General features: G+C 47.5%; 5 protein-coding genes across 13 annotated transcripts; 3 read left to right on the top strand and 2 right to left on the bottom strand.

Moving 5' to 3' along the window:
- Positions 1 to 469: 469 nt before the first annotated feature.
- On the bottom strand, positions 470 to 9,081 carry SAMD15 (sterile alpha motif domain containing 15). Of its 3 annotated transcripts, none has more exons than XM_054025315.1 (3): positions 8,887 to 9,081; positions 8,298 to 8,396; positions 470 to 1,758 (listed from the first exon to the last, which is right to left on the bottom strand). In XM_054025315.1, exons 1-3 carry the CDS (start codon positions 9,079 to 9,081, stop codon positions 1,558 to 1,560), a joined length of 495 nt encoding a protein of 164 aa, XP_053881290.1. In that variant the 3' UTR covers positions 470 to 1,557. The 3 variants fall into 3 exon arrangements, with proteins under 3 accessions (XP_053881290.1, XP_053881291.1, XP_053881289.1); XM_054025316.1 differs by lacking the exon at positions 470 to 1,758 and adding an exon at positions 6,647 to 8,141; XM_054025314.1 differs by lacking the exon at positions 470 to 1,758 and adding an exon at positions 6,647 to 7,906.
- Positions 9,082 to 9,429: 348 nt separating this feature from the next.
- On the top strand, positions 9,430 to 30,915 carry TMED8 (transmembrane p24 trafficking protein family member 8). Of its 2 annotated transcripts, XM_054025312.1 has the most exons (7): positions 9,489 to 9,572; positions 13,249 to 13,327; positions 14,486 to 14,534; positions 15,696 to 15,825; positions 20,138 to 20,279; positions 22,433 to 22,732; positions 23,673 to 30,915. In XM_054025312.1, the coding sequence occupies exons 2-7, from the start codon at positions 13,252 to 13,254 to the stop codon at positions 23,888 to 23,890; spliced, it is 915 nt and encodes a 304-aa protein (XP_053881287.1). In that variant the 5' UTR covers positions 9,489 to 9,572; positions 13,249 to 13,251; the 3' UTR covers positions 23,891 to 30,915. The 2 variants fall into 2 exon arrangements, with proteins under 2 accessions (XP_053881286.1, XP_053881287.1); XM_054025311.1 differs by lacking the exon at positions 14,486 to 14,534 and having other exon boundaries at positions 9,430 to 9,572.
- A 3,355-nt stretch (positions 30,916 to 34,270) lies between these two features.
- LOC128835716 (uncharacterized) lies at positions 34,271 to 48,461 on the top strand. The gene is made up of 13 exons (XM_054025305.1): positions 34,271 to 34,476; positions 36,106 to 36,282; positions 37,672 to 37,777; positions 39,873 to 39,995; positions 40,549 to 40,780; positions 42,129 to 42,152; positions 43,090 to 43,212; positions 44,323 to 44,510; positions 45,499 to 45,698; positions 46,117 to 46,208; positions 46,628 to 46,682; positions 47,228 to 47,325; positions 47,507 to 48,461. The coding sequence occupies exons 1-13, from the start codon at positions 34,280 to 34,282 to the stop codon at positions 47,761 to 47,763; spliced, it is 1,872 nt and encodes a 623-aa protein (XP_053881280.1). The 5' UTR covers positions 34,271 to 34,279; the 3' UTR covers positions 47,764 to 48,461.
- Positions 48,462 to 49,023: 562 nt separating this feature from the next.
- On the bottom strand, positions 49,024 to 64,671 carry GSTZ1 (glutathione S-transferase zeta 1). Its single transcript, XM_054026381.1, has 9 exons — positions 63,924 to 64,671; positions 58,772 to 58,823; positions 57,689 to 57,756; positions 56,495 to 56,575; positions 55,821 to 55,946; positions 55,175 to 55,253; positions 54,175 to 54,227; positions 51,449 to 51,498; positions 49,024 to 49,473 (listed from the first exon to the last, which is right to left on the bottom strand). Exons 1-9 carry the CDS (start codon positions 63,942 to 63,944, stop codon positions 49,347 to 49,349), a joined length of 657 nt encoding a protein of 218 aa, XP_053882356.1. The 5' UTR covers positions 63,945 to 64,671; the 3' UTR covers positions 49,024 to 49,346.
- A 3,797-nt stretch (positions 64,672 to 68,468) lies between these two features.
- POMT2 (protein O-mannosyltransferase 2) lies at positions 68,469 to 114,661 on the top strand. Of its 6 annotated transcripts, none has more exons than XM_054026529.1 (22): positions 68,469 to 68,894; positions 71,654 to 71,738; positions 72,584 to 72,688; positions 73,387 to 73,495; positions 74,402 to 74,510; positions 80,329 to 80,488; positions 83,675 to 83,781; positions 85,917 to 85,999; positions 87,884 to 87,946; positions 88,417 to 88,526; positions 90,725 to 90,791; positions 91,612 to 91,684; positions 94,044 to 94,122; positions 94,916 to 95,067; positions 98,629 to 98,720; positions 100,038 to 100,114; positions 103,404 to 103,475; positions 103,758 to 103,817; positions 104,023 to 104,128; positions 107,011 to 107,151; positions 108,445 to 108,556; positions 109,128 to 114,661. In XM_054026529.1, the coding sequence occupies exons 1-22, from the start codon at positions 68,548 to 68,550 to the stop codon at positions 109,231 to 109,233; spliced, it is 2,415 nt and encodes an 804-aa protein (XP_053882504.1). In that variant the 5' UTR covers positions 68,469 to 68,547; the 3' UTR covers positions 109,234 to 114,661. The 6 variants fall into 6 exon arrangements, with proteins under 6 accessions (XP_053882504.1, XP_053882503.1, XP_053882502.1 ...); XM_054026528.1 differs by having other exon boundaries at positions 71,654 to 71,756; positions 91,615 to 91,684; XM_054026527.1 differs by having other exon boundaries at positions 71,654 to 71,756.
- The last annotated feature ends 7,255 nt before the right edge of the window (positions 114,662 to 121,916 follow it).

Genomic DNA, 121,916 nt, shown 5'->3' with positions numbered 1-121,916 from the left:
CTTCTCCTCACCTCCCTTGCTGGCTTATGATGAAAATGGCTCAGTAGGCTGTGACCCTTGCCTCTAGAGAGAGAAGGGCTACGGGGGGAGGGGGTCACAGTGAGCCTCTGAGGCTAGCGAAATCCGCCAGAAAGCGTGGGACCCACTGAGACAAGGACAGAGCTTTGTCACACCATCTGCAGTCTTGCCTATCTTGTGGCCACATATAGGTCTTGGTAACACCTTCACAGAACATGAGTTGGCTACTGCTAAAATCTTTGGGGTCTCCCACTTTTACATGTGGTAGCTCTGAGTCCTCTCTCTGGAAAGGGTCACTGTTCAACAAAGTATTGGAGTCAGTGGGCCAACAAGCCTGGCTGTTACTGAACAGTCCTGGAACCTAACAGTGATGACTGTCTGTCCCAGAGCGAGATGAGGAAAAAGTGGGAATTTGCGCTGCTTGCTCTTTAAATGTTTACAGTAACATTAATCAGTGCATGCTTTTGTTTGTTTTGGTTTTCTATTAAACCTGCTTGCCTGGGAAGTTAGCACTCTGCCAGATAACTGCTTTATTTCAATCCAAGCTCACTTATTAAAATGGCATTTTGTCCTAAGACCTCAATTCAGAGTGTTGGGCACATTCACTTTCTGTAGCATTTTTGACAGGTAAGCAGGAGAGCAGCCTTACAGTGGCTGCAGTCCCACCACATTGGGTTTTGAACTAATAAGATCTCACACACTAAAGAGGATTGTACCTGTTCGCTATTTGGACTGGGGATCAAGGAAATCCCTGCTGCTGCTGCTGCAGAAAATGGTAGTGATGATTCAGTAGGAAGCATTTTTTCCTTTCAGTCAGGATTGAACCACCACTTAATCATAGTGCCAGGAGATGCCTTGCTGCTGAAAGTGTTGATGAGACCTGAAAGTGTAGGATGAGATGTAAAACCAAAATCCTAACCATGTAAAAGATTGGATGATACTTCTCTCCATGAGGAAAGGGATTCCCGCATTATATAGTTTGTAGAGCATCTTGAGATCCTTTACAACACAAGGCACTATATCATAAGGAAATTATTATATACATCACTTAACTCTTTAAACTTATTTCTGTGTGTGGGAGCAGTGAATGAGGTCAGCTGGATCTGTAATGGCAAAGACTAGAGTTTGGGGAAAAGCCGTATAATCTATCACCTGAGCTTGAGGAAAGCGGGTTTCAGTGAAAGGTGATTAAGATTTATCTATGGTCTAGGTGATAACATGTGAAGTAGCAGCAGTTGATAGGTATTTAGACATGACTGAGCCTCACAGAGCTCCTGCAATGGGGAAAAAGGGAACCTTTAGGATAATGTAACTGAACTAATGAGTTCAGCACCTGGCAATATCCCAGAGGGGCTTCTTTAGGAGTAGAAGTTTAAATGGCAAGCGTGTTCAAGGGAGGGACTGTGCATGGCTGAGCATATTGTCAGCACTAAACAAATCACAGTATCGATGTGCCTTTCTTTAATCTGGAGAGGATGGAATTGTAGCTTCTTGAACAAAGAAGGTGAGGGTGTCTGCTTTCACAGCAGTCTGGGCTTTTTACAAAGGTGGAATTGTAGCATATGGCTCTAATCCTGCTTCTTGGACAAACTGAGAGAAGGTGAGGGCATCAGCTTTTGCACCAGTTGGGGCTTTGTGTTCTAGAAACAAGCCCAGGTTGTCCCTGTAAGGGAGGGCAATGCTTCTGCTCCAGAGAGGCTCCTCAATCCCCAGCAGCTCTCGCACATGCCATGAAATCTCCTGAAATGCAAGAGGAAACATAAGGGAGCCTATTCTTAGTGTGGTGGCTACACTGATAGAGCTCTGTAGTGTAGAGCTGCACAGAAAAGAACTTCTGCCGTTTCTCGTTTCAGAATGTTTTCCTTTCCATAATGTAGGAGCTGGAGAGTGATCTGGCAAGATGAGTCCAATGTGCAGTTATGGTTAGAAAAGAGATTATGTAAAAACAGCACATTCTGATTACTCCAGGGATTTACTGTGTGTTAGAGTCAGAGCTGCTGCCTTTTTTGCCACAAACAGATTTTTTTTTTTTTTTTTTTACTACTATTAGCGCTTGCAGAGCAAACACAGCTATGGGTGAGTGAGCGGGATTCTTTCTTCTCTGCCTACTACAGCATCATCAACACTGTCTGCTAAATTGTGTCTGCAGAAATTTTATTACTGATGAGAATACAAGAGGCAGAAAGGCCCAGATGGATCAGCAGTGGCACTGCTCACTAGAAAAATTATCTGACTTGTAACCTGAGCTAGCTGGATCTGGAACCATCAGTGGGAGGAGCCTGACTATAATTTTTAATATAGTCACTTTTCAGAATATAAATCTTGTCTTTTAAAACCTTGATCAATTCACCTTTCATGTTTCTAATGAGTTTTACTATTTGCTAAACCACATCCCATCGTGCAGTTTCAAGTGGGAGGCTGTTAGGGTCTTCTACCTGGTACTCTGGGTACCTTTGATATGATTTAAAATAACAATACAACTAGAACAAAACCAGCAGCAACCTGGAGAAACTCCAGCAAACCCCCAGCCCTAATGCAATCCCTTCAACAGGACTTCACCACTAACATTCCACTTCTTGTAAACTGTAAAAGGCTTGAACAGTAAGGTTCTACAGTTCAACTGGTGCTCTCATAATCACTTCTAGCAAGTAGCCGGGTTTTGGTTACATACAGGCTTGCTGTGGTGTCTGAGTGTCATATACACAGGATTATAGCCTCACTGCAGCATCAATCAGAAACTGGGTTAGGTTCAGAGAGGAGACTCAGTGAAAAACCTACGTGGGTCAGATTCTGCTCTTGGCTATACCAGCATCGCTCCTTTGTACTCAGTGGCGTGATTTTCAATTTGTAACAGTATAGCTAAGAGCTGAATCTGTGTGTCTTCAGTAATAACAAAGGAAAGCAGGAAGATAATGGCCAAGGGTGGGGTTCTCAAAAACGCCTGCATTCCACTCTCTATCTGTGGGACACAGGTTCCTAACTCACGTAGGTGCTTTTAAAAATATTACCCCAAGTTCATTTTGCTCTAATAAATTTGTTAGTCTCTAAGGTGCCACAAGTACTCCTGTTCTTTTTGTAGAACTAAAGGGTTAGAACTGTTCAGCCAGTCAAGAGTTAAGATTGGCCCAAATGCTTGGTGCTTTATAGCCTAAAGAACACAATGTTCAAATTCCTTCCATGGTGCATAAAGATTTTATCTCTTGTTGCTTGTGAGCTGCAAACTGTTTGAATTTCCAGCTCATGCCCTGTGATGGAGGCAACCGTGGATAATGAAGATATGAAACAAAATTGTTATGGCTCTGCAAAAGCAGCCTATGGCCCATTTGAAGTTCATGAGGATGCAGCTAGTCCGCTTTTTATGTGACAAAGAAGGCAATGTACACATGCAGTCAAAGAATAAGAATCATGCCTAATGGATTTAAAGTCCTTTTCAAACAATCCCCACAGCCTCCCTATGAGATTGGGAAAGGATTTTACCCATTTTATGGGTGGGTAACTGATGTAAAGAGAGGTTGTTGCCCAAATTTTCAAACTCGGGTGTTTAAAGTTAGGCATCTAAATCAGTTACATGATTTTCAGAGGTGCTGAATGATTTAAACAGCTGCAGCACACAATGCGCATATATGGAACCCAGGTCACTTATGTGCCTAACAATATGGAATTAAATGTCTATGTTTAAATACCCACTTTTGAAAAATCTGGGTTAAGAAACTTGTTCAAGGTTACACAGAGTCAGTGGCAGAGCCAGAACTCACAAGATCCAGGCTCGCTGTCCTTTTTTCTATTCACTTGATTATATAAAAAGCTCAGTTAAGACCCCTGAAAAGGAAGACAGCTAGGGGCTCAGCTTTATGTAAGTAATGGGAATGGGGTGATTTAGCAATCAAGTTGCAAACCCCGAGAAGATAATAAGGTGGCAAATGACAGTCAGCATGGAATTGTCAAGAACAAATCATGTCAAACCAACCTAATAGCCTTCTTTGACAGTTCACAACCCTTGTGAATAGGGGGAAGTGGTAGATGTGGTATATCTTGACTTAAGTAAGGGTTTTGATAGTGTCTCACATGACCTTCTCATAAACAAACTAGGGAAATACAACCTAGATGGAGATTGTCATAACTATAAAGGGAAGGGTAACAGCTGTCCTGTGTACAGTACTATAAAATCCCTCCTGGCCAGAGACTCCAAAATCCTTTTCCCTGTAAAGGGTTAAGAAGCTCAGGTAACCTGGCTGGCATCTGACCTAAAGGACCAATAAGGGGACAAGATACTTTCAAATCTTGGGGGCGGGAGGCTTTTGTTTGTGTTCTTTGTTTGGGAGTGTGTTCGTTCTCGGGACTGAGAGGGACCAGACATCAATCCAGGTTCTCCACATCTTTCTAAACAAGTCTCTCCTATTTCAAACTTGTAAGTAAATAGCCAGGCAAGGCGTGTTAGTTTTCCTTTGTTTTCTCAACTTGTAAATGTACCTTTTACTAGAGTGTTTATCTTTGTTTGCTGTACTTTGAACCTAAGACTAGAGGGGAGTCCTCTGAGCTCTTTAAGTTTGATTACCCTGTAAGGTTAATTTCCATACTAATTTTACAGAGATGATTTTTACCTTTTTCTTTAATTAAAAGCCTTCTTTTTAAGAACCTGATTGATTTTTCCTTGTTTTAAGATCCAAGGGGTTTGGATCTTGATTCACCAGGAGTTGGTGGGAGGAAGGAGGGGGGATGGTTAATTTCTCCCTGTTGTAGATCCCAGGGGGGTTGGAACTGTATTCACCAGGAGTTGGTGAGAGGAAGGAGGGGGAATGGTTAATTTCTCCTTGTTTTAAAATCCAAGGGGTTTGGATCTGTATTCACCAGGGAATTGGTGAAGGCTTTTCAAGGCTTCCCAGGGAGGGAAAAATTGAAATGGTGGCAGCAGAACCAGAGCTAAGCTGGTAGTTAAGCTTAGAAGTTTTCATGCAGGCCCCTACATTTGTACCCTAAAGTTCAAAGTGGGGATCCAGCCTTGACAGAGATGCAATAAGGTGGGTGCATAACTGGTTGGAAAACCCTTCCCAGAGAGTAATCAGTGGCTCATAGTCAAGCTAGAGGGGCATATAAAGTGGGGTCCTGCAAGGATCAGTTCTGGGTCCAGTTCTATTCAATATCTTCATCAATGATTTAGATAATAGCATAGAGGGTACACTTATATAGTTTGCGGATGATACCAAGCTGGGAGGGATTGCAAGTACTTTAGGGGATAGGATTACAATTCAAAATGACCTGGACAAACTGGAGAAATGGTCTGAAATAAATAGGATTAAATTCAATAAGGACAAATGCAAAGTACTTCACTTAGGAAGGAACAATCAGTTGCACACGTACAAAATCGGAAATGAGTGCCTAGGAAGGAGTACTGCAGAAAGGGATCTGGGGGTCCTAGTGGATCACAAGCTAAATATGAATCAACATTGTAACACTGTTGCAAAAAAAGCAAACATCATTCTGGGCTGTATTAGCAGGAGTGTTATAAGAAAGCCACAAGAAGTAATTCTTCTGCTCTACTCCGCACTGATTAGGCCTCAACTGGAGTATTGTGTACGGTACTGGGTGCCACATTTCAGGAAAGATGTGGACACACTGAAGAAAGTCCAGAGAAGAGCAACAAAAATGATTAAAGATCTAGAAAACATGACCTATGAGGGACCTATTGGCTGTGTTTAGTCTGGAGAAGAGAAGACTTAGAAGGGTATGATAACAGTTCTCAAATACATAAAAGGTTGTTACAAGGAGGAGGGAGACAAATTAATCTCCTTAACCTCTGAGGCTAGGACAAGAAGCAGTGGGCTTAAATTGCAGCAAGGGGGGTTTAGGTTGGACATTAGGAAAAACTTCCTACTGTCAGGGTAGTTAAGTACTGAAATAAACTGTCCAGGGAGATTGTGGAATCTCCATCATTGGGGATTTTTAAAAGCAGGTTAGAGAAACACCTGTAGGGATGGTCTAGATAATACTTAGTCCTGCCATGAGTGCAGGGGACTGGACTAGATGACCACTTGAGGTCCCTTCCAGTCCTATGATTCTATGTGTGTCTTAAAAAAACTTATTTTGTTAAAGGCTCTGCTGGTTTAGGTAATGTATTTTGGTTGGGCATACAGAAAACATAGTCACATTCAATTATAGCTAATGTTTTACCAGGTTAACTTTTTACTGCATTTCTCCTGCTGGAGCACTTGAATGTTATTATTTAAGTCAATACTAGTTTCTCAGCCATGGACTGAAAGTGAGGAAAGAAGAGCCTGATGGTTAAAGTACAAGATAGAGACAGGATACCTCAGACTTGCTACATGACTCCGGGCAACTTCTTCCCTCTCTCACAACCCTATTTCAAAGTTGTGAAATGGGGATAGTAGTATCAGAGTTTCTGAGTTAACTGCACATCTGGACCCCTTGTGGCCTCCTCAGAGGCGCTCCGCATAGGTCTTAGGAATCACCTTTCTTGGGGTGAAATCCCATGATTTGCTCCCTCCAGATGGGGGTCTTAGGCTGCAGACTCCTGCAATTCATTATGATCATCTCAGTCGGTCTTACTTCAGTTCAGTTCTGCTCTCTCAGCAGCAATGACAGGGTTATTCAGTGACCAGCCAGCTTTCATAAAACAATGTACCATTTATTCAGAAAAAAAGTGTTTCAGAAAAAGTCAACAACAAGCAGTTTATATGCATGCCTGGCTTAGCAAGTGGTCATCTACCTTCCACTTCCACTCCAGGTCCACAGCAGAACCTGTCACTCTTGGGCACAGTCAACATGCCTGTCAATTCTTGGATAGCATGTGAGTGATCCTCTCTTTAGGCCAGAGTTTATATTTTATACAGTTTCAAGTCCTTTGTTGTTTTAGGCCTTTTGAACCAGGTCAAACCAATCTGTGTTATTGGGGGGAGGAGGGCACAGTGAGGAGACTGTGAAACTTCAAAAGACTTGTTCCGGTATTGGGGAGTAGAATTAATTTCATCCCCTCCCTGGCCAGAGATTTTAGTTCCTGCAGGAAGCATTCCTTGTCTGACCCATTTAGCCAGGAATACAATCACTAGCAAGCCCATGAAGATACATATAACATTAATACAGTAGTGTTTGAATATTCCATGCTTCTGTCAGTTTCTATAGTATTTGTCACAAACAGTATCTCATTAGGGAGGCTGAAAATCTTTAACATCAATTTGCAGTTCTCTGATGCCTTCCATTCAAAGCTCTCAAAGTTCTCTTTTGAGTATTATCAGTACACATTCCTACCGTTGGGCCGTGCCTACGCACTCCATATAAGCTCAGAACCCTCTAGAAAGGCTCTGACCATTTGGGAGCTATATGGACCCTACCTTGAACCATGGAACATTTCATGTGAGGCTGCATAAGGGGAAGCCTCTGTCCATCCACAATGCAGCAAGTAAAAATTCCTTCTGGTCCTTCCTTATTAGCTGATTTTGGGATCCTTTAGATGGGGATTTTTGTACAGTTTTAATTAGTGAAGACTAGTTTGTTGATTTTAAAAAATGGGATTTTGTAGATCATTTCCCCCCCATATACACATCTCTTTATTAAGTGGTAGGACATAAGTGGGCAAAACACTGGAGGTTTGACTGAACACCCAGAAATGCAGGTACAGATCCAAACTTCCTGACCCTGCTTCTCCACTCTTACACCACTTTTACATTAGTGAACTTCCATTGACTTCAGAAGAATTACACCACACAAAACTGGTGCAATGCAGTGAAGAATCACTATGTCTCCAAAGCTGGGTTGTAATTGTCAAACAAACAAGTGTTTGGGCAAGATTTCTGTTGTTTCCTACTTGTGCACATACAGGAAGTACTGCCGCAGCAGGCTTTCTTTCTCCTTTGTGGCCCTTCTGCCTCAGGTCCTAGATGGAAACCAGATGGGCATAAAGGCATGGAAATAATTTTTCTTTTAAAATACAACTTTTCTGAACTTCATAAAAGGTTTGGGGTCAGGGTTCATCTTGAGTTTTACATAAAGCTTCGGGAAGATTCTTACTGCAGCCAAAACAGTGTGCCCAGTCCTTGTGAGAAAAATATTGTTGCATTCTGTGTACCACATCCATCCAAACATCAGGTCTTGGGCAGATTCTAGTTGTCCTATTGAGCATGAGTATATAGAGCCTCCTATTATCATTAACAGAGCTGGAGCAGTGTTACATCTTGATGCAGGCAGAGAACAAACATGAACACTTGGAGAGGGGATGGGAAATTACACTCCTAATGGAGGAAGGCATCTCTGTGTGTGGCACTCACCTTCATGTGGTCAAAGTCCGTTATGCCCATCTGTGGCAGGTTTGAGCAGTTAACGTGGATGAGTTTGCGGCCAGTGATGCAGTTAGTTGTAAAGCACTCCTGGCAGGAAAATCAGATGGAAACACTAGACAGCAGTGAGCAGTACTGCCAACCCCAAGCATTCAAAAACCAACATTTGTCAGCCTCCCCGCTGCCCAATCACGAGACTGGCGTAAAAGCAATGAGATCTTTAAAAATAATGGCTCCCCCCCCCCTTCTGGGTTCTGAGCCTTTGGGGGACGCTGGCTTTACTCTTCCCAGCTCTTCTCCGTCACCACCAGGGCTGGAAACTTGCCCTGAGTTTCCCAAGAACGCAGAGATCCTGGGTGCTCTTGATACCAGCTTCAGGGGCGCTGCCAGGCCGAGCAAGGGAAGCGGGAATTTCTCTCCAGCGAGGGCCCGCGGTTGCGCAGCCCGGTAGCGCCAAGCGATGGCACCGCGAGTGGGGTTAGTAACAGTCCGAGCTCGCCCCTCTCCGAGCCCCCAGCTGGCCGCGCAGCGCAGCGCCCCGCTAGCTCCCGGCCCCGCCCTCCTTGCCCCTGCCCCTCACCTCGTACTGAGGGAAGCCCAGCTGCCGAACCCACTCAGCCACCTCCAGGGGGCTCCAGGCGAGGCAGGCCGGGCCAGGCTGGGACTCGGATTCTTCGGGCCCCTGCTCGGAGCCGGACTCCGGCTGAGGCCCGGTCTCCGATCCGGTTTCAGGCCCTGGCCCCCCGGACCTCTCCTCCTCCGGGATCTGCTCCATCTTGGGCGGCTACGCCCCGCCATAGAGCCATAGCAACGCGTCGGAACAGTCTCCATGGAGACCTCCACTTCCGGGCGTCTGGCAGCTATTTCCTTCCCCGCCAGGCTGGGCCGCCGTGTTAGTAAAGCGCCGCCGTGCCGAGCAGCCCGCTCCGCCGCTGGGCATGCGCCGTGGAACTGTTCTAGGGAAGGCCCGGGCCGGGGGGCGATAGGCGCGCGACGCCCAGGCGGTCTGCCCTCGGCTCTTTCCGCCCCAGGCTCGGCTCTTTCCGCCGGCGCCGTTTCCGCCTCTGGCCGCTGCTGACAGCTTCGGATCTTCCCGCCGCCTCGGCCCCCCTTGCCGGCCGCCCATGTCGGAGGTGCTGGTGGCTGCCGCCGGCTCCTGCTTCGAGCCCCCCGCGGCTGGGGAGCCGGGAGGCCGCCGCTGCTCCGTGTCCGAGGGGGACGCGCAGGGCCGCCGCTCACCTCCTGTTCCGCCTTCGGAGACTCCAGGTACTGGGGGGCAGCGGGACGCGTCTCCCGCACTTGGACCCCGGGGCGCGGGCTCTCCCCGCTCCGGTCCCTCGGGCCTATTGGCCGCTGCGCTCAGGGGCTGGGGTTGGGGGCTGGAGGAGCTGCTGTGGGGCAGTGCTGCAGGCCGCGGCTGAGGGACAAGCGGAGCTGTGCGTTTGCAGCCTTCGCTGTGAAGCTGGGACTCGTGTGCACGGGGTGTGGCAGCCCAGCCGCGCCTCCCTGCGAGAGCACCGCGGGTTGACGGTGTTCCTTCCCTCCCTCCATCTCCCCTGCTCTCCCCTCTCCCAGGGTGGTATCCGCAGTGCTTGCCAGGCAGCCAAGGAAGTACAGTGCCTATTACACCGCAAGGAGCAGTCATAGGGAAGGTGGGCTGGGAGTGGGAGCTTCCGAAGGGGATTTAGGAGCGATACAGCTAGTAACAAGGTAGTCTGCTTTCACTCTAGTTATGCTATTGCTGCAAAATCGGAGCTTTCTGCAGCTGCTACTTCCAGCTTTCTAGCACCCTGTTTTCAGTACCCATCTTTAGAACCGGGTTGGCTGAGGCCTTGGGAAGAAGTTAACAAAGCTGCTTCTGACCTCTTCCGAGGTCTAGGTATGTCTACACTGCGTAGCCTAGCCTGTGATGGTATAGCTATGTCAGCACAGCCCCCTAGGCTATGTCTACACTACAGATCCTATGCTGACATAGCCCACTAGTATAGACACAGCCCATGGAAGGAGTCTTTCTGTCAGTGTAGGAACACACCTCCCCGAACGATATTGTCTATGTCGACAGAAGCCCTTTTCCATCATTGCTGAAACTACACTGTGGGTTTTTGTTGGGTTCCAAACCCATATGTGTTGGTTTTTTTCCACACCCCTCACTGATGTACCAATCCTGACATAACTGTTAAGCATAGACCATGCCTAACTTGCCTCTTGATTGATACAGTTGTTTATCAGTAGTTTGTTTCCAACAGCCTCTATCCCTCAGGGTACTGGGTTGTTTCTCTGTTCCCTAGTGTACCAACTGCTTTATATTTAGAGAAATGTACTATGGTGTAAGCATTGCCTCATGTAAGGGAGATAATAATAACTTTGATTTGCTTAAGTTCCTAGCACTTTGGTCTCCAGGCACCAGTAAAGACTCCACTGCAATCTTTAGACTAACAAAGCAATACAGCTCATTACAGGGAACCAATTAAGTTTGTTTGTTTGTTTGTTTGCTTTTAAAAAAGCAGCATTGTTTAGTGTAGGGTTAAGACTTGAGATTCCTAGATTCTAATTACATTTTTGCCACTGATTTACTGCGTAACCTGAGCAAGCCAGTTCCCCTCTTTTTGCCTCATTTTTTTCATCTGTAAAATGTGGCTAGTAATACTGACCTTTCCCCCTGGGCTTATGAGATTTATTAAATGTTTGCTTAGCACAGTGGTATCATCTACAATGCACTGTAGACATGCAAAATGTTTAATACCTGATGTGAAATCGAAGGCACCTGCCATTGTGGTACCTAATCAACTATGGAGTTGAGTGTAGTAAGAGCTGCTGACCACATCCCATGTATCACCTCAAGAGGGTAGGATGCTGGGCCTCAGTTTGAAGGGCCTGTGAGTCTAGAATTTATTTCTCCTTTGAAGCACATGCAGAGAATGTCTATGGCATCCTTGAGAGCAAACTTTGGGACGTTTATTTTCTCTCTGACTCTGTCGAGTGGATGGTTTATTACTATGTGTGTGTGAGAGGAACATTCTCTTTCCACTGCCACCTTCCTCTCTGCTGTCTTGGTCTCAACTTCTTTATTTTGTTATATGCAATGGTGTTTTAGCCATGGTGGTCCCAGGATATATGAGAGACAAGATGGGTGAGGTCCTATCTTTTATTGGACTGACTTTTATTGGGGAAAGAGACAAGATTTTGAGCTTACACAGAGTTCTTCTTTAGACCTTCAGAAGAGCTCTGTGTAAGCTCAAAAGCTTGTTTCTTTCAACAAGAGAAGTGGGTCCAATAAAATATATTACCTCACCCACCTTGTCTCGCTTTATTTTGTTATAGGCATTTCTGCATAAGGTGTTTACTACAGTTTCTAAACCCAGTAATATCTGATCTCCCTCTAGTTCTCTGGAACGTCCCTATTGTCCCCAGTCTAGCACTCTCCCTCGTCTACTTCTCCTTTAATGTCCCCTTCTAAAAACTTCTTTATCTCTTTAGTTCATGATTGTGGGAAGCATTTTGTAATCCTGTGTCAGGTCACCAGATGAAACATTTCTCCCCACAGCCAGACTTAGTAACGTGGGGCTTGCCTGATGTAGCTTATCCGTCACTGCCAAATAGTCATATGACATGCAGTCTTGCTGGCTGTTGCTTTTTCAGGCCATATTTTCTCTAGCCCTTGGCAGTAAAATGTTCTCACATTGGTTACCGGGTAGAAGAGACGTTCGAATCATGAGAATGACAGATATAAAAGATCTGCTAGGTTCCCTCTAATCTGTTGCAGGGGGAGAGGCATGAAGTATTGTTTCCAGAGATTGAGATCTAGGCTGTTCATACAGCCTTTGTAGGCAAGGAAGTTCCTTTTAGGTACTCTCCCTTGGAGAATCTTAGGGGGCCAGAATAGGAATGCACGAGCAATAAATTATAAAATCAACCTTGTCTATTGCTCTATTTATAAAGTTTGAGTGAATAGAATTATTTCTCCATTACACAAGTCATGTCACTCCTCAGATTTTTAGAGGCCTATTCAGGTCCCAAATATAATGTACTTTAATGAGTGCATCTTCCAATAAAAGGTTCTTAACATCATGCTCTTTTTTCTAAATGTTCAGAGAACAGATAATTAATATTCATAAGGATGAATAGTTGTTTGGATCCTATACCCAAACAAAACATTATAAGCTTGGGACAGTGGGTTTCAATCCATTTCTTGGTGGAAAAATGCTTTGCTTTAAAAGCAACAAAACAGATACCTCACAACCCTGGTACTAATTGGTCCCCTTGTTTGTTCTTGGCAGAAGAGAGGAATGGGCCTTAGACTAGAATTTGTTCTTGTCTTTAAAAGCAGTCTCTCTAGATCAGATTACAGAACATTGGCGATGGAGAATGCTGCCTGGACTGTTCCTGTTCTGTGGATCAGAGGCCTTTAATGTCTGGGGCTATTAATCTGCTGTCTTTCACTAGCACCAAATTCCCTCTATGAAAAACAAGTAAAAGAGAATTCCTACTGTAATGCGCAACTTTAAAAATCTGTGTAATTGGGAGCCTGTCAGTGCCCAATTAATGATCTTCTATGGGTAATGGAAGCAGACAGCAAGACTGTAGAGCATGCACTGGAATCATGTGGGGACAGAGCTTGCCCTGGTTCTGGAGACTAGGGGGAAACCTGGAGCCTACATCTGAACAGAAATTTGTTTTGATAGTTTCTGACACAGGAATCATAGGGATCAATGTTATCTTTTTCCCAAACACTCCACTGAGGGCCATTGAAAGCATTAAAAACCCTTTCTGTCTGCTGTGGGGGAGGGATAGCATATGGCACAAAAGGTTGCCAGGTCCAGCTTTAGGCTCCAAGGCTGCATGACCTCGGTGACTCTGGATATCTAGAGTTTTGCTTTATTGTCTGCACATTCTCAAGGGTTAAAAGCTGTTTCTCTTCTCTCCATCTTCCACCCATTGCTAGAGAATGAAGATTCAGCCCCAAAACCAGAATCTGCATCCCAGACAGTCGCCTCATCAGTGTCCGAGGCCTCACAGTGCAGGTAGGAAAAGATCTTTGTGTGATGACCCACATTAAATGTTCCTCAACATCAGGGAAATGGAGGATAATCTGTCTCTCCCCCACCTCCTTCTGAATCAGCGGTGTCTGGCAGCTGTTCCTCTCCAGGGCATTGGAGACCTCAACTTTCTGTTTTCAGGTTCTGTACACTGTAGACGATATTGGAAGAGCTATTCCTCTTGACTTGGGGTTATTTTAATGCTTATAAAATAGTAAAATATAACCCATGACTCACCTCAGGTTATTTGGATCACAGAGCTAACTAGCTTCCAACAGGAAATTGTCTGAGCTCTGGCTGAAGGATATTTTTAATAATTAAAAAATTTCTCACTGTATCTAATCCCCAAGGAAGTTGGACCGAAAACCTGCTTTTTTTGCTGCTGCTTTTTCAGTAACTTTTATACTCTGAATATCCGTTGTTTGGTTTATTATTGGAGGATTGCCAGTGGGAATTTGTCTGCATGCATCCTGGCTTTTGTTGTGGTGTTTATTAACATTAGAGTTGCACACATTCAGCTTTTCTCTAAAACTGTTGAAAGCTTTGTCTTAACCTTCTCTTTCCTATCCCCCAAAACCATTCTCCCTTCTCCCCCCCCCAAAACACACACACACACACACACACTTTCAGAAACAGATGAGTTAAATAGGTCAAAATTTGGGTCTCACCAGTTTACTGTCCTCCTTTTAAAAATCCCTCACAAAAAACACAACTTGAGGTAATCCTGGCTTTGATGCTAATGAAATCTGCAGCACAGGAGAGACTGAGATTCCTGCTGCCTTCATAATTACAATTTCATCCAGAGAGACTGTACAACAGCCCAGTTGCTGGCTTTTGCTTCAATCTGATTTTATCATATACTCTAGGTAATCATGGAATTTAATTTTCTTCAAAGAAACTAGTTGGGCATTAAGTAAAATGCCAACCTAAATTTTAAATCCATGTGAATGTTTCCTGATAAATCTGTTTAAGGTCTGAGGGTTTTTTTGAAGGGAAGAGGGTGGTGGGCAATATGAAAGAGGCTTGAAGGGGGAGACGACTTACTCTCTTCTGTTAAATCTGCTTACAAATTTTCTGCAACTCTTTTTCACCCTCTCCACAAAATCCAAAAGATTCAGTGCTGTTTTTTTTTTTTTTTGCCAGCACCTTGGGGGGGACACTGTGACCCTGACCTGTTGGACCCACCTACCAGGTTATGTAGCATGCATGTGTGCTAGAGTGAGATTGAGCCCCAGCTTGGTCTGTGCCACCCACCTATTGATCTGAAAAGAAAACGTAGTGGAAGATATTGGTACATAAATTCAGGTGTTTGATTCAGGCTTCTAAAAGGATGGCTATAAACAGTTAACTGAACTCTGGAATGGGTTACTTAGGAAGGTGGTGGAATCTCCTTCCTTAGAGGTTTTTAAGGTCAGTTTGACAAAGCCCTGGCTGGAATGATATAGTTGGGAATTAGTACTGTTTTGAGCAGGGGGTTGGACTAGATGACCTCCTGAGGTCCCTTCCAACCCTGATATTCTATGATTCTATGAAGTTTTGTAACAAAAACCTATTTAAAAGGTCTCTCTTTTTTTTTTCTTTAACTTTCTTTTGCTCAGCCACCTAGTGGGGTTATCTCTGTATCCTGACAATCAGCTCATTTGAACCACTCTTTTAGTGGAAACTGGTGGTGGGACATGCCCTTTCTACCAGCAAAAATGAGTTTAAGAGAATTTAGTTAGTTTTTGGTTCTTCCTGTTTTAGGGTCTAAGGTCGCATCCTCAAGGGAGTTCAGTTACAGAAACGACAGTCACGTCTGTCTTTTTCCAGCCTCCTCTTTATTTACAGAAACAGTACAGAAAGCATTGGAACTATTCTGTTTTTATTAGACACTTCCAACGTAGCTTGGAACAATCTGTCCCAGCATTACTCCAAGCACCTCGTATTCCTAAAACTGAAAATTTTCTACCATTGGTGACTAGCAGGGAGAGAGTTACTTCTCTCTGAGATGCTACCACTGATCCCTGTCATCAGTGCAATGTTAGCAAAGTAGCCCTTCTATGAAGGAAGTGTGGCTGGGCTCAACTGGAGTGAATTACTGCTACCTAAGGGACTATAAATGGGGAGTGAGCTCAGCAGAGTTGCTCACTCTGGCTTGGATGAGCTAAAGAGGACAGCTGTCTGGGGCTGAGGGTGGAACTTGGTTGAGAGAGAGCTTCTTGCTTTAATGCAGTGAATGCTGGCTCTAGGAAGCCCAGTTCCCTTAGTTTGTTTGCGTTCAAGCCCCTGAGTGGGGTGGATCATCACCTGTCCTTGGCTCACCTGGCTCAGTGTCTCAAGCATCTTGAATTGATATGCCATCTTTCTCCGAGAGGCCGCAGATTGGATCACCTGAGAATGTGCATGCCGCAGAGGATTCTAGAAAAGGTGATGGTACGTCAGAGGACCAGGATGTGGCCGGACAAGGAGAGAAGCTGGCAGACCAGATCCAGCCCCCCAGGGAGGTAGGTGGCTTGCCACTTTTATTTCTGAAAGGCGAGACCGAGGTGCTGCAGTGCTTCTTCCCATCTGCTGCTGAGCCTGCACGTGGGGAACCGGGGCTCTGAGCATTTAGTTATGGCTGTTTCTGTACAATGGGGGAGTTAGGAGTGACAATCTAACCTTTAAAACTCCGAATGTGTTTCTCTCCCCCGATGTATTGGACCAGTCCCTGCTCTCTTTCAGTTTCCACCATTCCTAAGGCTTCAAGACTATTCTCAGGTACTGGCTTTTGTCTAGAGCTTCAGGGAGTTCCTGTTAATTTTAAATAAACTATATACAGTGTAACCCCTTTTGGGGTTTAGAGAGCATGGCCCCTTTAAATCTTTTTCATAGGGGGGAGGGGGAGAGTGAGGAAAAAAGGAGGGAAACTCCAGGGGGTGGCTCTGAAGCTCAGAGGGAGAGAGAGGCAGCAGCCCCCAGGCCCTCACAAAATGAAGCAGCAGAGAACCTGCCTGAAGCCTGGGAAGGACAGGGTGGCCGATCAGGGACACCCCAGGACAGGAGCCAGGAGGAGCACTGTGCCAGGGAGGAATCGCCTGAGAAGGACAGGCAGGAGCTGGACCCAGTATCAGGGATGCCCAGAGCTGCATGGGGCTGTGAGTACTGGGGCTTGTGACTTGTGCATTGGGAACAAGGAGGGAGGTTGCTAGATAGTTAAGTGGGGAGGTGGTCGCTCTGTGTGGCTTTGCAGAGAGTGGCAAAAGAGAGCACCGAAGGGGTTTGTTGGGGGGGAAGTTCACTGAGGCCGAAGACGATCAGAAGCACCCAAGGCTCACCACTGCACTGGAACTTAGCTCAGGACTCCTGAACTCTGTGTGCAGACACATTGCTCGGTGTCTGCCCTTCCAGACTGTGCTACCACTGGGCCTGTGGGGCCTTGGTTTGGATGCAACCCTGTTTTACTGCTCCCCTTATATTTCCCCTTGTTGTTTTTTCTCCTCTCATCCCTCTGTAAATAAATATTTCCCTTTTCTTATATCCATTGTACTTTTCCTGTGGGTGGGTGTTTTCACTCTGGGGGGTTTGGAACAGGTGCCCCTGAGGTGGAAGGGATTTTTCCTGCTGCATTCCTGCGTGCGTTTTCTCCTCTGCAGAGCAGACTCCATCTTGGCCACAAGGGCGCTAAAGTTACACTTGGTGGCCCGTACGGGGACTTTGCAGTGCACACACATACGTTGTGCACCCTGGGCTCTCCTTCACAGAGCAAAGAAACTTTCATCTCAGTTTCTCCCCTCCTGAAATACTGGGGAGGGTAAAGATCCACACCCGTATTTATAACTGCAAAGTGAAGGACATGGTAGCACTATGTACTCACTCCAAGGAAGCAGATCTTGATAAAGTGCCCAAAGAGGTGCAAGTAGAAGGTATCCCCTGGACAATTCTGGGGGCAGAGAAGTCCCCTCCTAGTGTATTCTTGAGCGCAGAAATTGCAAGCTCTGATGGTGGATGAGAAGCAGACAAGAGAAGAATTAATTTTGGCATTGGGAGGGGCTCCAACACCTGCAACACCCAGCCTGGTGGGATGGGCCAAAGAGCTGGGAAACGCTCTCAAAGATGCATTGAAGCCGGCATATGAAAGTGCTCCATACAAGCGGTTACGTTCTTTCTCGGGGGTGCCACTTGTCTAAGAGTGGGAATGCTCTGATGCTGAGAAGCAGAAACGTGTGCTTGAGAGTCTGAGGGGACCTGCCATGCGAATTATCCGAGCCCTGAAAGACTCTCAACCAGCTGCCACAGTGCAAGACTATTTAACCGCTCTTGAGTGTGTCTACAGTGCTACTGATAGCAGTGAAGACCTGTATTATCGTTTCCGCCATACCTATCAGGAGCCCCACGAATGATTGTCGAATTTCATCAGGAGACTAGAGGATTTGCTACAGCAGGTAGTGCGAAAGGAGGGCATCCCCACCAAGCGCATTGATTCTGCTAGGTTAGACCAAATCCTTCGGGGCACCCGACAAGATGAGTTGATGATGTGGCAACTGCAGTTGAGGGAGCGGGCCCAAAACCCACTCCCATTCCACAAGCTCATTCGAGAGATACGTGAAGAGGAAGATAGATTGTTGCAAGTGAACGCAGTGGTGCAGCCGAAAAAGGCAGGGAGTCACACCACCACAGTGCTTGGAGAGATGGAAGAGGCCCCGTCAGTGGCAGCAGCACTGAGAGATTTAACCCGAGAAGTGTCCATGATGAAAGCTCCGGGATGTACTGTGCCATCCTCAGGAGGGGTGATAGCCGGCGAGAAGGGTTCTGTTACAACTGTGGAAGAGATGGTCACTATGCCTTGGACTGCCAAAACAAGACAGATCATGCAAGGGTATTTCAGAGATTGCAGCAAACAGTTAGATAGCTTCAGGGAAACATCAACAGGGCTTGGGGAAGGAGCATCCCAAGACCCTGAAATTCCAAGACTCCCCAGAAAAAGATTTAAAGGGGCCATGCTCTCTAAACCCCAAAAGGGGTTACAACAGTAATTCCTCACTTAACGTTGTCCTGGTTAATGTTGTTTCGTTGTTACGTTACTGACCAATTAGGGAACATGCTTGTTTAAAGTTGCACAATGTTTCCTTATAAGTCGTTTGGCAGCTGTGCCTGCTTTGTCAACTGCTTGATGGCCTCTCTGGAAGAGGAGCCCCTCCTCATGGGGATTAGAACCAGGGGGGTCGGCAGCCCCCCCCCATCAGCTCCCGTAAATTTCCTGTAAGGTATGTGGCTCGGCAGCTGCCCAGCAGCAGTTCAGGTGGCCCTCCCTCCACTGCAGTGCTGCTCCTGACCTGCCCTCTGCCTTGGAGCTGCTCCTGGGAGCTTCCTGCTTGCTGGGGAAGGTGGGGAGAGGGGTGTTTGTCATGATTTCCCTCTGTTCCTGCCCACCCCGCTCGGTACCCCCTCTCCAAAAGTGAAGGAGGGGACAGTCACAGGGCTTGGAGACAGAAGGGTGGGGCAGGGAGCTTGCAGGAAGCTGTTGCTTCATGTCTGAACTGGCTGATCTGCTTAAAAGGGCAATGTACTTGAAGTGGGGTCAGCATACTTAAAGGGTCTCTCTCTCTCTCTCTCACTGATGCACGCACCCCCCAGCACTTTGGAAAGTCAGCACCTGTTCAGCTGTGCATGTGCTGTCAGGAGGAGGGAGCAATGCGCTCCAGCGTAGGTTCATCATCATGTTCAGTTTTTGCAGGGAAGTGTTTGCAGCTACTGCCCTGCATCTATTGTGTTTCCTCCCTCCTGCCTAAGTCCATGCTGCCTTGTAGAGTGTGAGGCTACATTAACAACAGCGTATTAACCCTTGAGGTCTCAGCCAAGTGCTAGTTCTTCATTTAGCAGAAAGGCATTCCCTGGGAAATATTCCACCCTCTTACTCCTTCACCTCAACCAAGCTTTACAATCATTCATTGCAGTGTATAATATTAAGCTGTTTGTTTAAAATTGTTTAAAACTTATACTGTATATGTACATAATGTCTTTTGTCTGGTGAAAAAAAATTCCCTGGAACCTACCCCCCCCCCCCATTCTTATGGGGAAATTGGATTAGCTTAACATTGTTTTGCATAAAGTCACATTTTTCAGGAACATAACTACAACATTAAGTGAGGAGTTACTATAGTAGATTTTTTGGGGGGTGATGGTGGTGAAGAAGCAATGTTATAGTTCTTTTAGGGAACAAACAGCGCCTGGTAATTTCAAATACAGCTTCGGAGAGACGTTGTGTAATAATACTCTTGCACCATAAACTCTGTATCTGCCTATGTGAGGAATGGGTATTGGCAGTACTGTGTTAATCTGGGCAACAGTTTTAACAAGTTCATAGCAGGCATCTGTTTAATTGTGACTGCAGTCTAAGCACTGGGAAAACTGAAGAGGCTGATTCCTATAACTGGAGCAGCTTCAGCACTAGAGAGGGCATCCTTTTACCAAATAGAGCAATGATAGCCCCCAAACTCTGAGGCAGTGCAAATAGCTAGACTTATCTGTCTATGGAGATGATGCTTCCTTGGGAGACCAGAGGACACAAGCACAGTGCAGCATTTGACTCAAGAGTTTCACAGTGTTGGAGGCAGAGAAGACCATGCACAGAAACGGTCCTCTGAGCCAGCCAATTATTTAGTAAATATTTTATACTTGTAGCAGAAACCCAATTTGATGTGAATTGTGATGTGGGAAATTGATGTGAGTTCATGGAAATGGCTCCTTCTTCTCCCTCCATCCCTGACAAACCATTTAAAATCCAACTGGAGGCTCCCAGAGCCACTGAGGAACTTTCTTATGTGCCCTCCACAGGAGGCCGTAGTGCGGATGACTAAGTACCGTGCCCCACAAGGACCAGGGGATATAGTCATGATACAGTCGGAACACACAGGTGCAGTGGATGTCCTCTCTGCAGAGCTGGAGACTGCGGACCTCCTTGGTGAACAGAGAAAAGGTGAGGACTGTGATGGTAGTCGTTCCCTTAGGTAGGAATGATGCCTTGTATACACAGATCTCCTGTGGCAGCAGGATTGGAACTGTTGATGCTCTCCTTCAATAGGGTGGGCAGAGGCAGTCTACTAGACGTTACCAGCTCTGTATCACTGGGAGTGGTCTGGTGGCTAGTGTGATACTCCCAGATTTGCCATTGATTTGCTCTGTGGCCCTGGATAAGTCACTGCTTTAAGTAGCTTTTGGACACGTCACATCACTTAGTATTGTATACCTTTTCCAGTGCTCGGCACTCTAATTGCCATTGAGTCCCTATCCTGCCACGTGGGTCGCATACCCCCTCCTCAACTCCCATCTCTTTAGAGTGTGCACCTGCTGAAACATTTCTAAGGGCTGGTCTTCACCATGGAGAGATCTGAATTAGATGCAGCAGGGATTGATTTAGCGGGTCTAGTGAAGACCCGCTAAATTGAGGGCAGAGCACTCTCTGGTCGACCCCAGTACTCCAGCTCCCTGAAAAGAGTAAGGTACCATCAACGCAGCACAGTGAAGACACCATGGTAAGTCAACCTAAACTATGTCGTAGCATAGTAGCGTAACTTAGGTCTACTTACCCTGGTAGTGAAGACAAGCCCTAAGTAAAGCAGTTTAAAAACAAACTCTCCTCCCCTTATAAATCTTAGCTCACAGACACAGGGGTGAGAAGATTTGTGAGTGGGAAGCGGAGAGCAAGAAACTTAGTGAGGTCCTTTCTCCTGTCAATGCCTGAGTGTTACTCAGTACAGCATTTAATGGGAATCATGTATCTGCAGCTAGAACAGACTGGATCCTGCTGCATGTTGGGGCAGGTGAATTGATGGATGAGCTATCAAAAAGGCCATAGAGAAATCTAGGAACAGACAGAGTGGAGGAGGGCATGTTAGTGCCAGATACTGCATTCGCTCGCGCTCTCTCTTTCTCCCTCCCCCTGCCCACCCCCGAAGACTGACCAGGAGAAAGGGCTACAGACAAAGGACCTGTGAGATTGGTAATAGATCCTAGCTTGGAAGAGAAAAGAGTTTAAAATAAATTGGGCAATGGCTGACTACCCAAGATGTTTGAGGGATACTTGATGTTTGTGGAAACCTTTGAAATAGAAAGGGGACTAGTGATAGGGTCAGGACTGTTGCTGTGATCTCTTCTCTCTGCTGCCCTTTCAGGATTCAAGATGTCTCTTGCCATCATAAGTCCAAGCTAGTATCCACCTGACCTAGCCTCATCTGTTTATCCTCCCTCACTATTCTGCTCTTATTTAATGTGTGCTGTGTTCCATGGTTGGTATTTGGATGCATGTGGAGTTACTCCTTCAGGGTGGTCTACAGAGGTTTGCTTAGAGTTTCCCATCAGTGGTAGCAAGGGTGGAACCTTTAGTTTCAATGAGGTGTCATAGTTTATAACCCTGTTCAGAGCAAGTTTGTACATGGTGGGGAAAATGCTAGTACCTTCTCTACATTGGAACTTCCACTGGTGGAGCTAAATCAGTGGGAAATTCTGAGAGCTTGTAGACAAGCCCCATGGGTCATGGGAGAGGTTATGCCTCTGGGTGTGAAGAATAAGCCATGTGAGCCCCTCCCACTCCTCCATTTTTATGAATTTTGGACTGAATTACGTAGGCTTTGGGTCAGCTGAGAAGGCAGTTTCTGCATGCATGCATGATGCTAGTTGGTTTCTATCTGGTTTCTTAGGCTGTCATCATGCTGTGCTGTCCAGTAACTCTACCTGCCACTGTTGGGTGTCTGTATGGAAGCAGCAGTGTTAAGTCACAGGTGGAGCTGAGGTGCTGGAGTACTGTGCAATGCACTTGATGGGACAGAATTTTTAGTTAGGCCTGTACCTAACTTTGGCAGTCTGACTCTGTACCTTTAGATAACAAGCTAATTCAGAGAATGGCTTTGCAAGCTCTGGAGGGAGGGAAGAAGGTTGGAAGGGAAAACCAAGAGAGTAGTATGTCCAGTTCTGAGGGCAGTGCTAGTGGAAGGCACCTGTCCTTGCCTTGAGAGGAGATGGAAGGTAAAGATTTGAGTTCAAGAGCTGTATCAGGAATAGCAGAACTCTTGTTAGCAGAACTCTCTCTTTGCCTTCTGACCAGTGATGAGTGGCTTGTCTTGTATTTTTCAGCTCAGCCTCCTCCTCTGGCTCCAGCCTCCACTTGGACCACTTGCAAGATAAGGGAATTCAAAGCCAAAATGGGAAAGGAGAAGAATGCTCAGATGGTGGTGAAACGGGGTGAAGTAGTGACAGTCCGGGTGCCAACACACCCAAATGGGAAGCGTGTTTGCTGGGAGTTTGCTACGGATGATTATGACATTGGCTTTGGGGTCTATTTTGACTGGACTCCTGTCACCAGTACTGCCATTACTGTTCAAGTCAGTGAATCAAGTGATGAGGAAGATGAAGAGGAAGAAGATGAGATCGAAGGTCAGTGCAAAACTTTACAAGAGAAATTAATGTTGTGTTCATCACCATGGTACCCAAGTACCTCCAAATCAGGTGCTGTAATTCCTCACCACTTTGGCTAGTCAATCTACATGTTGACTGCAACCCTTTTGGAGTCCCAAGCTAATGATGAGAAGACCCTTCCTAATGGCTGCTCTTCTCCCCCACCTCAGGGGTATGCTCCACCAATAACACACAGCATGTCCTTGCATATTGAACATTGATCACTTGCTCCCACTCTGTTTTCTATCCCTTGATCAGTTTCTAACCTGTAACCGGATCAGAGTACAGTATGAGACTCTGACTTAACTCTTTGCAATCTGTTAGGCTGATGATCAATGCTGATGCAGTTTCTGGGTTGGAGAGTAGTGTGTTTCTCACTGTATCAGTAGCTCTTGCTGATTGCACCCAGAGGGCATGCTACACGTCTTTGGCGTATCTGTAGCCTAGAAGGTGCAGGGAGTCTCAAGACCAATGCAGGTCCCATCTCAGGACCAATAATGACTGAAATTAAGCCCCACTGAGGAATCCTCTTGGAGAAGTAGAAGGGAAGACCGAGAGACCACCAAGACCAGAGGTGAAACTCTCCATTGCATTCCTCCACCCACAATCAATTTCTCTCTGGCATTGGGCCACTTTGAGGAGACCCTGCTTTTTAAAGGTGTCTACTGGGTGAAGAGGACAAGGAGGGAAGTGGTGGGGGGAATTCAAACTATTCCCCAGTGCATCAGTCCCAAAGGGTGCCCCCTCTCAAAGCAGGCGTCCTATGTAGAGAGACTTTGGGTTGTGCATTGGACAGGGTGGGTGTCTCAGCCAGTCTTCATTCGCTATATCTCATGTCCTTGTCATGTAACCATGCCTTACTGATCATTTCCCCTCTGTTGGTTTGTCTGATTCTGCTTGTCTCCTCTCTTCCACTCAGGACTCACCCCCGTTGGAGATGTGGAGAGGGGCTCTAAAAGCTATCTACGAAACCGCTATGGGGAGATCATGCCTGTGTACCGAAGGGACAGTCACCGGGATGTGCAGGCAGGCAGCCATGACTACCCGGGTGAGGGCATCTACCTGCTCAAATTTGACAACTCTTACTCCCTCCTGCGCAACAAGACTCTCTTCTTTCATATCTATTACACCAGCTGAAGGAGTGGAGGGAGCAGAGACAGCAGGCAGGTAACACTGACCAAAGCAGGCTGCCAGCCGGGACTGGCACCCCCTAATTGGCACTGCCCTATGGCCAAGTGAGAGACCTGGCTCTCTGCTCTCCTGTGGATAAGAACAGGTTTTCCCCCATTCCCTCCCAGCTTACTCACAGGAAACGGTAGCTGTGGCTGCTCAGTCGTCCAAAGGCAACTCCTCTCGCTCTAAATTTCAGGAAGCCTGCTCTGTGAAGGCATCAGGCTGGGACTTCTCATTACAGCCAGTAAATTGTCAGAGCGCAGATTCAGGTGGCAGCGTTTTTCTGTTGCACTTGTATAACTGAAGCTGAAATACCCTTTTATTTAAAAATCCTCAAACTCTCCTGCGGTGGTGTAGTTATGTCACAAGTGCCAGACCCAATCGCGTGAAACCTTTATTTTGGAGCCTTGCAGAGATAATCAATAAGATCATCTCCATAGGAAAGGGAAAGCAGGTGTGGCTGGGGAGGTGGATACAGATCATCCTGACAGTGGGGATGTGTGAAACTCCTGTCACCAACAAAAGTTTCTCTTACCTGTGGGGAAAATTGAGCTGCAGCCTCGTGTGTTAATGTAAAACTGTTAACAATCCCAGGTCAACACACTTTGAATCTGAAAAATATGGGATCAGCCTTTCCCTTATGTACCCACCTGGAGTTAGTGAGTCCCTGAAGTCATTGCTAACTCCTAACACATCAGGGAATGCAGCTCCCTGGCCCACCTCAGGGGTTAGCAATGACATTAGTGGTCAGCCTGTGCTCAGCTCTTGGCAGGAATAAGCAAGGATCACAGTTGGGTTTTAAAGGGTATTTATTTGTAACTCTTTAAGATTCGAAATGAGTATTTATTTGATTTTATTCAATAACATTTCCCTTCAATGTAGCTGCTGAATTTGCTCTGTGGTGCGTCTGTTTGGAGTTAGACTGGCTTTGTGCATGATGATTCTGGTGAAGTTCCAGTCTGACACCCTCCAGATATTGCTCTTCTGTGCAGATACAGCCCTCACTGCAGATGGGGTTAGTGTTGTCGTGTATAAAGTCAGTCTTCACCCTCCGAAGAAGCCCAGTAATTCCCTGGTGATTCCATACGCCTTGATTCAGACCCTCCTTTTTATCTGCTCTGCCTACTTAAGCACTCAGGAGCAATGGGTAGGTCAGGGAGGTAAGAGCAGAGGGAGGTGTACAGTTGAGCAGCCCTTGTCAGTCTGCTGCTTCAACAGTAGTGGGTGCGAAGGGCAAGGCAGCCTAGGCTCAGGCACCAACATGTGTTTTTGTTTTTCAGGAGAGGAAGGGGGCAGGGAGCACTACTGCTGTGCTAAAAGAGGAGGGATGAGAAGCAGGGCTGCTCCTCCTTTAGGAAGCACAGAGGCAAGGAGGGAGCAGCTGTAGCTCTTTTTCTCTTCCCAGGAAGGGAGAGGGGAGTGAAGAGCAGAGTGGCCCAGACCTGGAAGAGCTGGAAGGTAAAGTAGCCTCCTAATTCCAGGTAGCATCAGTGGAGGTGCCCTGCAAGGAGGAAGAGAAGCAGGATTTTTTTTTTTTTAAGGGTAGGGCCCTCCCTTCCCTTCTGAGCAGCCTGGGCGGGGGCTCCTCTCTCCCTGACCCCCTAGCAGCCTGGGCAGGGGTGCCTACTTCCTCCCCAAGCCCTCTTTGAAGTGCCAGGTCAGACACCTCCCTCTCAAGTTGCTTCCATCCACAACCTCTCCTCCCCCACCCCCCAACCCCCCGGGCCTGATCAGCTAATGCAAGGAACCCCTCTTTTACTCAGTCTGGCTCTCAACTTCCTAAACAGATGTGGAGCAGAGTCCTGCCCCATCCCTTAAATATTCTGCTTCTGACTGCAAATCTCCATGTCCCCTGTTCTGCCCCCCCTCCCCCCCGGCTGTGCAATGCATCAGTGACTGCTATGTATTTGGCCCTTTGCTACATATTTTGGAGGGTCCTGCATGCATCTGAAAGACTAGAGGAATGAGTGATGCACTGTCTAGGCCATCAGCTGCTGTCTGAAACAGGACTTAGTAAATAAGGAAGACACGTCGTCTGACCTGTATATATACCAGGTATTCTAGAGACTGCTGATGTCATTGATTTTCATTTGGAGAGCTCTACTCAGGGCCAGTGTTCTAGAACTGTCTCCAGGATAAATTGTTCCCCTTTAGCCAATAAGAGACTGTTTCCTTTCTAGGTAATTGGCAGCTGCTCCAAATAGTCCTTAGCTAAGGTGGCTGTACAGTAGATGGGAATCCCAGTGTTCAGTCCTGGCCTTCTGAAATAGAGACAGATCTTTCTTTTGAGGCTCAGTCCACTTCATCAGATTTGCCCCCTTCTTGCCTCCTTGATTAAGGACAAATGGTCCTTGCATATGGTGTGCAGTCCCAAACTGGTATATGTGCCAGTCTTATTACCTCATTGTGTCTATAGCCATGTTTGCTGCTGACTGCAGCAAAAGGGCCTTGACACATCTTCCTTCATTGTTGATATTTCACCAGAGTAGCTTGTATTTCCCATAAACACTACACAGCTGAAAGTGGAGAATATTTAATCTACAATAATTAAAGCTTCACAGCTTCCAGGATAAGTCACACTTTTCTTTGGTCTTTCATTTCCAAGTTATGTGAACATATTGGTGACCTTGTCACCCAGGTACTGAATGAAAATATATGGGTGACTGACTGAGAACCACTTATCTTTGGAATGGTCTGCAGTTGTCACTAATTGTTCTTAATAAAGCCAGTAACTCAGCCTTTAGTCTTGTTAAGATACTTTAATCAAGTCTCTAGCAGAAAGCATATCCAGTTAGCAAGGAAAGGACACTGTATAGCCAGTGGCTTACAGCAGTTATTTCCATTCAGTGTATGGCATCTTAAGCCCCAGTCAGATCAAAGGAATAACCTCCTCTCCCTGTCTCACTCCTCGCTAAGCTACAGCTTCCTTGGTACCTCTGCCCACAATACCTACTAGGCTTGTATCCTGCCCCGGTACCTATAGCTGAAGCAGTGTTGGGGAGACCTCCATTCTGATTGCAGACATGGGGAGCTGTGCCTCCTCAGTCTGAGACGAAAAGTGAATTCTGAAATGGATTCTAGTTTTGCATGGCAGTTAGTAACCTAAAAATATTCACTTTTGAGGAAAGTTCCTAACTTGTTTCCATGGAGTGATGCTTTTGTGTGTTTTCCTCTCCTAGTTTGTGGCTAGAAAAAACTAAATCTCACCAGAGGGAAAAAAAAATTATATTTGGCGAAGTGTTTGTCTTTCCTCCTGTGTGTTTTTGTGACTGAATGTGAAATTAATTACTGTTTTTTTGTATGTTCACCTGTATTATGAATGTTATACACACCTGGGTGAGTTTGCATAGTAGTTTCTATGGCACATTCAGCAAGGGAGAGCATGGAAAAACATAGCTTTTTGTGCAGGTCATACATAAAAAACAACTCTTGTACTTAAATTTACAACAGTGGAGACATAAAATCCCTAGCACAGGGGTCAGCAACCTTTCAGAAGTGATGTACCGAGTTTTCATTTATTCACTCTAATTTAAGGTTTCACGTGCCAGTAATACATATTAATGTTTTTAGAAGGTCTCTTTCTAGAAGTCTATAATATATAACTAAACTATTGTTGTATGTAAAGTAAATAAGGTTTTTAAAATGTTTAAGAAGCTTCATTTAAAATTAAATTTAAAATGCAGAGCTCCCCAGACCGGTGGCCAGGACCCAGGCAGTGTGAGTGCCACTGAAAATCGGCTCGCATGCCGCCTTTGGCACACGTGCCATAGGTTGCCTACCCCTGCCCTAGCAGATTGTAACAATGTCAAAGGAAGTCATAAATTACCCACAACTCCCTCTTCCCTTCTCCATTGCGCAAGAGTATTGAGAGCAGTAGAAATCCAGGTAGTGTGTATTGCATTTAGGTCACAGAATTAAAACTCTTGGGGCCTGTTTAAACTGAAGTCATTGGCAAAATTTCATTGACTTCAATGGCAGCAGGAGTAGGCCCTTGGTTTTCAGACTACTTGGAGGCCTGTGATCTGGACCCTTCTGAAGGGTTATTTGTAGGGTTTTTTGTGCCACTTCTAGGGCAGACACTTTAATATTCGGGGCCTGTTAAATAACTGTGGCATCATGTTACGTCTCTTTTGAAATGTTAGAGCTGGGATGAAAATGCACATTCAGACCTTGAGAGAGAAAATTTAGATGTCTGTTTTTAGCTTTTTATGTGGGAGTTTCTTAGGACTTTGTCTATTCTAGAAATTAGAGAACTTCCTGGCCAAAGCTCTGCCTCCTGTCTCACTGCCTGTGAAGTAAGTGTGTGTGTGTGTGTGTGTGTGTGTGTACGCGCGCCTCCAGTGGGTAAGTGTACAGAAACAGTACGTGTGGCTGGACTTGTGGAGCTGGGTAGGAGATAAGTGGGGGAGCCATGTTACCTGTCCAGTGGCTGTGCCTTGGTGGCTCTGGAGCAGGAAGGAGCTCATTAGATAGCTTTTCAGGGTGGGGTTTTGGGAGGGATCTCTATTCTAGTATGCTTGCATCCCAGTTGGATTTTTTTCTTTTTTCTCCTCTCTCCCCCCCCCCCCCCCCCCAAAGCCATTCCCTAAGGATTTATCACATGGTGCCTTGAAACAAGAGGGAGTGAAACCAGAGCCACAGACTTTATTTACTTTCCTCAGATCCTTAATTGCAAGGGTTTCCTCCCCCTCACTTTTCCATCTACCTTCCAAATAGCACACCTAGAAGTCAGGCTGGTGATCCCTTATAGCCTGTCACAGTTTCAGGGTAACTGCACCTGTATCCACACCCCCCACTGTGCTCCACCCCAGGAGTGCCCAATCAGGTCTCCAGCTGTCACCTGTCTCTGGGCAAGGACTCTTGTCCCACTCCCTTTTCACTGGAGGTTTTAAGGCTACACATGTCCTTGCCTTACACTGTGATATCCCCAGTAAACCAGTCTGCCTAACAGCCAGTGCCTGTGTTGCTTTCTCTCTGTGGGCTATGAACAGTGCATTGCCAGCAGTTATGAGTTACCACACAGCTCTTTCTAAGCAAGCACCTTTTTTAAGCTAAAAGCATTACAGAGCAAACCTATAAAAACAATAAATTCCTATTCACATGCTAAAAGCTTATCAGAGGTTACTCTGATCAGTCCTAGGGGGCCCTAATAGGCCAAAGTCTTTCCAACCTTCCACAAGGATTGGGGCTTCCCTCAGATATAAGGGAAGGATCCTGTTTGCAGGATCAGAAAGGAGGGCTGAGTTGGTTTAAACCCAGCTGTTTTATATCAAAAGTCCTTTCTTTGTCTGTCTCCCAGTTTGAACCAGTAAGTGTGCAAGCCTCCCCAGGGGTGGTATCTCTTTGCAGGTGTTTACAATCTAAGTCAGGGGTTGGCAACCTTTCAGAAGTGCTGTGCCGAGTTTTCATTTATTCACTCTAATTTAAGGTTTCACGTGCCAGTAATACATTTTAATGTTTTTAGAAGGTCTCTTTCTAGAAGTCTATAATATATAACTAAACTATTGTATGTAAAGTAAATAAGGTTTTAAAAATGTTTAAGAAGCTTCATTTAAAATTAAATTGAAATGTAGAGCCCCCTGGACCGGTGGCCAGGACCCAGGCAGTGTGAGTGCCACTGAAAATCAGCTCACGTGCCGCCTTTGGCACGCGTGCCACAGGTTGCCTACCCCTGACCTAAGTAATTTATCTTAATCACCCCCACTGTTTTTGGTTCCTCAAGGAGCTGTGATGACCTCCCACCAGAAGTTTCATATAATCCCTGGCCCACAGTGATATATAAACTTAAAACAATATGGTCCCCAAAGATATTGCATGTGGTTGCAATATCTGTCACTCTGTTCCTGGCAGATTAAAACTGCCTTAACTGAGACCTTCTCACCAAGGAGCTGAGGATTACAACTGAAAGCCTGAGCTCTCTGGCATCACAGGGCCTTTGCCTTCAAAAGGTGTCTTTGCTACTAGTGGGCATGCATACAGGAATACCTCAGTGTTATTTTTTCTTGAGGGAGCTGTAGATGCATGGATGCCAAGGCAGTTATAATGAGGAGGACTTGTGACCATGCTAACCGAACACAAAAATAGCAGATCTTGTGGCCATTCAGCCCTCCCCTAGTGGAGTTTGTGAATCCAGAGTTGGAGTTGATATGTGCTGCTGTGTACTATGGAACTAGATGAAGGATCAAAGCTGCAAAAATCTCTAAATTGTAGATGACTTGTTCTCCTTTCCCATACTTGGTAGAACCATGGGAGCAGTGCATTGTTAGGCATATCCATATTAAGAGGGCATGCAGATCGAATAGGGACAGTCATTGAAATTGTACCATGGTAAATTTAGAATTGGCCTCATTGACAAGAATTTAGCAAGATTCAAAGAGTGATGGGACACTTATGGATAACAAGAATGTCCAGGATTATTGCAATAAATACTACATTTAAAATGAAGTTCTAGAAGAGATCAAACACCACACGCTTCAGGGCTCAAATCAATCTGTTACTATCTGGAGTTGGGAGGAGACTTCCTAAAGGGACAGGCTATCCCCTTGTTTGCCTACTAAGAAGTTTCTTGCACCTTCCTCTGAAGTATCTGGTGTGGGCTGCGGCTGGAGACAGGATACCATGTGAGAAGGTCTGATCCAGTATGACAATTCCATATATTCTGGTCTCCTAATTACCTGTGACTTCTGGAAGTATCAGCTGAAGAAATGTGTACTTCCTCTCCTTTCTGACAGTGTAAGACTCTGTGATTCATATGGAATAAGAATCTGATTTGTGACTGGCTAGAATGGATGATGGGTTCAGTCCTTTGGGCAAAAGTGAGATTCACAAATTGAGATGTTAGATGCCAGCCATCATGCCAGGAGCTAATGAGCCATTGCCAAGTGACCACTTTGAATTTTAGTTACTTTTGAAAACTTTCAGTGGTTGAAGGCAACCTCCAAGAGGCCTCTAAGGTACCCTCATGACAGCAGTCTACAAGATGGAAAGGCCAGTCCCCACCTCATTGCAACATGCCCCTCAGTAGCCTTTCAGTGGGGAATGTCTTGTAGTTGGACACACCTTAAAGGTTTATTTTCTTGATCTGTGGGTTTTTTCATCAGTCCTCATCTGTGTTATGTGAAATGTTTTTTAATGTACTGTAGTTTCAAACTGAGTCAAGTTCTCTGCACCAAACTGCTGCTCTTTGTCCTTCCAAGGGATTGTTTTTAAATATCAAAAGGATACTTTACCAAAATGTGGCACTGAATGTTTTGCTCTATGGCCCAAAGAAAGTCTATATTTCTAGTGTGCTTGCATTTCCTTCTAGAGCTCAGTTAGCGTGTTTATATTCAGTATGGTGTGGCTGTTTTGTGACATGTATTGTTTGAATTCCAAACTATTTAAATAAACTTTTCACTATGCAACCACAACTTCTGTCTTCTGTTAAGGTGAGTGGGTGCTTCAGAGCTAAAACTCGGACTTCAAGCATTCAACAAAAAAATCTGAGCTGAACTTGTTTTTGAATAGCAAAGCAGAGAGGAATATTCATAGTGAACTTTGCAGCAGTGCCAGACTTCAGCAGTTGGCAACTAGGGATGTTCTCCTTACTTGTCTTAGCTGGCATAAGCAGGGCACTTGTATTGGGAAGCTCCCAATGCTTGGAGCTCCTCTGGTTTTGGGCACTGGTCAGATGCTTCTTTAAGAAGTTCATCGTTCTATTTTAAGATGGTGCTGTGAGAGGACTTGTAGTTAGGTGTCTTACCTCTTTTGACAGTGACTTCTTACGACCTGGTGCAAGCAGGATATTCCTCAACTTTGAAAGATATGGGTGAATTAGTTTCTGAACTTTTGTGCTTAAGCTTGGTTGTTCCCCCACCCCTTAATACAATGGAGATTGCAATATAGTTCCCTCTCCAGCATGACTCCATTCCTCTGATCTCCAACAGACTGGTAAGCGGCTTGCCAAAACCATGCAACGTGGAGTCACTCTTGCCTATGTTTGGTCCAGCACAACACTCTGTTCCTTGAGTTGCAAATAAAGCTGGTTTATATGTGATGTTGGGGAATCAAAATATCTACAAAGCCTAATATAGGTGGTGGAGTGAGGCCAGGGGCTACATATTTCATCCAAACTATTTTTGTCCAGATGGTGTCAACACCTTGTTGGGATTTTCTTGCCCTTCAAATGAATGTGATTTTTAGCAGCAGCAGAGCATGCTTGCAGGGCTGGAGTCAGAGGGCAGGAGTACAGAGGCTTTTAAAAATTAATCAACCCCCCTATTCCACAAGTTAGAGCAGGCAGAGCTGCCTCCTTGTGATGGTATCTGTACTGTAACCCTTAGCAGGAGAGGGGAGGGCTAAGGGACAGTTATTCTCCATTTCATCACCTTTAGAATTGTTGGAGGGAGAGAGTGTTTTTTTTCCAATTGAGAGACTAATTAAATTGTCCAGAAGCCATGTTTTCCTTCTCAGCCACTGTGGCTAGGGGGCTGTAAGGAGATGCACTAGGCCAATCTGAAGGCTGTATTTAAATAGCCCCAAGGAGCAGGCTGTTTGTAAAGAACAGCTGCTAGATAAAATAAAAAGCAGAAACACAGCTACACTACCTGTGTGTGACCTTCTGTACCCTTCACCATTTATGCAGCATTGGGTGCTTTTAGGGAGTTCAGAGTGGAGTGACTAGTGCAAATGTTAGGGCTCCTTTCACAATGTCCATGTGGCTCCAGTTTGTATTTTTTCCTTTCTGTTTGCTCTGAGTATTGTGAATGAATGGATGGGCAAAAGCATACAGGGTAGTGGTAAATGTAAAAGATATTTTCACAAAGCACATTCTGAATTTATTCACACTGGAAACCTAATTCTAAGAGTTGTGCTCATCCAGTCATGGAAGAGGGGAAAAAAAGTCATGTGCTCTGGGCCAAACTACCCACTGAATACCCACAGTGACATATCTGCACCCTCATAATTCTGTTCCCGTTCTTGAATAATTTCAAATGGCAGAGGAGGAAAACTGGCTTGTGGACAACTCTAACAGAAATAGGCATGAAACTTACCCCATGAGTTAATTGCTCAGCTGTGTGGCTCTTACACTGACTGTACCATAAACACTTTCCTAACCATAACTCTTGGACACATAGAGGGGGGAGCCAGGAAGGGACATAGCCATTGCAGTGCTGAGCATCACAGCACCAGCTTTTAGAAAACCATAGGAACAATCCTGAGATTCAAAGCCTGAATTAAGCACCAATGCTCCCTATACAATGAATGGGGAGAGATAGGTACCTAAGAATGCAATCCACAAAAGCCAGCATACTAGATGGGAGTCTGCCTAAACTAGCCAATAGGAGATGCCAACCCAACCCATGTGTCCTAAACCTGTTCCCTCTCAGAATTTGGTACTAGCTCTGTTTAGCAGACAACAAATGGAGCTGCCTGGATTCAGACAACTTAAGTGCCTAAGTGTTTCTTATGGGAATGAGTTCAGCAGCTCCCTTGCTCAACACACAACAGCTGGAGGAGGAGATGGGTGCCCTAACCACTGAAGCAGAGTAATTCATCCCCCCCCCCCCCCCCCCGCTGCCTGGAAAGGGATGGGTTTGGAACGCTGGGCTGTGAGGATCCTTCTCTCTTGCATTAGTCTGAATCTGTCTGAACTCAGGCTATTAATTTATTGGCTTCTGCTGATTTTACTGCTAAGGTCCTTGGTTGTTCTGTCTCTCTATCCACCCTGCCCCAAATTGCACGTAAAACTGTGGTCTATGCTTGGAAACCTGCTACCTTTGACTGGGTGTCAGCCATAATTCTCTTCTGGTACCCCTTCAACCCGGTTCACAGACAAAGGGCTCAAGCCCTGCCAAAACTAGATTCTGCTGTGCCCTAAGCCCCGGATCCATGGCACTGATTTCTGCAGTGCTCTGATTACCAAGGGGGACTGGCCAGTCTCTGCTGTAACTGGGGCTGGACTTGCTTGCTGCCACCCACCTCCACCACTGCCATGACCACTTTACATGGGTGTGGGCTAAACTGGGTTTAATAGCTGATGTTCAGCCTAATGACAGGACCAACTGGTGTGCCCCCTTCACAACTGGGGAGTGGTGGAAGCGGTGGTGTGGGTGGGGTTGTCTGGGGAGCTGTGGAGGGGGGTGGATTGAAGTCAGGACCATCTACAAGAATGAATACACGAAAAGAGGGAAAAAACGGGGCCTGGGTGAAGGGGTCTGTTCCCCACCCCCGCCCAGTTATAGGGGTACTCCCAGTTCCTGCCAGCCCCAGGATCGGGGGCCTTTGGGGGTCCCTAGGTGCGGCTGTCCTGTGCCCCTTCCTCTCCGAGCTGAGTATAAAGCCCTAGGCTTCCCTCTACCTGCTCCTCTGGCCATGTTGCTTTCCAGACCCAGCCTCCCGGCCTCAGGCAGCGGGCGGTCTCCGCACCGCCGATGGAGCTGGGCTGCCGGGAGCCTTGGACAGTGGGATGCGCCGGCCGAGACGCCCCGGAGTGTGGCTCCGGCTCCAGGCACCAGCCTCCACTTCTACGTGCTCTGGTCGCTGCAGGAGCCGCCCCGGCAGCTCAGCAGGTGAGCGAGATCCGCGCCGGGAGGGACCCGGGGACGAGCTGAACGGGTCATCATTGTAGGCCCGGCCCCACCGGCTCTCTCGAGTGCCACGTGGGCTTTCCCGGAGGCTCGGCCTGGGCTCCGAGTGCGCTCAGCCCGCACAGCTCAGGGTCCTCAGCTCTGGCAATTCCCCGCTTCGCCTGCGGGCGACGCCACTGCTGGCACCCATCCCGCAGCTGTGCCGCTGCCCCCGAGTCCTGACCTGCGGCCCCGGTGTGTGAACCCCGCTGGACAGACACCCCCTGCCCCGCCAGCCCTTAGGTCACGAGGCTGTGCCAAACAGTGGGGAGTAAAATAAACGCAGCTCCCTAATACCCGGCCTTCCTCTCTGTAGAAGCGGTAGGTGGCTTTTACGCAGGACTTCCTACACTCAAAGTGCTGTGCCGGAATCAGCCCAGGACGGCTGGCTGGCGCTGTAATACCTTGGTGTGTCTGATTAGAGACAGCCTTTGCTGTCCCCCTGGATTGTGGGCCCCTTGCAGGTGACAGGTATGTCAGTGATCTGGTACTGAGTGCCACAGTTTATTTATGTGGCTGCTGTGTCCAGAGGCCCTAGTCAGGATTAGGGACCAACCATGGTCTCTTCTCTAAGGAACTTGTACATATTTAATCAGTTTGAAATGTGTTGCCTTTCAATTTAATTCAATTATGATTATTGTTTATTTGTATTACTGTGGTGCCTAGGAGCCGCAGTGGACCAGGGCACCACTGTGCTAGGTGCTGTACAAACACAGAGCAGTAAGGCTATGTCTACACTACCACTTATGACAGCAAAACTTATGTCGCTCAGGGGTGTGAATATTCCACCCCCCAAGCGACCTACATTACACCAGCATAAGCGCTAGTGTGCACAGTGCTGTGTTGGTGGGAGAGCTTCTCCCACCGCCATAGCTTCTGGCGCTTGCGGGGGTGGAGAGCTCTCTCCTGTCGTCATAGAGCAGATACATGAGAGATCCTACAGCAGTACAGCTACATCGGTACAGCTGTGTTGCTGTAAGGTATCTAATGTAGACATAGCCTTAGACCAGAGGTTCTCAAACTGGGGTGTGTGGAATGTATTCTGGATGGGGGAGAGAAGCCTTAGGAAAAAAAACCCTTTCTGCACACAGTCAGAGCTGGGTAACCAGAGAGCGGTGGCTGTTGGCCGGACGGTGGTATGGTTCCCTTACTTCATACCACTGAGCAACATAAGTTTTGCCAACGTAAATGGTAGTGTAGACATGGCCTAAGACAAGAGACAACAGTTGGATATAGATAAGGGAGTACAAGGACCCAGTGAAACGATACCGATCAGCATGATTGGCAGTGGTCTGTGCACACCAGCTGCCCATCCATTTTCAAATTGATTGAATACCCTTTGTCCTTATATTACGATGAGAAAGGGTAATAGAAGCATCTAATTTGCCCTCTCAAGCCCATTCATTATTTTCTGTAGGTTAATCACATCCCCATTTATTCATCTCCTCCATAAACTAAATAGTCTTAATCCTTTCAGTCTCTCCTCACATGGACGTCTGCCCAGGCCTCTCCTTGTTTTCATTTGGGCTTCCTGTATTTCTGCTACACCGTTTTTTTTGTTGTCTCTTCAAGCAAATCCAGCCGGATGTGTTATCAGATTCAGCTGCCTCTGCCGTTGCCAAAACAACTTGTAATCTTTGGCTTGGGTGACTGGAATCGTTATTCCCAAAACACAAGCATCACTGTGGAGGTGCTGGTGAATCCAGATGTCAAGCCACAAAGGATTGGCAAATTGGGGTCTGATGTGAGGTAAATGTTGGGGCTTGGATAGGCACTAATATGCTGCCAATGGTTTAACAGGGGGCTCCTTGAAAAATGCTCCACATCAAGGGCTGACAGAAGTGACATTTCCTGGGTACGTAACACCGGTCTCTTCCCATCACCTCCCAATTCTGTCAGCCCTTCCACCCCCACTCCTCTGTCAACCCATGCTAACCCATCCCAGCCCTTCCAGGAGGTTCTTGTGATTGTTCCTTACACCGGTGACAGCAGAGAGAGGTGGGCCCCTATGGTCCCTGGCTGAGGGGTACTTTGTCGTGTGGGGAGTGGATCCCTTCTGGTGGGTGCTGGTGGATGGTTGGGGACTAGGTCCCCTTTGTTATTTGAGGTAAATCTGCGCTGATTGCTGGCAGATGTTTCATCTGGTGTGGGGGGGGCAGGTCTTCCTCAGCTAATAAGGGAATAGAGGATGTGGAGGGAGTGGGTCCCTCCTAACTTATATGGGGAGTAGTGGGAATAGGGCTCCAGGTCTCTTTCCTGGGACCAGCTCTTAAAACTCTGGGCTAGGGCTGAGCACTAGCAGGTCGACCCCAGTGGGAAAATGTGCTGCAGCACACTCAGTCAGTGCAGCAGCTGCTTGGTCCCCTCTTCTTCCTTGTGGTGGCCAGCTTTGGGGTGAACGGGTCTGACATGGTGCAGGACCCATGGGGGATACAGGCATGAAGCTCCCCTTACAGCAACTGTTGTAGCAGTGGGGAGTATAGATGTAGCGTGGCAGCTGCCAGCAGAAAGCACCCAGCCAGCTCTGTGCTAGCACAGAAAGCGTTGAACATTTTTGCAGGCAGAGCTGATGCGTAGGCAGAGAGAACCTGACAAGTTTTTATTTTTTGGCCATCTTTCCCCTCTCAAAAATTGTAACCAGTTCTTTTGTCTGCTCTGATCAGTCCCCTATGGCAGATAGGGCCTGATGATTGTGGGTAGGAGAGTGTGGTCATTGTCAAGGAAACGTCCCAAACTGAACATAAAAAGTGTTTGGGCTCTTATGGAAAAGAGCTGTAGAATAGAACTGCATAGTTTTTCTGACCATCCTATAGAACTTAAGTTAGGAACTTAAGATGGGTGGGAGAGAATTTGGAAGGGCACCCCAGCTCACCTTTCCCCCCCTTATTGGCGTGGCAGTCCCTGTCCCCCTCCCAGCAGCTCAGCCCTTCTCCTCCATGTTGTTACTAGGATGAAAAAGAATCCTTGCAGCCAAGGGATCTGGAAGGAACAGAAGGTGGGGGAGAGCTCCCTCCCAGGGCTGAGTGCTTTGTGGCCTGGGGGCACTGAATTCTATGGAACATTAGCACTGGTAAGGGAGCAGGATGTCTCCCCTGGGCAGCGTCCACTGTGAGCTGAGATTCCATGGTCTTTGCACAGGTCCCTTGTGTGGGAAGGTGACTGGAGGGTGGATGTTCTGATGGCTTCATTGAAACAAATGGACTGTGGCAACCCTGTTAAACTTCTCCTGACTGTCAATGGGGAGGTAAGAAAGCAGTTCCTTACATATCCTGTTCTTCCTATTGTGGATGCTGGTTATGGCCTGCAACACCCCCTGCTATTCCAGTGCTTGGTCTCCTCCCACAGATCTGCTAATGCACCTCAGGCCTGACCCAAAGCCCTGCTGTTCCAGGCCTATGTTCTATGCACAGGTCTACCACTGCACCTTTGACTTTTAAATGCCACAGAATACTAATCGGTAACGGATGTTTCAATTCCATTCTGTCCCCAGTTCTTGGTATCCAGGCAATTGGTTGCCCATGTGTTGAAATCACTGGATCAAGTGCCCCTGAGATGGATCCTCTCTTTCTTCCTATTGACCTCCTTTGTAAAGTGCTTGGAGGTCTATGGATGAAAAGCTTTATAAAGCTAGGTATTATTATTGATAAGAGGCTGGAAAGTTCCTGATTGCAGCACTCCTGAATAAGGCTCCAATCCATGGGCTGAGTTCAGACTCCTTGTCTGTCTGTCCATCTGAGCATCTATGTAGCTTTCCACTCTCTTAGTCCTGCAGATTCTGAGGCCTATGGCATTGCTGTCAAGGTTGGGAATGATGACCTAGGGATCTGGCATGTTCATATTTGCAACCTTTCGGAGCCAGCACCTGTATTGGTTCCAGGTCTCACTGCTGGCTGACTCTGAGGATTCCTGCCTTGTTTCACTTCCCTGGGGCTGTTACATTGTTTGTAGCTATCACAGCACTGGGTGCTCTGCTTAATTCCCAGCAATAACTCTGTGACGGTTCCCCCTAGATAATTGCCTAGCCCCATGGGAAAGAAAGAGAAGAAAAGAAGCTCTACGTGAATGAGCATCCACTATAGTAAATACCTCTGGGGTGAGAAACGCCTTCATCACCACCAGTCCAAGTTCCAAAAACTGGCTAACTGCTAGATCTCAAAATGTGATTGTAAATTGGGAATCATTGTTGAGCAGCTGTGTTTCCAACGGGGTCCCACAGGACTCAGTGCTTGGCCCTACACTATTTAACATTGTTATCAACAACCTGGAAGAAAACATAAAATCATCACTGATAGAGTTTGCAGATGACACAGAAACTGGGGGAGTGGTAAATAATGCAGAGGACAGGTCACTCTTTCAAAGCAATTTGGATTACTTGGGAAATTGGGTGCAAGCAAACACTGTGTTTTAATACAGCTAACTGGAAATGTATACATCTAGCAACAAAGAACACAGGCCATACTTACAAGATGGGAGACTCTAGCTTGGGAAGCAGCGACTCTGAAAAAGATTTTGGGGTCATGGTGGATAATCCGCTGAACATGAGCTCCCAGTGTGATGTTGTGTCAAAAGAACCAGTGCAATCCTGGGTTGCATAAATGAGGGAATCTCAGCTAGGAGAAGCAATTATTTTATCTCTGTATTTGGCACTGGTGCAGCCACTGCTGCAATACTGTGTCCAGTTCTGCTGTCCACAGTTCAAGCAGGATGGTGATACATTGGAGAAGGTTCCGCCCCGAGAATGAGTAAAGGAGTAGAAAACGTGCATTATAGTGATAGACTCAAGGACCTCAATCTATTTTGCTTAACAAAGAGAAGGTTAAGGGGGTAACTTGATTACAGGCTAGAAGTATCTATGTGGGGAACAAACATTTAATAATGGGCTTTTCAATCTAGCAGAGAAAGGTATCGTACAATCCAATGGCTGGAAGTTTAACCTAGACAAATTCAGACCAGAAATAAGATGTACATTTTTGACTATCGGGGTAATTAGCCTTTGGAACAATTTACCAAGGGTCATGTTGGGTTCTCCATCACTGGCAATTTTAAAATCAAGATTGAATGTTTTTCTAAAATATCTGCTCTGGGAATTATTTTGGGGAAGTTTTATGGCCTGTGTTATACAGGAGGTCAGACTAGATGATTACAGTGGGCCTTTCTGGCCTAGGAATCTTTAAGAGCTGGACACTGGGGCTCCTGGCCTGCAGTTGATCTCTCTCTTGTAATTTAGCTTTTACTCACTCTGTGAGTGAGGGAGACTAAGACACTGGTGTGTATGAAACATGGGGGCAGGCTGAGAATGTTGTTCTTATGCTGCTCTGTGGTCCCTGTCTGTCCCTTAGCTGCTCAAGGGCATCTACAACAGCACCCCCACTCGTCCGTTTCTGGCACCGGAGCCCACCCAGTCACCAGTCCTTCCAGAAGATCCCATGTCCCCCATCCAGGTCTTGGACGATACCACTGAGGTATGTGCACGTTGGACACCTCAACTGTACTTTCCCACCCTCTCCCTTGCTCGTAGCTACTCGAGGCCAGTGAGCTCTATTTGCAGGTGAAGCCATTGGCACACTCTCCTAGCAGGGCCCTGCTGAACAGGTTAGTGAAGCTAAGGTCTGGTCTGTGCTGGAAAGATCAATTAATTGCAATGTTCCTCACTTGAGTCAAATGCACCTAGTGTCTACAGGTAAATGCTTCAGCTTGTCACTGTGCTGCTCTCCCACCTTCCAATAATGCCCCCATTCTTGCTCTGCCACTCTTTGGTTGGCAATCTGAAGATGGACTGCTTGCTGGGCATGCAGCAGGAGGAACAGCTGGTGGCTACATCAGCTTGGTTCCCTCACTAAAATTAGCCTCCACCATAGTAGTGGGCTAACTGTGGGGGTCCTGGCTCACCTGTCCCTTTGTCATCTCCAGCCATGGATGAAGCTGATCTAAAGAGCCAAGTGAGATATAGAATGGGCTTACTTTTTCTCCCAGAAGCCATAGGCAGCCGATTCTGCTGTGACTTCTGTTGGACAGGTTAAAGGTCAGAGTTTGGAGGTGACTGCCAGAGCACAAAGGACCAGAAGTAAGGATTTATCTCCACTGCCAAAAAAGCTGTTGATGCCCCTTGCCCCAGAGTCACCCACTGGCCAGAAGGCACCCAAGGAGGCCAGGAGGAAAATCCACAAGCCTAGTCCTCTCCAGCTAAAGAAGCCTAGGAAAGTCTTGTTTGAGCCCAGGGCATGTGGAGGGGAGCAGGATGCTGAAGGTAACTCTGGTTCCGTAAATGCGGAATGAGATACAGACATTAGGATGATAGCTTTCAGGGTGTCTATTCTGGGTCTTGCCTGCTTGACTCCCAGACCTGTGTGTGCTGCCTCTAGGGACAGTTGCCCAGTGTGTTCCTAAGCCCAGCCAAGAGGGTCCCTTGTGTCCCTCTCAGAACCCTGAGAATCTCTCTCCGGTTCTGTCCTTGAACAAATGGCTTGAGTGTGCAACCTCTGCCTGTTTGGTCAGAAATGGAACTCGGGGTCTCCTGAATGCTACTGCACTGCACCGTGTAATAGTTCACTTAGCTCTTCATCTATAGGTGTCAAAGCACTTACAAATGAAGATAAATGTAATTATCCCCATTTATAGCTGAGGAAACTGAGGCACAGAGCGCATTACCCATTGTTATACAGTAGGTCAGTGACACAGCTGAACTGAGATCACTGGTATCATGATCTCTAGTCCTGTACCCTGTCCATTGGGCCAGCCAGTCTCCCTTACCAGTACTATATCTCTTGGTCCATGTCGGACACGTCATTAATTGATGCCAAATGCAGAGCGTGCCAGGAGAGTATTTTTAAAAATGTTCTTGCATTGAACTCCCTTTGTATGTAACAGTCTGCAGGGAGTTGGCTGGCTCACAGGGACTGGGGAATTGGAAACGGAACCTTTCTCCTTTAGAGCATTGGTTCCAAGTCAACCCCAGCTTGGGACCAAAAGCTGTAAGCCTTTGAAGGCTATTTATTGTACGAAATGAGTTGTTGGGTCTTAGTCCCATTCCTAGTGAAACAAGTATCCCCATACCCAAACCACTGTCACAATGGTTCCCCTTGTTGGCAGTTTGAGCAGAGAAGGAGTCATAGAGCCTGATCTCCTGTCTCACCCTAGAGGGGTCCCCCCAGGGAGTGGGTGAAACACAGTGGCAGAGGGGGTCCCTGCTTTACTTGTACCTGTTCTGGGGATACAGATACCATCTATCTCCAGAGCGCTCTCGCACCTTTCACCAGCACTAATCTCACCTACTCTCCTATGCTGTTTGAGACCCAAGCCCCTGAACCTGGAGGTTTGCGCAGACAGGCGAAATGAGCTGGTGGTGACTCTTCACTCTCTGTGAGTCAGCCTGTCACCCTGATATGTGGCTGGATTGGAACTAGTGTGCTAGTTGTGAGAGGCACTATATCCACTCCCATGGATCTCCATGTTCAGAAGTGTCATTTCCATGGCAATGTGCCAGGGTAGGGAGAAGAGGCACTTGCACTGTATTACAGGATTGAGTAGCTTCTAGGAGGTGACTCCCCACTGCTGCTTTCAGGGGACCATCATCTGTTTGTGTTTTCTCTCTGCAGACTTGGAGGTGAAGGAGCTGCAAGGTGAGAACCTGGTGCTCAGACCCTGGCCTGGCTTCTGAGACACTTGGGGATATTGTTCCTTTAATGTCGTAGGCCTTGGAGTGAACATTCATGCTTGTCCCTTTAACTTCCTAAGCTTCAGGAACTGTGAGCAGACTATGAGTACTCTGCCTGCCCTTGTGGAGTTGCCCCCAAACTATACACCCTGGGCATTGTGAGAGGGACAGGAACTATCTCCAATGCCCCTTGCAGCCTCCCTGAAATCTGAACTGCCCCACTGGGTACTTGACCAAAGGGGGTGGGTAAAATGATGCATAGACTTGACCAAACTTTTTCCAGCTTCCCCGCCAGTTAGTATGGGGGCCTGGTGGTGAGGGAAGAACCTTGGAAGGGAAAGGAGAAGGAAATGGAAGAAGGAAAGAAGCTTCCCTAAAGAACTAGCTGGAGGAAACCCTGGCCTCTCATCCCCCACATGCTCTAGGAGCTGGCAGTCCCCTAGTCCCCAGACTCTCCCAATACCCTTAAATGTAGGAGAAAAGAACTGGACCTATCCACAGCTGAGGCTCCTTTCTGGCATGGATGCTCAAAGGGATCAAAATGTCCCCCACCTGCTTGTCATGAAGTGCATGGAGCATGATCCTGCAGCTAGCCAGACTCCCCACTGCTGACTTCCTGTGTTACTGAGAATGGGGCGGGAAAACCCCATGATTATTCCCTAAAGCCAACAAGAAAATCCCCATGCCCAAGGGGCCCTGGCCTCCAGATCACTTGGGTGTAGGTATGTAGTGCTTCTTGCCCTGCCATCTGTCCTTGGGGCTTCAGGGCCTCAGGCTTCCACCTTCCCATGAGAGTCCAGGCCCCTGCCTCCTCCCTTTGCCTTCTCCATGGAAGAAAGGAGACCCTGAGGCCCCCATATCTGGTCCAGTGACACAGTTCGGTTTGGTCTCTCCTTCTCCAGTCTGTCCGAGCCCACGATGGTGTCACGCTATGTGCCTCAGTGACCCAGAAACAGCCATTTTGATTGGTGGAGAGGGAGCCAATCAACAGCCTTGCAAGGATGCTTTCTGGAAACTAGAGATTGGTAAGAAGTTTGGGGCTGGGCAGGGGAAGGCAGAGGCAGGGCTGGCTCCAGGCACCAGCCTGGCAAGCAGGTGCTTGGGGTGGCCGCTCCGGAGAGGGGCGGCACGTCCAGGTATTCGGCGGCAATTCGGCGGACGGTCCCTCACTCCCGCTGGGAGCAAAGGACCTCCCGCCGAATTGTGATCGCGGCTTTTTTTTTTTTTTTGGCTGCTTGGGGCGGCCAAAACCCTGGAGCCAGCCCTGGGCAGAGGTCCCTAGGGGTGGAAGGCATCTCTGGGCGAAGCAGGAGCTGAGTGCATTGAGTCTGCTCCGAGCCAGGCAGATGAAGCATTCCACCCATGCCAATGCCATTCTGTGCCGAACCCTCCGCAGGGAGGGCTGTATTATTCTACATGAATAGGCTGAAAGCCACTGTCTCCTTCTGCTGGGATGAGAATGTGGGAGTGTGCCCCCATGGCACCTCTGCTCACCCTGCTATGGGCAGCTATTTCTCCATTTTTCTCTCTTGCTCAGCTTCCTCCTTGTTCTCTGTTTTATCCTTTTTACATGTTCTTTGCTGACTCCTCCTCCTCCCCGCTCCTTTCTGGTAGCGCCATTTCCCCCTCTTCATCCCTCCACTCAGCAGAAGGATGCATGCTGCTGAGGCTGGGGGCCATCCATTGGTGCCACCCAATGCTGAGGCCAGTGCCTTGGGCCGCAGCCTGAACCTGCAGTCCTGCATGTGTGAGTTGCTCCTGCTGTTGGCTGTTAGGACTAGGAGCGTCAGTGGAAGCAGGGAGGGGGAAATGGGTGGCTTTCAAGGAGCAGAGGCTGCAGCACACTTTGCAGTGTCTGAGGGGTTTGTGGGGTGAACCCAGGGTCCTGCCGCTTTCCACACATGCAGATCTTCTTTTCCACCCAGCTATTCCCCAGCTATATGCTGCCCCCATGCCCTCTACCTCCAACCCCAGAAAAAGTGCTGTAAGCCCTTCCCTCTGGCACTGAGTCAAGAGTTGGGAGGAATGAAGGGAGCAGGGTCCTGACCAAAGGCTGATAGGGGATAGGGCTTTTGAGGTGTGGGGAGTGAAGGGAGGGTCTCTGCCCCCTCACTAGTATGGCGTTACTCCGACAGACAATGATTTCTGGTTCCCCGTGGATCTGCCACCACTGGGTTCTGTGCCGCCCTGCTCATGTGGTCACACCACCACCTACGACCTGGACACCAAACGCATCTATGTCTTTGGGGGCATGAAGGAGGGCAAGCCCTATAGCACCATCTACATCCTGGACACAGCCACCTGGAAGTGGCTTCACGTGGCTGTGAGTAGTGGAGCTTCTGCAGGAAAGAGACAAAGCATGGGGGGAGGGAAGGAGAGGAGAGGGGAAGGGAGGGAAGGGGGAGAAGTGTGTTTCTGTCAGGGACCAGCTGGGAACCCAAGAACAATGTGCCAGTGTCCTTGCTCTTGTGCTTGCTCTTTGGCCCCTGGCCCAGTGTCAGGCACTGTGCGTTGGTTCCCATTTCATGGTCAGTGGAAGGGATGTGATCAGGGTCATCGATAGGAGCCTTCAGGAGGGCAAAGGGGAAGTGGGCTGTTCTGGGTTCTAATCCCCCCCTTGCTTTGTCCCTTGGGGTGAGCCAAGTTAGACCCAGCCAGGAAAACTTGGTTAAAAAGCTTGAAGCTCACTGGAAACCAGATAGTGCATCCAGTGTGAGTGAGATTGGAGGCAGAATGGATTGACACTAGATACTGTATCTGAGCCAAGCTACATGTGAGAATAGCACACAAATTGCAGGGGAAATGGTCCCCCATTTGTGGGGGGCTAGTGGAAACCTGGTCAGGGCACCAAGATAATGATTTGACTTTCTTGGTTCAGAGGCCCTCATCTTGTGCTTTCCCCCTTCTCTCTTTGTTTCCTGAAGAGAAACTTTCCCAGCTGGTGATCCTCTGCACCTTCCTCCCTTCCCTGTCTGGGCAGCACTAAAGCACAAGGAAAGCCAGAGGGCTGAGAGAGAATGGCAAAGGTGGGATTAGCAGTGATTGGGGTGGAAGTGTTTCCAGAATGACCTCCTCTTCCTATTTGTGTTCAGAACCAATTGGGATCAGTGGGGTGATGACCCGTTCAGGTCAGAGAAAGGTGGGACATAAACTGAGCAGATATTGTCCATCCGCATCTTAGAGTTCTGGTCATGGAGCAGGTGGAGTGGCACCAGGACTCACTATACCCATGGCCAGTAGGGAGCTGACCCATGCCAACCTGTGCGCTTCATTTTCACACATGAAACATGACTGGAAACTTTCTTCCTCAGGCCAAGGGGAAGGTGCCAACACTGGCCTACCACAGCGCCACCATCTACCACAAGGAGCTTTTTATCTTTGGAGGGACTTTCCCCAAGATGGCTTCCCTGGAATCCAGAGCCTGCAGCAACACACTCTATGTCTTCAACCCTGAGTACAAGATTTGGTACCAGCCCATTGTGGAGGGAGAGAAGCCCTTACCTCGGCTCGGGTGAGACACCTTCATTTCAGCCCTCAAAGATAGAGGGAGGGAAGCACCAGCAGGTCCCATCTAGTTAATCTGCACACCTGAAGGGCAGGGCATGATTGTCCCCCAGTCACATCCCCAGGGCTGGTCCAGTCCTAGTTTTAAATGTCCCAAGCGAAGCAGCTCCCAGCCCTTCCCTGGGGGACTGTCCCATGTTGATGGGTTGTGCACTAGCAGGTGGTGCTCGGGTATTAGGCTCTCATGGCTGTGGGGAGCACAGAAGGGAGGAATGGCCATGTGTAAACTCAAGCTGCCCCAGCCCATAAGAGTGTAGCTGAGTTAATGGTTCTCCTGGAAGCCTGCTTTTGTGAAAAGAGACTGAACCCTCAATTCCAAGAGGTTCCAGAGGCTGCCTTGCTCACTCACCTCCCTCTCTCCCCAGCCATTCAGCCACTCTGCTGAGGAACAAGCTGGTGATCTTTGGGGGTCAGAGGACCCCTTTGTACCTGAATGATGTGCACATCTTGGATCTGGGTGAGAATAGGACATCGCCATCCTGTCAGGCTATACTGGGCAGCTGGGGTGGGAATCCAAGGGCTGCCTGCCTTAGGAAACATGATTGGGGGACAGTAGGTGAATGAGGGCCCTTATGTGATATGGGAGGGGGACAGCATGGCTCTGAGGTGTCTGGACCAGAGTAAGAGGATGGGAAGCTGTGGATGTAGGGAAGGCCCTGATGGGGTGGGTAGGAGATGGTTTGGCCCAAGGCAGAGGGTAAGAAACATCAGGCACTGGTGATTGCAGATTAAACCGGTTGCTGCTCTGATTTGATGCGGCAAACCTTATGTTCCCCACGTTCAGCACAGAGGTGTTTGTCTTGCAGTGGGGCTGGGCAGAGCTGCTAGGATTGCCATGCATTTAAAGTGTCTCCTGTTTTTTCCCCTGTGCTTCAGGTTACATGGAGTATGTGCCGGTCCCATTTCTTTCAGGACAGCCTTCTTCACGCTGGTAAGATCCTGCTGCAGGATCAAGAGGCCTCTCTCCCCGCCCCTGTATCTCACTTCATGGCTGGAACTGTGCTTCCTGCATGCTTGCAGGGCTACCACCCAGCACAACTCGCCCTCCCTGGTGCCTGGGCAGCAGCAGAGCCAAAGAAAGGGAGAAACCCTTATAAGGAGAATGCTCGGTTCCTGAAGGGAGGCCCTTGGGTACTTGCAAACATAAAACCCTCTGCCCTTCATTAGCACCTTTTGTCTGAGGTTCTCTGGTGCTTCTCAGACACACACTAAGCCTCTCAGCACCTGCAGAGATGAGTCACCATCTAAGGCACAGAGAGGAAAGTGACTTGCCCGGGGTTATGCAACAGTTCAGGGGCAGACCTGGGACTAGAACTCGGGAGTCCTGACTCCCATCTGCGACGTGAACCACTATCCCAGGCTTCCGCTCCTAGGTAAGTAGAGGCCCCCTAGGTGGTGTTTGGGGGAGAGGGGCAGGGAAGGTGGGTCCCCTACATGTTTTGCTCTGGTTATTGTTATGCTTTGCTCTGATTCTAGCTTCCATGCTGCAATGCCAGTGTCTGACCAGAAGGTCCTGATCAGTGGAGGCTGCAATGCCAAGGGAGCCCTGCAGGACGTATTCACTTTTCACCTTGGTGAGTAACTCCCCATCCCCTCCTCCGAGCTGCTGACTGACAAAGAATTGCTGAAGGTGGCTGTTGTGCTGCAGTGACAATGCACTTGCTGGTATTTCTGGCAGCCTTGTGTCCATCTGTCTGTTTCATCCCTGGCACAGAGGACAGCTTTGCCAGCAGCGATTGTTCCTTTCTATTGCAGACACCTTTGCATGGAGCACAGTGACACACAGTCACCTCTCCTTAGTGCCCCGGGCAGGCCACACGCTGCTCAACCTCACCTCTGCCCACCTGACAGATGTGGACAAGGAGAGCCAGAGCAAGCGCAACCTGTGCACGGTGCTGGTTTTTGGTGGCTCAGACTGTGCTGGGACCTTCTACAATAGCACAAGCAAGATCCAGCTGGACCTAGAGGAGACCAAGCCAAGGACAGCAGGGGTTCTGGGTCATGGTAAATAGAGACACATGGATAGAGAGTGGGTGGCAATAAATGAATCAAAGCAAAGAGGCGAACCAAGTCTCTGCATGTAGGTGAAATCTGCCCCACATTTGGAATGTCTCCCTGAAACCTGCGGTGACTTCTTGCCTATGTTGGGGCCCATGGACATGCAGCCTGAGGACTGGGCACAAATCTCCAGTCTCACACTTGCATATGCCTCTGTTTCGACACCTAATTACCCTGGGAAGCCTGAACTAAATCTGCAGTGTCCTGTTAGAGGAATTGTCCCCATGGCTTTGGGCAGAACTAGTCTCTTGCTTTCCTCTTTTGCTGTATTTCACTTCTCTTCCCTGCCCCAAATCCCAGCTTCTGTTGGGCAGAAGTGAAGGTGACCTCATATATTCACTCTTAACTGGGTAAGGAGAGGGGGTTGCTGCAGGCTCTGAAGAGAGGGCTGTAAGGTGAGGATGTGAGTCGCCCACCAAAGCTGGCTGGATCTCAGCTGCAACTTGGCAGTTCATTTCCAGGAATGGGGTTCTTCTGGCTTGGAATGAATGAGAATTCACCACCCAGAAATCTCCCCTTGGGAAGGAAGGGGGACAGTATTGCTAAAAAGTGAGTGACTGGCTTTCTACAAGTGGCTGAAAAGTGATGCTGTGTGATGTCTGGGTGTAAGTGGCATGCCATCTGGGGATGGGGAAGAGAACGTTGTCATCTTTGGCTAAGGGGGTAGCTGGCTGCTATGCCAGCAGTGAGGAGACTAGTTCTCCCAGGTTGCTGCGGGGTGAAGGGAAGATATAGATCACCCAGCAGCCTGGGACAACTAATCTCCTTCATGCTGTCACTGCCGGCGTGGCAGGCATGGTGTAGCGTAGCTGTTGGTGGTTCCCTACAAGAGCAGAGACACCCGGGGTTGGGGTCTAACTCTCATTATGTTTACAGGAGGAGAGGGTGGGCCTGATCTTCCTTGCACTTACAAACATGTGAATTGGTATTTACTGAGGGCAATGGGGGTTACTGTAACTGTGGTGCGGGTGCTAGGACAATCAGGCCTAGTGTGTTAATGGCCTACTTTTACTCTGTGCGCTGAGTGGTTCTTTGATATTTTTCCATGGCTGGTGAAAGTAAGGCCCCCTCAAGCTGGCCTTGTCCCCTAGGTACAACTCAATCTTGCTATGAACATTTCCTGTAAAGGGTATTGCCTTCACCCTCCACAATAAAAGAGCTAAGATATCTTCAGCAAGCCCATTCCTGGGCCCAAAGCCACACAAATGCAGGGCTGAGGATAGCTCTTGATGCTTCTCCTTTAATCTGCTACATGGTGAGATTGAAGGTAGTCAAACATGATGAGGGGTAAGCATGACCTTTCCCTTCCATACTCAGGTCTGCAATGGGCCACCCACAGCTTCTTTCAGAGTACAGGGGCAGGGGCGCTCGCTCTCTTTCTCCTTCCTCCTGTGCAGCTGGCAAGGATGCATCAATGCTATGGCTGCCTGTTGGGCACTTATGTGGCTTTCCTTCTCCGGGCAGGGTGTGATCCATTTCTCTGCCACCCCTGCCCTTGTGCTTTAGAGAGGAACAGAGCCCGCTTGTAAGAAGGACCTTAGGCTCGCAGCTCTGCGGGGGTATCCGGCTGCCGGCATGGGTGGCTCACTTGGAATGCCTCTAGCTCCAGAAGGGCTTTATTGATTCTGGTGATCGTGGGGTATGGAGCCAGGTCTACTTTAAATCTACAAAGGGAAGAGAGATGCAGTCAGATACTCCCAGCTAGACAGTCCAGCAGCAAGCACTAAGGGGGAGTTCTACAGAATCCCTGCTCCACGGACCCAGGGCAACATGATCAGCACAAAGCTCCAGAAAAGTCAAGCAGGGGAGAATCATCTGGCAGATTGGGGCCTAGTCTGCACCAGGAAAAAACATGTGTTCTGATCCTGTGTTAGCTAAGCTCACCCCTAGGATAGGGTTACCATATTTGCACAGTAAAAAGAGAGGACACGGGGGGAGGAGCCCCGTTCTAGCCCCGCCCCTGCCCCGCCCCCAACCACTCCCTCCCACCCCCTGCCTGCCCCCCTCAGAACCCCCAACTCCCCCCTGCTCCTTGTCCCCTGACTGCCCCCTCCTGGGACCCCTGCCATTAACTGCCCCCCTAGGACCCTACCTGTCCCCTGACTACCCCGACCCTTATCCACACCCCCACCCCATATTCACACCCCTGCCTCCAGAGAGACCCCCAGGACTCCCATGCCCTATCCAGCTGCTCCACGCCCACTGACAGGACCCCCAGAACTCCTGACCATCCCACCCCCTCTGCTCCCTGCCTGCCTCGACTCTTCTCCACACCCCTGTCCCCCTGACAGCCCCCCCAGAACCCCCGACCCATCTAACCCCCCCTGCTCCCTGTCCCTGACTGTCCCAACCCCTCTCCACACCCCTGCCCCCCTGACAGACCTCCCGAACTCCCGCCCCATCCAACCCCCCACTCCCTGTCCCCTGACCAGGGCCGGCTTTAACAAGAGCCCAGGAATCGGGCTGCGCTCCGGCCGGAGTCGCGGGGTTTGGGGCTGGGCTGGAGGTGCTCGGCCGGGGCTGGGCCGGCCGCCCTGGGGCCCGAGCCGGGCCGGAGCCGCTGGGGTTGGGCCCAGCGCGCTCGGCCGGAACCGGAGCCGCTGGGGCCAGGGCCAGGCTGGAGCCTCTGGGGCTGGCCGGGGCCAGACTGGGCCGCGCTGCGCCTCCCCAGAGCCCTCCTCCTCGCATCCCCCCCGCCCCAGCTTACCTGCTGCTGCCCGTCTGCCCCTGCTTCTTTTCAGACTTCCCACGAAGATCTAATTCGCGGGAAGCAGGGGAGGGGGAGGAGCAGGGGGGCGGAGTGTTCAGGGGACAGGAGGAGGGGGAAGACAGCTGCGGGGCCGGGGGCGTGCTAAGGCTGCAGGGGATGGGGGGAGCCGAGAAGGGGCTTTGGCTGCCGAGCAGCGCCACTTTTCGATCTATAAATAGCCGACCGGGGGGAAATCCCGGACATTTTTAGATTTTTAGAAATCCCTCCCAGACGGCTATTTATAGATGGAAAAGCTGGACATGTCAGGGGAAATCCGGACATATGGTAGCCCTACCCTAGGATCTACCTTGGCCTGCTAATGTGTGAAAGCAGCCTTGTCTCCACTAGGATTTTACCTCCTGGATGTTACGTTGTGTTGGTTAGCATGGGGCAAGAAACACACCTTTTTTCCTAGAGTGGATACCCTCACTGGTCTTACAGCCACTTTTTTTTCATAAGGTTGCCAGTCATTATGGTATCCAAATAGCTTCTCTCTCATAGCGTGTGCAATGCTGCAGTTCTGGCTGCAAGAGGCCCTTTCAATAAGGGCTTCTACTAGCCCTAAGAGGCTGCATTTCCCATGCTTTCTGCATAGGTGGGGACACAGAATCAGGCCTGTCTAAGCTCATGTGGGGGCAGCTGCCAGTCTTGCTCTGGGGGCCACAGGGAAGAAATCCCAGCTCCTCACTTTTGTGAACCCTCAAAAGATACAGGGTTTTGGAAATGAAAAAATCCTGGTGAGAATACCCCGATAGAGATGTGGGGGGTGGGGAGAGGGAGTGCTATCCCAATTCGCTTGAGCATCAGCAGGAGAGAGGTCAGGCTTGGCCATCAACTAGGCCTCTGGTGCAAGAAGTGGGGTCTAATGGAGCTGACCAGCCCTCATTTACCTTTCAGCATTGTAAACCTGAGGGACCAAACACAAGTCAGCCATGGAAACCTGCAGTGAAGCAAAGAAAACTGGTCAAAGCAATTCAGAACCCCACCGTACTGCCCTTTAGTGCACTGGCTGGAGCTACAGAGTGCCAGGCCCATTTTTCCCCAAAAGGCCCTTCTCAGCACTCGCCCTGTTCTGTACAGTTCGGATGCTATAGTGGGCCCTATGAAGAGCAGGAGGCTGCCTCCCAGTCTAGCTCCTTTCAGGGCCTGGAACAGCAGTGGGTGGTTGTTTCAATTTCAAGCTATAGCTACACCCAACCCAATCCATGCCTGTGCAGGAGAGGTGAACCGCTGACAGATGAAAATGGTTGTACATATTTATGTTCAGTGTTTACTTTCCACTGGCACCAGGTGTTACACAAAATGAAAGAGGAGGGGCCTGACTGGCTCAGGGGGATGGGATACAAAGCTTTTCACCTCTAGGGCAGCTGCCCCAGTGCTGCCTGGAACAGTAGTGACCATAAACTGTTACTCTCTGATGCCTTTTGGGGGCTTGTGGGCTCTCAATCCAGTTTCTAGCAGGATGGGTATTGCCATGTTGAAACTAAGCTTGTTTGTTTCTTCCACATTGGAGGGAGGGCAGTTATTCTTTTACCAACTTCCATGCAGCGTGAAAGGGTTGAATTGGGAGCTCTGGGGCTGCACAGAAGGTCTCCCTCTCTGCAAGCAGGCTCGGTTGCTGGGCATGGGGACAATGCAGAATGGAACCCTTGGAATCACTTGCAGCTGCTTACCATTGGCCCCAGGAGAGATGCATGGTGACGCACCATGAGGACCAATTCATTAGGACAGCCCTGCACCATGAGATTCCTAGGGCAACTCTGCCACTGAGCAGACAAATCCAGGTGCCCTTCCAAAGAGGGAAGAGACAACCAGTTGGGGACATAGGCACTGAGTCCGTGGGTGCTCCGGGGCTGGAGCACCCACAGGGAAAAATTGGTGGGTGCTTAGCACCCACCGGCAGCTCCCCATCCCAGCTCACCTCCGCCTCCACCTCCTCCCCTGGGTGCACCACGTGCCCACTTTTTCCCCCTGGCTCCCAGCGCTTGTGCCGCAAAACAGCTCCTCGCGCAAGCGCTGGGAGCCGGGGGAAAAAGTGGGCATGCGGTGCACACCCAGGGAAGAGGTGGGGCCGGGGCCGGGATTTGGGGAAGGGGTCCAATAGGGGCGGGGGGGGGTGGAGTAGGGGCAGGGACTTTGGGGAAGGGTTTGGAATGGGGGTGGGGCAGGGGTAGAGTCGGGGTGGGGCCAGGGGCGGAGGGGTGGGATCTCCCACTGGCGCTGGGGAAAGTTGGCGCCTATGGTTGGGGATGGAGAGTTGGAGCCGTGATAAGTGAACCTCACTTACTATTTGCATTGCAATAGCTCCAAGCGGAACCAAGACCAAGGCCCCATTGTGCTTGGCTGTATGTGTACACACACACAGTGTAACAGACAGTCCCTGCACTACAGAGCTTACAACCTAAGTAGGACGGACAGAGAGGGTGTGTGGGGGGGGAAGTACTACTATTTCCATTTTAGAGATGGAAAACTGAGGCATAGAGAGAGTAGTGATTTTCCCAGGGTCATTTAACGATACTGTGGCAGAGCCAGGAATTTATCCAGATTTCTTCATAGTAATATAGGACTAGAAGGGAGCCGAGGGGTCATCAAGTCCAGCCCTCTGTACTGAGGCAGGAACAAGTAAACGTAACTGTCCCTAACAGGTTATCTAGCCTGTTCTTAAAAACTCCAGTGATGGGGATTCCCCAGCCTCCCTGGGGGTGGAGGGGGGGGGGGGGGAAGTGCTATATAGGGGAGAAGCCTATTCCAGAGCTTAACTACCCTTATAATTGGAATTTTCCCCCTTCTATCTAACCTAAATCTCCCTCACTGCAGTTTAAGCCCATTACTTCTTGTCCTACCTTCAGTGGACATTAAGAACAGCTTCTTTATTACAGCCCTCAACATAGCTGAAGACTATTATCAGGTCCCGGTCCAGTGCCTTAGCTACCAAACCAAGCTTCGTCCCACAGGTTAGTGGGGTGAAGCAACTGCAAGACTAGGACGTAAAGCTCAGGGATTGGGCAGCCTTCTGAAGTCTCTCATACTTTCTGCTCTGGCTGGAAATGGTAGCAAAATGAGCTGTACTAGTTAGGCTGTTTTTTTTTTTTTTTTAAATGTTAGTGATAATGAGGTGCTGCGGTGGCAGGGCTGGAGACTGAGCCCTGTGTCAATGCGCATCACCACAGCCACTGTGCCTGCTTGGACCAGGAGTGGCCACCTCCAAGGGGATTTAGTCCTTAGACTTTAGCAAGATGGCCACCAAAGAGGTTGGTTTGTGCTGCAGAGAGGTAGCATACAGACAGGGCCAAGCAAATGTCCCTTCTAGCCCATGGCTTTTTGCCACCCCCACAGAGCTGGGAAATGGAGAGCTGTCCTCCTCCTGTGTGAAATGCAATGAAATGGCTACTCCCCAAAGGAGGAGGAACTAGGGAAGGAGAGCAGATAATGGGCTGAATCGGATGCATGCAGCCCTGCTTCCTATGAAGAGGCCCAGGGAATGCTCTGTCTGCATATACCTTGAGCACAGGGTGTGGTTGTGCTGTGACTCCACAGCCTCTATGCCCCAAGCCAGTCCCAGATAAATGCTAGGCTATCCATGCCTTCTGCAAGCTGTGCAGTCTGATCTCCTTACCTCATCCCCAATGCAATAGCGCCCAGCGGTGTGCTGCAGGATCCGCTCCAGAGCTGCAGAAAGAGAGAGTGCATTGGGTCAGGAATCAGCAACTCCCACTTTCAGCGGGGAGTGGTGCTAAATTATCATCTGCCTTTTGGATTGAGTGTTGTGAACCAAGGTACCCTGAGTTGGGCTAGAAGGGAGCAACCCAGGGCAGCACTTACAGGGAAGGAGACTCTCAGTGGAGCTGAGGAAGGAGGGTGCTTTGGGACTCAGCCATTTTGGACCCAAGATGGTTTCAAAAGGACAAAATAGGCTTCCTATTCTTCCCCACTGCCCCTTGCCTCCGCTGTTAGTGGCAGGGAGAAGGGCTTCCCTATATGAAGAGACTAAAGAGCAGAACTGGAAAGAAGAAGAACAGGAAGGTTCAGGATACGGGGATATAAACTGAGTGAAACAGGGAGGGCCAGTCATTCCTATAGCCCTATCCCAGGTCACTGGAACAAGGAGGCCCAGAGTGAAATTAAAGGCAACGTATTGAGAGGAAATAGAAATGGTATTTTATGCCTGCTAGAATTAACCCGGGGGACACTCTGCCATGGATATTGAGGCAACAAGCTTAGTACTATTTAAAATAAAGGGTTTTACACTTTATATGAATGTAAAAGGCATCTGCTGTGACAGCTGAGATAAAAGGTTACGTGTTGTCAGTCCTCGTGTCAGGGTGTGAGCCGACTGCTACAGGGGTCAGGAAGGAATCCCCTCCTCCCTGCTTCCAGATGCAGCATTGAGCTTCCTCTGGAGCATCAGATATTTAACCACTGCTGGATGTGAGATTCTGGGTCAGATGGGCCCTTGGTCTGCTCCAGCATGGCAGCAGATGATACCAGACTAGATGGCTCATTGTTCTGTTCCTGTGCAGTAGAAAGCAGGACTTTGGACCAGATCGCCCACCAGACTGCTCATCCAGTGCTTTGTGCTATTAGTAGATGCGCTGATTAATTCAGTGCAGACGTACCTTTGAAACCACATGTGATATAGCGTTGAGCCCATTCCAGCTTCTTCTCCCCTCCCACTTGTTTCAGGAAAGTCAGGTTCTGAGGAGGCCAAAGAGTCCCCAAATTAGCTTGATCTAACAGGCTGTAACTTGCCACAGGTCACACACAAAACAGGGTCAGCTGGGATTAGATGGTGTCAGTCCCTAATCCCCAGTCCCAAATTCAGCCCTTTGAGTCTCTGAACCACAGACCCACACATCCCAGTTCTTTCTCAGAGATGCCCTTCCCACAAAACATCACTCCTTTGCCTGGAGCTCTCTCTGCCCCCTGCCAAGAGGCTCTAACCCCTGCAACTGGAACCTGCTGCGCTGCTTGCAAATTCAGCTTTTCTTGAATAGAAGCCCTGGGGAACCATGGACATTTCTCATGGTCAGAGCATGTGGTCTTTGCAGGAAGTGCCTTGCTGTTTTCAACCGGCAAAACAGGTAGATGCTGCTAACCATGCTGAGCCTGGATTTAATCCTATGCCACTGTCTGTGTGAGATCTGCCACTCTATTGCCCATCAGCAGTTTCAACAGAATGATACTGTCACAATCTTTGAGAGAGACAGACAGCTACAAACCCAATCTGGCAGTCTCATCTGCCTGTTTGTGACAGGACAATACCTGCAGGGGCTGAATGCCAGAAACAATGTGATCTGAAATCATCCGGGCTTGGGCTCTCTTCTTCAGATCTTGAGGCAGCAGCCTGGGATTAGGCCGAGTCTCTTCCAGGTACTGAATTATGGCCAGCTGCATTGAGCAAGAAGACATGGGTGAGATACTGGAGGGTTGGGGAGGAGAGGCCAGCCCGATTGCATGGCAAAGGAGCAGGAGTTAAAGACAGATTTCCTGTCTGAGGTCTGGCCTCTTCTGATCAGAGGTTACTACCATACCAAACAATGTGCTTTTGTGATATGGAAAAACTTCCCTGAGGAAACTGGGTGGAGCATTCCTGGCTCATCTCACATCTCTCTCCCTGGCAGAAGCTACCGAAAGACAAATTACCCAGTAAAAGATGGGATTCTGAGACAGCAGCTGAACTATGATCACTAATATCAGGTGCCTTGGTGCCTGATACAGAGTAATCTCTCACCTGAAGAGGAAGACAACTTCCCATGGCAGTCTCCCTGCAGGTGCTGCATGCTATACACTTCCCAGCCGGGATCATTTTCCTCATCACAGAATGATACTCTGTGCTCTCTAACCCAGAGACCAGGCACTCTGTGGGGGCAAAGTCCTCCCTCTGGACAGCAGGACACAGTAAATAATTAATGGGCAGAGCTGGCTGGGCTACTCACCGACTGAGACAAGATGATGCCATCGATTTTCAGAGCCGGGACCTGCTGCATTGGATTTACTACCTGGAATTCAGTAGAAAACTGGAGAGAAGACACTGGGATTACTATACTGTAGCCAAGAAGAGCCAAGTATTTCTCTTTGAAAGGGAAAGCCTCAAGGGTTCTACAGCTCTGTATATTATCTCTCCATGTCTGATTGTTTGGTAGGAGTATGGGCCAGCGCTACCTTGTCTCCCAATTTCCCTGCTCGCAAATGGATTTGCAGTCTTGCTGTCTCTGATACTGCTGAAACCCTGAGGCTTCTCCACTATGTTTTCTCCTTGGCTCTTTCCTCTGCTTCAGTCCTAATGGTCCTGGTATGTTATGACCCTCCTTTGGGCACCAGGAGGCACTCCTGTTGGAGCCTAGGGTTCACTCCAGGTGCATTATCCCCACATTATCCATTGACCCAAGTGACAAGGCAAGATCCATCCCCGATTCCCCCAGCAGCGCAATTGCAGTATCATTCTCGGCTTGGCCATGTTGTCATATGCAGATTCCTGCCTCAGTGGTGCTACAGGGCTACCTGTACTCCAGGCAGTCAGTCTCTACAGTGTTGTTCAGGCATCTCCGTGACAAATGCCTCCATTTTCTGGTGCCACCCATCCACAACCCAGGATTGTACTTGGAAATCGCAGCACCCTGCCTTTATTGCCATCACCTGATGAGCTTGGTTCCCCCATGCCGACTGAAGGCAGAGGGCCTGCCTGCAGCCTCCTGGATAATGTCAGGCACAGACATCAGAGAGGGGAGGAAACTATTATGTCTCATGCAATCTGTCTCTCTCACCCTCCCTCCTGGAGGCTAAGGCAGGATGGTGAGTTTCCCTACCATGCTGTCCAGTTAAATCCCCCAAGCAATAGTGCTAATGCCCCTTCCCATGGAGAGACAAGTCCATGGCCTGATATATGTGAGTTTCAGGAGATTTTCTTGATCTCAGCCTATGCTTCAGTCAACGCTAGGAAGGGAGGGAGTTAGGGATGCTGAAGAGGTCAGAGGCAACAGTTAGCTACAGAAAAAAGTCTGGAGTGAGCAGGCAACATAGATCCCATTTCCTTTGCCCTCTGATAATCTTGGGCTGCCAAATTTCTAGTGATGCCTAGGCTTAGCCTCTGTGCCAGCTTAGGGGGAGGCTGACTGTAATTGCCCTCTTACCTGCTGTCCCCCATCCTTCAGGAGGTTCACTGGTTCTTGATCATAGGCAATTCCCTTCAAAGCCAGTGCTAGAGGGAACACAGCATATAGATTCAGAGAGGCAGAGTGAGCCAGAAAGCTAGGTTCCAAGGAAAATGGGCTCATAAAGTTTTAAAATCTCTATTGAAGACAGTTAAAAAACAAAACAAGAAACCCCTTTCCTTTCAGAGTGGTTGTTTTAGATCTCCTGTGGAAGACAGTGCCTCTGTCATGCAGTGCCCCCTAGTACTTTGCTGGGGCACTGAGATCAGTACTAACACCCTATTGAATAACCCCATTATGCCCTGCATTACAGCACCTTGGGCTGTAGGGTCAGTGGTAGCTCACAAGGGAGATTGCCCTGTGTCACCCATGTCACTTCTGGCAAAACCTTGTTTTAACTTGTCCCCATCCAAATACTGAGAAAGCCCCACCCTGCTTAACTTGCAGGATCAGATAAGATCACACACTTTGAGGTGGTATCACTGCAAGCACAGAACACGGGGCCTCTTTAAGGAATGTGGGAGATGTGGGCATCTGGATTACATTAGCATTATGAAGGAAGTATGTCCCTCTAACTAGCTCTAGAGAGTGTCTGGGGGAAAAAAAGGAACTACTGAGGGCAGGGGGGAGCCATCCAGAGCCCACTATTGAGAGGCCAGGGCTGAGAAGAAAGGACAACAGAGATCCCACCTTATACTACCAAAGGTGGGTAGATGGTTAAAAGTTTGTAACAAACACACACAAATATTCTTTCAACCCCAGTAAGTATTTTGTCTGCCCATGGCCACTGGAGTTTCAACAGGGTACATGAAATGGTTATTCTCTTGATCCCCTATTAGCCTTCCCCTCCCCCAAATGCAAATTGATTCTAGTGTTTGCTCTCTCCTCCCGCTGGAGAAGTGGAGGAAACCCAAAGTCACTGTTTTTTCAGTTGCATGTCTGCTGATCTGTCTCTCACTCAGTAGGTCACTAATTAGTTTGGTTAGTGAAGGGAGTTAGTGTTCAAGAAAGGTGGTGGGTTGACAGTGCCAGAGCAAAGAAGAATTAAACACCAGGTCTTACCAATTCTCACTCTCCAGGAGCAGGAACTTCGGAAATAACTATAAAGAACTGGCTGAGGGGAGAGAGAGGAAAGTGGATTACATGATGGTAATGCCAGCAGTTTCTCAGCTAGAGGGAAGCATTTTTCCTTCTGCCCCTTTGAAAATTTGATCAAGTTTGATGCATTTCAACAGGGATACAAGTCAGGTGAGTTTGGGCCCTTCAAAACGTCTTTCTTTGTCACTTTCAGATGTGGGCTTCTTTATCATTCTTTTGATATCTAAAGTAAAATTCCCTTTTGTGTACAATGAGAAGCTCCATTTGAAACCTCAGTGGCATGAGCCAGCCCTTTGAGCCATTCACCGACATGCACGTTCCCAATGTGGAACAGAAACTACTCATCCAAGCAAGTGCTGAGAGTGCAGGGAAATGAATCTCTAGTCTATCTATTGAACCAAGGAAGCGCTCCCCCAGCTACTTTAAATCCTTTGGATCTCACCTTTCCAGAGGAATCCATGGTCTGCATATGCAGTTCACTCCAAAGAGTGAAAGCCACATGGCCCTGCCTTCTCTTTTCACTCAGCTGGGGTGGGGGAAGGCTCGGCCCCTACAGCCAATGAGAAAAGTGCCAGAATCCAAATTCTTAATAGCTTCCTGTGTTCAGAAGATTCAGCAACAGGAACTGGCAGGATTCAGTTCTTTTGCGAGTGAATATCCTGTACCAGCCACACCTATAATTCTCTTTAGGTTGATATATTGAACCCATCACTGTGATATCTGGCTCTTGTCACAATGGATAAAATATTTATATAGAGACTTTTGGGTTGCTGGAAGCTGCAAGTGCAGAAATACAACTCGTGGGATAATAAAAGGAGAGCAGGTTCTAAAAACGGGGTTTCTGTTATCACAAAGATGCCAGCTCTTCTGAGCAGGGACTGTCTTTGTGTAAAACTGGGAATACACTGTGTAACATATAACAAAGGTTCCTCCTCTGTACACAAGGCTTGTTTGCATTTCTTATTAACGAATAATAAACCTCTAGCTCCTTCCTTTGGAGGACCCCAAAGCACTTCAGAAAACATTAATAAATTAACTCTCACATGCCACCCCTTCTTCCCTCCCCCCAAAAAATGCAGTGTCATGATATCCCCATTTTACAGAGGGGAACACTGTACCAGAGAGAGGAAGTGACTTGTCCATTGACTTGTGTGACAATGGCAGAACCAGAACTAAAACCCAGGAGTCCTGAGTCCCAGTCCTGTATCTAAGCACTAAATCATTTTCACAGCTAAATATTGGATTAATTTAAACTGTTTACAGAATGTAAATGTTTGACTAAATTATCCCAGCCAAAGTTCACCAGAGGAATGGCTGGTAGGAGGTCAGGGAAGGAAGGAATGCTGCAGTATTACCTGCTCTTGGGATTTTCCTGTGACATTCATGCTATTGGGTGATTTTCACAAAGCCTCAGCTCCTGAAGTCGTAAGATTATGTGAAAATCTCAGTTTTCATTTAAAAAAAAAGTAACTTTCTAGCCCTTGTGGTTGCAGATCAAAACTGGAAACTGCAAACTCTAAGGAATCAAAAACCAGAAGGTAAAGAAAAAGCATCCAAAATGTATTAATTTTGTTCATTTTTCTTTGGGACCTTGCTCAGAATTTTTGAACACTTGGATTTGGCAATATCTTCCCTTTGCCTCTCTGTTCCCTGGCTCTAACCTCCCGGTCAAGAAAGACATTTTCCTGCTTGCTCTCTCTCTATATTTCTGCAGTCTGCCTGATCATTTGCTAACAGTGTCATGCATGTAAATTGTGTCATGCTGATGACCTTGCTCTTTAGTTTCAAGGCCCCTGAGGATAAGGGGAAAGCATCACATTTACTTTACAACTTAGGATCCTTTGGCACTTGAGCCAGTGCCAGCTCAAGTTAACACTGCCTTTCAGAGATGTGAAAAGGCCAAGAAATTGGTCTGCACAGGGAGAGGGGAGGTGAAGAGAGGATCCAGGGCAGTAAGTCCTCCCAGTCACATGCTGGGTGTGCAGAAGTGCGATCAGATTCCAAAGAAGATTCATGACCCTAAGAACATTAGACTGGCCATACTGGGTCAAACCAAAGGTCCATCTAGCCCAGTATCCTGTCTTCCAATAGTAGCCAATGCTAGGTAACCCAGAGGTAATAAACAAAACAGGTAATCATCAAGTGATCCATCCCCAGCTTCTGGCAAACAGAGGCTAGGGACACCATCCCTGTCCATCCTGACTAATAGCCATTGATGGACCTAACCTCCATGAATGTATCTAGTTCTTTTCTGAACCTTGTTATAGTTTTGGCCTTCACAACATCCTCTGGCAAAGAGTTCCACAGGTTGACTGTGAGTTGTGTGAAGAAATACTTCCTCTTGCTTATTTTAAATCTGCTGCCTATTAATTTCATTTGGTGACCCCGAGTTCTTGTGTTATGAGTAAATAACACTTCCTTATTTACTTTCTCCACACCAGTCATGATTTTAGAGACCTCTATCAGATCCCCCCTTAGTCGTCTCTTTTCCAAGCTGAAAAGTCCCAACCATATTACTCTCTCCTCATGACTCCTTCACTGAGAAGAACCATTGACTCTTGTTTCTATTCACATCTCATTCTTTAGAGAGGAGTTCGGGAGTAGTATGGATAAAGAACAGAGCAGCTGACGGAGTTCTATGCTTGGCTCTGCTTGTGGTGATGCAGTACATGACCCAGGACATAACCTCTATGTGTGAAATGGGGTGGGGGAATGAGAACTCTTACTTAACTAGGGGGCTGTGAGGCTTAATGCACTGATGGCTGTAAAGTGCTTAGAGAGCATCAGCTGGAAGGAGCAGCCAGTACAAAGTACTACAGAGTGTTCCTGGTGACACTTATACCTTGTAGCTTATTCCACTGGCTAATAACCTGACTCTTCCCCCCAAAACTTTGCCCAGCTGAGGACCACATTGATAGCTGGGTGACAGCTGAAGGCTACATGCTACATGGCTTAAAATGGATCATATTGCAGCAGCTTACATCTTTAATAGAGGCATACAGCCCACACAGCATACAGGTTCCATTATGCAGCAATACTTCTTGAGGCTCAGTGGGAACTTCTTGGCTCAACATGGAGCACCATGGGCAGCATGTCCCTGCAACCCTGTTTCCCTCTAAGTGTCACTTCTTCCCAGGCTTTCACTGGTACCTATACGTCTCAGGCTGTATCAGCCTGACCAGGCTCTTTGCATCCTGACCATTTGTTGATTCGGACCGCAACACTGTAACAGCCCTGTGTGCATTACCTGCCTCAATACAGCAGCCCTGGCAACAATGGATAAGGTAGGATTAGAGAGGGAAAAAGTGTTCCTGTGAGGTATGCCCAAGGGTTAGAAACCCATCTGAAACTCTCCACCTGTGCTTTGTTAGATTATAATTTATCATTAGACCATAACCCAAAAGAACAGAATAAATCATTCAGTTCTTAATTACCCAATACATGTGCAGAGGGTTCCACTACTATAGGCTGTGGGAGGGGAAAATATACTATATATTGTAATTTATGATAGTTCTATTTCATTTGCTCCACATGCTGTTTAAACTCTGATCCAAATTCCTTGCCCTTCCCTCAAGCACACATGCCATCTGGTGGGATGCCTCTTGTTAGATGTTGAAAGCCAATCTGATCACTTACAAAATTTTCTGTATTCTGCAGTTGTCCTTATACTAAGCAGTTTATTTCTTTCCTGGAGACTTTTACGTGGAGGCACCGGATACTAACTTAGGTCTCGATCCTGCAAGCTGTTCTACCTGGGCCAGGGGTCTCAAACACAGGGCCCGCGGGGTGATTTTCTGCAGCCTGCGAGCCCCTCGCAGCCCCCCCGCCCTCCCCCAGTGTTTATCAGAGCAGTGGCCAGACGTGCACAGGGAGCAGGGCAGGCTCTTTGCCTGCCTGCCTGCCCTGCCCTGTGCAGCTCCAGGAAGAGGCTGGAACGTGGGGAAGTGGGGGGCAGAGGGGCTGTTGCTTTAGGCAGCGCTCCCAGCAGCTCCCACTGGCCGGGAACGGGGAACCACAGCCAATGGGAGCTGCTGGCGGCGGTGCCTCAAGCAACAGAAACACACAGCCCCTCCGCCCCCCCACGTTCCAGCCTCTTGCGGGGGGCAGGGCAGGCAGGCAGGGAGCCTGCCCTGCCCCCGGTACACGCCGGGCCAGATCCTGCCCCCCAAACCCATCCTGCAGCCAAACCCCCTGCCCTGAGCCCCCTGCCGCACCCCTCCTGCACCCTGACCCCTGCCCTGAGCCCCCGCCGCACCCTGCACCCCAACCCCCTGCCCTGAACCCCCTGCTGCATCCCGCACTCCTCTTGCACCTCAACCCACTGCCCTGAGCCCCCTGCCGCACCCCACACTCTTCTTGCACCCCAACCCACTGCCCTGATCTCCCTGCTGCACCCCTCTTGCACCCCAGCCCCCTGCCCCCTTGCTGTACCCCTCACCCCTCCTGCACCCTACACCCCAACTCCCTGCCCTGAGCCCCCACCACACCCCATGCCCCTCCTGCACCCCCTGGGGGCAGGGAAGGGGCAGAGTTGGGGTGAGGATTTCGGGGCAGGGGTGGGGCCTCATGGAAGAGGTGGGGCAGGGGTGGGGCCTCATGGAAGAGGTGGGAAGAGGTGGGGCAGGGGTGGGGCCTCATGGAAGGGGTGGAGGGGGGTGGGGCTGAGGGTGGCGGGGGGGTGGGGAGGTGTCAGTAATGTGGCCCTCAGGCCAATGTACTAGTCCTCATTTGGCCCTCATGGTCATTTCAGTTTGAAACCCCTGACCTGGGCAAAGCCCAAGTGAAGTCAATGTGGCTCTGTACAGCCATAGGGGTCTGCCTGTGTGGGGCATATTGCAGGACTCAGGGTTTAAACTGAATCCAGGGATTACTTACATCTGATCAAGGGGCCACAATTTCAGCCCATCTTCCATAAAACATGTGGGGTTGAGGGTAGCTACATCCCTATTTGAAAATGCACAGTCTGCACTTCAGATGCCTCTGAATTAACCTGAAGATCCTCCAGCTGAAGCTGCATTATCTGTAGGAGAAATAAGAGCTTCTCTTTGTGCAGTCAGAGTGAAAGAAAAAGCCCCAATTCTGCTCTCGGTCTCTGGGCCCCAGTAGCAGTAAATACCTTCACTAAGGTAGTACTCATCTTGCACTTTCAGCACCGCTCTGTTCTGTCTCTCCGCCTCTGAATGAACAGAAGTCACACAGATGCTAACATTGCATTGGCTGACACATCCTCCTTCACGTACTCTCTATAGGTCTGTTCCTGCTGCCAGTCTTATACAGATGAGGCCCCAGGCATGCTTTGAGAGTTGTTGGGATTCTGGGAGTAGTAGTTCTAGATGCTTTTCCAGGTCTTAAAGCATCTCGATTGGATAGTTTATGCCCAAAAGTTTAGATTTTTGTAAAGAGGAAAAGATTTTTAAAATCCTCATATTAACTGAAACGTTTTAATATTATTTTCTAAAATTTCAATGAAGAATTTGAATGTAAACATCCCTCCCAAAGTAATTGCAACGCAGGGAGTGCAGCATACAGATCAAAAACCAGAAAGTGAATCTGTCTAGCAATAAAAGTAAATCTGATCAATTAAGCACTATTGTATAGGCACGACAAACATTGCAAGTGCTGTGTGTGCCCAGCTGATGTGTGTGTGAGCAGTGGAAGAGCAGTTACTGGGTGTGTCTGTCAGTGAATGGGGATGGGCAATGGATGTGCGCATACTGTGTGCACACATGAGATGTGTGTGGTGGGTGGGGTCTGTCAATGAATGGGGGCGGGCAGTAGTGTGCGCATGATGTGCACATGAGCTGTGGCTGTTTGTAGACAGCGCAGTCACTGTGTGTGTGTGTGTCTGTCAGTAAATGGGAGCAGTGGGTATGCGCGGTGGGGGGGGCAGGGCAGTCACTGGGTGTGTGTGGGGGAGTCTGTCAGTTAATGGGCCTGGGGGGGGGTCATTGGATGTGGGGGGTCTGTCAGTGAATGGGGGGGAGGGGTGGGCAGGGCATTCACGGGGTGTCTATGGGGTTCCGTCAGTGAATGGGGAGTGACAGTCACAATGGTTCTGTCTGTGACTGGCAGGCAGGGCAGTCGCGTTGTGTCTGTCAGTGAATGGGGAGTGGCAGTCACAGGGTGTCTGTCAGTGAAGGGGGGCAGGCAGGACAGTGTTGGGGTGTCTGTGGGGGTCTCTCAGTGAATGGGAGTGGCAGGTAGGGCAGTCACAGGGTGTCTGTGAGTGAAGGGGGGCGGGCAGGGCAGTGTTGGGGTGTCTGGGGGGTCTGTCAGTGAATGGGGAGTGGCAGTCACAGGGTGTCTGTCAGTGAAGGGGGGCAGGCAGTGCAGTATTGGGGTGTCTTTGGGGGTCTGTCAGTGAATGGGAGTGGCAGGCAGGGCAGTCATGGGGTGTTTGTGAATGGGGGGCAGGCAGGGCAATCTCGCGGTGTCTGTCTGTGAATGGGGGGACAAGCGGGGCAGTCCCGGGGTGTCTGTGGGGGGTCTGTCAGTGAAGGGGGGTGGGCACGTAGGGCAGTCCCAGGGTGTCTGTGGGGGTCTGTCAGTGAAGGGGGTGGGCACGTAGGGCAGTCCCGGAGTGTCAGTCTAGAGGGGTCTGTCAGTGAAGGGGGGTGGGCACGTAGGGCAGTCCCAGGGTGTCTGTGGGGGTCTGTCAGTGAAGGGGGTAGGCACATAGGGCAGTCCCGGGGTGTCAGTCTAGAGGGGTCTGTCAGTGAAGGGGGTGGGCACGTAGGGGAGTCCCAGGGTGTCAGTCTAGAGGGGTCTGTCAGTGAAGGGGGGTGGGCACGTAGGGCAGTCCCAGGGTGTCTGTGGGGGTCTGTCAGTGAAGGGGGTGGGCACGTAGGGCAGTCCCAGGGTGTCTGTGGGGGTCTGTCAGTGAAGGGGGTGGGCACGTAGGGCAGTCCCGGGGTGTCAGTCTAGAGGGGTCTGTCAGTGAAGGGAGTGGGCACGTAGGGCAGTCCCAGGGTGTCTGTGGGGTCTGTCAGTGAAGGGGGGTGGGCACGTAGGGCAGTCCCGGGGTGTCTGTGGGGGTCTGTCAGTGAAGGGGGGTGGGCACGTAGGGCAGTCCCGGGGTGTCTGTGGGGTCTGTCTGTGAAGGGGGTGGGCACGTAGGGCAGTCCCGGGGTGTCAGTCTAGAGGGGTCTGTCAGTGAAGGGAGTGGGCACGTAGGGCAGTCCCAGGGTGTCTGTGGGGTCTGTCAGTGAAGGGGGTGGGCACGTAGGGCAGTCCCGGGGTGTCAGTGAAGGGGGGTGGGCACGTAGGGCAGTCCCGGGGTGTCTGTGGGGGTCTGTCAGTGAAGGGGGTGGGCACGTAGGGCAGTCCCAGGGTGTCTGTCAGTGAAGGGGGTGGGCACGTAGGGCAGTCCCGGGGTGTCTGTGGGGGTCTGTCAGTGAAGGGGGTGGGCACGTAGGGCAGTCCCGGGGTGTCAGTCTAGAGGGGTCTGTCAGTGAAGGGGGTGGGTACGTAGGGCAGTCCCGGGGTGTCTGTCAGTGAAGGGGGTGGGCACGTAGGGCAGTCCCAGGGTGTCTGTCAGTGAAGGGGGTGGGCACGTAGGGCAGTCCCGGGGTGTCTGTGGGGTTCTGTCAGTGAAGGGGGTGGGCACGTAGGGCAGTCCCGGGGTGTCAGTCTAGAAGGTTCTGTCAGTGAAGGGGGTGGGCACGTAGGGCAGTCCCGGGGTGTCTGTGGGGGTCTGTCAGTGAAGGGGAGTGGGCACGTAGGGCAGTCCCGGGGTGTCTGTGGGGGTCTGTCAGTGAAGGGGGTGGGCACGTAGGGCAGTCCCGGGGTGTCTGTAGGGGTCTGTCAGTGAAGGGGGTGGGCACGTAGGGCAGTCCCAGGGTGTCAGTCTAGAGGGGTCTGTCAGTGAAGGGGGTGGGCACGTAGGGCAGTCCCAGGGTGTCTGTCAGTGAAGGGGGGTGGGCACGTAGGGCAGTCCCGGGGTGTCAGTCTAGAGGGGTCTGTCAGTGAAGGGGGTGGGCACGTAGGGCAGTCCCAGGGTGTCTGTGGGGTCTGTCAGTGAAGGGGGGTGGGCACGTAGGGCAGTCCCGGGGTGTCTGTGGGGGTCTGTCAGTGAAGGGGGGTGGGCACGTAGGGCAGTCCCGGGGTGTCTGTGGGGTCTGTCAGTGAAGGGGGGTGGGCACGTAGGGCAGCCCCGGGGTGTCTGTGGGGGTCTGTCAGTGAAGGGGGGTGGGCACGTAGGGCAGTCCCGGGGTGTCTGTGGGGGTCTGTCAGTGAAGGGGGAGTGGCAGTCACAGGGTGTCTGTCAGTGAAGGGGGGCAGGCAGTGCAGTATTGGGGTGTCTTTGGGGGTCTGTCAGTGAATGGGAGTGGCAGGCAGGGCAGTCATGGGGTGTTTGTGAATGGGGGGCAGGCAGGGCAATCTCGCGGTGTCTGTCTGTGAATGGGGGGACAAGCGGGGCAGTCCCGGGGTGTCTGTGGGGGGTCTGTCAGTGAAGGGGGGTGGGCACGTAGGGCAGTCCCAGGGTGTCTGTGGGGGTCTGTCAGTGAAGGGGGTGGGCACGTAGGGCAGTCCCGGAGTGTCAGTCTAGAGGGGTCTGTCAGTGAAGGGGGGTGGGCACGTAGGGCAGTCCCAGGGTGTCTGTGGGGGTCTGTCAGTGAAGGGGGTAGGCACATAGGGCAGTCCCGGGGTGTCAGTCTAGAGGGGTCTGTCAGTGAAGGGGGTGGGCACGTAGGGGAGTCCCAGGGTGTCAGTCTAGAGGGGTCTGTCAGTGAAGGGGGTGGGCACGTAGGGCAGTCCCAGGGTGTCTGTGGGGGTCTGTCAGTGAAGGGGGTGGGCACGTAGGGCAGTCCCGGGGTGTCAGTCTAGAGGGGTCTGTCAGTGAAGGGAGTGGGCACGTAGGGCAGTCCCAGGGTGTCTGTGGGGTCTGTCAGTGAAGGGGGGTGGGCACGTAGGGCAGTCCCGGGGTGTCTGTGGGGGTCTGTCAGTGAAGGGGGGTGGGCACGTAGGGCAGTCCCAGGGTGTCTGTGGGGTCTGTCAGTGAAGGGGGTGGGCACGTAGGGCAGTCCCGGGGTGTCAGTCTAGAGGGGTCTGTCAGTGAAGGGAGTGGGCACGTAGGGCAGTCCCAGGGTGTCTGTGGGGTCTGTCAGTGAAGGGGGTGGGCACGTAGGGCAGTCCCGGGGTGTCAGTGAAGGGGGGTGGGCACGTAGGGCAGTCCCGGGGTGTCTGTGGGGGTCTGTCAGTGAAGGGGGTGGGCACGTAGGGCAGTCCCAGGGTGTCTGTCAGTGAAGGGGGTGGGCACGTAGGGCAGTCCCGGGGTGTCTGTGGGGGTCTGTCAGTGAAGGGGGTGGGCACGTAGGGCAGTCCCGGGGTGTCTGTGGGGTCTGTCAGTGAAGGGGGTGGGCACGTAGGGCAGTCCCGGGGTGTCTGTGGGGTCTGTCAGTGAAGGGGGGTGGGCACGTAGGGCAGTCCCGGGGTGTCTGTGGGGGTCTGTCAGTGAAGGGGGTGGGCACGTAGGGCAGTCCCGGGGTGTCTGTCAGTGAAGGGGGTGGGCACGTAGGGCAGTCCCGGGGTGCCAGTCTAGAGGGGTCTGTCGGTGAATGGGGGGTCGGGCAGGGCAATCTCGGGGTGCTGGCTGGGGGTGGAGGGAGGTGACGGGTCCCCGCCGTTTCCTTTCACGCTGCGCAGGGTCCGTTCTGTGGCATTTTCGACCCGGCTCTTGCTTGACCTCCCCAGCCGCGGCGGCGCTTCGGCCCCCGGCGCGGAGAACTACAACTCCCACGATGCCCTGCGAGGCAACCAGGCTCCGCTTCCCGCCATGCCCTACGGCCCGGACTCCCTTTCCCTTGGTGCCGTGCGCGGGGGGGCCCGGCCGCCGGCACCTCCCTCGTGTCGGGGCGCGGATGACGCTGGCGGCGGGGTGTTGCCAGGCCGAGTCGGGCCCGCGCTGCGGGGGGCTTCGGCAGCGGCGACCCCGCAGGCCGGCTGGTGAGCCGAGCCGTCCCTCTCCTCTTCCGCGGGCCTGGGCTCCCCTGGAAGCTCCAGTCGGGGTCTGGGTCCCGCTGGCCTTCGTCACCCTCCTCAGCTTCGCCTCCCGCTTCTACCGCCTGTCCGAGCCGCCGCACGTCTGGTGAGGGGCCGCGACGCTATGGCAACGGGGGTGGGGCTGGCGGTCAGGCCGCGGGGGAGGGGGCGGAGTCACGGCTGGGTCGGTGCGGGGCCTAGTGCTGGGTTTAACAGCCGCTTGCCCGCCTGGGCAATGGGGGTTTGGTGCGGCGCTCGCGGCCCCGTGCGGTTGGGGCAGCGACAGGCGCCTGCCCGTGGCTGTGTGGCTGGCTGGGCCGTGGGAGTGGGGCAGGGGTATGAGGGGCACAGCTCCCCGCTCGCCCCGCTGACAGCCTCACCTAGCGGTTCAGCATCCCGCAGCTGGTGGCTAGTCAAGCCCCATTGCTTCGCTGATTGAGTATGTGAGCCCCAAGGGATGGATGGATGGATGGATGGGGGTGGGAGGAGGATAACGATAACGTGGAGGTCATGGTCAGCAGGGACACTTCCAGGTAGGGGATACTCAGCGCCGATATACACTTTACATGCCCCTAGGCACAGCATCTTCAGCACTCCCCCGGCCTACAGCTGACCGTCATGTTTTCTGTAAAAAAAAGAAACGTTTAACCCACTTTTAATTTTTAGGTGCCCCTAGAATGCCAGCCTCCCTAGGCATGTGCCTTCTGTGCCCACTTGGAAATCCTGCCCTGAGGATGCTGGGGGGGCATAGCTGAAGGGGTCAAGACAAGGGGGGCGTGGCAGAGAGGAGACTTAGCCAGCAAATTATAGTGAACTCGGTGAATGAGGCAGCTGTGGTGAGGAGCTGGGAAAGGAGGCTCCTACCACCTCCTATGGTGGGAGGTTGCTTTTGAAGGCTCCTGTCCACACCCGCTCTGAAACGATTGTCTGGAAAGATCCATCAGTCTGTTTAGTCCCTCTGGAGACTGATTGAAGTACTTGTGAGTGTGGATGCCAAGTGCATTTCAACTGGGGAGTAAATGTTACATAACACGGTAAATTGTGCTAGTGGAGACAAGGCCAAAGTGCTGTATGAACATGAAGCTAGGCCATGTTCCTGGTGATTAACTGTTTAGTTAGTTTATTATTTTGATGTAAAGACAATAACATAAAAGAATAACTCTCTTGTGCTCTATATGCTTTTCCTATTAATAAAAATACATTGCTACAGTCATTATGCAACTAAAATTATAATACCTAGCTCTTATATAGTGCTTTTCATCATTATCCCCATTTTACAGATGGAGAAACTGAGGCAGCACATTTTCATGCATATGCTAATCACCAGTCAACAAGTATATTATAAAGCAAAATTTCTCATCCTTCACATTCTTCTTAAAAATTGCTGTGCCCAATCATCTCATCCCTCCCCATATGCCTGCTCTTACAGGCTTTACATAAGAACAGCCTTACTGGGTCAGACCAAAGGTCCATCTAGCCTAGTATCTTGTTTTCCATCAGTGGCCAATGCCAGGTGCCCCAGAGGGAATGAACAGATCAGGTAATCATCAAGTGATCCATCTCTTGTCGTCCATTCCCAGCTTCTGGCAAACAGAGGCTAGGGACACCCCTGCCCATCCTGGCAATAGCCATTGATGGACCTATATTCCATGAATTTATTTAGTTCTTTTTTTAATCCTGTTATAGTCTTGGCCTTCACAACATCCTCTTGCAAGGAGTTCCACAGGTCGAGTGTGCATTTGTGAAAAAATACTTCCATTTGTTTTAAACCTGCTGCCTATTCATTTCATTTGGTGACCCCTAGTTCGTGTGTTATGTGAAGGAGTAAATAACACTTCCTTATTTACTTTCTCCACACCCATCATGATTTTATAGACCTCTATCATATCCCCCTTTAGTCGTATCTTTTCCAAGCTGAAAAGTCACAGTTTTATTAATCTCTCCTCATATGGTATCTGTTCCATACCCCTAATAATTTTTGTTGCTCTTTTTTTGAACCTTTTCCTATTCCAGTATATCTTTTTTGAGATGGGACAACCACTTCTGCACGCAGTATTCAAGATGTGGGCATACCATGGATTTATATAGAAACAATATATTTTCTGTCTTATTATCCCTTTCTTAATGATTCCCAACATTCTGTTTGCCTTTTTGACTGCCGCTGCACATTGAGTGGATGTTTTCAAAGAACTATCCACAATGACACCAAGATCTCTTTCTTGAGTGGTAACAGCTAAATTTAGACCCCATCATTTTATATGTATAGTTGGGATTATGTTTTCCAATGTGCATTACTTTGCATTTATTAACATTGAATTTTGTCTGCCATTTTGTTGCCCAGTCACCCAGTTTTGTGAGTGTGCATTTTTTGTGGGTGGGGGGGTACGCCAGGAAGGGCAACTGATTTGGACTATTTCAGGAGGGGAATGGGGTAGGATTTCAATGTCAAGGGTTCATGTGGTGAACGCCCTGCCAACAATTTTCTCTATTATATACTGAGCAGGCTCCAATTTGACCCTCAGTATGGTACAGGGAGAGAGGTGTATCTTAGGTAAGCAACTCCCAGGCCATTTAGGGCTTAAGGGACAAAACTAATACCTTTAAACTCAACTTGGCAGCCAGAAGGCAGCCAGTGTAGGTTCTGCAGCACTGGTATATTCATGGAGCGATATCTTGATTAATAAGGAGGCTGACCCATTTTTCATTAGCTCTAGCCTCTTAGTGGAATTAACATTCTACATGGGATTACATGTTATGCACTTGTCCAGTATAAAAGTGGCAAAAGATAGTCACTAGCAAAATAGACATCTATGGACTTTTGATTATTTCCAGCTCCTGAGTACATCTATCTTTTCTTTTTTTTAGTTGGGATGAAACTCATTTTGGGAAGATGGGAAGTTACTACATTAACCGGACCTTCTTCTTTGACGTCCACCCACCTCTGGGGAAGGTGAACAGCTCTCATCAGGTCTTGCGTACATTTTAGGAGCCAGTGGAATCCCCTGGTCATTGGAACAGTCCAACCAAAGCCTATTCCATTCTTCTGGTCAAAGTGTAGGATGAGCACCAGAGTTTTCTGGATGCCCCTTCCTTGCTACTGTTGTCATCTATTTGTCGTCTAGCTGGGAGGCTGTGACATGTGGCCCCCTCTTGAGACCACACCCTCGCTTTTCTCTTCCATGGAAAATGCCCAAAACATGGGAAAGTAAAGTGTGTGCTTAATGCTGGATGTTGAAAAGGAGAGAATGGTTGGTCATAAAACATGTGTAAGTGCTTCTAGGGGAAATGAAGGGACCTCCTTGTGGGAAGTTATAGATCCAGGGAGCTAAGCAGTTCCTACTAGCAGGAATGTGAACTAAGTGCTCTGTAAACCAGTGAACAATACTGTTTTCTCAAAATAACATTTGAAAACAGCAGATTCTGAGTCAATCAGATCTTCATATCCAAGTTTATCAACTTGCTCATAAAATGCCACTTAAGAGAGACTTTTATGTTGGCTGAGGAGGATTGCAACTCGGTGGGTATCTGGTATAAGAGAATAGGTTTGTTACTGCACTGCAGCCAAATGCTTTATTAAAGGCAAGAACACGTTTCAGGGAGTCCTCAATGGTGCCTATGACAGCAGTGCCCATAGTTGGGATGGACTATAGCCAGATAAGATGCAGATCTACAAATGTTTGGGTGGATTTTTGATGGTGGGATGTGGGATGCTGTGAACATCTTTCCTGCAGCAGGAGTGGATGCCACTGACTCTGAAGTTGTTTCCCTGACCAGTTTGCCCCTTTCCCTCCCCAGATGCTGATAGGACTTGCTGGGTACCTGAGCGGATACAATGGCACGTTTCCTTTCCAAAAGCCAGGGGACAGATATGAGCATCATAACTACATAGGAATGAGAGGGGTAAGAATGCACAGGCCAGTGCTTAACACAGTCGCTCACAAATCAATGAAGGAAAGCAGAACAGTCCTCTGGAAAATATGGGTGTTTCCCTTCCTCTCCTTGGCTCCTTCAGTATAGACTCCTTCAGATCTTGAAGAGGGTGGATTTTTATGACATATATTAAATTCTTTCATCCCTATCTCATCTGTCCAGATGGGCTGGTACTGCGATTTTTGAAAGTGGAGCAGACACTAACATTCTTTCTTTGTCTGGCTCCATGTCTTTTATGGCAAACAGGCCTCTGAAATAACTTGTTGGATGTTATGGTGAAACCCGTGTATTGTCTCTGGCCAGGATAAAATGAGGATGAGTTGACCCTGAAGGCGGTTTGATGAAGCTAATTGAAAGATGTTTCTGGAAATGACTTATATGGTCTGGAAAGAAACAAAAAAACAAATCCTTGTTACTTATATGTGTAGACATAGAATTGCATAAACAATTTAAATTCTTCAAATTAAGTTTTCATTAGTTTGGCCTCTGCCTGAGTATCCTCAGTGAGCCAGACTTGGGCACCATTCAGTCAGTTGTAGTTACTTGCAGGAGCATCCATTGTTTGAATCTGTTTGAGGATGGAAGGAAGAAGGGTATGTGGGATCTGTATACACATTCATCTTGTGACGAGATTGTCATTCCCCTCTGTGTCCATTCTTTTCCTGCAGTTCTGTGCATTTCTAGGCTCGTGCCTAGTTCCCTTCGCCTACCTCACAGTGCTGGAGATGTCCAAGTCACTGTATGCAGCATTACTTGCAGCCTCCATCCTGATTTTTGGTAAGCATTTCTAGCATCCTCATGGGAAATCTTATCTGTTTGGCATGTGGATGAAGAAGGGCCAGTAATGGAGGCCAGCCTCAGGGCAGATTAACTGTGCAGAGACTTTTCTCTCTGGAGTCATTACCCGCCAAGAAGAAGTCACTGATGAGAAAGGATAGACACTGCCTCCCTTCTAAGAGCTGAATAACTGCAATCTATATAGTGCTTTTTATTCATAAAGTTCACAAAGCATTTTATAATCTGATTTAGTTTATAGGTATTTCTGTGGTGCTCATTGCTTTACTATTAGAGTACATTTAAATGCAAGAATTTTAAAAACTGCATGAAAGATGTATAGCTAGAGATAATTTTGCCCACTACTGAAATACAGACACCTCTGGTATGGGATATAGCAGCTGTTTAATAGTGCACAGCAATGCTAAATAAGACTTCAGGGTAGTAAGTCAATAAAGGTTCTGTGTATAATTGAAATTATAGAGAAGGATTTAGATAGGCAGAATAGAATTACCTGAGTTAGAGACGGGCCATTTAACACAAAGACTCTCAAAAAGCATCACAAGATTTTTAATATCCCCAAGTCAAAGCTCTTTCTGTCTTTCTGTCTGTCTGTCTGTCTGTCTTTCTCATTCCTAGCTCCCATTTGTTCAAAGAATCAGGAACTGAGAACATAATCTGTTTGCTGCATGGCAATTCAGAGCTCTGCTGTTTGGGCCATTTGAAAATAACATTTCAAAGTTTCTTACTATGGTCAGAGTTGAGACATGCTGACCTGTTTCTAATCCCACCATTGCCCATGCTGTCTCTTGACTAAGCTGTGAGGAAACTGGCTTGCTACAGACACTGCTCTAGGTTTTCTTTGAAACTGAGACATCTCTTAGTATAGTTGGGTGTTTTATTTTTCAGATACAGGCTGCATTACTCTGTCCCAGTACATCCTGCTTGACCCCATTCTGATGTTCTTTCTTATGGGAGCTGTGCTGAGTATGGTGAAGTGTAACTCCTGTGCAGATAGGTAAGATGGTGATCATTTTTTATTATGCCATAGATGTATGAGCCTTCATGCATGTACAGGGAGACAATATGATAGTGGGAGCGTGAGGAGAGGGGATGGGTGAAAGGAGAAGAGGGAGGGAATTTGGCTCCTTGGAGAAGGGGAAAGAGACTAGTGTGAACATGGGAGCTTTCTGAGAGTCATGGATGGGAATGGACCTTTATAGGTCATCTCGTCCAATCCCCTGCACTGATACAGGACTAAGTAATATCGACTATCCCTGACAGGTGTTTGTCTAACCTGTTCTTATAAACCTCCAATGATGGAGAATTTATAATCTCCCTAGGCAATTTGTTTCAATACTTAACTACCTTTACAGTTAGGAAGTTTTCCCTAATGTCCAAACTAAATCTCCCTTGCTGTGATTTAAGCCCATTACTTTTTGTCCTATCCTTGGTGTTTAAGGATAACACTTTATCACCCTCCTTATGACATCCTTTTATGTAGTTGAAGACTGGGTCATGTTTTCTAAATCTTTTATTATTTGTATTGCTCTCCTCTGGACTTCCTCCAATTTGTCCTCATCTTTCCTGAAGTGTGGTGCCCCAATGAGGGTCTTATCAGTGTTGCAAAGAATGGAAGAATTACTTCTAGTGTCTTGCTTACCACACTCCTGCTAATACATTCCAGAATGATGTTTGCTTTTTTTATAACAGTATTGCATTGTTGACTGATATTTAGTTTATTCACTATACCCCCAACATTTTTTTGCAGTACTGCTTCCTAGGCAATCATTTCCCATTTTGTATTTGTGCAATTATTCCTTCCTATTTGTTTCCGACCATTTCTCCAATTTGTCAAGATCATTTTGAATTCTAATCCTTTCCTCCAAAGCACTTGCAACCCCTCCCAGCTGAGTATCCGCCTCAGATTTTATCAATGTGCTCTCTGTGCCATTATCAAAATAATTTATGAGGATATTGAATAGAACCAGATCCAGGACCGATCCCTGTGGGTCCTCACTTGATATTCCCTGTGAGCTTGACTGTTACCCATTTCATAACTACTCTGAATATGGTTTTCCAACCAGTTGTGCGCCCATCTTATAGTAGATTGGTCTAGGTTATATTTTCCTGGTTTGCTTATGAGAAGGTCATGTGCGACAGTATCAGAAGCCTTACTAAAGTCAAGATATATTGCAAGTACTGCGTCCCCCCCCCCCCCATCCACGTTTGTTATCCTGTCAAAGAAGGATGTTAGGTTGGTTTGACAGGATTTGTTCTCAGCAAATCCATGTTGACTGTTACTTATTGCCTTATCTTCTAAGTGCTTACAAACTGATTGATTATTTGTTCCTTTTTCTTTCCAGTACTGAAGTTAAGATGACTGGTCTATAAATCCCTGGGTTTCCTTATTTCCCTTTTTATAAATAGGTACTATATTTTCCCTTTTCCAGTCCTCTGGGATCTCTCCCATCCTTCACATGTTCTCAAAGATAATCGTTAATGGCTGACAGATCTCTTCCGCCAGTTCTTTAAGCATTCTAGGATGTATTTCACCGTGCCCTGCTGACTTGAAGACATCTAACTTGTCTAAGTAATTCTTAACTTGTTCTTTCCCTATATTAGCCTCAGATCCTACCCTATTTATCTTGATGTTCATTGTGTTAGTCATCTGATCACTGCTAAACTGGTGAAAAACGGAAACAAAAAAGTATCAGGGGGTAGCCGTGTTAGTCTGGCTCTGTAAAAAGCAACAGAGTGTCCTGTGGCACCTTTAAGACTAACAGATGTATTGGAGCATAAGCTTTCGTGGGTGAATGCCCACTTCGTCGGATGCATGTAATGATGATACATTCACCCATGAAAGCTCATGCTCCAATACATCTGTTAGTCTTAAAGGTGCCACAGGACTCTCTGTTGCTTGAAACAAAAAAGGCATTTAGCATTTCAGCCATAGTTGTGTTTTCTGTTAGTCTTTCCCTCCTCATTGAGTAAAAGGGCTTATTCTGTCCTTGGTTTTCCTCTTGCTTCTAATGTATTTGTAAAAATGTTTTCTTGCTGCCCTTTTATGTCCCTAGCTAGTTTAATCTCATTTTGTGCATTGGCCTTTCTAATTTTGTCCCTGCATTCTTGTGTTCTTCTATATTCATCCTTTGTAATCTGACCTACTTTCTACTTTTTGTATGATTCTTTTTTGAGTTTTAGGTTGTTGAAGATCTCCTGGGTAAGGCAGGGTGCTCTTATCTTATTTCCTATCTTTCTATACATTGGGATAGTTTGCTCTTGTGCCCTTAATAATGTCTCTTTAAAAGACTTCCAACTGTACTGAAATCTTTTTTCACTTAGACTTGCTTCCCATGGTATGTAACTATTCTCAGAGTTTGCTAAAGTCTGCCTTCTTAAAGTCAATGGTCTTTATTCTGCTGTTTTCCCTCCTACCATTCCTTAGAATCATGAACTAAATCATTTCATGATCACTTTCACACAAGCTGCCTTCCACCTTCAAATGCTCAACTATTTCCTCTCTGTTTGTCAGAATCAAATCTAGAGCAGCCTCTCTCCTAGTTGCTTTCTCCATTTTATGTAATAAAAAGTTGTCTCCAATGCATTTCAAGAACTTGTTGGATAATCTGTGCCCTGCTGTATTATTTTCCCAACAGATTTCTGGGTAGTTGAAGTCTCACATCACCACCAAGTCCTATGCTTTGGATGATTTTGTTAGTTGTTTAAAACAAGCCTCATCAACCTTTTCTTCCTGGTGAGGTGGTCTATAGTAGACCCCCTACTATGACATCACCCTTATTTTTTACCCCTTTTATTCATACTCAGAGACTTTCAACAGGTCTGCCTCCCACTTCTATCTCAAGCTCAGTGCATGTGTATACATCTTTGATATACAAGGCAACACCTCCCTTTTCACCCTGCCTATCCTGAACAAGCTATACCCTTCTATACTATTATTCCAGTCATATGAATTTTCCTATCAAGTCTCTGTGATGCCAGTTATGTTGTAATTGATTATTCACTAGTATTTCTAGTTTTTCCTGTTCATTCCCCATGCCTTTGATTAGTATACAGACATCTAAGATGTTCATTAGATTTCCCCTCTATTGTTCCTCTTTTCTTTCCTTTGTCCCTGCTCTGATTTCCCATGTTTCTCCCAGATTCTGACCCTTCACCCGTGTCTTCATATTCTGGACTTACATGTAGGCTTTTGTTGAACCTAGTTTAAAGCCCACCTCACTAGATTAGCCAGTCTGTATCCAAAGGTACTCATCCCCTTCTTTGTTAGGTGGACCAAATTTCTTCTTAGCAGTCCTGCTCGAGGAGATGAAGCCCTCCTGGCGACACCATCCTCTTCTTCGCATGGTTGTGTGGAAAAGGGTTAAGGCTGGGCGAGACATAGGAAGTACATGGGAGAGAGGATTGAGTAGAGAATGGGGTATGAAAGCCAGTTTGAGAGGAAGCATTCACAGAGATATCGATGGTGTGGATCTATGCAAGAGCCTTGAAGGTAAAGACAAGAAACTTGAACTTCCTATGACAACAAGGGAAGCTAGGGGAGGGCGTGATGTGGTCAGAGCAGTAGAATAGTTAGATTTTACCACCTGCTTTGCTCTTAATGGTAAGACTTTTGTATGTCCTCTTGCCCAATTTCTAAGGCCCAATTCCTTTGTTTCCAGGCTAGGGAAGCTCTGCTTTTTCATAACGATGAGTCCATGAATATTTATAAAATAGTATAATTTGTTGGGCTTCAAGGATTGGTATCCTAGCATTTTTGGAAGTGTTTACATGAGATTTCTGAATGAAGCAGTAATGTGTTCCAGGCTAGCTGGTCTACACATATCCAAGAGGCATGATCTTGCTTACAGAGCATTTGGGGATCCTGAAGAGTTTATGTAAGGTGGAGCCACATAGGGCATCTTCCCCACAATGGAACCAAAATCAGATGATGTGATAACTAAGTATATACTCGATCATAAGCCGGTTCGTTTATAAGCTGACCCTCCCCAAGATGGATAAGTAAAAATGGAAATTTTTTATGTCCCATTCATAAGCTGACCCTATAATTCAGGGGTCGGCAAATTTTGGCTCCCAGGCCATCAGGATAAGCCACTGTAGGGCCAAGATGGTTTGTTTACCTCGAGCGTCCGCAGGCACGGAGGTAAACCTAAGTAAACAAATTGTCCTGGTTCGCCAGCTGCTTACCCTGACGGGCCGGGACAGCAACTGGTGGGGAATTTTTTTGGGGGGGAGAAGCTGGGGATCAGGGGAGTAACCCCTGTGACCACCCCCCACATGACCCCACCCTGAGGCCAGGACCCCCACACTCTCTCCATTCCATCCCTTCCCTTCCCACCTTATCTGGGGAGGGCTGGGGGAGGATGTCTCTGGCCTGGCTGGAGCTGCTCCGGTAGATTGTGCAGCGCGGCCACAGCCCGCTGCGGCAGGCCAGACTGGGCGGCGCGGCCACAGCATGTTCCAGCGGGCTGGGCCGGGCGGCGCGGCCGCAGCGGGCTGTGGGGGCGGGGCCGGGCGGCGCGGCCGCAGCAGGCTGTGGGGGCGGGGCCGGGCAGCGCGGCTGCAGCCTGCCAGCCCCGAACCTGCAGCTGCTTCGGAGGCTGGGGGGAGAACAGCATGGCCAGAAGCGGAGAGCCTCTGGCCCCGCCTCTTCCCTTCTGTCTCTGCTGGCTGTGCTACCTCTCTTTGCTCCCTCTGTTGCAGGGAGGGGCTGTGTCCCACCTCTCCCTCTCTATACCCGTTCATAAGCTGACCTCCTTCTCTGGTGCTTCCCTTTTTTACTAAAAAAATTCGGCTTATGAACGAGTATATACGGTAAGCTTTACCCTTTTGTGATCTGTACCATTGTGTGAAATGTGCTGTAAAATTGACTGTGCTGTCTCAGTGTGACTGACTACAGCAGACATGGCTAGTGTGGCCCATCTAAAGTCACGCAATGCTGCCTGCAGCCATCCTCATTTACAACACGCAGCATGTAACCTGTAAACTACAAACTCCTAGTGTACTGTGCTCCATCTGATCAGCTCAAGATGCAGTATTCTATGCTATGATCTGTAGTTTTCATTGGTTGTCTCTTTATTCAAGATTGGGGCAGCAGTAAACAGATCCATTTAATGTAAATTAGGAGTGGCCCTCTGGCTTCTGGCTAGTGCAGATGTGACTTTTGATTGAGCAAAATATGCTACCCAGAGGTAGTGAGTCAGTGGGAGAGGAGCTAATAAACTTCCACCCACCTCCTCACCTCCACTCATCTTTTCCCTACTGTTTGGTTTTAGTCTTGTTTCTTTTGCTGTCGTTAACACTTGTGCTGTGGATAGGAAGATATTCTACACCAGTATTTTTCTGATATAGGCCTATTGAAGATACAAGGAGGAGCCTAGCCAGTATCTGTCCCCCTCCCATGTCACAGCCCTTTGACTCTTCCATCCTTGCCATGTCATGGAGCAAGAGTCGTAGCGCTCCTCTCAGACCCAGGCCTCCTGTATATGGACTGTTGCCAAACCCATTAGGTGTAGGCTGTGGTTCTATTCTCCTCCTGAAGCCCTCCTTACAGGGTTGGCCAGGTTTCAATAGAGGCCCTTTACAAACATCAAAACAAGGGTGCGCTTGGACCCTTCCAAAATTCATGAAAAATGTCAACTTTATTTCCCCACTTCCAGTGAAAGACCCCAGAGAAATGGAACAGGAGGCAGTGGTAACAGGTTTTGCAGTTGCCCAGGACCTGCTCTGAGCAGATGATTTCCTGTTTGTTTCAATTGGTGCTGTTTGCACTTGTAGCTATCATTAAACAGTGACCTGCTCTGTCTGTTGTATAGGCCGTTTTCTGCCTCCTGGTGGTTCTGGCTGAGTCTGACTGGGATCAACCTTGCTGGAGCGATAGGGGTGAAGTTTGTTGGCCTCTTTGTAGTCCTCTTGGTTGGACTGAACACAGTTTATGATCTTTGGGAGTTGCTGGGGGACCTCAGCCTGTCACTGGTGAGTGTCCAGAATTTTTCTTTATATTTAGTGTTTTTCCCCCTTGTTAACTTCACTGCTTTTGATATTCATGAAAACTGCTTGCTATCAGTTTGTCTGCAGAGGACAGCTGATAGATATTGAAGCCAGATGATGACTGGAATTGAGAGGTATAATGAAAAACCAGTCGTCTCCTGTGTTTTTTTTTTTTAAAAAAAAACTGTCAGCAGGATATAATGCACCCAGAGGGTGTTCATTGGAGAGACCTCTTGCCTTTTGGGTTGCATGCATTAGATTTCATTCTAGATTAAATGCATATCAAGGATGGCCAGACAATAGCCCATAGTTAGCCATCATCTGGAATTCTACAGTATGGCCTTCTAAAGAGAAGTGCTTCCTGCTAGATCGGGGGTAGTCAATTATTTGTCAAGATCCAGATTTCTTGGTCAAGGTCCAGACTCCAGAAAAAATAACAACAATAATGGTAATAAGTAAAAAAAAGATTTCAAGTTCTGTTCAAAAGCGTCTGGCGGTCCAGATTTGGCCCACGGTCTGCCTATTGACTACCCCTGTGCTAGATGTTCCTAATTTGCTGCACTTAATATGCATGCAATGGAGCAGGTTGATGCTGTCTTCATTTCCAATACAAGGATACAGCCTGCACAGACTGCGAGGGCATGTAACACTTCATTGGGATCCAGTGGCTTACTTGTAGTGTATACTGTGTGACTTGCAGTCTCTACAGGATACACTGTTGTGTTGAAGATGAAGGCAGCTGTACTCTGCTCCATTTTACACAAATGCAGCGCAGCAGCTTTTAGGCTCTGGGTAACTTGCCAATGCAGTTGTTAAAGGAGAAAAGGTCAGGTGCTCTGGCTTAAAAAATATTGCATATAGTATTTGAGGGCTATGAAATCTGACGTTTATTACCTCAGAGATGTCTTCGATATCCCATTTAAGATCGTGCAGAGAGAGAGACTATTCAAGCACATCTTTATAAAAAAAAAAAAAGTGTTTAAATTCTTCTTTTGTCCCAGCCTGTTATGAAGTTTGAAAATTCTATTTGTTCTGCTTACTGGTTTTGTCCTTTTCTTATTTCACAAACATTGTTTTTTTCTTCTCTGCCTTGGCAACCCTTCGTCAGTTACTCTGAAAAAGAACTAGTAACTAGTAAAAGCCTAAAAGCATGAATAACTTTTCTCCATATTGCCTATGGAACTGGTTTTGGTTTGTTTACATGTCATTTATTTGGAAAAAATTTGATTTCTAGAACCTGCACCTCATCTTGGCCTACTGCTGTTTTGTTCATTGCTCTTTAGTGATGTCATATTTTTCTTCTTTTCTCAATACAAATACAAATAAATAGTAAAAATAGTTATTGTAACAAAAAGAGATTTTGTAAAAAGAGAAGTGTTTTGTGCTGATCCAATCTGGGGATTGGGGACTAGATTCCTGAATTTTAATCCCAGCTCAGATGTTGATCGACACTGTGGCTTTAGTTATGTAATTTAAACCAAAATTTTCAGAAGTGGCAGTGATTTTTGGGTGCTCAACTGATGCTTTGGGATGGATTTTTTCAGAAGTACTGAGCCAACGGCATCTTCTACTCCTGGGAGAATTCTGCGCCAAAAATTAAAAATTCTGCGCACAATATTTTAAAATTCTGCATATTTTATTTGTCAAAATAACACAATATAATCACGCCAGTTTCAACTGTTCAGTTAATTTATTTCAAAATACCTGTGAACAAGTATGTCAATAATACAGACACCAAAAAAAGATTTCCCCGGGAGTAGAGAGTTAAATAAACATCTACGACAACGCAGTTCCAAGTCAGGGGGTGCTGCAGGGGACTGCGTGGGCATCCCCCTAGAGCCCAGACACCTGCATCCCGCTCCCCTCAGAGTCTGGCCATGGGGCACCCCCAGAGCCCAGACGCTCACACTCCCCTCCCACCAGACCCCAGCCGTGGGGCAACCTGCAGACCAGACACCTGCAGTCCTTAGCCCCCCAGACTCCAGCCGTGGGGTAACCCCCAGCCCAGACACCCGCACCCCCCTATTCCCTCAGAGCACAGCCATAGGGCATTCCCACCCCAGACACCCTATCCCCCCAGTGCCTTTACTCCCCCCAGCTTCTTTACTGTCCCTCCAGGGGACGTGGTGTGGCCCTGCCATTCCTCACCCTTTGCCAGAGCTAGGTCTCCCAGGCCCTCTTCTGTCCCTGGGTTGATGAGGATTAAGCCGGGCAGCCAGAGCATACAGACCCTCCATCCTCGCTGGGCTGGGTGCTCCGCTAACTGCGAGTTGGGCTCTGCAGAGTATAGCAGCCCTTCGCAGTGGCCAGCAGCTCTGCAGCCCTAGTTCTGCAGGGGAAACATGAAATTCTGTACAGAACATTAATTCTGCACAAATTCTGCTTTCCACAGTGGCGCAGAGTTCCCCCAGGAGTAATATTCCATTGACTTCAGTGGGTGCAGGATCTGGACCACAACGAAACATTGTCAGTATTTTCCCTATTAGTTTAAAAATAATTTGCCTTGGTGTTAGGAGATGGGAGTTGCTTTACTTATCACTTAGCTATTATGCTCGTACAAAAACCTAAGATAGATGAAATAGACACCAATTAAACCTGATTTTGGCAGCCTTAACCTCTATATATCCAAATTCTTAGCAAATTTGGGTAATCAAGTAGCCATTTTTAAACCCACATCTAAGACAGCCTCAGGATTTCCCCTAAGACTCTCATAAATTGGTCCTCCCCATGCCCTCTTTTTCTCCCTTCACCACATAGCCACAGTTCCTATTCCACAAGCTTCTCCCCACCCTTCATTTATTTTCAAGTCCTGTGCTACCCCAATAAACTATATAAGCAATATGGGCCTGATTTTTCAAAGGTGTTGATCTTGGGCAGCTCCCATCGACTTCAGTTGCAGAAGTGGGTCCTGAGCATTTCTAAAAATAAAAACTATTTTTTCCCATATTTTCAAATTAGGCTACTTTTTGGGGAGCGCATTGGGAGAGTATGGCTTGGCTTCCACCTTTCCCTCAGCCTTTTTGGGGAAATCTTGCAGTTTGCTAAGGAGCTAGTTGGTCTTGTGTGCCATGGTGGTTTCTATGAATAGTCTCCCACCACAGGGACACTCCTGGCAGTCGCAATCAGGAGGGTTTCTGCTGCCACTCTGTTTGATTTGGATTCTGTCTGCAGGTCACACTAGGGAAACACTTGCTGGCTCGTGTATTCTGCCTCATCCTGCTGCCCCTCGCGCTCTACACAGCTCAGTTTGCTGTTCACTTTGCAGTGTTAAATAAAAGGTATTTCTCAAGCTTTCCTACTTACTTTCTCCCTCAGCACAGAAAGAAAATCACCTCCCCTTCCCTTTTGAATTGAGAGTCACTGTTTATTCTGCCTTTAGTAATTTTAAGGTTTCAGAATCAGAAACACATTTACAAGCCACATCTTAGCCTAGATTCCCACCCAGACTAAAACGTAGTTCTTACAAGGATGGCTCTGTGCACACCAGCCAGCCAAATCATGTTAGTAGTAGTTGGTTCAGCTGTCACAGAGTTCAGAAACTGCTTAAACGTGGTTTCCTGCCCAGTGTAGGTAGATCGAATAGATTTAATTAAATCAGCTTAATATGTTTATTTGTACAGAGACTTAGTAGCTATTTAAGTGGAGGCTATAATAGTAACTCTGGCCCCTTCCGTCTAAGCATCTTTAAATGTCTTGCAGATGCTAATTAAGTCTCACAGCTCCCCTTCCTCTGCATTATTTGGCATAATTATCCCCTTTTATACAGAAGGGGAAAGCGAGGGGAACTGACTCACTCAAGGTCACATAGCAAATCAGCGGCAGAGGTGGGATTAGAACCCTCCTCTGAGTCCCAGCCTAGTATTTTAACCACCCTCCTTCCATTCTGGCCCTAATCAGATTGTGATACAGGGCTCAAATGCCTTTGTTTTTTTCTTATTTGTTCACTTGGTTTCAGTAGTACCCATAATGAGAGCTGACTGGAAGATAACTTTTCTGTTTCATGGTGGCTACTTTCAATGTTTTGAAATTTTGTTTTCATTCTGCATTGAAAGAAAAACAAAACATTTCAAATGTTTTCACACAAACAAAAGTTGTGTGTGTTTGAGAAACCAGTCTCGCTCTGTAGCAGGGGTGGCCAAACTTACTGACCTGCCGAGCCACATACGACAATCTTCAGACGTTCGAGAGCCGGGACATGCCTGCCAGGGCTCCATCCCCATGGGGTGCGCCTGCCAGGGCTCAGGGCATCAGCCCTGCGGGAAGAGGAGTCTTGGGGCTGCAACCCAGCGGGAGGCACCTTGAGGCTTCAACCCTGCTCTTGCTGAAGCTCTGAGCCCCTCTTCCCTGTTGGGCAAAAGCCCTGAGCTCCTCCCGCCCCAAGTCTGGTAGGCGAAGAATGGGTGGGGCGGGGAAGGAGTATGGGGAGTTTCGCAAGCCACACTTTAACTGTAAAAGAGCTGCATGCAGCTCACGAGCCATGGTTTGGTCACCCCTGCTCTATAGCCTGGTGTTTAGGGTCTTGGCTTGGGATGTGAGAGACCTAGGTTCAAGTCCCTGCTCTGCCTGATTCAGAGCAGATTTTTCATCCCATATCACTCCAAATCAAGTCCAAAAAGAGACTTTAAACATGGTTCTCTCACATCCCAGGCTAGTACTCTGATTAGAGTATTCTCTACCTCCATGCACCCAGGTTCTGGATCCAAAAACCTTCCTGACAAAAAATGTGCAGAAACTGGTACAGCTCCACAAAACACACAGGTTTTGATGAAATAGCTTATTTTGGTGAAATTTCATTTCACCAGAAATGTTCTGACCAGTTCATCATATGGTAGGTGTCTCCAAAGAAAAGATTGATGCTGTGCATTGGGAATGGGTGTGACAGATTAGTAAGGTTGTCAAGGTGGTGATTGGGCATATAGTGGTAATAGAAGGCTAAGGTAATAACTATTTAAAAATCAGTAAGATCTATGAATTCTTTCTATTTACTCCTCAGACATGTAGGTATAAGTCAGGTAGTCTCACCACAAGTATCACAGCAGAAGTGAGTCTATAGTAGCAATAGAGGGGATGTGACTTGCCCAAGGTGAGATAGTGAGTCGAGGAATGTGCCACTTTCAAAGAAAACTCACTGTTCTTCTTACTGAACTAAAAGGATTAACTTTTGTTGTCCATAGAAAAACCTTGAAGCTGTTGAAAATCACCCATGAGAGTGTATTTGTCATAGCCAAGTGAGTCAGATCCCATTGTGAGAGGTAGATCCCTACAAGAGCTGAAGTTTTCTTTCCCCGGTGTTCTGAGGCAGACTAATTGTCTTATCTGTTTCCTCCTTTAAAATGATTTGGTAATGCATATTTCAGTTCTGCACACTTGTTTCCATAGTCTCATGGTCTGCACATTCTTTGCTCTCTCCTAGTGGGCCCGGGGATGGTTTTTTCAGCTCTGCCTTTCAGTCCCGACTGATTGGGAACAATCTTCACAATGTCTCCGTTCCAGAGCGTAAGTGTCCAGTTCCTTGGGGAAGTAAACTCCTCAAACCAACCCTGGCACATAACTATGTCTTTAAAAAACCAAAAGACATCGTTAGCCGGTCAGCAGATTCACCAGCAAGAGTGAGCTTTGCTAGAGATTAGGCTGTGTGTCAGCTCCCTGCCACACCTGTTTGTCTGTGTCACTAGCAAATGCTTCGAGACTCTGCCAGTCTAAATCTTGCCTTGCAGGTAACAATCAATGAATCCCAGTTTGTGAGTTCCCCAGATGTCTCCCTGCAGTGTCCAGTCCCTCTTGCTGTGATACTCACAGAAATTAAGTTCACTGCCTCCAAAGAGACAGTGTACACACCAGCCTGTTGGGTTAGCTGGTGAGTCACGCTTCACTTTAATATGCATCACTGAGATGGCTTTGTAATAGAACAAGAATAAATTTAATGATAAAGAATAGAAATTTAAGTAATACTAAGCAAGAGAAAAAGAGATGGTATAGTTACAGACAAAACAAAATAAAACAGACTTTCTAGTGTCTAAAGCTTGACAGATTACAGTCTTGGTCTCAGGCAATTTCTCACCTATAATCAGTTCCCAGAGACTTCAGCTCACATGGATGAAGGATCTAACTTTCATAGATTCCAAGAGCTCTGGCCTTTTTAGTTCTTTAAGTGATTTATAACTAAAATGTCTTTTTGTTCGCTTATATTACCCTGTAGCAGAGGGCACTCATCTGTTGAGTGCTTCCTGCTACTGGGTGCAGTACTGCAGTCCTTTCCCCACTCCTGGCACCCCCTGTAGGTTGTCAACCTTGCTTGGCGGGTCTTCAATAGCGTGGCCCTCTGGCCAGGTCACACAATCCTAATGAACCCCTTTTAGGGTAACAAAAATCCAATGTCTACCTGCTCTCACCAGTGTCTTCAACCCCAGTTCTGGGTCCTTTAAATTCAGCCGTTCGCCTGGGCTTCCAAACAAGCCTTGTCCTCTTCTCAGGGTTTATACGACTTTGTCCATGGGGGAACTGTGGCCTGCCCACTACTCCAGCTCCCAACCCATGGACCTTATAAACAGCAGCCATGTACTGCTCACTTCAATTCATTGTTGCTACTTCCCTGGGCCTTTTCCCACCTGGCTCCTTTAATTTCACCTCTTATCTCAGGGTTAAAGTTCTCAGGCCTTCTCTCTCCCAGCTTAAGCAAATGCAGCCAATTGAGCTCCTTTGGACTGAGGGGAGCACCCTTTCTTGCTCCTTTGGCTCCAGCCAGGAGCTGATCTTCTAAGGCTCTGAAGCTCATTTTATCTGAACCTGCTAGTCTCAGATTGGCTGCTTCCATACAGCCTCTCTAGGCACGCCTGGGGGACCTACCTTCACTGCTCCTTTCCTAGGATGGAGTGTAGTAGGCCAAGGGGGCACCTCCAGGGATCCACAAAGGCCTGGTACACACCAGTACGTACTCACAGTCCATTGTCTATGCTTCCAGCCCAGGAAGATTTGCTGGGGGTGCAGACTCTGTCCCCGTGTGCTTACTAAGCTCTTTCTTCCCCCACTTGTTAGCTTGGTTGCTTTGTTTACCTTGTATGTAAATGTACTTTCATTGTCCTCTCCTGTAGTCAAGCCAGTCAGACAGCAGAATCCATATTCTTTTGTCTAGGACAGGATTGATTTATGCACTGCCTCCAAAATACATTTTAAGAGTATATTTCCAGCACATATACCTAATTCTTTGTACCACAACCCATACATGCATCATGCAATGATATTCATGACCAGCATTTCACCAGTTTACATATGGTACCCTACATGAAATCTTAGACACATATTGTTACTCCTGGGTGAATTCTGCGTCACTGTGTGTGCGCAGAATTCATGTCCCCTGCAGATTTCTTTGCTTCCCCACAGAAAATGACAGGGAAGCAAAGGGAAACTGCAAGAGCAGTGACATGCCCCTTCCCAGCAGTGCAGGTGAGTCGTTTCCAGTGCCTGGAAGAGCTGGCGGAGAGGTAAATCATTGTACGGGGGCAGGATTGGGGATGCCCATGGGTGTAGTTTGGAGGGGCAGAGGGACAAACAGAGGCATGGTGCCATTGTTCCCCACCCTCCCTTTATTCCCCAATTTCTATGAAAGCAGAGCTATTTGGGTGAGGAAGGGTGCCCCTCTGGCTCAGTGACTTTGCAGCTGGACCCCACCTCCTGGGTCCTAATGCCGGTTGTCCTCCCCTTCTATGTTCTAGGGACTATAAGGGAGGGTGGTGAAGAGCCACTAAGTGAATTTGATGCCGCCTGGTAGCTGACTATAATTATGCATGAGAAGGAAAATAGGCCTGCCTCAAAAGAAAGAGAAGTGTCTATACCTTGAGTTACCGTACTACAGCTTGACTGTGAGATGAAGTTTTACAGAAGAGATCCTTAAGACCTGTTGTCTCCCCTTTCAGATCTGGCCTATGGTTCTGTGATCACAATGAAGAACCTTCGGATGGCAGGGGGGTACCTTCATTCACACTGGCACTTGTACCCCGAGGGTGTGGGGGCTCGTCAGCAGCAGGTCAGTGTGTCACTCTACCACTATCTCTCACTGCTGCCAGCATGCTCTGCTGACTTTGGAGCTTCCAGAAGATTTATATCCTCTAATACAATTGTCCCCAACCTTTTCCATGGGGCAGGCGCCGGACAACTAGCCGCCGAGGACTGTGGCTGCCGGACAAGCAGCAACCGAAATGCCGCCGTGAAGCGGCAACGTCAAGAGGCGTCTCCGCCGAAATGCCGCCAAAAATCGGCCGCGTTTTGGCGGTAGTGCTTCTTGACGTTGACGCTTCTCGGCGTTATTTCGGCGGCTGCTTGTCCGGCGTCCAGTAGGCGGGCGCATATGGATGCCCTGGTGGGCGCCATGGCACCCGCAGGCGCCGCGTTGGGGACCCCTGCTCTAATAAAAGCAGCTGTTCTTTCCCGCTGTCATGTTCTTTTATCACACTGCTTGGGGAGGTGCAACTCTTTACAGTTCCCCTTTTGAGATTTAGCATGACATTCCCAAAGACCTACTGCACTGAGCGTTCGGACATAATAGTGATAGAGGCCACATAAGTATTTATATCCTATACTGGCCTCTGAGAACCACATGAGGGGGTGAGGATAGGGTGCTGAGCTTTGCCCTTGTTTGGAAATCCTAGCAGTACAGGTGCCTGAATTCATAGCACTCTTACACCAGGACAGGTGGCCTGCGATACTAAAGATGCATTAAAATAAGGAGGTTGTCTTGCATGCCAAGACAACATAAAAAGAAAGAGCAGCTGCCATCTCATGGAAAAGAGTGAAAATTCTTATGTTTAAAACAAATCTACTTCTTGATTTTGAAGGGGGCATCATTAAGAGTAAGAGCAGAGGAATGGGAGTCAGGACTTTTGCTTTCTGTTCCCAGCTCTGCCACTGACCTCCTCTGTGATCTTGGAAAGTAACTTCCTCCTTTTGTGCCTCAATTTTCTTATTTCTGTTTTGAGGATAATGATGAAAATGACGGGGAGTTTGAGGGTTCATTTATTAGATTAGATTTATATTTCTTTAGATTTATAAACTAACAGTAGTAAGAGGCACTAGTCTGAACTTTGTAGACACCTCTGAAAAATAATTAAAATTATAATAAACCAAAGTGAGAATCAGCAACCCCGTAACATATAATATTAGTGAATGAGGCAGCACAAAAATAAAGCAAATTTCCCATTTTCTCTAAGCATCACCCCAGCAATATCTGCTTCCTCAGCGGATTTCCTAAGAAGACATGCTTTGCAATGCATGCATTAGTGTCTGTAAAGTACTTTGAGATCCTCAGATGAAAGCTGTTGAGGATAGACAGTTATTTGCTTCATTTTCCTCCATTCTCTATCACTCGGAACAATTACTTTAGAAATAGGATCTCAGTGTCTGCACCTGCTGCTTATTCCCAATCAGCAATTCTAACCATCCCTTGGTGATATTTACAGTTTGTTGCTGTGGAAGTGATCGAGATGTCAGGCCCAGGATTTCTGATACCAACTGAGGAATATCAGGAAGTTCGTGTTTGCAGAACAGAAGATCTTGTTGTGGAAAGAGCCTCTGAACTAGGACTGAGAGAAGAGATAGAACCATATAGATAGGTCATTAAGTCCATTACTTCTTGTCCTACCTTCATCTGCAGCAAGGGAAATTTAAGTTAGATATTAGGAAAAACTTTCTAACTGTAAAGGTAGTTGAGTAGGCTTCTAAGGGAGGTTGTAGAATCCCCATCATTGGAGGTTTTAAAGAACAAGTTGGCCACCTTTCAGGGCTGGCAAGGACACTTGTCAGGGATGGTCTAGGTATACTTGGTCCTGCCTCAGCGCAGGCCTCTGGGCTTGATGACTTCTTGAGGTCCCTTCCAGTCCTACATTTCTGTGCTTCTATGATATGACTTAGAAGTTATTACCAGGGATGCACAGCACTCGCAGAGCAATAGGGGAAAGACAGACAGAGATGTTGCAGCTACAAGTGACGTGACACACATTGGTAACAATAACTCCATTGAACAAGTGAAGGATGTGTCTGGGTTAAGCAATGTCCAGGAGCCAGGACTTTGTAATTCAGGGACAACATCACAAAGTTATCCTGTATTTAATTTTATTGTATCAGCACTGGATGCACTTGGTATTTTTGCCCTGCTGATTGATGGATCTTGTACTTTGGCTAGACCCTGACTTGTTGGTGAAATGAAATGGTTTATCCTTATGTTTCTAGGTCACTGCCTATTTACACAAGGACTTGAACAATCTGTGGGTTATAAAGAAACATGATTCCAACACAGGTAAACAGAACTCTAGCAAAGTGGACTGTCTAACTGGTGCTTCTATTTTTTTACTACTATATTCTTGGGATCTATTCCCAAATAACAAAGGATTATTGGGGGTGAGGGAGATTATCAATCACATCTTCATATTCCTTCAAGACTGTACAGGTGAGATGTCCTAACTTTGCCCAACTGATGGCTGCATTAGTAACGTGCCAGATGACCAAGGACTGCAATTTATAGGTATAAAGTGGGGCAGATTGCAGTTACCATTTTCTTTAATTCATATGTGTGGCCCACAGAGCTTGTGGATCCCAGCATGCAATAGTCCATTGATCTGAGTGGAAGGCTCCTTTGGTAAAAATGGAATATTGCACGTTGGGACCGTTTGTCTATGCAGACCACATCTTAGAACACAGAAACTATATCTGAAGCATGCTTGGTATCTAGGGTTTCCTTCCCGCACTAGCAGCGCCTAATAAGATTAAAGTTGATTGGCTACTGCTAAAAAAAAAAAAAATCCTTGCTATATATTTAAAGTATATATGTACTGAACGCTGAGGGTTGTTTTCTCAGCCTTTCTGATGTACCCAGGGGCAGCCAATCTTTTTATTTTAGGACAGTATCTGCTGTTTGGAAGCTTCCATTATATGGTTCCAGGAATAACAGTTGGGACTGGTCCTTGGACTGATTCTAGGGGTTGCACCGAGTCTATGGTCCAGTGACGTGAGTTTGCTGAGTGCATCCCCTGTTTGGCTGGGGATCAGCATTCTGAAACCCTCTCTAAGAGTATTGATTCCTTTTCTAAACCCGATGCTATTATCTGTTTTTCTGCCAGCAGATCATTTAGATCCTTCCTACTCTGTGGAGTTTGTGAGGCATGGAGATGTTATTCGGCTGGAGCACAAAGAGTAAGGTGTTTAAGAAATAATAGAAAAATTTAAGAGGTTGTATCTCCCAATCCATGTGTTCTGGGAGTTGAACAGAATTAGCATTTGCCATAGGATTGGTAAATGGGGATGATGGTGTGAGATCTGACCTGCCATTGACTAGAATTAGGCCAGCACAAACCTTCAACAAGTTCTTTGGTGCTGTAGACTAGGGGTTCTCAACCTTTTTCTTTCTGACCTCCCCCCAACATGCTATAAAAACTCCCTGGCCCACCTCTGCCACAACAACTGTTTTTCTGCATATCCAGTAGATTAAAAGCCAGGGACCGCATTAGGTGGTAGCAATCAGGGAAGTTGCCTGGGGCCCAATGCCACAGCGGTCCCACAAAGCTAAGTTCCTCGGGCTTCGGCATCAGCCCCGCAGTGTGGGGCTTGGGCTTCGACTTTCTGTCCTGGGCCCCAGCAAGTCTAACGCTGGCCTTGCTCTCTGGTTTATTTTGGAGGACCCCCCTGAAACCTGCTCGCAGCCCCCCAGGGGGCCCTGGACCCCTGGTGGAGAGCCTCTGCTGTAGACTTTTCTCCATATCTCTATTCCCAGCATGGGATTTGTGGCGTTTCCCTCTGTACAGTCCCATATTTTGAATGGGATCTCTGAACCACTGTCTTTTCTTGGGATGAGTGAGACCTCTAAACAGCTTCATCACGATGAAGTATTTTTCTTTTTGAGAGAACCATCTGCAGCTCCTGAGAAATCTGTCCAGCTGCATGGTATGCAAAGTTAAGGGCTATTCCACAACATGATAGGAATTTCAGACCATTCATTCTATTGTTTGTGCCCAGACCTTTCCCGCTCTTCCAGTTTGTCAAGCAAGATAAGTCCTTAACTTTTGCCTAACATACCAGGAATATGGGGCAAAAAATACCCTCATTATTGCCTTGTGTACCTGGCATGTCCCTGCTGAAGTTCCAGTCAGACACTGAGACTACAGCCATGAAACGGTTTAAAATGATATGCAGGCTTGTCTTGAGTCCTCTCTCTTCAATGAATGGCAAGGAACCCTGGTGTGCTGGTTTTAAATCTGCATTTCCCCCTCCTTTCACTGCGCAACAGAGGAGTTTGCCCTCTCTGAGCATTCATTTCTTTAAATATATAGGACTTCTGTTGACCTGCAAATTGTGCTATATTACTCTGTGACCTTCAGTATTGCCTTCCCCAAGCATTCAAAAAGCATTAATCAGACCCCAAAAAATCATGAGATTTAAAAAATAATAAATGTTGGGTGCTTTTTATTGGCCTTTTGGCTTTTGAACCTTGTTGAGGGTCCATGTTTTCAAACTTTTCTCTGCAACCATGAGAGCTAGAAACTTATTTTTTGTAAGGGAAAGCTGAGATTCTTAAATAATAACGTGATTCCAGCAGCTGGGGCTTTAAGAAAAACACCGAATATATGAGAGTCATGATAAAATCATGAGTTGGCCACACTGGATCTTGTCAATTCTCACATTCAGAGGAGGGCTGGGCCTGAGATAGAAGAACCGAGAAAAACCTAGGAGCTGCACAAATGATGCAGCAAGTGATACTTTTTCTTTTGAGTCCTAGCCTAATGGTTCAGCATGGTGCTAGGGGATTTTGTGCTGCTAGAGCAGTGTTTCTCAAACTGGGGTTGCCGCTTGTGTAGGGAAAGCCCCTGGTGGGCTGGGCCGTTTTGTTTACCTGCCCCGTCCGCAAGTCTGGTTGATCGCGGCTCCCACTGGCTGCGGTTCGCTGCTCCAGGCCAATGGGAGCCGCTGGAAGCGGCACAGGCCGAGGGACTTACTGGCCACCGCTTCCAGCAGCTCCCATTGGCCTGCAGCGGCGAACTGCAGCCAGTGGGAGCTGCGATCAACCGGACTTGCGGACGGGGCAGGTAAACAAAACGGCCCAGCCCGCCAGGGGCTTTCCCTACACAAGTGGCGACCCCAGTTTGAGAAACACTGTGCTAGAAGGTGCAGTCTTTTGCATGGAAAATAAAAACTAACTATCAAGAGTGGTCAAGACCTCATGGCATGTTTTGCAAGAACAGGGATGTTAGCCCTAGTGCCCTGGGTAATTGTATTCTTCTTAAAATTCTGCCTCCCAGTAGTTTCATTTGAACTATTTATTTCTGTGTCCTAAACTGTAGTGTGATATAGTCAGTATGCTTTTGAACTCCCCCAGAGGTGGTTGAATGTGGCCTGTGAAGTGATTCCTATATGTATATGGTTCAGAAATAAATTTGCCTGTAAAGTCCTATGGAATCTGTATAAATGAATCTTTATTGGTGACCAAAATGAAAGCTCTTCACACAAACCATTCTCAATGTAAAATTGAAAACTATGTTTTACTTGTAATTAATTTCAGGACTTCTAGAAATCTTCACAGTCACCAGCATGAGGCCCCCATGACAAGGAAGCACTTTCAGGTCACTGGATACGGAATAGTAAGAATAATTCTTCTTCCGCTTGAGGGAGGTTCATCCCAAGACAAAAGAGTTACTCTTACTTTTAGTTTTTTGTCTCTTAGCCAGTTTCTTATCCATGAGAACACTTACAATGCATGAAAGTACATGGGAGGTTATAATGGAAGTTGGAGCTCATTACACAGGTTAATATATGATGTATGTCGGTGTGTAAGAATTAGAATAGCACATATTAAGATCTTTCCAAAATGTGCACATAGAAAGAAACAGCTTTAAACTATCACCACAACCCTAACTTTGTCAGCACCAGACTCTTTAAATTCTAACTTTAAAGCTGCACTGACAGGTATTATTTTTCTGTACACCGGCTTGTGATATAGACAAATGGCTTCTGGGGTCTAAACTGAGCAGTGCTCTGACTTTTGTAAATGAAATCTGCTTTGAGTCTTAAATGCCCAGAGGCAAGAGACTACTCAATAAACCCACTATGCTGCCCAGCCAAACCATCCAGTTAAAAATCCCTTTAAAATGTAACTTCATATCTTGAGAGCCACATATGAAGTTGAGGCAAAGAATTTTGGAATTGGTGAGGAAAATATGTAGGTAGATAGTAAGCATGGCTACATCATGCATTGCTGGTGTCTATAAAATTATCTTCCTGCTGGGGAATCCAGCAGGTTAACCCAAGTTAAGCTGGGTCTGATCCACTCAGTTTTGTCAACACTGTAAAGTTTCAGAAGCTCCTGTTTTCTGTCTTGTTCTCCAGTGACACGTGCTTTTGGTTTTTTTTTTTGGTGGTGTGTTTGAACGGTAGAATGGAACAGGAGATGCCAACGATTTTTGGCGGATTGAGGTGGTGGGCAGGAAGGCTGGGAAACGCATTAAAGTCCTACGGAGTCAGATCCGACTGACCCATCTGGCCACAGGATGCATACTTGGGTCCTCTGGGAAGACGCTGCCAAAATGGTAAATAATCTCTGAGCCTCGCTTGTGATGCTTCCTGCCAAAAGTCTCATGCTAACAGCTGATGTTCCTTTTCTTACACAATTGACACCAGATCCCCTTGTTCAGTGGCACTTTTTAATCTGGACCGGAGAATACACACCTTTATATTTTTCCTCTATTCTTAAAAGGAAAGGGGTGTCTGAAAAGTAGAAAATCAGAGTGAAATCTTGGATGAGGGTTATGAAATCTACTACAGTGAAGGGGCTAGCAAATGGCACTTCTGGAGAATAAAGTTAACCAAAAGGTCCATCCCAGACATCAGCATGGGGGTGTGCTTCAGCCCTGTTCAAGGGGGGCTAGTGTCAGGCATGAGTGATGAGTTCTTTTTCCATAAACCAGTCAATCCTTGGCCTTCGCAAAAAAAAAAAAAAAAAAAAAAAAAAAAAAATTGCCAGCATGGGAGACCGTTGTACTGAGAATGGTTGCAACATAGACCCTTGGAAACTGCGACTCTTACATCACCAGCTCATTTAGCTGTAGGAGCCACCAGTGACCTAAAGGTTGTCCCATTCCACAATCCTCTGAACTATCCAAATCCCTTGCTGTTATATTTATATCGGTTCCTATTCATTTTTTAATGGAAAGACCTGGACCACAAGAGTGTCCCACACCCTTCTCTCCTATGTATGAGCACAGATCTGGAGTATGAGAGCAGATGCAACAAGTGGCTCTGGAAGAGGAAAGGTTTTTATTTGTTCCAGGTCTCTGTAAGTGCACATGCACACTGATAGTGCTCTCACTGATGGTCGGTGATTGAATAGCCTGAGGCATTACAGTCATCAAGACTGTTCCTGTAGGCCCAGTCTCCTGGGAGGTAGCATGTGGAATAAGGCTGATATAAAAAAAGGATCCCAGAGTTTGAACTCATTGTCTCAGAATGGACTGATTGCCTCTGGCATCAGTATTCAAATAAAAAGGAAATATTTTTTTACACAACACAAACTTAGCATGTGGAGCTAATTGTCACAACATTAAAGCCAACTGCATAGCAAAAATACAACATTAAGACAACATTAAAGCCAACTGCATAGCAGAAAGTTTAGACATTTGTATGGATTATGGGATCATCAGCAATTAAGTTGCGATTTTTTTAAATTGCAAGGGATGTAAAGCTCATGCTTCAGGAAGTAAGCCACCTGTAACAGTGAGGATAGGAAGAAACTTCTCCTGTAGGTAGGGTGACCAGATGTTGCGTTTTTAAAGGGACAGTCCAGTATTTAAGCCTACCTGCAAGTGTCCCAATTGTTTCTTAAAAACGGAAAATTGTCCCATATTTTCTGCCCCTCCCTTCCCCCATCAGTCCTGGTGGGTCCTGCTGCTGGCCGGATCCCTGCTTGCCAGCCACTTGCTCACCAGTGGTGGGAGGGATGGTGGGCTGGTCAAGTGGCTGACGGTGGGGGTGGGGATGCAAGGCTGGTGGCGGGGCAAAGATGCAGCATGCAGGGCTGGCTGCTCCTCCTGCTGGTCCTTCAGCACAGCCCCTGCTGAATGCTGGCTCTTAGCCAGCAGGGTCCCGCTCTCCGTCCCGTTTCTGGCTGGCACTGGCTATATGCTGCGAGCTGCAGGGGTTGGTGAGTGTGGGTAGGCGCCAGGCGGCAGCCGGTTACATGTCGCATCTGTTGCCCACCCATTGGCCCTTTAAATGCTTCTCCTCTTGCTGTCCTCTCCCTGCTTTTCCCCTTCACCCCCAACCCTGCTGCTCTTCCATGTCCCTCCCAGCGGGGCACTGTGCAGAGAACCAGCCCCTGGTTGGAGTGCTCAGCTCATCAACAGCCTGGCCAGCAGGCTTCTTCCTTCCCCCGCTGCCTCTGGCTGGGCTGGCGCCCCGGGAAACCTCAAGACCCTCTGTTCCGAGGCGCTGGCCAAGAGAAGCTGAGCCCTGCAGTGCCAAAACCCCGCACAGCGCTGGCACCGGGAAGCCTCTTCACCCCTCAGCTAAGCTCTGGAGTGGCAGAGGGGAAGCGATTTCCAGCCTGTTCGTGCCCCGACCCTGGAGGCGCCACAGCAGCTCCCGGGGCAAGGGCTTAGCACCCTCTTCGCCTGCCCCCCCTCACCCCCCGGGTCCTGCCCCGAGGGAATGTGGGGCTGCTTCATCCCCTAGGCACCCTCCTCTGCTGAGCCCACCTCTCTGGCGGAGTTTGCTAAAGTCCCTGCAGTTCGGTTCCCTGGGCCCTGGTGCACAATGCATCCTTAGGGCTTAACCCTTTCCTGCCTGAGCTGTAGTCAGGGGATAGGAGGCAGCTGGGTTATGTCGGTGGCCAGCAGCAGTCTGGAGATGTTAGCTGCCTTTTGACACTGTGCTGGCAGGAAGGGACAAGCTACTTCCAGCCACACAGGAGCGGTAGGGGTGGGGGAAGAGATGAGCTCTGCAAAGACACAGGCCAGGTCATCCCTTCCTCCCCCTTCCTCCTCCCCTGTGGCTAGAAGCAGCTGGTGTTCCTTCCCACCCACGCAGTGCCGAAAGGCTGCTGCTGGCCACATTCTGGTGTGAACCTTGGCAGAAATCTGGGGAGAGGGCACATGTGACCCTGCATGCCCCTGACATGTTGCTTTGGGAAGACATGGTGCCAGGTACCAGGAGAACGGGTCTTTCCTGGTGCCTCAGCCAGGCCTGGAGGGTGGAGAGCACCAGGCAGGGAGGGTCTGGTCGGTCGGTCGCCCTCCCTGTGTGAGAGAAGTGTATGGGAGTGTGTGTGTTACCCCTCCCAGTGTGTGTGCGTGGGGGTGTGGGCAGTGTGTGACACCTCTCCCCGTGTGAACTCTAAAGCCTTAAAGATATGAAAGTAAATAAAAAGAATCCAACTACGCAGTATTTCTTTTTAATGGGCTCAGTCAACTTGATGTTAATTTGAACATTTATACAATTGATTGCTGTTGAACTCGCTTGAATACGAGTAATTTTACCAGGTGTCCCGTATTCAGCATAAGGAAATATGGTCACCCTACCTATAGGGAGGTTGTTCTGTAGTTTCCCACTTAAGGGTCTCATATTTTTCTGAGCATCTAGTACTGGCTGTTTTGGAGACAGTATAATTGACTAAATGAACGATTGGTCTGATCCATTATGGCAATTCCTTTGTTTCTATAATGGAGTTGCTCTAGGTATGAATTGACTTTTAAAGTAATGGTGACTGCTTTTCCTGGGGAGAATCTAAAAGTTGACTTGAAGTTGATGGGAGCTACAGATACTCAGCTCCTCTGAAAATTAAGCCACATACTTATGTACCTAAATATGGATTTTGGTACCTAATTTGAGGAACCCCAATATGGAAGTGTTGCTCTTCATATATACAGCAGTCTTGTGACCTTAGACACTTTTCAAATCCAGTCCAGTTTCTGTTTATACTCTGTTAAGGGAGGACTTCTGGGTACACAGAAATTAATCTGTTAGGTTGGATGCTGCAGTTGGTGCTAATTTATAGCTGAACTTGGGCAAGGAATGTCAATTTGAATGAAAAATTGAATTGTAAATAGTGGTTCTCCTTCGGGAGATAGGTGATTGACTGTCCTGCTGTTCCTCAGGGGCTGGGAACAGGTGGAAGTCACCTGCACTCCATATGTGAAGGAGACTCCCAATGCCCTTTGGAATGTTGAAGATCACATCAATCCCAAGCGTAAGTGATGAAATCTCTTGGACAATATGCAGGTTGGCTTGTTTGTTTTCAAGGGGGGAGAGTGAGGTTATCAAGAGGTCAGAGCAAAGCACTCAATGTTTGGGATCCCTGGGTTCTGTTCCCAGCTCTGGTGACCTGTTGCATGATCTTGGGCCAGTCACTCTGCCTCCATTTCTGTATTGTAAAATGGGGGGATGGTTAGATATGATGTTTATAAACCACTTTGAGATCCTCAGGACCTGCAGAAGGGTGAAGTATTATAGAAGAGCTGGTCACAACTTGATAGTTAAAGTTGTAAGTGATAATATATGGAGATATACCCATCTCATAGAGCTGGAAGGGACCTTGAAAGGTCATCGAGTCCAGCCCCCTGCCTTCACTAGCAGGACCAAGTACTGATTTTGCCCCAAATCCCCAAGTGGCCCTCTCAAGGATTGAACTCACAATCCTAAGTTTAGCAGGCCAATGCTCAAACCACTGAGCTATCCCTCCCCCAACTATGTTCACTATGAGACTTATTTTAAGCCCCCCTTACAGCTTTTTAATTGAAGGAGCTATTCTGAATGCAAGTGTATAGTAGAAGTTTTTAAATGATTTTTCGCAAGTGTAGGATCTTCACTGTCCTATTCCATACTTGCCTCATTCTCTTTTCCAGGAACATTCCAATAATGAGGTTGCTAGAATTGTGACATGGGGTAAGAATAGAGTTGAGAATGCCAGTTGTGAGACACAGCCCCTCCAGCACAATCCAAAAGTTAGACCTGTGTCACAGCCTTATTCACTGTCTGCTTGGTTTACGTGTTACTCAACACCCTGATTTTTATCACACAACTTGCTTGATTCTGACCTCGTTAAAACCTGCTAACATTTTGCAGCCTTTCAGAAGTACTATATTTCAACCCAAGAGAAATAAATTCTGAGCTGTTCATTTGGTTTGGAGTCTTCTTCCATTGTCATACATTTTGCATTCTCCCGTTCATGGCTGATCTGTGGATAAAGAATAGTCTATGAACAGTGAGGCTCTTATTTCTGCTTAAACACAGAGACTGTTTATTTCAGGGAGTTTTATCTGTTTCTCACGCTTCTGAAAGTACAGTGGGAAATCAAAGAGTAGATCAGTTGTGAAATTCACTTGGGGATACTTTCTTGACTGCAAGAGGTTGTGTTTAGAATATGAATGAAATGCAGTGAGAACCAAGGAGGTACCAGAAGGTTACTCACAGATTTGATACAGGAAGAGAGGGTTTATCATGTGTGTATGTATTAAGGGAAGGTAGCATGTACAGGCTTCTAATTCACCTGTTTTCTTTTCCATAGTACCTAATATCAGTCTGGATGTTCTGAAACCCTCCTTCCCAGAGGTTCTCCTGGAGTCCCACATGGTTATGATCCGGGTAGGGTGGCTTTATTTTAGATTGTCATGTGTGTGTTTGTTTTTTAACTCTTGAGCTAAAAAGAAACATTCTGTACTATGATGTCCAGGGAATAGAAGCAGTCAAGATAGGACAGAATATATATTGGCATAGGTTACAAGGATTTATACTTAGAGAAGAAGGATGGCCTTATGGTTGAAGTTCTAAAATTGTACTTGGAAGATCTAGGTTCAGTTCCTGGCTGTTCCATAGACTTTGTGTGACCTTGGGCAAGTCACTTAATCTCTCTGTGTCTTATGTTCTCTTCTGTAAGACAGGGATATTCGTACTTCCCTACCTCACGGGACGGCTGTAAAGATAAGTTCATTAATGCTCATGAGGCACTCAGGTAGTGCAGTGATGGGGGCCATAAAAGTATGTGGCTAAACACTTGGGGATACATTAACATCTGACGGAAAAAATTAAAAAGACAAAATCCCATTGTTTCAAAAACTCTTCCATGTTCTGTTTTCTGCTTTCCTCTTCACTCATTCTTTGTCACTGAGGATGTTTGCAAAAAAGCAGATTTGTTTCTCTTCAGAGTTTGACTGCTCTTGTAGTCTTCTCACCTGAGACAGTTTTGTATGACCTTGTCTCTTCTCCTTTCTGTGCCTTAGTTTCTCCATCTGTAAAATGTGGACGATACTGACCTCACAAAAGATTCTGAGGCTAATGTGTTGTTTGTAAAGCTCTTTTGAAATGAAAGGGGCTCTAGGAATGCTCAGTAACATTATTCATACTAATCATTTCCATGGCAACCAGTTATAATATTGCTTTAGGTAAGGAAATATCAACGTAACTGTTTCCATAGAAATAATTTTCTTGTCTCGAAATGAGGACTCTTATTTCAGACTGAAGGAAAACCTATAGGAGTAGCTGAGCTGTTAAATAGCTACGATCCTGCTTCTTCCATACACATTCTCAGCAATAAAGAACTGGAGAAGAAAAATGTAGAGAATACTTGGTCTTGGTAGTAAACTGGGAAACATTCACATTTGTGTAGTAATTTTAAGCTATGAGTGTACTCTAGGATGCAGCTACTAGAGGGTGACATGATCATGCTCTTTGATGGACACTCCATCTAGCAAAAAGCATTGATGATGATGACCAACATTCACTGGGGGAGCACATGTGTATATATTCACGCACAAATCTATGTACACAAAGTATTGGGTGGCATTGGGAGAAACGCCTATAGTTAAGCGACGCTTTCTATTATAAGACTTTTTTTCAGTTGGCAAACTTTAACTGAAATTTTCCATGCCAGCTGTCTGCCTTAGGTGGAATTTTACTGAAAGATTTCAGCAAAAGTAATTCAGGCATTTCTCAGAGGTTTGAGGAAAAAAATACTTGTTTTTCCCATATTGCCAAAAAACAACAACCCAAACACCCACTCTTAAAACCATTTAATTGAGAAGCAAATATTGTTTCCATCACTTGAAGCAGCGACTTGAAATTTAGTAGGGGGTTTGTTGTCCTGGTGTCCAGGATATGTCTGTTGCTGTCCCCATGAAAATAACATCATGGGGAGATGGCCTGAGCAGGACTTTCCCTGCAGTTGCTCCTCCTGGTTACCAGGGGCTGCTGTGGCACTAGATATCAGTACTGAGAGCAGATAGACTCTTTCTCGTGTGCTCTCAGTGCTCTCCTTGCTGGCGCCCAGCTGACCCAGGCAACAGGGAGGAGAAAATAACCTGACTGATCTGCAGATGGGTGACATCCAGGCCTGTGGGGGGTTGTGGGGAGAGAGACTGAGACAGGAGTTCAGGGAATAGCAGGAAGACTAGGGTGAACAGCAGTGGGATGATAGGAACTGGGATGAGCAGCTGTGAGCTGTGGGGTGAGGTTATGAGACATGGAGCTGAGGGGAGGCAGAGCAGGGGGAATGGAATGGGTCAAAGCAGGCAGTGGGGAGACTGAGATGAGGACAGACTGGAGGGGTCAGAGGCAGAAGGGGTTAGGCATGGCAGGAGCAGATACAGAATGGTTCTTAACCACTAGAGTCCACTCCCCTCAGATCCTGGAATGGAACCCAGGGTTCCTGAGTCTCAGTATTCCTCTGCTGTAAACCTACTGTCAACATGTGTGACTCCACTCCCTCTAGTGGCCAGCCTCAGGAGTCCTGTGGAAAAAATATTATGGGATCATGTAATTAAAGACATTATTGTAACGCATATGCACAAGAGGGCTGAATTAAGGTTACATAGGCAACCTTAATTCTGTCATTTCCTAACTTTTGAGTGCTTGCTTGTGTACTATTCTCTTACTGTAGTTTTCTATGTGTACTTCTTTTATAGAAACTATGAAAGGAGAATTGTTTGAAAACTGATTAAATACTTTGGACCAAATTTTCAAATCACAGCCTCTGATACTCCATGTCCAGGTTTTCATTTCCGAGGTTCTGTACGCTTGGCTGTGTGCATGCAGTTTAGGGCATTAAATAGCCATTTTGCTGGTACAAATAATCAGGCATGGAAAGTTGCTTGCATACTTTTAGAGGATGCAGACTCTGAATCTAATCCTTTATTTACCATCAGGTGTTAGCTGCTTCACAGGTCACTGCTTCATGTAAATCTTGGGCCAGGTTTAGTGCTGGCAGTTACTGTGAAGCTCCTTGCCCAGCTCCTTCTCTCTCTAGGTGATATAGAGCCTAGTGCTTGGTTTATATCTGGAGTTTAGTGGAAAGGTCTCAGATTCAAACCAGTATACTTTACCTGCGTTCTGAAGATGGTGGGCTTACTTCCTGATGTTTAACAGCCTTAGAGCAGAGTTGTTGTCTTTCCAGTGTCGTACAATTGGTGCAATTAGAGGGAGAGGCTTCCAGATACACAGCAATATATATGGAATGGGGACCTAAACTTGGTCTCTGATTGTGATCTGCGGGTCAGCCTGGCATCTATCTATCTTACTGGTGCATGAAGCAGTCCCCAGGAAATTTTTTGCCATCACTGCATGCTGCTGTAATGAGAGAACAGAGTAAGGAAAGGGATGTGACTTACAATAAAGTGAAATAGTTGTGAGGATTTCCAGGAGCTAATCTCCTGCAAAGTAATGGGGTAGTAGGAGCACTAGCAAAGCCTGACGTTCAAATCTAGGTGCTCCTGAAAGGGCTTAACCGTCCTAGGGCATTTGCTTCTGCACACCTGTGAACATATCAGAAACAGGGTTATTCTTCCTATGCCCCTGAAATTCTTCCTAGACAGAGAGCTGCCATGCAGGACTTGCAGCACAACCGCCTATTGACTGTAATTTTCTTCTCAACCTCCTATAGGGAAACAGTGGCCTCAAACCAAAGGAGAATGAAGTCACATCCAAGCCTTGGCACTGGCCCATCAACTACCAGGTATGCTGACAAATCCACCTTCCTGTCTGATTGCAAGTGCTTTTGATAGGAGTATGGCATCCAAACTGTAGAGCTGTGGGGCTGCATCTCTTTATTAAAATGCATGACTACATTTCAGCCGCTGCTGAAATAACCTTTTTGTTGGCAAGAGAAGGAACTTATCTCACCTTTCTCACTGCTCACTCTCTGTGGAAGCCTCAGTAAGTTTGAAGGTTGATGTGGGCTCACTAGGCACAAACCTATTTTAATTTCCTCTGATACCCTTTCCCTGTTCCTCCTCAGGGCCTGCGTTTCTCTGGAGTCAACGAAACAGATTATCGAGTTTATTTGCTGGGGAACCCGGTAAGTGGGGGATTTGCAAAACAAGTGACTTCTGCCTTTAGCAAATATTTAGTTTTCTCCTGGCTTTCCCAGAGACAGTGGCTCCCTGCCTTTCTCTTCTCTAGCTGCTTTCTTCCCCTTCTCTTCTGTGGTTTCATTTAGCTTTCCATCATGTCTTATGCACACTCTGCTACTTCTATCTCCTCCTTTCCTCTTTCCCACACAGGTGGTCTGGTGGCTGAATCTGGTCACTATTGGATTGTACCTCCTAATGGCAACTTGTGCTATTGTGGCCATGAAGAGGGGAGTTCAGCTGACAGCTGAATTCAAAGGTAAGTCCAGCTCTCCTACCCTATTGCATTTGTAGGCTTCACTGTTGTGACAGTTTATCATCCTGCTTTTCTGCTGCAGGAAAGCAGATTCTCTCTCTGCTCTGGAACATCAGACCACTCAGAAATTGAACAAAATGTGTTCAAGAGGAACATGACAGCAATGAGTACAAGTATTTAAAATGTATAGTGCTATAGAAATGCTAAATCTTATACCTGGAAGGATGTAAATGCCAAGGAAAGGGAGAGGAATTAACAGTATTTTCAGGCTGTAAAGGACCATTATGAAAATCTTTTCTGACCTGCATAACACAGGGTACAGATTTCACTTGGATATCTCATCTAGCCCAACAAATTTAAATTGAATTAAAGCATATATTTTAGAAAGACATCAGCCTTGATTTAAAGTCCGTTTTTAAGAATTGTTCATATAAGTCCAAGGGGTTGTAACTAAGAAGAGTGGGATGAAATTAAAAACCAGGTAAATTTAGGTAAAATATCCAGAAAATCATCCTGACACTGAGATATACAAAACTATGGAACAGTCTTTCCAGGAAAAATGCAGGAAGCCCCATTCCTCAACTCATATAAAACTGGACTGGACAGTGCTCTAGTAAAAATCCTGTAGGGAGAAATCCTACATTTGCTCAAAGGGGGATGGTCTATTGGATCCCTCTCTGGTTCGTGACTGTGTGATATGTCCTGTATTAATATTACACATCTGTCTTGAAAGGAGAAATGCTAGCTAGTGCCCATTAGGGAGCTGACAGAGAGAGGGTACTAGGAGGAGGATATTAACAGCCCTTTCTCCTTCCTTAGCCTCTTCCATCCACAGGTTACAAAGCACTTCACAAACCCTAAGGAATCCAGTCTCACAATATCCCTCTGACATAGATCAGTGTTTCACCTATTTTACAGATAATTGGGTAGGAAATGAGGTACAGAAAGGTGAAGTGATTTTTAGCTAAGGTCACTGAGGTTACATCTACATGGTGATAAAAGACCCGTGGCAGGCATAGATCAGCTCAGGGGTTATAAAATTGCAATGTAAACCTCCTGGAGCCCAGGTTCTGACACTCTGAGTGAGGAGGGTCTCAGAGCCCAAGATCCAGCCTGAGCCCAAATGTCTACACTGCAATTTTTAGCCCTACAGCCTGAGTCCTGAAAGCCCAAGTCAGCTGGCCTGGGCTTGGAGACTCGGTACTTCACGTTTTTTATCGCAGTGTAGACACACCTATAGTGAGTTATTGACTGAGCTGGAAATAGGATCCTGGTCTTCTGCTCCTGTTCCCCTGGTTCTAAATACTAGACCACATTCCTTTCCAGGGAATGGGCTGACAGTGAGGATCAGGGATGGCTGTCAAGCTACTCCAGAGAGAATCCTAGAAATCAGAGATTGAAAAGACCTGTTAAGCCTCATCTAGTCCATTGTCCTGTGCCACTGCAGGATTAGTCCTTACAGGACCCCATGTTAGCAAGACCAGCCAGGTCTGTGACCAGGTCTTCTGCAGGTCCATCTTGTATGGCTTTTCCAGTATCTATTCATTGAGGAAGACGCTATTGGTAGGTATTTCTGTGCAATACATTTTCTGCATGAATAATGCAGGTGGGATATTGTGGGTAACCTTGTGTTACCTGCACAATCTGGGGCACCCTGCCTATACCCTACTGAGAGCTCAAGGCATCACCCAGTTAATTTAGGCACTCCCACCCTTTCCCTTCCAAAGGTTCAGGGCATAAGGCACCTACTCTTACCCATGCGGCTCAGGGAGAAACCTGGTCAGTTTAAGTACCTGCCTTTATTCATAGGGCCAAGGACTCTACGGGTCTGCAGGATCTTTTCCCAGCGAAAGAGCCTTACCCAACTGTGCTCTAAACATCTATTTATTAGCAAGACCCAGAGAATACATATACTAAATAAATCTATTATGCTCACCACTCCCAATATATAGACAAATTTCATCTGATGGCCAGTCATGATCCACTCGTCTGGGGGTTGCCAGCGATGCCTCTGCATGTCACAGTCATGCAGAGGGTTTGATGTCTTGCAGCTTCTTGTTGTACTGCAGTACAGAGTTGATTCCCAAAGAGTATTGATTTTCATTTACATTATATAGATAAAACTATCTATCTCCTTCAAATTTAATAAGCCTGTCACATTATCCCACACCCTCACATAACAAAAATTTTAACCAATTACACACTGGTCCCTATGTGTCCTTCTTCCTGTCCAAGTTTTTTACATTTAATCTTTCATGTCCAAATTGTAACGTATTTGTGACCTTTTCTGTTTGTGCAGGTGGTCAGCATAAATTTGTGTGTCAGAACTTATCTTATACCATTTGTTGAGTCTCTCTCTGTACCTAAAACTTTCCAATGCCTGGGTGTCTCTGCTTTACAACCATGGTGGTTATAACTCTTGTTAGGAACATTCCAGAGGTGGGGGTGCTTTATCAGCAGCAGATCATTCTTTTTTTTTTTTTTTTTTCTTTCAATTTCAGTGATGATCTCCCTGAGTTTCACCCAAGGCTGGTTTAATATGGGGAGGAGTGCGGGGTTTGATTAGATCATAGAATATCAGGGTTGGAAGGGACCTCAGGAGGTCATCTAGTCCATCCCCCTGCTCAAATCAGGACCAATCCCCAACTGACTCAGACAGATTTTTGCCCCAGATCCCTAAATGGCCCCCTCAAGGATTGAATTCACAACCCTGCTAAACCCAGTGCTCAAACCACTGAGCTATCCCTCCTCCCAACACTTGGAACGTAGACCTGCTAAGCCTGTTCCTGCCAATCTTACTGGTGTTCACACTCTGCCTCCTTGGTGTCGAGGTTTGAACCAGCGTTGTGAAGTTTCATCTACTGAAGTGTGTGTTTGTGTTTCAGAGCTCTCTGAAGTCTTACTACATAGTGGAGGGAAGATCATGCTGGGCTGGCTCCTCCATTACCTCCCTTTCTTCATGATGGGCAGAGTCCTCTACTTTCATCATTACTTTCCTGCCATGCTTTTCTCTAGCATGTTGACAGGTAAATACTGCAAAGCAGAGACCTTGAAGGTAGAGGGGAGTAGGAGGCGAGCTGAGTTGGAAGGGGTATTTTTAAAGTGACATAACTAAGAAATGGATTTCTTTTTTCTTTCGGCTCTCTGGTTCAGGGCTAGTGCTTGGAAGTGTGTACTGGTTCAAAAGTGTTTTTAGCCCTAGCTGCTTAAGGCTTGGTCTACACTACCCCCCCTAATTCGAACTAAGGTACGCAACTTCAGCTACGTGAATAACGTAGCTGAAGTCGAAGTACCTTAGTTCGAACTTACCTTGGTCCACACGCGGCAGGCAGGCTCCCCCGTCGACTCCGCGGTACTCCTCTCGCCGAGCTGGAGTACCGCAGTCGACGGCAAGCACTTCCGGGTTCGACTTATCGCGTCCAGACTAGACGCGATAAGTCGAACCCAGAACTTCGATTTCCAGCCGTCGAACTAGCTGGTAAGTGTAGCCAAGGCCTAAGACAGCGAACCCTATACAATTGTCATTTGGATTACCATCTTGATTTGACCTCAGAGAGGCTGCGGCGCTAGTTGATAGGGCATTGGACTGGGATTTAGGAGACCTGGCTTCTTTTCCCTGCTTTGCCACTTTCTTGCTATGTGACTTGGGTGAGTCATTTCACCTCTCCTTGACTCTGTTAGCTCCCTTTCTGTTCTGTATCTTGTCTGTTTAGAGTTCTTCAGGATAGGGACCGTCTCTTACTATGTTTTTGTATAGTGCTTTGTAATGGGGCCTTGATCTCAGTTGGGACCTCTATATACTACTGTAATACAAACGATATATTAAAATAATCCATTTCAATTCCAACATGATTTTTAGCAGTCACTGTCTTCAGACCACTAAGAAATAAAGTTTTATGACTCTGTAAACTGGAAGGCCCTGTTCTCAAATGGTATAAAGCATTAATCTCTGACCCTGGTAGTACATGAGCCTTCAGCTACTAAAATCATGCTGCACTTGAAATGGAGGAGACAGAAGAAGCAAGATAGTAACTGGAATTATGTAATTTTGTGGTCTGATACCTCTAGCAGTCAGGACTAATCTAAAGTATTTTATTCCAGTGGGAATGTTGGGAAAACCAAATTTCTAGTGATAGAAAGCTTCACTTCTTGTGCTAAGGGTTGATAAGAGATCAGACTTTAAAAACAGAATTGGTCCTTTGTTCATATAGAGTTTTATCAGCATTTGTTTGTGACTGAGTGTAGCAAATATAGCCTGCATCTCTCTCCTGGCTTCCGACATGGTGCCTCTAGTTATGAATTTTATTTTCTTCTCCTAGGAATTACATGGGACACGTTGCTGAAGTTCTGTGCTGGGCGCCTGTCCTGCTCCATGGGGAGGAGGGTGTATACATATGGGACGCTGGCACTGATGTTGCTCATCGTGTACAGGTGACAGAGCTAGAAGCTGAGCTGCTCCTGCATGTAAAACAACATCTGTTGTCTCAGTGGAAGTGTTGGCTCCTTGACACATGTTGTTTTTAACTTTTCACTCTCCCAACTCCTTTCCCCTTTTTTTACTCTGCTAAACTCTCGGATAGCAACAAACTCAGCCCTGAACCCTTCATATGAACCAGATTCAGCTTTGACAGCTTTTGTCCATTTCCTGGTAATGACTTTGCAGAAACCTTTTCATTACAGGGAGTCTCTTTGTTTAACCCCGGAGCTCAGTGGGTACAAATGCTGGTCAGCTAGACTGGCTCCCTTCTTCCCCACAGCTTAGCAGATACAGACTCTGATCCCCATCCCTCATGGTGCCAGACCATCAGTCTATGCTATACTTTAAAAATGTATTGATTAAACATGTTTATAGGCTTCCCAATCCCACCCCACCCATGGTAAGGCCATGTACCTGGCTGTATTAATGTTGTTGAGCGGGAGGGAGAGAGCCCCAAATGGAATCTAAAGCAGCCCAAATATGCAGTTAATCAGAATTTGACTGGTGTTTTGATCTTCTCCACAGCTTCTACCTCTTCCATCCTCTGTCCTATGGGATGGTGGGACCTATGGCTTCAGATCCCAACAGCCCAATGGCAGGGCTCAGGTGGCTGGAATCATGGGAGTTCTAGAGCCGGCAGGAGGCAGCCTGGAACAAGGGAATAAGAAACACAAGAACTATCAAGTGTCAAGCTGACTCTTGGGCACTTTGAGTCAAATTGCTGTGAAGCACCACTCTGGAGAACTCTGGAGAATCTGCTCCCCATAGTAGCCCATTGTCTCATCACTGGTTTGCACAGTCTGAGCCTTGGCAGAGGATGACCACAAGAAAGACCCTCTGAGTAAGACTCCAGCCATAGGTCCAGTAGATTCTATTTCCGAGGCCAGATACTGCTCAGAAAGAAGACCTGGGTCCTCCGAGCAATGTGTCTTAGAATTTGTACAGTCATACTTTGGCCTTGCTTTGGCCTGTCTAGCAGCCACACTGGTGTGATTTGGAGGAGTATGTGTTTATATCTGTTGGAGGGTGAGGTTGCACACGTCTGTCTTTGTCTCTGTTCATATGAAAATCACTTGATTGCAGGAAAGAACTGACTGTAGAAAACACAGTGTCCTGAGACATTAAGGATCTTTTCATATTTAATAACTTTTATTAGTGGTGTTTTATATATATTTTGGAGAATGTCTGGGAACCGCCCTGTCCTAGCCATTTGCATTTCACTGATCTGATGCTGTGTTTCTAGTACCTGGCCGAACTGAAAGTCTCTGTGGCCTGAACCCTCCATAAGCCATCGTGCCTTGCCTGTCTCCCAGGCCCTTTGCAAACAGAAGGATTGTTTATCCTTGCATATCCCCTTGCTTTCAGGCCACCTGTAACCACTTATAATAATCACTGTGTAGCTACCTGGCAAACCTCATGACAGCTCAGAGCCAGACAGTTCCAGTTCATCAGTCTTGCAATTCTGCCACAAGATGCTAAGACGCCCCAAAGATAATTACAGTGAGAGCAGCAAGTTTCTTTTATTGCTTGTCTTGGGTTCTTTGATGTAAGGGCCAGCCTCTTTGGGGATGCACAGATAGGGAACCCTTTCTGACAGCTGTCATTCATCCTTTGATACCAGCAGTTCTACTGCCAGTAACTCTGCGTTGTGTGAGGAAGCTGAGACTTAGCAGTCACTGGAATCTGCAAAGCCTGCTGCTAGATCTGGGGTATTTAACCATTAATATTCCTCTGCTGAAGGCAGGTTTCTTCTAATGGGAAACTGCACTTCTTGTTGTTATGATAAACTGCCAGGCAAATGAGAAGGGTGGGGGTGGAGGGAGAGAGAGAAACCAGAACAAAAACTCTTTGCTTGTCTGGTGAAGAGAGCTCTCTGATGCTGAATCCATCCCTTCCCAGGCAGTGAGGGTGGGAGGGAAGGGACCTGGTCCTCAAACAGGTGTGGGGAAGTTTTTAATGAGGTATCTATTCCTTTCTTCCTTCCCCCAAATGTTCCTTTTGTTCCACTTCTTTCCCCTAAGGTCCTTTCTTTCCCTTCAGTTCACTACTACTGTCCTGTAGCATCCAAAACAAATTGCCTTGAGTCCCAGCTGTGTGTGTCCTTTGAGGGAGCAAGGTTTGCAAGGCAATTTTGCATATGTATCAAGACGATCAAGCCCTTCATTTCAGATTCCCTGCTTTGCCTCTCAACCCTGCTCCTGAATATGTATTGGGTGAGTATCAGTAACAGGTGAGTGTGTCTGAGTTTTAAAGATGAGTTCTGCTATACTCCCTCTCCACTCTCCATGGATTCCAATGCGTTATCTGTAACACGAAAGGCTGTTGGCATGGAGATTGTGCTAACATCCCCAGACCAGGCTGGATGGCTGTGCTGTATGCTGGGCTGAGGCTTAGTTCAGACCTGCTGTCACTTTAATAGAGGAAATGTAGGAATGTTCAGTTAGGCAGCTGCTTGCTATTGTAACATGCTGGCTCAGTATGTCATATCCGCCTCTAGAGGCCAGTCCACATACAAGATAGGAGCCTACTACTGGTACCAGCTCAAGTGGTATAGGCCTTTTGCTTTTGATGCTAAAGGTTTTGAGTTAATCCCCTGCTGACAGTCCATGGTGGGGGGTCATTACTGTAATTAACTGCTGGGTTTGATGATCTCTTTCTATTTACTGTGGTGGGAAGTGCTCCCCTCTGGGTTAGCCAAGGCTGCTCAGAGATGATATGTAGGAAAGGAGGATGAGGGAGAGGGTTGAAAACATCACCAAATCCTGCTTAGTTTGACATGTGGAAAAACAGCAACGGATTATAAACAGGTGGCAATATGACTGGCAGATATTACACTGCCTCATTTTTAATAATGTTATTGGGTATCTTATACTGCCAGTAAGAACATCAGCTTAATGTTGTGATGTCACAAGAGTAGATTTTTCCTGTAGAAGTCACACTGCCAATGGCAGGAAGTGCCAGGGGCTCATGTAAAGGGTGGATTGAGATAGAGGATACCCTCAGGCACTGGGGACCCAGCAGTGATATAAACTTGAACGGCAGCAAACCAGTCCCTTGCTACTGAGAAGTAAGAAATCAGTAGGTACCTATGTAGGATGGTCCCAAAGGTGGTTCACACATCTTTGCCATCATAGGACCTTTTAGCTAAGTCAAAATGTTGATTTAGAAACCTCTATTGATGAGGAGGTGGAGCAGTAAGAACTTCAGGAGAAACATGAGAAAGCTGGGCCTCTCCTTGGTCATTGTTCCTGTCTCCTCTGCTGCACTAATAGGTCTACTTCGGATTTTGGGGGAGCTTGAGTTGGCTAGATGAAAACACCACCTAACTCAATCTCCCTTCCAGCTTTTTGTGCCCAGGTCAACTTCAGTCTCAGTACAAACAAGAGGCTGCTTGTCTTTGGTGCTGGGAGTTTGGATGCCTCACACTGGAAGTTTGACTGGCACAAGAGCTAACCCACTTCTTGGCCCCTGTGCATCCAACTGTCCACATGAGGGGACACATACAAAAAAAATAAATCTAGTTATCCCACAATAATGAACAGCCTGTGACCAGACGCTTGAGTTAGGGTGTTAAAAGGACTGCACTCAGACATTAATAACCAGCTTTTTAAAATGGGTACAGCCTGGCGGTTCATCCTCTGAATTCTAAGAGCCAAGTCCTCAGCTGGTGCAAATTGATGTTGTTCCCTTGTCTTCAGCAGAGCTATGCTGTCTCACCCCAGCTGAGGATCTGACCCTAAATATCTATTTCTTGAAAAATTCACTGGGCCATCACTGAGAACAGAACAACAGTGTCTTTGTGTTTGTGAGCCCTACCAAATCTATTAATTTGTGCTGCCTTTACTGGCACTGCAGCAGCATTTAAGCTTGGACACACTTCCAGAGCTGTGCAGATTTGAAGCAGTGGGTGCAGTGAAACTGACCCTTGCCTTCTCGAGGAGGGAGCTGTTGCTCTGCATTGCCTCTGTTTGGTCAGAGGTCTCCACAAGATCATCTGTAGACTTTCTGCTTGGGTTCTAGGTCTTGATAAACACTAGTTCAATTCAGTCTAGCATTCCTGGCTGTGGAATGAGAGCTGGTTCATCTTGAGGACAACTCATTTGTCCCCTTCCCCAGTCATGTGGAAACAGCTAGTGGTGCTTTCACAGGCCAGAAGATGCTGCTGTCTGGAGCAGCTGCTCCCTATGAGGTTTCCCAGGCAGTCATCCATTATTGTTGGGGATGTCATCAAACTCAATCTGTGAAGCCCAAAATGTAAACATCTGCAGGCTTCAAAATTCCCATTCCTGCTCTTTCCTCAGATTTATACTGTAATACTGTGTTTTCACTTCTCCAGTCTTTGGAGGATACAAAAAAGGGCTTGAGTTCAGCATATCCAGCTTATTTTAGGCATTGCATTCACCTGAATGGAGGTTCTATCAGCAATCACTGCAAGGGCACGCATGCCCATTCCAGCAGCAATGACTGAATTAATTCCACAGGGCTAGGAGCTCGTGTCTGTGGGACAGCTGTGGTCCTGAAAGTGCCTTTGCTTGGGCAGCCATGGAATACTCACAAATAAACACGTCTGCAGCTCATCATCACTATGTGATCCACCTATCCCCAGACCCGCTAGCAGGAAAACCAGCATCAGTCTGATCTGCAGAGAATTTCTTTTGAAGTCTTAATTGAATGGGTTTGTTTTACCGACATGTCAGAACAAATTAATATGATCCAGCTTTTTATATCCCCTTCTGCCCTCCCTTCTCTCCCCCTCACCCCTCCCGAAAGTCCTGTACTCCTTTCTAGGCTGGTCCACTAATCACTGAGCCCTTTGGATGTGCATCCAGTTTCCAGAAGAGCCTGGACCAGAGTTGAGCTGAGCTGCCGTGTCCTGAAGGAACAGAATTCCCGTCAAATGCATGCATGGCAAAGGCCTTGTAGTAGAAAGCTATAATAACTGACTTCTTTAACGGCATCAGCAGAGAGAGTTCAAAGGGTGGGACTCCTGCCAACCTTCCCTCTTGTTTGTGCCTCTGGGAGTCTCATCCAGTGTGTTTCATTGGAGATGAAAGGTGTGCCTGTATTTTCTTCCAAAATGCTCCTATTCATAGCTCTCAAATGTTGGCAGACCTGGTGGCTTCCCTTCCAAGGGTCATGTCCATGTGACTGTTTCTCTGGATGCAATAACCAGCACTGTGTACATGAGCTATGTGCTATGCACTGCTAGAATACCCCTTCTTTTCTACTCTTATGTTCCTACTGGACCCTGAGCATCCTTCCATGGTGGCCCTGTATCGGCATCTGGATGGGACTTCCCCCTTCAGAGCAAATGACCCCTCCTTACTGGTCAGGTGTATGTCATGGTGGGGAGGGAGCTGAGGAATGTTAGAGCATCATAAGGCCCTTTCTCCTTGAGCGGGGAAAGATAGCATCATTATCTATCTCCACAGCATGCCCAGCCCCTTTAAACAGCCTTGAAAAGGAAGAAACCAGGACCGAACTGGATCTGTCTCCATGGCAGTAAGACAAGTCGTATGGCTGTTCCTGTGTTACTTTATTTCTGAAATACACTTCATACTCTGTGTTTGAGGGTCAAGGGCTACTGACTGTTGCACATACTATTTTGGAGGGAGCTAAGGGGGGATATTAGTGCTGAAGCCGCTATTGCTATTTTATTTATGTAGACTCCTAAAAGTTAGGCAGGCAGGTTTACCCTGTCATATTAAGGGAGTGATCTAGGCTCTATCCTGGAAAATTTACCCAAAACTGAACAGAAGTTTGGAGATAAAGTGATGATGGGCTTCTTTTGTGACCCAACCTTCTGCATTATGAACCTTACTAATGCTGCTAATATTAATGTATTTTGGTTGTTTTTGTGTATGTCTCTATACATGTAGTATTTGACTGCAGGCTCCTAATTCTCTTCAATTGCAGAGCAGCGTGGTATACTAAATGCAGTGTATTAAATGGATGGGAGAGAGCTCCCTTGAACTAAAAATCATTTTGTAAAGGAATTCACAGAAAATCAGAGGTAGAATTTGGACTTTAGTTTTGTAATAAATAACTCTTCTTTCAAATGTCTTGTTCTTTTCACTTCTGTATTTTTATTCCCCCCCCCCCTTTACACAGATGTAAAGCTGTGGCATGAAGTTTAAATGCCACAGCTCTGTCACAGAATAAGAGCTAGACCAGTTTCAGTGGTGCCCAGGTGTTCTGCAGTGCAACCTATGGCCACCCTCAATTTTAATACAGAAGGACTACAAGTCCCAGCAGGCGTTTCTTCACCTCAATCTAAACGGTGAATATGTGTAAGTACGGTGCCCATGGAAACGAAGAAGAGCCATTTGGATGAAGATGAAGCATTGCTTGCTAACACTGGTAGTCTTCACAGACCATACCTTCATATAAAAGATGAGACCAGTTGTAATGTGTATAATATGCTTTATGCCATGCCAATTTGGTGTAGCCTTCAGACTCCTCATTGGTTACCTATGAGTCTCGGCTGGGCAAAGCTCAGGTATGTCAAGGAGTCAGATATGCCCAATGATTAAACCTTGTTCCTAGTGGGTATTGGTCCACATTATAAAAAACAATACAAAATTCATTATAAATACAGGCCCGTGCAATGGGACAGGCCCATGTCAGGATGCTGATATGGGCAGTCAGGGCAAAGAGTCAGAATAGGGTCAAACCTGAGGCAGAGCGAAGTGGAGGATTTCGTAGTCAAGTTCCAGGTCAGGGTCGATACCGATGATTGGAGTCCAAGTCATGCTTCAGGGTTTGGGTGATGAGGTAAGTAAGAATCAAACTGAGGCGAGGTCAAAGCCAGGAGTTCAAAAGCAAAGAGCAGAAATGGTCATAGCAGCTCCTGGAGATCCGTGCTGTTGCCTGGAGGCTTCCTGGAATGCCGCTTGGGTTTATATAATCCAGAGCCATGAGGCTGCTGCCTGTCAGACCCTTTGAGGCAGGACTGTCCATGGTTGTCCACAGCGGGTCATGGGTTGTGGAGTGCAGGCTGGTTATATCTGCTGCTTGGTGGCAGCATGGAGGAGTCTGCGGTCTGGCAGCTCTGTGGGCCTGAGTTTGAGACCTGGTGGACCTTACAACTTCTGGACTGCAGTAACAGGAGATGGTGTAGATCAGGACTGGAGCCTCCAAGACTGGAATAGCAGCATAATGCCTGCCTCACATGTCATAGCAGTAAAAAGATTTAAAAGCTTATATCAGTAGTACATTACAGACGTCCATGAATGTTGTGCTAGAACTTCATAAAGTGCAAGTTACTGCACATTTAGAGAGGTGTCCAAGCTGCATCATCTTACTTGAAGAAAGCTCATAATAAAGAGGACAGCATGGAGTAACAAGATAATAAATGGTATGGGAAAGACAGATGTATCAAAATGTTAGTGTTCCTATGGCACCTAAAGGTAAATCTATCATGTGACTGCTAGAAGAGAGATGTTTCACCTTTTCTGTTAACCCAATTCCTTAATTGAGTGGGAGTTGGTTGATTCAGTGATTTAGTGTATCAAATGTTGTATTAAAACCAAACTTGAGGCTCTAGTTGAGGGTGTGCAATAGACCACAACTAGGAATTGTGGGGTAAGCGGAAGAAACACGTGTAAGAGAAGGAGAGCTTGAAGGAGAGCTTATTTTACAAAGAGAGTAGTTACCAGGTAGAGTGGACTTCCAACTGACAGGATAGAACAAAACAGCAGTAGTATAGCTGAAGGAAAAACTGCATATCTCTCTGGAATTTACTAAGATCAGGAACTGTTAGTTTTTGTGTATACGAGTAGCCAACCCCCAGAAAGAGTTGGGGAACTTTTTGCTGAGTAACAGAGTTTTCTTTTTACGTTTCCCTCTTCTTTATCATATATAACTAACATATATAAAGTGTGTGTGTGCAGATAGATCGATGTAGCTCAGCATGTAAAATGTTTAAAAGTAGAATACAAAAGGTCTTCCAGACATGAAGGGCTTGCTGTAGCTGTTCTGTGTTACCTGGCAGGTCTGAAGTGCAATGGCAGATCTGTGTGGAAGAAGTTTGCCTAGCCTAGCCCCTGGTCCAAATAGTTGTACAAGTCAAACAGCCTTTTCTAGCCCTGGGTCTATGCTGAATTCTTATTTTCATGAGCACCAAACTCTCAGACTATCAGGGTTTAAGCCAATGGCTAACTACTAGAGATTAGACCTAGACGTAATATGGTGTGTGGATTATCCCACATCTGCCTACTGCGATGTTCTTACATCTTTCTTTGAAGGATCCGATACTGGCCTGATCTGATCCATTATAGCAATAACGATGTCTGGCAAAGTTTGAGTGTAATGAAAAGGGAAATTCTTAATGGTTTCATATTGAAATATCCAGCCTGATCTAATTTTTCTTTCAGACTGTGTATTCAAATGACTGAGCTTTAGGAATTGGGTGTGCCAGATAAAGAATAGTTTAATCATTCTTATTCCTAAACTGAATGTGAGGATCGTATTCACTGTATTCCTTTTATATATGGTATAATATCGAAGACTAGGAAAGAGATTTATTAAGGGATTCCAAAGCTTAAGAGAGGAGCAAAGGCTTTAGCCGTTGGAAGTGGCTGATGTGTTTCCTGGTTACAAATGAGATAAATGGCTGAAGTTGGGAAGATTTGGGGAATTAGAGTTGTGAGAATGAGAGAAAGAGAAGGCATCTCTATAGTACTTAGCACAATGGACTCCAGTAATACTAAGAATAATAACGTTTGAGGATTTCCTTCAGAGGGTGACTGACGGCAGTATGGGGAGGGGCAAGAGAGAGATTTACAGGCTTGTGAAATGTGGGAGGCAAAAAATAGTTGGACAAGTCAAACAGCTGCTGTTTTGACAGTAAGTAGGTATACGAAATTTGAGTGGAGGACAGAGATGATGGCCACAGTTTGGGGAGTGAGGAGAGGTGGGAGATAGAAGTGGTGGATTCATACATTTTTAAGGCCAGAAGGCACCATTAGATCATCTAGTCTGATCTCCTGTATAGCACAGGCCATTACATTTCAGCCAGTTATCCCTGTATTCAACCCAGTAACTTGTGTTTGGCTAAAGCATATAATCAAGAATGACATCTTGATCTGAAGACCTCAAGAGATAGAAAATCCACCACTTCCCTGGGTAGTTTGTTCCATCGTTAATCAACCTCACTATTGAAAATGTGTGCCTTATTTCCAATTTGAATTTGCCTGGCTTTAGCTTCTAGCCCTTGGTTCCTGTTATGCTTTTCCCTGCTAGATTAAAGAGCTCTGTAGTATCTAGTATTTCCTCCCCGTGAAAGGTACATATGCACTGTCATCAAGTCACCTCTGTCTTCTTTTTGATAAGCTAAATAGATGTTTCTCACTGTAAGACATTTTGTCCAGCCCTCAAATCATTTTGTAGATGTGTGGCTCGTTTTTTGCACCCTCTCCAATTTTTCAACATCCTTTAAAAAAATATGGACACCAGAACTGTATGCGGTATTCCAGTATTGGTGTCACCAATGCCATGGTGAAGGTAAGAAATACCATTTGAGGTCAGAGGTCAGCAGCTGGCTGGCTGATTAGCCCTGCCCACTGCACCTGGGAGAAGACCGGCATCTCTTAACTGGCTGATTCTCATAAAAGGAGGAGCAGGACGTGGAGACGGGGAGCTGCAATACCTGCCAGAAGATGGAGCTACTCTGGGAGGAACTACTCGCAGAAACAAAAATGGACAGAAGAGAGACTGTGGGAAGTCCTATTATCAAAAGGCTTTGAGGTAAACCAGGAATTTATGGGGGGTGAGAGACAAACGGGAAGTTTTGATCTTGTTTGCTGAGGAGACTTTGAAATAAAAAAGAAAACCACAACAACTGACCCTGCTGGAAACTATCTTTCCTGGACTCTGGGGGAAGGTTCCAGGCAGAATTCCCCCAGGGAGGGCGCTGGCTCAGCAAGGCCAAGCCAAGGTCCAGCCAGAAGAGGGCACTAGAGAGAGGCCCCAATCTCTTTACAACCATATTCAAAAATAAAATCACCTCCCTGCTCCTACACCCACTATTCCCATTTTGTGGGAAGACAATCATCCTTGATCTCCAAGGGATTGCTGACAACTCCCTTGTTTATACATCCAAGGATCACATTGCCCTTTTTGCCACAGCAATAGCAACAGTTGTCTGTCTACCATCATCCCTAAGTCCTTTGCAGAGTCACTGCTATCCAGGATACATCTCCCCTCCCTCCCCCCCCTCCCCCATTCTGTAGGTACACCCTGCATTCTTTATTCCTAGATGTGTGACTTTACATTTGGCTGTATTCAAACACAGTTTGTTTCAGTGGGCCCAGTCTACCAAGATATCCAGATCACTATATGACTGCCCTGTCCCCCTCATTATTTACCACTCCATCAATTTTGATGTCATCCACAACGTTTATCAGCACTGATTTTATATTTACTCACAGATCATTGATAAAAAATATTGAATTTCATCAGGCCTAGAACCCCATTACAACCTCCCTGCCCATTGACACTTACTTAACAAAATCTGCTAGTTCTTAATCCATTTAATTTTATGTAGTGATAATTTTTTCATCAGAATATAGTCTCATACTAAATCAAAAGCCTTACAAAATTATAAGTCTATTACAGTCTATTATAAGTCTGAAGTTATCTTGATCAACCAAATTTGTGATCATATCAAAAAAATGAAATCAGATTTGTTTGACAAGACCTATACATCACAGTTCAGGGCAACTGAACCTGTATTTTCCCCCTTGTAGTCCATCAAGCGCATCCTCTCTTAGGCTTCTGGCTCCCCAACTGTCACCTCTCTTGGGCGGAGACATAGATTTTAAGGTCAGAAGGGACCATCTAGACTTGACTTCCTGCACATTGCATGACACAGATCCTCACCCGCCCACTCCTGTAATAGACCCCTAACCTCTGGCTAAATTGCTTAAGTCCTCAAATCATGGTTTAAAGCAGGGGTGGGCAAACTACGGCCCACGCGTTGGATCCGGCCCGTCAGGGCTTTGGATCCGGCATGCAGATTGCCACCCCTTGGTGCTGCGGGCCCCACGCTGCTCCTGGAAGCAGCCGGCACCACGTCCCTGCAGCCCCTGAGGGGAGGAGTGGACAGAGGGCTCTGTGCGCTGCCCTCACCTGCAGGCACCGCCCCCCCCCCCCCGCAGTTCCCATTGGCTGGGAACGGGGAACCGCGGACAATGGGAGCTTCGGGGAAGGTACCTGCAGGCGAGGGCAGTGCACAGAGCCTTCTGCCCCCCCCCCCCCCCCCCCGGGGCCATAGGGACGTGCTGCCGACTGCTTCCGGGAGCGGCGCAAGGGCAGGCAGGGAGCCTGTCTTAGCCCCACTGTGTGCCGCTGCCACCCTGGAGCCACTCCAGCTAAGCGGCACTGGGCCGGAGCCCACACCCCGAACCCCTCCTGCACCCCCCACCCTGAGCCCCCTGCCAAACCCCTCCTGCACCTCATACCCCCTGCCCTGAGTCACCTGCCTCCACCCCAATCCCCTGCCCTGAGCCCCCTTGTACACCTCCTGTGCCCCAGCCCTGAGCCCCCTTCTGTACACCGCACCCCCTCCCACACTCTGCACTCCTTCCCGCACCCCAACCCCATGCCCCAGCTCTACATTCATGGCCCTGCATGCAATTTCCCCACCCAGACGTGCATAGGCGCCAACTTTCCCCAGTGCCAGGGAGCTCACGCCCCCTGGCACCGCCCCAACTCCACCCTTGCCCTGCCCCTGCCCCACCCCCATTCCAACCCCTTCCCCAAAGTCCCCGCCCCAATGCTGCCCCCTCCCTGCTCCTATTGGACCCTTTCCCCAAATCCCCGCCCCGGCCCACCTCTTCCCGAGTGCACCACATTCCCCTCTCTCCCAGCGGTTGCCGTGTGAATCAGCTGTTTTGTGGTGCAAGTGCTGGGAGCCAGGGGGAAAAAGTGGGCACACGCGCCCAGGGGAGGAGGCAGAGGTGAGCTGGGGTGGGGAGCTCTGGTGGGTGCTAAGCACCCACCAATTTTTCCCCATGGGTGCTCCAGCCCTGGAGCACCCACGGAGTCGGCATCTATGCAGATGTGGCCTTCGGGTCAAAAAGTTTGCCCACCCCTGATTTAAAGACTTCAAGTTACAGAGAATTCACCATTTACACTAGTTTAAACCTGCAAGTGATCCATGCCCCATGCTGCAGAGGAAGACGAAAACCCCCAGGGTCTCTGCCAATCTGACCCAGAGGAAAATTCCTTCCTGACCCCAAGTATGGCGATCAGTTAGACCCTGAGCATGTGGGCAAGACTCACCAGACAGACACATGGGAAAGAATTCTCTGTAGTAACTCAGAGCCCTCCCCAGCTAATGTCCCATCTCCAACAGTTGGAGATATTTGCTGCTAGCAGTCGCAGATAGGCTAAATGCCATTGTAGGCAGTCTCATCGTACCATCCCCTCCATAAATTTATCAAGCTCAGCCTTGAAGCCACTTAGGTTTTTTGCCCCCCACTGCTCCCCTTGGAAGGCTATTCCAGAACTTCTTTCCTGGGATGGTTAGAAACCTTCTTCTAATTTCAAGGCTAAACTTGCCAGTTTATATCCATTTGTTCTTGTGTCCACATTGACGCTTAACTTAAATAACTCCTTTCCCTCCCAGGTATTTATCCCTCTGATGTATTTATAGAGAGCAATCATATCTCCCCTCAGCCTTCTTTTGGTTAGGCTAAACAAGCCAAGCTCTTTGAGTCTCATCCCATGCATCGCTCTCTCTCTCCTGATCTGACTACACAGTTACCTGCCTATACTATGAAATTCCCCAGCAAATCCAACTGTCTCAGCAGGCCTGTTTTACTTTTCTCTTCGGACTATAAACCGCATAATCGCCACAGTTCAGTTACCACACAGCACTTTCTAAGCAAGCACATTTATTCTTAAGATGAAAGCACTACAGAGAAAATATTCAAAACAATAGAAGAACCTACACACATGCCAACAAGCTTACCAGAGGTCACCCAAACTCCAACAAGGGCTCTGGCAGGTGAACAGACCTTCAAATCTCTCAAAGGTTTTTTTTTTTCTTGTAGCTACAAGTTCATAGCTACCTTGGCTCAGAACAAGCACAGCCATGAATCTGAGTTACTCTTTTATCCAGTTTTGGTGTTTGATCTCCTCGAGGCATAGCTTCAAAAGGATGCGTCTGGAGGTGGGTAATTTGAATTCCTCTCCTTCCAAGTATTTCTTAGAAAATCCACTTAACTAAAAGTTCAATCTTGTTTTAAAAGACTCTGTTGAAGCTCGTAACACTTCCCAGGATTTACTTTAGTCCTTTTCTCCCTTAAA

Source organism: Malaclemys terrapin, chromosome 4, assembly GCF_027887155.1.
Source record: "Malaclemys terrapin pileata isolate rMalTer1 chromosome 4, rMalTer1.hap1, whole genome shotgun sequence".
Taxonomy (NCBI): Eukaryota; Metazoa; Chordata; order Testudines; family Emydidae; genus Malaclemys; species Malaclemys terrapin.
The sequence above is the reverse complement of the archived record's forward strand: the minus strand, read 5'-3'. Positions and strand labels throughout refer to the sequence as shown.

What these genes read in the sequence shown, in the direction of transcription:
- SAMD15 (XM_054025314.1), bottom strand. Translation starts at nt 9,081, where the DNA reads ATGGAGCAGATCCCGGAGGAGGAGAGGTCCGGGGGGCCAGGGCCTGAA. An exon ending in TGGGCTTCCCTCAGTACGAG is followed by an intron (nt 8,397 to 8,886) that starts GTGAGGGGCAGG and finishes TTTTCCTGCCAG; the next exon opens with GAGTGCTTTACAACTAACTG. An exon ending in CGGACTTTGACCACATGAAG is followed by an intron (nt 7,907 to 8,297) that starts GTGAGTGCCACA and finishes GTTTCCATCTAG; the next exon opens with GACCTGAGGCAGAAGGGCCA.
- TMED8 (XM_054025311.1), top strand. Translation starts at nt 9,431, where the DNA reads ATGTCGGAGGTGCTGGTGGCTGCCGCCGGCTCCTGCTTCGAGCCCCCC. An exon ending in TCCGCCTTCGGAGACTCCAG is followed by an intron (nt 9,573 to 13,248) that starts GTACTGGGGGGC and finishes ACCCATTGCTAG; the next exon opens with AGAATGAAGATTCAGCCCCA. An exon ending in AGATCCAGCCCCCCAGGGAG is followed by an intron (nt 15,826 to 20,137) that starts GTAGGTGGCTTG and finishes TGCCCTCCACAG; the next exon opens with GAGGCCGTAGTGCGGATGAC.
- LOC128835716 (XM_054025305.1), top strand. Translation starts at nt 34,280, where the DNA reads ATGTTGCTTTCCAGACCCAGCCTCCCGGCCTCAGGCAGCGGGCGGTCT. An exon ending in TCCTGACTGTCAATGGGGAG is followed by an intron (nt 37,778 to 39,872) that starts GTAAGAAAGCAG and finishes TCTGTCCCTTAG; the next exon opens with CTGCTCAAGGGCATCTACAA. An exon ending in GGAAGTGGCTTCACGTGGCT is followed by an intron (nt 44,511 to 45,498) that starts GTGAGTAGTGGA and finishes TTTCTTCCTCAG; the next exon opens with GCCAAGGGGAAGGTGCCAAC.
- GSTZ1 (XM_054026381.1), bottom strand. Translation starts at nt 63,944, where the DNA reads ATGAGTACTACCTTAGTGAAG. An exon ending in TGAGTACTACCTTAGTGAAG is followed by an intron (nt 58,824 to 63,923) that starts GTATTTACTGCT and finishes CTCTCCCCTCAG; the next exon opens with CCAGTTCTTTATAGTTATTT. An exon ending in TGAAGGATGGGGGACAGCAG is followed by an intron (nt 56,576 to 57,688) that starts GTAAGAGGGCAA and finishes TCTTCTCTCCAG; the next exon opens with TTTTCTACTGAATTCCAGGT.
- POMT2 (XM_054026527.1), top strand. Translation starts at nt 68,548, where the DNA reads ATGCCCTGCGAGGCAACCAGGCTCCGCTTCCCGCCATGCCCTACGGCC. An exon ending in ACTGGCCCATCAACTACCAG is followed by an intron (nt 103,476 to 103,757) that starts GTATGCTGACAA and finishes GTTCCTCCTCAG; the next exon opens with GGCCTGCGTTTCTCTGGAGT. An exon ending in TTTCTCTAGCATGTTGACAG is followed by an intron (nt 107,152 to 108,444) that starts GTAAATACTGCA and finishes TTCTTCTCCTAG; the next exon opens with GAATTACATGGGACACGTTG.